The 144,179-nt window shown below is 37.9% G+C and overlaps 1 protein-coding gene across 14 annotated transcripts; it reads left to right on the top strand.

Moving 5' to 3' along the window:
* Positions 1 to 68,086: 68,086 nt before the first annotated feature.
* Positions 68,087 to 141,377, top strand: LOC117298772 (muscleblind-like protein 3). Of its 14 annotated transcripts, none has more exons than XM_033782094.1 (13): positions 68,098 to 68,369; positions 94,802 to 95,020; positions 98,043 to 98,123; positions 106,315 to 106,419; positions 110,249 to 110,422; positions 110,959 to 111,189; positions 116,958 to 117,023; positions 120,252 to 120,417; positions 121,513 to 121,596; positions 124,212 to 124,295; positions 128,478 to 128,560; positions 130,324 to 130,411; positions 131,230 to 132,846. In XM_033782094.1, the coding sequence occupies exons 1-13, from the start codon at positions 68,160 to 68,162 to the stop codon at positions 131,397 to 131,399; spliced, it is 1,761 nt and encodes a 586-aa protein (XP_033637985.1). In that variant the 5' UTR covers positions 68,098 to 68,159; the 3' UTR covers positions 131,400 to 132,846. The 14 variants fall into 14 exon arrangements, 12 of the variants coding, with proteins under 12 accessions (XP_033637990.1, XP_033637985.1, XP_033637987.1 ...); XM_033782091.1 differs by lacking the exon at positions 131,230 to 132,846 and adding an exon at positions 133,318 to 141,377 and having other exon boundaries at positions 68,099 to 68,369; XM_033782092.1 differs by lacking the exon at positions 131,230 to 132,846 and adding an exon at positions 133,318 to 141,377 and having other exon boundaries at positions 68,100 to 68,369; positions 116,964 to 117,023.
* The last annotated feature ends 2,802 nt before the right edge of the window (positions 141,378 to 144,179 follow it).

Below are 144,179 nucleotides of genomic sequence, written 5' to 3'. Positions count from 1 at the left end.
GCGTTGGGCCGTCAAAACAGAATGTCTGAGGCAGAGGGGGAGACACTAGTGGCTTTCTCAGCGCTGCTTTCCCAGCACGTAGTGAAGGGTGTTTGTGCCAGAGCAAAACCACTGGGGGTGACATGGGGGTGTGTAAATGAAAACGGGGTCATGAAGCTGAAGAGAGTCCTTGGGGTGTAGTTTGCTGGGCAGGAAGGAGCGAGGAGGAGCACAGGGAATAGGCAATCACAAGCTTAGTATGTGCCCAGGTTTAGAGCGAACATTGGAACACATGAAAATATGTTGTTGTGGATTTGTGGTTTAAGTACAACATGGTGTAGGAGGGACATGAATTGATATGAACAACAGGTGCATCTCAGGGGCCATGTGGTGTCTGTCATGTCAGTTGGTTTTTTGGGGGGGACTTGTTTTTATTCATTTCGGTGAGCGAGGCTGAGATAAAAGTTTATGGTTTGTGGCTGGTGTGGGGCATGGGGGATCAAGGTGATGATAATCAGGAATTTGTTGTCTCCTTGTAGACATGGTTCTGTGCTGGACGTTTTATGGATTTCTTTTTCTGACATGGATGAACACTTGGTCCTGAACAAATGAAAGTATACAGAAATGTTTACATTTCAAAAGATTCAGCTTGACTAAAAACAGAGTTGTGTTATTTTCTCTTTTTAACAATTACTAGAGAGATCTTGATTGAATCTCTTGTAATATGATGTTTTGTACTGAGTATTTTAAAGGAAAGTTTTTGTTACATTTTGTGTCATAATGGATGCTCCCACATTTTGTGTCATAATGGATGCTCCCACTTGTTGTAAAACTCTCACGCTAGCAACACTATCTGTGATGCCATGACTTCATTCTTGACATGAAAAAAACACAATTTAATTCTGTCTTTGACTTTCATCGTCTTTCACATTCTTTATTGTAAAGAAAATAGAACTGAAATTTGTTTAAAAGTTAAACTATTCTCGACAAGACAAAGCACTTCTTTGTTTAAAGTTTATTTTAGAGATAGAAGATGACTTAAAGACACTGGACACCAGTCAAATACCAGTTTTCTCACTTGGTGTATCTCAACATATGCATAAAATTACAAACCTGTAAAAATTTGAGCTCAATCGGTCTTCAAAGATGCAAGATAATAATGAAAGAAATAACACCCTTGTCACACGATGGTGTGTGAATTCAGATGCTTGATTTCAAGACCTCAAATTCTAAACCTGAGGACTCAAAATCAAATTCGTGGAAAATTACTTCTTTCTCGAAAACTACTCCACTTCAGAGGGAGCCGTTTCTCACAATGTTTTACACTACCAACCTCTCCCCATTACTCGTTACCAAGTTAGTTTTTATGCTAAACAAAAATTTGAGTAATTACCAATAGTGTCCAATGCCTTTAAAAGTTAAACCATTCTTGACAAGACAAAGCACTTCTGTGTTTAAGGTTCATTTTAGAGATAGAAGATGACTTAAGTTTCCTGAAACCCACTAGTTTCATTTGACAGTGTGTCCTTCCTCCATGGTACCACTGGATAGTTTTGCTCATGGATGGGTTATGGTAAACTTTGAGTGACAGTTTTGAGTCTTATGTATTTTACAAGCATACCTTTAGGCCTAATACCTGCATTGATTTGACCATCCACTTACTCATTGTCTCTACTCATTATTGTCAGTATCATGTCTTAAAGGTCAAGAAGAATCACCATGGTGATTCAGAGCTCCTTTTATCCACTAAACAGGACGGACACTAAATCCCACTCTGAGCTGCAATTAAAAAGTCTAAAAACCTCCACATTTCTTCCTCAAACCCCATCTTATGATTTTGACAGATTTATGAGTTGATGGTCTGGCTTTTGTTTTACACTGTCTTTTATTCTTTGTATTTTCTTTTATCTGAGGGGAGGTTGATTACTTGAGTGTGAGTCACTTTTAAGCGACCCCTTGAGAGAGAAAAAAAATAGCGTCTGGGAAAAAAGTTCAGTTGTATACTTATTTGTACATTTTCGTTTGCAGAATTTTGTAATCTATTTTGAAAGATTTCTTGCTGAAATACTTTTTATTTGTATTCAGGAGAACTGTTTGATTTGTCTTTCTTAAGTTAGACCTATCACCACGCAACAAAGAAGAAGAAAACTGGAAAAAAACAAACAAACAAACAGACAAACAAACAAGGAACACACAACGACATAATAAGGGATGTTGCTCTGTGAAGTTTTTGCATCGATCAATTCATAGGTAGGGTCATGACGCAGAAAAATAAAGTGTGTTTCTCCAAAAGCTTTAAAGGCGCGTAATTATTAGCATAAAACCTTTCTTGGTAATGAGTAATGGGGGAGAGGTTGATAGTAAAAAACATTGTGAGAAACGGCTCCCTCTGAAGTGACGTAGTTTTCGAGAAAGAAGTAGTTTTCCACGAATTTGATTTTGAGACCTTGGATTTAGAATTTGAGGTCTCGAAATCAAGCATCTGAAAGCACACAACTTCGTGTGACAAGGGTGTTTTTTTTTTCCTTATTAGCTCACAACTTCAAAGACCAATGAAGCTCAAATTTTCACAGGTTTATTATTTTATGCATATGTTGAGATACACCAAGTGAGAAGACTTGTCTTTGACAGTTACCTATCTTGCAAAATTATTTCATCTGAAATGCCCCGTAGATTCAAAATCAATTAAAAATACTTTGAGAAATGAATCATGTAGGAAACGATTCTCATACTTCTGAAGGTTGGTGTCTGTTCGCTAATGCTAAAGCCGGAGATGCAGTTGGTACTAAACGTGGATGAGTTCAAAGTTCATTTGAAAATACTGTAACAGTTTGTAAAACTTTTTCTCAGCAAGCCAACACTATTTTTTAGCTGAAATTTTCACAGGTGACTTTTATTAAAACTTTCTTAAGATTTTCTTTAAACTTTGCGTAAACCAAACAATGACCTTACCCTTAAAGAGATTGGGAATAAAGAATACCTTTTTGTTTTCTTGTTGTGTTCAGGTAGTCTCAAGTCACCTGCCTGGGCTTATTACATTCAAATCTTTTTACTTTAATGGTATATTAGCATTTCAGTCTGACCAGCACGTAGGCCTACACGTATGCCAAAATGCTTGGGCTACGTGACATTATACATACCCCCCCCCTTTCAATGTTGTAACCTCAGCCGGAACGCAGACCGCGTATTCAGAGCCAACAATGAACAAGGTCCGGGGCCCAACAAGGTATGGACAGGATTGTAAGCGTACAGCGCACTGTGGCCACTTTGGTTAAACCATTGTAAAAGTGTAAAGCCCTATTCACACGACAGCAATTCAACAGGGGTCCCTTGCTTAATTTTTTAGCATGGTTGCAAAATGTAGCAATGTTTGACAAGATTTTACATACAAGGGACAGTACAACAATGTTCGTCATTTCACACACGGTACATTTTGTAAAATATTACAACCATGCTACAATTTAGCAAGGGACCCTTGCTAGAATGCTATCATGTGAAAGGGGTCTTACATGACGAATCTACTTATCTAAATCCACGTTACAGCGATTGTCTGGGTTTGGCCCACTCCATCGCCCCACCATGCACATCAAACCAAAACTAATGCAACGCTCAATTAACCCAAGGCTGAAGACGAACACCAACAAAACGCCCAGAACATTTGCACTCTTGATGCTCATTGACTGAGACCACTACCTGAATAAGTCTCCCTCTGTCTCCCTCTTCCTCTCCATTCCTCTCCTCGTAAATCTACCGTGAACTAGAGTAGCGTTAATTTTTTGAGAATTAGCCGCAGTGGGACGTGCCTAGAAACAGAGACAAACAAATGAGGGTTATTGGCCACCTGTAAAGCTGAACGATGTTGGGGCAAGATTTCTTACACGTCGAGACCCTGTGATTCATGCTACGGGTCACTAGGGTTGTCTGTAGTTTTTTGTTTTTAGATTTAAAGAAAAAAGCAACACTTTTGAGAGTGGATCAGTTTAACTTGTGTGACTGTTTTTGCAACTATTGTGCTTTGAATCTCCTGTTAGATGCCATATATTGATTAAAGCATTAACATACTGCAGCAGTTTTCACAAAACGCTAGGATTGATGATCCTTTCTCGAGATGGGACGAGTAACTCGTCCTAACTTTTTAGGAAGGGTTCAATGCATCCTAATGTCTTTGGACACGAAACTTAAGTGCTAAGATTAGGAACAGTTTGGTGAAATCAGTGGCTGGTCATGGATACATAATATATATATGCGTGACATTCAAAGATATCTTCTTTTTTAAATAACACATTTTAACTGTTAATTTAATAAATAAAGTGCAAACAGATTCTAGTGATGAAATTGCCAAATTTAGATTTAAATCAACTTAATGAATAACGAGGTACATGTTTGTTGAAAATCCCCAATTGGTGGTGATTTCAGTATTACATTACAGTCGTAATAACTGTAAGTAAAATGAGAAAAAGGCAATAAAAGTATGAGCACATGGGATCACTATTAAGCTTTTAGTGTGGCAGTGAAGCAAATTAACTCATTTCAAGACACAGGACACTATTGGTAATTGTCAAAGACTAGCCTTCACAGTTGGTGTATCTCAACATATGCATAAAATAACAAGCCTGTGAAAATTTGAGCTCAATCGGTCGTCGAAGTTGGGAGATAATAATGAAAGAAAAATCAAATTCTATGAAAATTACTTCTTTCTTGAAAACTATGTCACTTCAGAGGAAGCCGTTTCTCACGATGTTTTATAGTTTCAACCTCTCCCCATTAGTCGTTATCAAGTAAGGTTTTGTGCTAATAATTATTTTGAGTAATTACCAATAATGTCCACTGTCTTTAAGTTCCATAGGTTTACTTATTTGTTGGCTGGGGGAGGGGGGGGGGTGTAAATCCAATAACATTACTGTGTAATTCAATCATTCTTTGAATGAAAAGGATACTGCCTCACAAACTGCATTCCCAGAAAGGTCATTTTGCCAGATATTGTATTTCCCCAGATGTTGGATTGCATTATTAATAATCCCAATCCCAGTGTTTGTGCCGTCCCGTTATCAATCAGCCGTTGTCATTTCCTCCATTTTTAAAACTTGAGAATCTATCGTGACAGCTCCATTCCACGCAGACCTCATAAGAGCCCAATCAATAGAATAGGTATGTCCTGTAGCACAGATTTTAATGCAACCAATATAACCCTAGTAACAGGTCACTTATGGTCACTGGGGTCATCTAAGGTCAGGTGGCAGCCCCACTGCCTGGGCCATATGGTTTGAATGCACTTTTTGTTGTGGCTGTGCACTGCATACAGTACAGACAGGAGTGGATGGTACACCCTTTTTACCCTGCCATTATGTTAGCCCACAGTAGCTAATAACCCCATTGTTAAACACAGACATTTCACTGAGTGCTTGGCAAATATAACTGGTCTGCAGTTGCATTTGGTGGCCAGCTCATGGTTGGGGGGGGGGGATGTGTGGTCAAATACAGATGACTTTAAATGCCCCCCAGCTTTTTTCCCCCGTCATTGTCCCCAATATTGTGGTGTTGTGACTTTGAGTGTTCTTGTTGAAGTGGGTTTTCATGTGTGACACAGGGAAGGTTGATTAATCACCTGTATTTACTTGTTTAAATATCAGTGGACTGTCACATTGTTGGGGCTCTGGGAGCACATGTACTAATATTAAAGGAGTCGTGGTGACTTTTTGGATGAGTGCGCTTCATTCCAATACACTCTTAACTATTGTATGTCAAACTAACCTCAATGTTATGAAGTCAGGTCTTAACATTATTTAAAACAAGTTTTTTTTTTTATAACCACTTGTTTTGTTTAGGTTATTATAGTGACGAAGTTGTGTGCATTTAGATGGTTGATTTCGAGACCTCAAATTCTAAATCTGACATCTCAAAATCAAATTCATGGAAAATTACTTATTTTTCGAAAATTATTGGCTTTCAGAGGGAGCCGTTTCTCACAATGTTTTATACCATCAACCTCTCTCCATTACTCGTCACCAAGAAAGGTTTTATGCTGATAATTATTTTGAGTAATTACCACTAGTGTCCACTGCCATTAAATGAATTAGGAAAACATCAGTGAATTTGAATAAATAACAACAAAGAAAGAATGACAGAGAGCACCAAACCTTCAATTACAAATTACAACCTTTCATAGTTTAACGTTCCATTTCTAGTTTTGTTTCTAGGAGGACTAAGGACCCTCCAGAATAATCTGTTCCCAGCCCTAATCTGACCTGGTTTTCAATATTTCCTCCCCTCCACTATACCCATGTCATTGATATCTGTGAGAACACCACTGTGCCCAATAGAAGCTGCTGATTACTAAGTGCTTAATAGCAGTCAGTCAAACCATGGTCAAACTAGAGGGTGGGTAGGGACAAGGCCATTGAAGGCCAGCTTCGTCAGGGACTGCTCACAGTACACTCCCATGGTCATCACAAACTACAAGTTTTCATTACTAGCATGCTTTAGTTTTGAGTAATTCAGAGCAAATTACAGGGATACAGGTTGTACTTGTGAAGCTTATAGGATTTGAGGCATTGCATGGTGAGGTATCAATATATATTTGGTTTGCGGTAACACCATGTGTGTATCTACTTGCCAGGTAGAGTTTGTTCTTAGAGAACTGTCTTGCTTTATTCTACTACCTCAGAGTAGATGTTCGGGAGACTTCTCAGTTCTGAAGAGAACTGTCCTGCTTTTTTAACTATTACCGGGGCGGATGGTTTAGAAAATAGGCTGGGACTTACTTATAGGATTGTGATTAACTGTACTACCGCGGAGTCAGTTCTTGAATTGGTCTCAACATTTTGACTAGCTTGTTCTAGTCATCGTCAGGAGACTGAACTTATGTGAAGCTTATTTGAGATGAAAGTGAAAGGCTGCCGTAGATTTCAACAAACTCTTCCTAAGACTTTGGACCAGTTCAGTTCCATATCCATAGATGTTAGGACACATTGAACCCATCCTATTTGTCCTAAGTTAGGACGAGTTACTGGAGATAGGATTAATCCTAGCGTTTTGTGAAATCGGTTGCAGGATAAGGGGGTAATCTCTATCCAACTTGTTACAGGCTTTAAAATAACCCACTGTACCAACAGCAATTGCTGTGGTGTCCCTGTGATTTTTAACTTGGTGCCCTCTGCAAGGTTTCAATACAAACTGACATTATTTAAAATAGAAGTACCCCTTTCCAGAGGTAATGGGAGACTTTCTGGGACGATAGAGGGCAGCAGACTTACCGGGTAAATCCATTGTTCTCAGAATTATGCGCATGTTCAGAACTACGTAAACAATGGAAATTTACCCGGTATGTCTGCTGCCACCTAGTGTTGGAAAGTCTCCTATTGGCTGTACCCCTTCAAGAGCAAAGTTTGAGTAAAAATGTGAGTAAATCCAGGTTTAAGGACAGTAAGACATGGCCGTCAGTGACGTCACACATGGGGAAAAACAAAGAGCACTAATACTGGCTTCCAATTTTCTTTACTTGGTTACTTCAGAAACCAAATGGTCGGGGGGGGGGGGGGTACATTTTCGTTCTGCTTTCTTCTCTTTTCATGACGGCACATGAAGAACCCCAGGGGTGTAGTGTGGCAATTGAATGAACCGTTCTTAAGGTGCAAACGGCACATTCTCTCGATGCGTTGTGTCGCCAATGATGCTTTTTCAGCAGGTGCTTCCCTATTTGATGCAGTCAGACCCAGTGAATTGATCTTGTGTAAACAGTGGTAAGGAAAAAAAGGTCTGTTGCCCCTGACGGAATCCTATGGTTTCTCATTGTTATAAATGTTTGTCATTAGAGTCTGCCACCAGAGTCTACCACCAGGTGGGGGTAACTCAGGCTCTAATCGCAAGCCAGTTGGAGTCTGCTAAAAAAAAAAAAAAAAAAAAAAAAAAGCCTTTATAAAAATAGACAAATAAAGTTGTTTTTCTTTCTCATTCTTGGTTCTTTTTTTTTCTTCTTTCTCTCTTTTGTGCGTTTCGTACATGAATTGTGTACATTCTACGTGGAACAAATACATTCCTGTAGAGTGAGTCACCAATGTCTAGAGTAGAAAAACCTATTTTTTTTACGTCGGTTTGGTTAGCGTATGTATAGAAAGTTGTGTCAGTTTAGGCTTACAGTATTGCTGTATTAGAATGTATAGGCCTTTATCACATGCAGTCTTGCGTGATGTTCTGATTGGGTTTATGTGGATGCCCATATTTTGTTGAAAGGTAAAAGTATATTATAAAATTGAAATCACATACTGTAAGTCTTCATCATGGACATTGATGGAATTTCCACAAGTTAAATTCAATATGTAGAAGTTCACCCACATTTTAATCATTAACATAAATCCCCACACAAACACCTTGACCATGTGATGGCCAAGTGCATAATCAGCATCTAAGCAGACAAGCTCATAAGGAAAAGCTCATAAGTGAAAAAAATGGGTTTTCTTTGTCCATGATTCCTGGGCCCAATTGCATAGAGCTGCTAAGCACAAAATTGTGCTTAGGGTGAAATTTCTTCCTTGATAAAAAAAAAGGATTACCAACCCAATTTTCATTTGTTGCATATTGCTTGTAACTGGTATTCAGCTGTTGTTTGCTTATCCTGAAAATCATGTGAACATTTTGTTGGTAATCCTGTTTTTATCGTGGAAGAAATGTCATGCTTAGCAGCTCTATGAAATTGGGCTCTGGGCAGTTTGAGGACCGATCCTCTAACAAGGTGACAAGTTTATCACACCATCAGATATCAGAATGTGAAGTCATTTTTTAACGTCATCAAAATATTTTATCTAATCTGATCATAGTTTTTTTTAAACTGATAGACATGTAGTTGAGGTTGTCACCAAATACCACAGTCCCCTCGATCACCTCTCCATCCACTTACCCCAAGTAGTAGTCCTGGCCGATTTTCCTACCTTCAACCCAGGTATAGTAGTTAAAATGCTGGGCAGTTCTTTTCAGAACTTAGCAGTCTCACAAATTCTGAAATGCAATGATTTGAGTTATTTAGCCTTACAATTCCTGGTGTTTTAACAGGCACGATATTCTTCCTACTTAAATCTGATTTCTGATTTTTTGACCACTAGAAAAATCAGCAAAATTGAAGTTATATAGCCGTACAAAGTTATTAAACCATAAACCATGTATGTAGGTCAGCCGTTGTAACTCAATAAAAAATTGTCCTACTTTTTTCCAAGGGCTTCATATAATGCCTTTTTAAAATAAACACCTTGCTTTGATTTGCTATCTTTTTGTTGAGAGAATGCAAAGGCATGAAACAGTCTGAATAAATACTGTCATAATCCAAATGTGATTAGAAAGTCAGTCATTTTTTTTTTTTTTTTTGATTATGATGCATTGTCTGGCATCTTCCCCTGTGGATGTTCATTCACATTTCATCATGACCTGGTTTCTAGCATTACTGTATGTCTGTCCCAGTTCTCATGCAGTAACAAAGAGGCGCCAGACCAATTATTAGCTGCTGAGAACACCACCAGTTATTTGCATAATTTCTTAACCCATTGGCATCTGTAATATTATAGTAACTGGTCTGTTTAAAACTGGAAACCTGGGGGAGTGTTGAGTGTTGATACTCCGTCAATTTTGGCTTTAAAGGCACAAGACACTAATGGGTAATTACTCAAAATAATTATTAGGATAAAACCTTACTTGGTAACGAGTAATGGGGAGAGGTTAATAGTATACAACATTGTGAGCAACAGCTCACTCTGAAGTAACGTAGTTTTTGAGAAAGAAGTAATTTTCCACGAATTTGATTTCAAGACCTCAGAATTAGAATTTGAGGTCTCGAAATCAAGATTCTGAAAGCACACAACTTCGTGTGACAAGGGTGTTTTTTTCTTTCATTATTATCTCGCAACTTTGTTGACCAATTGAGCTTAAATTTTCACAGGTTTGTTATTTTATGCATATTTTGAGATACCCCCAAGTGAGAAGCTGGTCTTTGACAATTACCAATAGTGCCACGTGTCTTTAAGGCTGCAGGCACTGGCAACCTTGGTCTTGATTGTTATTTTGTTCTCTCTTTGGTCTAGGGAGCCATTAATGAAACATAATGACCTTGGGTTCAGACATAACCTGTCATGATATAGGGAGGATTTATTGTATAAGTGGAACTGGCTGCTCTGTAATTGGGAAATTATGATGGTGATGATTGCTTGTGTAATGGACAGTTTTTTGTTGTCATATTATGTATTATGGCCTTGCTGTATGCTCAGTTTAAAAAAACAACACATCCACATTGCATTGGCACACCTTTGCACTTTGCAATAATCACAACAAATATTAATTTTGTTTTTTTCCCCATACACCGCTGTGTCAGTTTAAAAACCAACACATCCACATTGCATTGGCACACCTTTGCACTTTGCAATAATCACAACAAATATTAATTTTGTTTTTTTCCCCATACACCGCTGTGTCAGCACTGTATACTCGGTTCTTTCCCAAGTCCTGTTAACAAATATCACTCGGGTACTGACACAAATCGGTAAAATGGGTAAAATGGGTAAAAACCAAAATTAATATTCTTTATCCCCAATGCAAATTTAACATCTATTAAATCACAACCAATGTTTGCCAAGCAACAGCGAGCTCCTAATTTCATAAATATGTGTATTTTATTTAGTAGATTTGACCTCAACATTGTACCAGTAGTACTAATAATATCCTTAGTTTATAATGGTACTCAAGGCTAGGTTGTGTAAAAAATAAAGTGTGTATTTTTTTATGTTTTTTTTTTCAAGCAAGAGATGAAGCTCGGGTTCATCAGCGAGAGTTGAAGGTTTATTTGACCTGATCTGCTTAATTCTAAAGGATCTTATGGATATTCCAAGATTTCCTATATTCACCTCGTCATCACTGATTTTAATAACATCTGGCATTTATATCACCCAACTAATTTACTTTCAATAAAAATTCTCTCCCAGACTAGGATTTGATAACAAAACCAGGCATGTTTTGCAGAGCATGCAAAAAAGAAGTAACAAATTAAGAATATTGTACACAGCTTGACTAACTGCGAATTACTCTGTGTTTAAAACATTAATTAGTGATTTAATTAGCACAAGGATACAAAGAAATAAAATCTGAATGATATTATAAACACCTGGAGAGAAGTGACTGTAATACTGGGACATTCTCCCTCAGAGTCTTGGCAAATGAGCTTTCATGATTTTACATAAACCAACGGAGGAAGAGGTCGTGTCCTGCCATCTATTGGATCTGTCGATCCGTCAAAGTGGGGCATCAGCCCACTTAGCGTATTCGTTATATTGATCCTGCAGTCTGCGATGGCTTCTTCTCATGCTAGACGTTTCTCTCCGAACGGTAGAATCAGCGGGGCTTTTCCCGCCTACTTCTCCCCTTCGCAGCTCCGTCTCCCGATGTCGCGATCCTTTTACGGTTTCTCACTGCCAACGGACTCTCTCCGACACTTCCTTTGCTCAACTCTCACAGAAAAAAAAATTGAAATAAAAACTGGGATAAATGGGAATTTACAACCAGAGGGATTTATTTAATAAAGTTACATCAACACAATTGTGTCATTTTATCGGTTAATAACGGTGGAAAGATGTTGGGGTTAGGAGACGGCGGGTAATTTCACTTAGTTGTGTTGTGTGTATATGATCTGCTGAGGCAATGCTATATTAGATTTTCAGCTTGGTTGGGTACTGTGTTACTGTGAGAGATTTAGCACTGGTTTTCTCATTGATCTATTAAGGGAAATCAGTCTGGCCAGAGACGTCTCAAACATACAAAGCTCTTGATGGTGTTTTCCCCCTCCCTCATCCTAAAAATCAAATGTTAAAGGCGACTACAAGTCAATTTTCTTTATTGGTTGAAGGGTCTTGGTACTTTCTGTAACACAAAAAACAATGTCACAAATCACAATCAGCTTTCGTTAAACTACACAGTTTGAAGATAATGATAGTAGAAAGCTTCCTTTAAAACATTACTTGCTGATAGAGGTGCTGTAAGTTTTTTAGAAATAAGTAAAACAATCTCTAAAGACGAAAATTGTTTTAGCATGTAAAACGTATTTTCGTGAAATTGTGTTCTCAATTCTCAAAAAACTCAAGTACATGTATAACAAAGAAACATCCCACAAAATGACCCAAAGTGTATTGTCATTTTTTATGTCTGACGTCAATGTCAACGGAATGATTGTCGTTTTTTTGTTTTATTATAAGCCTTCAGGTTGGGCAATTTTTCCTGATTGATAATTCCCAAATATTCAGAAGCGTACAAACATAAAAATCATATTAAAGGCAGTGGACACTATTGGTAATTGTCAAAGACTAGCCTTCACGGTTGGTGTATCTCAACATATGCATAAAATAACAAACCTGTGAAAATTTGAGCTCAATCGGTCATCAAAGTTGCGAGATAATAATGAAAGAAAAATAACCCTTGTCACACGAAGTTGTGTGCGTTTAGATGGTTGATTTCGAGACTTCAAGTTCTAAATCTGAGGTCTCGAAATCAAATTCAGGGAAAATTACTTCTTTCTCGAAAACTATGGCACTTCAGAGGAAGCCGTTTCTCACAATGTTTTATACCATCAAACCTCTCCCCATTACTCACTACCAAGTGAAGTTTTATGCTAATACTTATTTAGAGTAATTACCAATAGTGTCCACTGCCTTTAAAATGATAAACAAACACACTATAAACAAGTTTAAAGTCACCTGGAAATAGAATTCTTTTTCTTTCAAACGTAAGAATATATGCTTACGAACAATAAAACAATTTTTTTAATAATATTTTGTCACGATTTCTATGTTTAAAAAATATATAAAGTTGTTTGGGAGGCTGACTCCGCCTACCCCTTTTGTGACGTCAATCGAGGCATACTTTGCCTGCAATGCGTATAGTAAACACACGTGCAAAGTACATGTACGTCCAAGTCGTGAGTTGGTACATTTCAAAAAGTTTTTTTCTGCATGCAGCAGCAATACACCTGGTCGGCATTGAAACGTACAAACTCACGACGTGGTCCGTACATGTACTTTGCAATTGTGTTTACTCTACGCATTACAGGCAAAGTCTGCCTCGATTGACGTCACGAACAGCGCCTTCTCGGGTCAGGTCTACTCTTAAATTTGTAAATAACATAAGAACTTATTTTTTTGAACCTTAGTTAACTGTTTATTCACATTCCACTCATCAAAACACATATATTAGTGACAAAAGCTTTCTTTTGAAAAAAATACCACTTCCAGGTGACTTTAAGTCACTGAAGTAGCTGTTTAACATAATTCTTTCCCCAAAAATGTTCACTAGACCCATTTTCCCTGTTCTTCATTCTCTATAGCCTTACTATTAGCAATTTACTAGAGTAGCTGTCGGCATCATATCATGCTGTCTTCAGACCAGTCCAGCAATGCTAATATTATTGCCCTAATTCTGTTTTTTTATACGCTGGTCTGGTTCCATTCTCCATTATGTCTGTTTCCTATATTTTTATGAGTGACATTGCCCCCATTATTAGGACTAGACACGCATGTGTCTCTCATCAGCTCCCAGATGATGAACACAATTAAGCTGCAACGAGGAACAGACACAATTCCTTCCTCCATGGTCTAAAAGAGGTCTGATTGTTTTTTATAGCTCCATGCATACACTGAGCTAAGGGGGGGGGGTCTTTTGTAGAGACTATGCCCTGGATTCGGTGATATTAACCACCTTGTCTTAATATGGGTTGTTGTGTTTTTCTTGCTGTGCAAAACTTGGTGTATCTCAACATATGCATACAAACCTGTGAAAATTTTAACTCAATTGGTCGTCGAAGTTGTGAGAGTATAATAAAAGAAGAAACACCCTTGTCCCACCAGTTGTAAGCCTTTAGATGCATTGAATTTGAGACCTCAAATATTTGAGTGAGAAACTACTTCTTTCTCAAAACCTACATTACTTCAGAGGGAGCCATTTCTCACAATGTTTTATACTATCAACAGCTCTCCATTGCTTATTACCAAGTAAGTTTTGTATGCTGACAATTATTTTGAGTAATTACCAATAGTGTCCAGTGCCTTTAATTAAAAGGTAAAAACACATGAGCCCAGCCAAACGGGTCACTTAATTTTCTTTGAAAAGGGGAAGAAAACAAAAACACTTTTTTGAAACCCAAACGCTGCTTTTTGGAACTTGAGAAGATGGCATTGCCGTCCCTGGAATCAACAACTGGATATCACATTACTCCTAGGGTTGGGGGACGGTGCATACAAGAAAGAACAGGGATATAGTCTGGAGACAAAAACCTTGCCCTTTTCAATAAAACGTTACTCTCCCCTGAAGTGATTTTTGCAATGAGAAGTCATCCTGGACTTTGCCTTTCGATCCAATCAAAAGGGGTTCCTTTACCCCAACTCTGACAGAAACATGACTTTTTAAATAGGTCACCACCTCAGATATATGTAAGATGCTTACCATGTTTAGATGTGGCAAAATGATTAAAGGGGAAATAGGTCATCCGATCACAGTGGCTTCACTTTGGTTAACCTTTGTTAAAATGTTAGACTTGTATTGGAGAGCTGCTGATGTTATTTTGGTCTGGTTCCCCGCATCTGATTAACTTTTCTTGTGTTGAAGAGACTGCCGTCAATTTCACAAAACTCTTCCTAACTGAAGACTATAATCTTAGAACTTAGGACGAGTCCCAAACCCGCACTGTAGCATGCGGACCTTAAGATTAATTCTAAGTTAAGATGCGAGTTACTCGTCCTATCTCGAGATAGGACAAGTCCTAACTCTTTGTGAAATCGATCCCTGGTCACAGACCAACATAATTGTGTGATTCGCTTTGATTATCCACAGGTTGTTTGTGTATCCAGAAGTTGAACAAAAGCAATTGAAACAGTTTCTGAAGAACTTAACTACAGAAGCTTTGATGTACAAACTTGTTAACTTAAGGGCACTGGAAACTATTGGTAACTACTCAAAATAATTATTAACATAAATCTTACTTGGTAACAAGTTATGGGGAGAGGTTGACAGTATAAAACATTGTGAGAAATGGCTCCCTCTGAAGTAATGTAGTTTTCGAGAAAAAATAATTTTCCACGAATTTGATTTCGAGACCGATCAGATTTAGAATTTGAGGTCTCGAAATCAAACATCTGAAAACACACAACCTCGTGTGACAAGGGTGTTTTTTTCTTTCATTAATATCTCGCAACTTCGACGTCCGATTGAGCTAAATTTTTTATTTATTCTATGCATATGTTGAGATACACCAACTGTGAAGACTAGGCTTTGACAATTGCCAACAGTGTCCAGAGTCTATAACAGAAAGGCATTTGTTTTGGTCAATTGTAAAAACATGTTTTTAAAAATGTTTTTTCATAAATGTTTACAGGCAAGTTTTGGCAAAATACAGGCATCTGTTTTTCTGAGAAAAAGAGAAGATTGTAGTTTAAGTACCCCAAATACCTGTAGGTTGGTTTTGATATGTGCCTTAAACCATCACCAATAAATGAATATTCTGTTCCCCAAGTCCAGTTTGTAGTGTTTCTTTAAAGCCATTGGACACTTTCAGTAAACAGTATTGTCCAAGGCCCACACTTCGTGTATCACAACTTATATATAAAATAACAAATCTGTGAAAATTTAGGCTAAATTGGTCATCAGAGTCTGGAGAAAATAACGGGAAAACCCACCCTTGTTTCCGCATGTTCGCCGTGTCATGACATGTGTTTAAAATAAATCTGTAATTCACGATATCGAGAATTGGTAATGTTTTAATGTTTTCTCAAAAAGTAAAGCATTTCATGGAATAATATTTGTAAGAGAAGTCTTTCACCATTACCTTCTGTAAACCCTGTAAGTTATTCGTAAATATGTGAACTGTAAAAAAAAAACTATGTTCCGAAAGTTTCCAATGGCTTTAAAGTAAAATCCCTGACGCAAATGCGGTTTCAACACAAAGTGGTAATTTAATTGCGTTTGTTGCCTGTGGTTCTTCTTGGATGTAATAGTCTCTTTCTTAATTGTATTCTTAAGCCAATTGTGTCGTTCTTGTGTAACAGCTTAAAGCGTGACTAGTTCTCTGAAGATTAATGAGTTCTTTTACTGCTGATTCCTGTGGATGGGGGCAGTACAGTCGCTCGAATCATTCGTGGAAGCCATTTGCACAATTTATTTTCTTTTCTTTTTCTATTTTTTGTTTTTGGGGGGGGGGGGGATTGTGAAAACAAAATATCCACCAAAAATGTGCCTCATTTTTAAAGTTAAAAAACATTGTTCATTGCTTTTAACTGGTTGACAGCCTCTTTTTATTGTTATTAAAGCAATCGCACAACATCGATCGAGTCGGGAGAAAAAATAGGGAAAACCCACCCTTGTTTCCGCCTGTTTTTCCGTGTCATGACATGTGTTTAAAATAAATCTGTTATTTTCGATACTGAGATTTTATAATTGTTTTAATTTTTTCTCAAAAAGTAAAGCATTTCATGGAATAATATTTCATGTAAGTTATTTGTAAATCTGTGAACTTTTTTTTTTTTTTTTTTTTGGTGCTAATTCCAATAAAACAGCTCCAATACCCAAATTCATACCACAGTAGGCCTATAACACCCACTCCTCTGAAATACTGTGACAGGGAAAACTGAATATGTAAACAAATTAAAGGTACTGTACACGTTCGGTATTTGTCAAAGACCAGTGTTCTCACTTGGTGTATCCCATCATAAGCATAAAATAACAAGCCTGTGAAAATTTGGGCTCAATCGGTCATCTACAATGTAAGTTGCGAGAAAATGATGAAAGAAAAAACCCTTGTCAGACGAATTGTGTGCTTTCAGATAGGAGTAAAAGACTTCCAGCTAGAAGTCTTTTAATATTTAAGTGAGAAATTACCTCTTTCTTAAAAACTACGTTACTTCAGAGGGAGTCGTTTCCCACAATGTGTTATACTATCAACAGCTCTCCAATGCTCGTTACCAAGTTCAGTTTTAATTTAATGTTTGTTTTGAGTAATTACCAAACGTGTGCCTTCCCTTTAAAACAAAATATAAAGACCCCACAAACCAGTTTTGATTATTTTGATGTCCACAATCAAAAGTTGGGCTCAATGATGGGAGTAACTTACTCTTCCCAAAACATTGATGCCCTTTTCCCTTACAGCTTAAAAGATGCTCGATGCTCTGAATTATTTTTGCTCAACAACACAGCTTTAAAAGTGTAGAACAATTAATTTTTGAATTGGTGTTGAACTAAGACAGATAGAGTGGGATTTGAACCTATGTCCTCCAGATTAATTTTGTATCATTTAGTAAATGGGACATGTGCAATGTATAATGAACTCAATGTATATAATAGATATATAATTAAATTTGCATTGGGGATGAAGAATATTAATTTTGGACTTTACCCATACACCAATGTGTGTTAGCACTGTATACTCAGTACTATTCCGAGTCCTGTGAAAAAATATCACAGGCATATTACTCGGGTGGGATTCGCACCCACGACCCTTGCAACTCTAGAGCAGTGTCTTACCAACTAGACTACAGAGGTTGCCCGGTAGCTAGAGGCAGTTCGAATCCTTTGTTTTGGCAGCGGGTACCGCAACGATATTATAGATGTTAAATTTGCATCGGGGATAAAGAATATTAATTTTGGATTTTACCCATACACCAATGTGTGTTAGCACTGTATACTCAGTACTTTTCCGAGTCCTGTGAAAAAATATCACAGGCATATTACTCGGGTGGGATTCAAACCCACGACCCTTGCAACTCTAGAGCAGTGTCTTACCAACTAGACTACCGAGATTGCCCGGTAGCTAGAGGCAGTTCGAATCCTTTGTTTTGGCAGCGGGTACCGCAGCGATAATATAGATGTTAAATTTGCTTTGGGGATAAAGAATATTCATTTTGGATTTTACCCATACACCGATGTGTGTCAGCACTGTATACTCAATACTTTGTACATTATGACTATTTATCAATGATCGATAATAAAACAAAATTATGTCCATGAAACTAATTATTCCCTCTTGTAGAAGTTTTACGTTACTTGCAAGAAGTCAGTGTCAGATTATTTTATAAGCGGGCTTTTAGAACATGAGCTTCTCTCAACGACACTGGAGACTTCAACGCAGAATGAATAGCACTGGTTTCTGTTGTAGTTTTCTGACATGGCTATTGATTATGAGCCCTAATTATTTTCATGATTAATATTTGCGTAAAGTACGGCTGACCCAACCTGAGACGGATGATGCAGTACTTAGGCCATTTGCCAGACAGATCTTATTATTGAGCGCGTGGCGTTAAGACTTGGTAGCGACTTGTCCTCACGCACCGGCCTTCTAATGTTCACCGTCGGAGCTCGTCACATACATCCCCGGTTGGGCAGAATAGCTGAATTGTTCCATGCGAATCTGGGTCACCAGCGAGTAGAGGATCACAGCCAACACGAAGCCCAACATGGGACACCTTGGTCTTTCAGGCTGTAGACAGCCCAAGACATGCAGGGCATATCATTGACACGGATTGAGTGAAACCCAATGCCAAACGAGCCCTTTAGAACCGTTGAAATATGCAGGATGTGCAATATCATCCTGTCTCCCTGGTTCAAGATAAAAACTGAGAAGAAACTCTTCTTTTTTTGTCCCCTTTGCCTTTCATTTTTTTTTCTTCACCTTCTTGTAATGCATAAAATGTCTTGGAGAAGCAGAGTGGAAATCGTACTTTTAATAATGTGGCGTGGAAGACAGTTAAAATGATTGCCTAAGGGGGTTGGAGCCCGGCTGCTGCAACAGCCCACTCTCTCTCTCCACAGCTCACTCTTCCTCCGGTCCTCTCTAACTGTCCAGGCCGCTATTCCGCTATTTCATATGCACGCATATTGATTTTTGATGAGAAGTTGACACTGTTCGGGAGTTGTCTTTCACGACTGTCTGGACAGGAAGTCCAAAGAGCCCGCCCTCGCTGATATAAAAGCCGAGTGCTGCATTTAGCGCTAAAAAGTTGCGCTACATTTAAGATGTTTTTCTTCCCCTGTGGCATTTGGCCGTGGCGTGTGCCGAGCACGGAAATGCTGGCTTGATGTGGGATCGGAAAGATGGCATTTCCTCTTGTTGAGAATAACTTGCTTGTTAGGTGTCATAAAATGATGATATGATGGCTATCTAGATGATTTAGGACACTAGGTCTTTTAAAGAGAGCTTCTTAAAATGCTGCTAGTAATCAAGATTTATCCTGAGTTATCTACCTTGTTGGTTTGCCTGGAGTTAGTTTTGGATTAAAACTGCATGTACTGTGTAGGAATCAGTGAGTCAGTTTCGATTGACTGCTACGCTTTAGCAGTTTGGAGTTGTGTTTGAATGTTACTAATAGTTTTGGATAATTACTTGTGTAGCCTGTTTCAAATGTATTTAGGAATGACACCCTGTTGTTGTTTTTTTCATTTGATTGTGCCTTTTGAAAAAAAACCCATAGAATTAGAATAAGTATGCAGCATGTGCCATGTGTTGTGCTTCTTTGCCTCTTCGCATATGGATTATGAGCTAGGTCTGGGAAGACGCATCTTTTTTGATGACAGTTTTGTTTACTTTTGCCCTTCCCTGGACAGCCTGTGCTTGTTTTATTGTTTTGTCCGAAGAATTAAAGTAAAAAAAAAAAAGTAATATAGTGTACACTATCCTTGGTATCGTTTTAAATTGTCACTTTAACACAATTGGCGTAAATGTCATTGGTGTCGATGGATCTTGTATTATTTAAAGTCATTTGTGTCATCATAGCAGAGCATCAATGGATGTCATGCTCAATGCGCTCCATTGTATTGCTGCACGACAATATTCCATTGTATTTATGGTCGTCCGGGCCAAATGTCAAAGAGCTGCTTGAAGGCCCTATTTGTGCTCACTGCGCGATGTTCCATTTCATAGTGCTGCTAACAGTAAACACACGAAAAGGACTTTAACCTTCTGGTACTTACTGTATCAAAATGAATGACGTAACAATGCAAATCCATGGCAAACGAACAGGTTTGATTAGATTTTTTTTGAAAACCTGCTTTACTTGGCACAACAATTTTGAACTGTTGAGTTTGCCACTTGGACAGGATGTCTGTGTAAGATTTTCCCTACAAATATTGTTTTCCTTTTTTTGGTGTATGTTTAAAACAATTTTTTTTTTATAATACATCAACTGGACATTTTTTAAGGCAGTGGACACTATTGGTATTACTCAAAACAGTTATTAGCATAAAACCTTTCTTGGTAACGAGTATAGGGAGAGGTTGATGGTATAAAACATTGTGAGAAGCGGCTCCCTCTGAAATGACGTAGTTTTGATAAAGAAACATTTGTCAATGAATTTGATTTCAAGATCTCAGATTTAGAATTTGAGGTTTTGAAACCATGCATCTAAGCACACGACTTTGTGTGACAAGGGCGTTTTCTTCTTTCAATATTCTCTCGCAACTTTGACGACCGATTGAGCTCAAATTTTCACAGGTTTGTTATTTTATGCATATATGTTGAAATACACAAATTGAGAAGGCTGGTCTCAGACAATTACCACTAGTGTCCAGTGTCTTTAAGTAAACAATACAACATGTAGCTCCTATGGAACAGGTGTTTTTCTTCTGTAAGGTTGTCCATTCAGATTTCCTGAGGTCTTATAGACTATTTGCCCATCCATGTAAACGATCGATCAATGAACTCACTGTATCATCATCTTCCCTACTCCCCACAAACCAAACAAAAAAATATAAAAAAAAGATAGTAAATTTCATCAACTTAAAAGTTCATGAAACCACATGCTTCAGAAATTCATGTATTCAGACATTCTGCTCATTAATTCTCTATTTTGTAATGGGGGAATACACTGACGTGTCCACTTTGCAGGATAATCAGGGGATCGTGTTACCCCCGCAGTCCCTCAAGAAACACCAAGTCTCACTTTGTGGAAACGTTTTCAAGAGGGCGAAATGAGCCCTTGCCCCTGACGGCAAAATTGTGAATCCTGCTAAAGAGTATTTACCCAAAGAGAGATAAGGATTATTGAGATGTTCTCTTCTGATATCCAGACGGGTCAAAAACCTGTGGATGTTTTTTGTCTCTCTCTCTCTATTTCTTGTTGATTTGAAGTCGATGTTTTAGGTTCAGGTGTTCATGGACAGCAAATCGAAATTCTCACTCATCAACCTCCCTGCAGATCTAGTTTCTCTTCTTGTTTTTTATTTCTTGCTTTTTCTGTTTGCCGTGTGGCTGCATGTATTTATGGGGTTGTTTGATTTGCAAAGGCCCTTTTTGAAAACCACGGCTTCGGCTTTGGATTCGCCTTGAGTCTCCTTTCCCTTGTCTGAAGCCCTGAGCTCGTATAAAAAAACACGCGCAATTGTCAAAACAATCGGCGGGGCCAAGCTAGCCTGAGCCGAATCCAAAGCCGAAGTCCGCGTTTCGAAAAGGCCCAACTGGGATGAACTTATATACAAGTTGCAATTGACCAATCTGCTTTGGATGTGGGGAGGGGAGAAGGTCAACTAATCTTTTTGAACAATATTTATGATGAAAACATTTTGGTTATTGGAAAAATCAGGATTTGCAGGCAGTTTGCGTTTTGATCAGAAGGTGAGTTTGGGTTTCAGGTTTGGGTAATTGGTTTTAGGGTAAGGTTTTGGTTAAATGGTTATCATCAGTGTATAAGGTTTGGGTTGGGGTCAGGACCAATTTTAAAACAGGTATAATTTAACTAAACTACATGTTTGATTATTTGTTCAAACGAAATTTTCATATTGGATGCAATACAGCCAGTCACAGAGTAACATTGGTTAACATTTTCTGGTTGTATAGTTAAAATATTATGTCTACTTCACTCTACTTACCGGTAGAGTCGAATTACTAATTTGCATATTCCCTATGCCGCGAGGCAAAAATGCTAAGACTTTCACACACAATAGCGCCCTCCACCGTCCTACCCATAACGCCCCGCGACATGCCCTTATCCTTGCTAAGAGTGCTTAAAAAGACTAGAAAAATTGTAGAGTTTTAGTTGTTGTTGTAGTGAGTTGTGAAATAAACTATAGTTTGATTCTGTGATAAAATAATGAGTAGCGTAAAGAAACTGGGGAGGGCTTCGGCTGTCACTACTGGGGTTACGTCCGTTTCCCCGGGACAGTCGGAGCTCTCGGGGGGCTACGCCGGCGACACTCCGTCGCCCGGCTTGCAGTCCTCCAGCCGACCTACGCAGCCTCTGTCGGCTGCGTTGGCCGGAAGACCCACCGATCAAAGAGAGGTTGCTTCCCGCTCCCCCTCCTCGGTCAGTGTGCGTGGGTCGACCCAGTCGAAGGTCAAGCGCCCCGGCAAGGCCAAGAAAGCCGGTGCCGGGGCAGCGACCAAGAGAGGAAGGGCGAAAGGTGGCTCCGTTCCGGAGCGCACCGCCCACTCTCCCAGCACCGCCTCGGGGTCTCTGAAGCCGGAGGGCATCCCCCCTCCGCACGGCTCAGAATACCCGGCCCGCACCGACACCGTGGATTCCCCCACGAAGGTTGGTGATCGCCTTTTGCGAGGTTTTAAGACCCACAAGGCACCCGCCCACGCCATAGGCTGTGGGGCGCTGGCCATGGGGAGAAGGATTATGGGTGCGGAGTCGGGTACCTGGGACTCCCCCGGGATACCCCACTCACAGGGCCCGCCCTCGTCTTCGGGTTTCACCCGTTGTTCGGGCATCCCTGTCACTCAAGTTTCCTCAGAGAGAGCCTCGGATTCGTCCCGTGAAAGGGTACCGAATAAGCGGCAGAAGACCAGAAAAGACCGTCATCTTCGGTCGTCTGATGACTCCTCACCTGACAGCCATAGGAAACATCATCGGGGTAGCAAACCGCTATCCCGAGACGAATTCCTCATGGCTTTCCGGACCTTAGCGGCCTCAATATCCGGCCAGCGCGAGGTTCAGGAATTATCCAGTTTGCGGGACCGTACACCCAGCCCGACCAGTCCGGTCATGGCTGGGTGCGCCAGGATCGAGGCAGCGTACCGTGCACGGTCAGCCGGCCACCGGCCTCCCCTCCCAGCCACAGTCCCACGGTCACCACGTAGGAGGTTGCATGGGGTGTGATGGATCAGGGTGATGTGCGGTCATGCACGGGTGCACATCCACAATCCCAGACGGGGATTAGCATACACCCCTCGGGATCCTTTGTATCCGATCGGGATGCAGAGCACCATGATTTGTTAGGCACAGCCCTACCTTTGGGTGAACAATCAGTGAGTATATCTGACCCCCCCATGTCCGGCGAATTATCCTCGGAAGAGGACGAGTTGGCCACGGCAGTTCAACGGCTTTCAATTGCCGAAACTGAATTGCGCCTTGTCCAAAGGGACATGGCCGGGGTGTTGGATCTCCCCGCCGAGGAAGCGGGGGACGCCCCCTCTGAACGTCGGTCTTTTAAGAGAAGGACTGGCCCCGCTCCGAGGAGTGGGAATATTTTCCCGGCTATGCCACTCGACCGGGTATGCGCTGACTGCATCGAGGGCATTATGTCGGCATCCTCTTGGACGGCCTACCCCAAGCGGGCGGATTTATATTACCGATTTCCCCCCGGGGATTTCGATAAATATTTTTCGACCCCGGCCCTACCGGACTCCGCGGCAGACAAGCTGACCGCAGACAGGGGGTCAACCTCTTCCAGACCTCCCTTCACCGACAAAGCGCGGGGAAGATGGAGGAAGTAGCCAGGAAGATAGACTCAGCATCGCGCTTTGGCATGCGCACATCATCTTTTTTGCTTCTCTTGTCCGAGTACCTCACGCTTGCCGGCGATGAGGACTCGGCGATCCCAGCGGACATGATGGTGGCGGCCCTCCATTGCCTGGATAATGGCCTGCGCACGGTCCTGGATCAGTTTACGAGAGTATCCACCCTAGCAACATCTGCCCGTAGGGCAAAGGTCCTAGACGCTCTGTTCCTCCCGTCCGTCGGGGCTCGCAAACGACTTGATGCGCTCCCCCTAATGGGACGAGACCTGTTTGCAGGGAAATTCCAGGAGTCTATGGAGGCCGGAGCCAGGCGCTTTAAGGCCACAGATAAAATCAACTTAAGGAAGCCGCGGACCTCCGTACCGGCGGCAAGGAAAGGCAAGCAAGCCTCCTTTGTGATTTCACATAGGCGCCCACAGAGACCCGCCCGTGGCGGTTTTCGTGGGAACCAAGGACCAAGCTCCTGGTGCACAGGCCGGTGGTTCTCCCACAACGCCCAGACCTCATATACCAGCCCGGGTCCGGAGTGGTTCATCCGACTCCGAGGGACCTGCACCTGACGTGCTGGGTGCTGTCACAAGATCCCTCAGAGCAGCGGGCCTTTCGAGACGGGCTGCGGAAGTTGCCGCCCAGTCCCGAAGGGCCTCGACCCGAAGAGTTTATGACTGCCGACTACGCCATTTCTTTAAATGGTGTAGGCGGCAAGCTATTCATCCCGCCGATACTTCTGTAGAGGAAGTCGGGGATTTCCTCCTATATCTTTTTGATAGCGGACTGGCAACGGCCACGGTGAAAAATTACTGGTCGGCCATTGCAGCAGTCCACGGAGGATTCGCCGACGGCTCGACGGTCTCGGATAACCGGGCGATTGGGCAGCTGACTAAGGGGGATGTTTGTCACCCGTCCCCCTGTGCGCAAATTGGTCCCATCCTGGGACCTCTTTAGCGTGCTGTCGGCACTAACAAAACCCCCGTTCGAACCACTGAGTGGGGCCACGTTGCTACACCTAACGGTCAAAGAGGCCTTTTTGGTGGCGGTCGCTACGTCTCGCCGACGTAGCGAGCTCCACTCCCTTACAGTGGCGGCGGGGCACATCCGGTGGGAACCCGGAGGAGTCCGCCTGATCCCTACGGCGGGGTTTTTGGCCAAGAACCAATCTGGTTCTTGCGAACCTCCAGATATTTTTGTTCCCGACCTTAAAGCCTTTTCGGCGGTTGCGGCGGACAAACTTTGGTGCCCGGTACGGGCGCTAAAGTGGTACATCGATCGCACAAAGTCAATCCCGGGTTGGATTGTTACAGCCATCCGCTCGGTGCCGGGCAGATGGCCAGCGACCGATGGTCCAGTTCATGCCCACGAGGTACGGGGGTCTCCATGAGTGACATAACAAGGGCGGCCTCCTGGAAGAGCCCGTCCACGTTCTCTGACTGCTACCTGAAGGATGGGAGAGCGGGTAGAGCGGTGTTACAGGCGGCCAGCCAAGCTGCAAAGCTCCACCTCGTCAGTCACGTGTTTAGGTAAGTTTTTCCACGGTAGCACAGTGCTAACAATACTTATAATGTTTTGCTCACCCGTGGGACGACACCCCCTGTACGTTTTGGGCATGGACCACTATCGGGCCTAACGGCCGCGAAGCGTTCTCTGAATTTTGAGCGCGCCGGGGTCCTACGCCCCCCTTAAGACATGCAGTAGCACCGCGTATACCCACCGCCTTTTCCTCGGTGCGAGTCTATGCAAATTAGTAATTCGACTCTACCGGTAAGTAGAGTGAAGTAGACTCCCCCCCCCCCCCCCCCCCACAGTAGTGTGGATGGGGTCTATGAACGAATACTTACCAGTAGAGTATCCCTCCCTCCTTCCCCACATACTCGGTCCTTGGGTGCTTACATTTAGTAGGGCTCATCGAAAAGAGGATGACTCCGTGACGGGCATGTCGCGGGCGTTATGGGTAGGGCGGTGGAGGGCGCTATTGTGTGTGAAAGTCTTAGCGTTTTTGCCTCGCGGCATAGGGAATATGCAAATTAGTAATTCGACTCTACCGGTAAGTATTCGTTCGTAGACCCCAGCCACACTACTGTGGGGGGGGGGGGGGGGATTATTTCAGGTCTCACAAAATTTTATTTTGTACAGGTACTGAGGTTAGATCTGGGTCACCTTCGCAGAAACAATTGACGCCGTTCAATTCATGGTTTATTCAATCACGGGCTTTAGAAAATTTCACTTTTTAGACCAACACTGATTTTATACACTTTTTTCTTCATGGTGGGATGTCTGTGCCTCAAGAAATATGACACAATTTGTTGACTTCATGGTTTCATTTCCTTGGAATAACAACATCTTCTCTGACGCGTCTCGGGTTCAAATCTGTACACCTGATCAGTTGACAGACAGTGGTCCATGGGAGCTATTGAGTTTACCCGTCCACCCACTCTCAACCACAAAGACTTTCCAAAAGAGAAGAGTGTACCTTGGGAATGGCCCAATCTGATAGAGGTGTATACGACAAGGGAAAGGGAGTCAATGGCATCACATGGGACAGAGAGATAAAAGGATAGCATGGATGCTGGCCAACGTAGAGGCCACTGGCCTGGCATACACTGAACCGTCGCATTATCTATTCACCACAGAGAGTGCTTGTTGTTTTTTTGTCCCTTTTTTTACGGTCCCGAACTCGAGAGCAGGAAAACTTTGCATCTTTAATGTGCTCTTAGTCGTGTTTTCTTACGGCCGTATCGACGTCTTGCCAAGCATCAAAGGCTTTCAGACGAGTTTTGAATTAGCCCTCCGGAATAGAACAAATAACCAAAAACGTCTGTTTAGTTGTGAACCTGTATTGATGAGTCAGGTCGTTTGAGAATAAATATGAATTTTTTGGGTTGTTTATTCAAGCTTCAAGGTTTTCTTTCTCTTCGTCTTCTTTTTACTCTTTTTTCTTTCCTTGTACTCATGTTTATAAGTAGCAAACTGTACATTGCCTGCAGCCAATCCAGGTATGCATTGTGAGAATCTGGTTTTGTACACGTCAAGGCAAACAATCGTTGTTGAATCATTCAACTCTGTCTATGTCTGTCCAGGAGCATTTCAATTCTTTTTTCTCCGTCACTTGACAGCTTTGTGCTGTTACAAGATCAAATTCACAGAGCAATGACGGTATTGTTGTTGAACTTAACAAGATTTCAAAGCGTTGAGGTTGTGTACAATTGGTCAATTGACAGGTGCCAGTCATAGTGATTTAATAACCAATCAGATTTAATTAAATTTTACAAGTGAACAGCAACGTTTATACAAATTTGCAAAATACATTGGTAACAAGTTATTTTTTTAGGTGAATACGAATTGAGTTAGCCTAAACATCTGACATCACACTTCGAGGCTCGTGAAAAACGCCAGAGACCGGCATGCAAACCGGTGTGTGTTTTGACCTTTGACCCCATACATTTCAGATAGAGATACGCAGTCCATTTTCTATTGCGGACGTGACAGGAATGAACTGTTTGGGCAACTATGGAAAGCTCATGTCACTGTGCATGTTTATCCAATATTATTGTATCCAATGGAATCACCGGATCTGAGAGGCTGGGACCTGTCTTTCCCAGTGTAGAATTGAGCAGGCTTTGAAGCACTTACTGCAATATATTTCATTTGGAAATGTGGCAATTGTCCATTTTAAATAAGAAGGTAGTAACAAGTTGATACTGCTGCTAAGTATACATTTACATAACTTATCAATGCTTTGTCCTTAGGACGGGACCTTAAGCGGCTGGTCCCATGTGTTATGTAACGCATGTAAAAGAACCCAGTGCACTTATCGAAAAGAGAAGGGGTTCGCCCCGGTGTTCCTGGTCCGATCGGCAGCAAATTTCGCCACAGCACCTTGTAAAACATTACCTTGTAAAACATTACATGGTGCTATTAGAATTAGGTCTCATATTTTAAACAGAGTCCCACATCTTGCAGGAAATACTGTATGTTACAGCGCCAGGAGCGCCACTGAGTGACGGACATGTGAGCTATATCAAATGCCACAATTATTATTATTATCAATGCAGATCAATGCAGTTAATGATAAACAAAAATAATAAATTGATATAGTTAGTCTGTTTGAGTGGCGCATCAATGAGAAAATATAGAAAACAACATCAGAAACATGCTAAACCCGGGTGCTCCCATGGTGATTAGGATGTTTATGGATATTATAAAATACATAGGTGAGATCAGTTTCAAGCACAAAATATCCAGCGAAAATGAGAATTCAAATATACATTAACTACCCATTTGATATGTAGTGCATGCTCATGCAGACACTCTTAGGTTGGTAGGGTCCTATAAAAGCCATAAATAGAAGTTGAGGGGGTGTCGAATATAGCAAGTCCGACAATCCAAGTTTAAATCCCACTCCCTGAATGGACAAAAACCTCCCCAAGTAAGGCCTACCCACGTACACGTACATTATTACACCAAGTCACTTTTGTATATTCCCAAACCCTACGCTAAATAGTCGAGCTAGATCTATCTAAAACAGCTCAGCCCCAGTGTCAAGCATTCATCCCACGTTCGTTCTTGCCACTGCGTCAGTATTAAAATGTGTAAAGTGATCCACCGTGGGGGGCCTTCATGTATGGTGATGGCGTTAATTCAAACCCTATCTGCTTCACGTGCCACAAACAAGGCACATTGGCTCGTTCTCAAAAACAAAAACACTCGAAATTTTTTGTCATCCCCTCAAAAATCTCTGCCATAGTCCGAAAAAGGAAAGAGATGAAAATAGAGAGACCTGGCCGATGGTTCTAGCCCTTTTTTCCTTTCTTTTTTTCTCGGTGCCCTTATCTGTCTGACATGACGATAGGAGGCACTCACTGGGTCCGTGTTGAGCATTAAGCACGTTTGCGCTAACGCTCCCGGTGTAATGACGATAAAATTGGAACTTGCCTTAACCCTAATTAGAATACTCATCAGACAGTGTTGTTGTACCCTGTCCGAAGGGGGCACGCGCCATCTGTGGGTAACGTCAATGTGCTTCGATAGAATAAGCACAAATTTGAAAGTATACTGCTGCTGGTTTGCGTCTCTTCATCAAGAGACAGTGTAGTTTGGTGATTGTCTAAAATAGAGACTTGTACAAATCCAGAATGAGCTGTTCATCTAAAACCAAGTATGGATTCATTTTTTGCAAAACACTTGTTTGGACAAAATATGTTAATTTCAAGAATGCATTTGAATTGTTTAAATTTTATTTTTGTTGTTTATAATGTATACACATGTGTACACTTGTTTATACATTATTCATCTTCTTTCTCAAGAAGACGATCAGAGCATACTGATCGATCGAAACATTGAGTTGAAACTAACAGTTCTTTTCAGAACCACCCCAACTCATTAGAGATAGTCATTACATGGTGTTAGTGCAACCCTTTCCATATCATATTATACATGCAAACCTAAAAGACAACTGGTTAAAAACAAAATGTTTTCGTGGACTTTCCATCTTGAAAATGTACCAGTTTTTTTTCTCAAAAGCATAGGAATGGTTGTATTATAAAATAGTTGGTTCTTTCTTAAAGACACTGGACACCTTTGATAATTGTCAATTGGTCGTTTTGAAGTTGCGAGATAATAATGAAAGAAAAAACACCCTTGTCACATGAAGTTGTGTGCTTTCAGATGCTTGATTTCGAATTCTGAGGTCTCAAAATCAAATTCAAATATTTTAGTGGAAAATAACTTCTTTCCCCAAAACTGTGTCTTTCAATGTTTTATACTATCAACAGCTCTCCATTGTTCTTTAACAAGTAAGTTTTTTATGCTAATAGTATTACCAATAGTGACCAGTGCCTTTAACTCTTGAGCCAAGGGTTTACAGTAAAGAAATCTGAAATCAGATCATTTTAGTGACGTGGATACAGATGGTTAAGATTGTTGAGGTGTTTTATATGAAGTTGCTTTGTGTGCTTTGTGGTTGAGCTTACTTAGCTTATTGCTGCTGGTATTTTGCAGAGTCAACTCATGTCTGCATGGTATTCCATCATAATCATAAAGCGATCGCCAAACTTCATAAAAACTTATGAATTTCAGATGATTGAAAGTGTCCATGTGGCAATTTTTGATAGAATGAAGGGTTAAATACAGGTAATAAAGCATTCATTGCAGCCCACATGAATGGGGGGGGGGGGTTCCGTCAGTCGGGTACTAGAGAAAATTGCAAAAGTCTATTGACATTAACCGCCTCTGCACTCAATGCACACCAATGCACACCAATGCACACCAAAGTTCTTTCTCATTATCGTTCGATCAAGTGTTGTCGATTGCAATTCGTTTGCAATTTCAGTTCACTTTTCTAATAAAGAGAACACCGCAAGCGGGAATTTTTTCTTCAGAGTTTTAAAAACTGATTTGGCAATGACTGCACATTCTTTTGACCGTTACGGTGTGAGTAGTCAAGAGTCTGGCGTCTCTACCCTATCATCATAATGAAGTGAACAGTCAGAGTCTGGGTTCTCTACCCTCACATACTTTGACCATGGAGGTAGAAATGTCTACCTCCATGACAGAGAAACCAGATGAACTTATTTAATGATTAGAGATTCCCACTCATTCAGGGGAAAACCCCCGACAGGTAAATTAGTGAGGAAGGTACATTTATTTGAAAGTAGTAGGTATGAATTGTTAAGATCAAACAGCTGCATAACTTGACGTTTTGTCAAATAGTTTTGGTTTCTTATTAGTGTAGGAAATAGCCAAATTTCATGGCTCTGCTTACCGCCGAATTCAGCACATACGATCACCATTCTCTGCTTACGTGCAAGCGCTGCGTTTCTGCACTAGCTGTGTAAGTGCAGAGTGCCAAGTATAGTAGCGGGTAGTACGCACGTGCACAAGCCAAAAATCCCTGCTTACCCGTGAGATATGCTTGACGCAAGCACAGAATTCGTTGCTTCCTCAAGCGCGGATTCTAAGCAGAGCTATGAAGTTGGGGTCCTCACTGTGCCTCATGTCTGCACCTAGCACTTTAAAGGCAGTGGACACTATTGGTAATTACTCAAAATAATTAGTAGCATAAAACCTTTCTTGGTGACAAGTAATAGGGAGAGGTTGATGGTATAAAACATTGTGAGAAACGGCTCCCTCTGAAAAAACGTATTTTTCGAGAAAGATGTAATTTTCCATGAATTTGATCTTGAGACCTCAGAAATAGATTTTAAGGTCTCGAAATCAAGCATCTGAAAGCACACAACTTCGTGTGACAAGGGTGTTTTTTTCTTTCATAGTTATCTCGGAACTACGACAACCAATTGAGCTAAAATTTTCACAGGTTTGTTATTATGCATATGTTGAGATACACCAAGTAAGAAGACTTTTGACAATTACCAATAGTGTCCACTGTGGTCTTTGACAATTACCAATAGTGTCCACTGCCTTTAACTGTGATAATGCTATACAGCTGACTGTTCGATCATACGGCAGATTGGTCTTGGTCGTTCTTGTTGATTGTCATCTGCCATTATAGAGTGCTGCTGAAAATGACAAATCCAAATCAATTGATAAATAAGTTGGGACAGTTTTTGTGAAGGTATTATTTCCAATATCCACATTTTTGTCTGTGTGTGTTTTGGAATTCATCGCTGGATTGCCCTTTGACTGTCTTATTTTGCCGTAAAGGGAAACTCAATTGGGTTATTGTTCTATTGATCTACATGTAGTCTGATTTGTTGATTTTTTTTCTGATTTGGCTTGTTTATTGTGATGACTGCTTCAATAGACATTGACAGAAATGATGAATCGCAAGTAATATGGAGGACAACATAACATAGCATGAGTTTGAGCTTGCTGATGGTGCACGTAACTTTGGTAAAATATTTGTGGATTTGTTGCATCATTTGGCTCTTAAGATATGGGAAGAATAAAAAATGTTTAACACTTTTTGGGGGTATTTCATCACTAGTGCCACGAACTGAAACCTTGTGAACTAAATCACATATTCTTTAAAACAACAGTCATAAAGGCCTACAATTTCATAGATTTTACTATTATGAATGGTTATTTTCAGTTCAGGGCATGGGTGAGGATTTATGTAAAAAAAAAAAAAAAACTTTTAAGTCAGTTTGTACAGTTTCTTATGTATGAAATGACTCACTTGCTGATGATACATTTCAACATTTTTTCAAACGATGAAAGAAAGTCTTGCGTAATAATTAGTTTTTTGGTGCTATTTTTTGGTGCTATTTTTTTTTTTTTATTATTTATATAAATTATTTTTATATTATTATTATATTATAACTCAAGTCAATTTTCTTGATTATCAATCCTACAATACAGTTAACACTCAAATAAGAGGCCATTCTCACTATTCAGCCAATATGTAATATAAGGAAAAATTAGTCTATCCAATTTTAGTAGACAGAGATTCCAAATTTATTATTGCATTAACACATGTATAAGCAGGGAACCTGACAAAGATGGTGAGAGTTTGATGAACGTCTATGATCCCTGTCATTACAGTTGCTTGGAATGAAGTGTTACTTGTCTGGCTTCATTTAACATCAAAGTTCCTAATTAAATCAACCCGAGGCAAACAAAGACATGTCATGATCAGCCTTTGGTCTAAAAAAAAAAAAAAACAAGAAAAAAAAACCCAAATTTTCATGTGAGATGTTTTTCCCTGCGGTTTTTCACCGTTTTTCATGATAGAAAAATAATAATAATGAAGTCAACCTGAGACAAACAAAGACACGTCAAGATTAGCCTTTACTCTAAAAACATCAATTTCCAGGTGAGATGTTTTTGTCCCTGTTGTTTCGCACATTTTTTCATGATAGAAAAAAAAAAACATACAAAATAAAAAAAAGTTAATTTTAACTTGATACCCTGTGATGTCAAGGTTTTTTTTACGCTACGATTTTCTCAGAAAAGCTCAGCCTGAAGCCTATTCTGAGTTATCATCAGTCAACAACACCGATGTTGCCTTTCAGCAAATAAGTGTCTCTTTCCTGACTTTAGTTTCCTCAGTTTGTTTTTTTACAAGTTTTTTTTGGTAGTTTTGATCAGACATAAATTCTTGTAAACCTCTAGGTGATGGAGGCCACATCAGTTGATGCATTGTGTTTGTTAACTTTAATTTATACCTTGGTGGCTTCTGCCAATAAAATAAAGAAAAATTAAATAGTTTTTCACCCATATATCATTTTGAAGGCACTGAACACTATTGATAGTTACTCAAAATAATTATCAGTATAAAAAATACTCAGTAACGTAAAATGGAGCGCTGCTGATGGTATAAAATATTGTGAGAAACGGCTCCCTCTGAAGTTGCATGGGTTTTGAGAAAAAGGAATTTTTCGCTAAAATATTCAAATTGAATTTGAGACCTCAGATGAAGTCTCGAATTCAAGGCATCTGAAAGCACACACCTTGTGCGACAAGGGTGTTTTTGTCTTCCATTATTCTCTCGCAACTTCGACGACCAATTGAGCTCAAATTTTCACAGGTTTGTTATTTTATGCATATGTTGAGACACACCAACTGTGAAGACTAGTCTTTGACAATTACCAATAGTGTCCAGTGTCTTTAAGCAAACTGTCTGCTCGTATTTGTTATTGTTTAATGGCCAAATAAAGAAAAAGAATAAGAAAGGTTCTTGGGGCCAATAGTGCACAAAGCTAAGACATCAAGGCAGTCATTAGGTTTATATCTTTGTCATTTCCTTCTCATTGCAAAAAGGAGCTACAAATCACGAGCGTTTCTAACAACCCCTCAACCTCTTATGTCTCAATTTTCACATTTAGTTTACTACTTCCCTGAATCCCCCCCCCCCTCTTGTAAATTTGAACTAACCTCCCATAAAACAAAATCTTTTGAAATGAATGTTGAATAAGGACACCATGACCAAGCACTAGGGAGAGAGATATTTACGAGCCTGCTGACTCTTATGATGAGATTTATAGGTAATTGTCACGCCCTTTCTTCGCAGGGTGTGATGTGTGGGTTTTATTTGTCTGGTGGAAAGGCTTTCTTCAATTATTGTCACCTTCTTCATGATGTATTGTCTGGATGTTTAGTTTAGCTCTTTGTTGTGGAAGAACAAAAAAGTTGTGTGAGATTAGCAGATCTGTAAAGCCCTTTTCAGACTGCAAAAACGTAGCCAGTGTCCCTTGCTACAAAATTTATGAGCGTGGATTGTTTATTTGTTATCACTATGTGTGACTGATTTTGTGAGCTTTCACACTGCAAAGTTAAAAAAAAAACTAACAACCCTTGTGCGCCATGAGAGTGATATGACGAATTGGTAATCCTGATCACCATAGTTGGACAAGATAGCACCAACAATAGCATGCGCTGAATGGGCATTTTCACCTAGGACGTCGTTCAATAAACAAGGGTTCCTTTCACACGATGATGTAGCCCACGTCCTTGGTCAAAACTTCCGCTAGTGTAAGAATTTGTCGTAGGTCCGGACCACTGACAAAATGTAGCAATGTTGGACAAGCTTTGACAAGGGACCCTGGTTTTTTTTTACTAATAAAGCCAATTGAAACTTGACTGTGCTTAGTAATTGTGTATCAGCACTGATTGCTCCACCATTCAACTGTCTATAGAGGTATTGGAATAAACCTTTTGTGAAATGGCTGACAATAAAGCTTTATTCAACATTTAAGACCGAATATCACACTTTTTACACAACCTGTTAAAAACAGCTGCCATAGCAAGGATTAACATGGCTCATTAAAATGAAGCACTTTTGTTGTCTCTGTTATGTCAATGGACAGGTGTGGAAACCTGCTATTATTAACCACTCACGTCTAAAACAGAAATCAAGAGAAACCTATGCATTACCTGACTGTGAGCTAGGTCGTTAACTAAGATTGATTAAAACTCCAGTAAAGTTAATAGAGTGACTTTTGTTGACTTGTTATATGACTTCAGTTTGTTACACATGAGCTCATAAGCCCTATTCACAGGACAGCACTTTAAAGGCAGTGGACACTATTGGTATTTACTCAAAATATTTATTAGCATAAAACCTTTCTTGGTAAAGAGTAATGGGGAGAGGTTGATAGTATTAAACATTGTGAGAAACGGCTCCCTCTGAAGTGGAGTAGTTTTCGAGAAAGAAGTAATTTTTCACGGATTTGATTTCGAGACCTCAGAATTAGATTTTTGAGGTATCCAAATCATGCATCTGAAAGCACACAACTTTGTGTGACAAGAGTTTTTTCTTCTTTCATTATTATCTTGCAACTTTGACGACCAATTGAGCGCAAATTTTCACAGGTTTGTTATTTTGTGCATATGTTTAGACACACCAAGTGAGAAGACTGGTCTTTGACAATTACCAAAGGTGTCCAGTGCCTTTAAGAAAGAGAAGTGACAGGAGTTGTAATGTGGTTGGACTCTAACCCCCATGGCCCCATCCCTTAGTTTGAAGCCTAATATAGGTCTGGATTACAAAGCTGATGATGGCCCGACTGGCCTGACCATCAGAACACACAGATGTTTTTACGATTGAAGTTCCATCTCAAGTCACATGATGTGCTTTGAACCAATCATAGGGTAAGGATACCCGTTTGCCCTGGGCAGCCTAACCCTAGTTGGGAAGGTCAGTGAGTTGGTAATGTGGGAGTTACAGTAGAATGTTCAAGGGGCAAGTGCGTGTGTAACATCTGGGCTTAATTTCAGATCACTTTGGTCCAATAAAGACAGCTTTGATTATGGGGATTGGTGGTTCAATCTGAGAAACCTTAAAGACACTGGACACTATTGGTAATTGTCAAAGACCAGTCTTCTCACTTGGTGTATCTCAACGTATACATAAACAAAAAACTGTGAAAATTTGAGCTCAATCAGTGGTCGAAGTTGCGAGATGATAACGAAAGAAAAAAACACCTTGTCTTGAATTCAAATTCATGAACAATTACTTCTTTCTTAAAAACTGCATTACTTCATTGAGGGAGTCGTTTCTCACAATGTTCTATACCATCAGCATCTACCCATTACTCATTACCAAGTGAGGTTTTATGCTAAAAATTATTTGGAGTAATTACCAATAGTGTCCACTGCCTTTAAAACTCTACATGTTGGCCTTTAGCGGTCATGAAGCACAGAGATAACGATTCTACCTGGTGGTTTTTAACACCGAACGACGTCCTCACCCTGCTAATCAACTACCCCCAAAAACTTTCATTCTCATTTCAACATCATCCTGTTTCAGATGTGAATTTGGTCTCAGATATTTAAAACGTGACTTGACTTTTTGTTGTTTGTTCCATCTTTGATTGGCCTATGTTCTATTTTCTTATTGTAAAGAAAAGACGATTGTTGAACATATTGCTTTCAAGCCAATCTAGTTCGAGACTTGTTGATGTTGTTTTTGTGTGGAATGTTTCTATTGACAAACTGAATTAGAGCTCAATATAGTAATTTGTACATGGCCCAATTTCATAGAGCTGCTAAGCACAAAAATTTGCTTAGCATAAAATGTTTTCCTTGATAAAAACAGGATTACCAACCAAATTTCCATGTGTTGCATATTGCTTGTTACTCGGGTATTCAGCTGTTGTTTGCTTATCCTGAAAATCACATGGAATTTTTGTTGGTAATACTGTTTTTATCAAGGCACAAATTCCATGCTAAACAAATTGTTGTGCTTAGCACCTCTATGATATATGGCCCAGATGAGGACCCTTTTAATGTTCTTGTCATCTCTGCACAAGAATATGGAACCACCCTGTTTTCAAACACTCCTAGGGTAAATTAAACATTACTTGTTGAATAGTATTGTGTAACTGTAGGGCTTGCTAGCTTGGCCACAACAAGTTGTGAGGATTATTTTATCTTTGTGAATACATTTGGTGGTTTGAGATTAAAGGCAGTGGACACTATTGGTAATTACTCAAAATAATTATTAGCATAAAACATTTCTTGGTAACAAGTAATGGGGAGAGGTTGATAGTATAAAACATTGTGAGAAGCGGCTCCCTCTGAAGTAATGTTTCGAGAAAGAAGTAATTTTCCACGAATTTGATTTTGATACCCCAGATTTAGAATTTAAAGGTCTCGAAATAAAGCATCTGAAAGCACACAACTTCGTGTGACAAGGGTGTTTTTTCTTTCATTTTTCTCTCGCAACTTCGATGACCAATTGATCTCAAATTGTCACATGTTTTTTTATGCATATGTTGAGAAGTGAGAAGACTGGTCTTTGTCCAGTGTCTTTAATGACATTGAAGATTGGATCAGGGTTTTGATAAGGCTTGGAAGGGGCTGATGTTTGGAGGACACTAAGTCTTCTAGCAATATGGGCTTACCCCCTGAGGAACCTTGGGCCACAGTCTAAGATCTAAAAGTGATTAAGAATAGACTAGTAGTTCTCTAAACATATCAAGGGGCCACTTTGCTCATGTAAATAAGCAGTTATTAGCACTGTGTGGCTAGATACTTTGGCAGTAGCAGTAGTAGTCTGTGCCCCCAAGTGGTCTAGTCATTGTCCTCATAAGGTCAAGGAATTGCTGCTATCCAATGTTAAACAGCCACAATGGCCACAAATGCCTCTGGGCACTCATAGGCAAAGTATTCAGTTTGCTTGACACTGTACACACAGGTCTCCCTTAATTACATTTCCCCCCCCCCCCCCCCCCCCCGCATTTTTCTCTCCTTTTGTACAATTGAAAGCAAGTTTCCCTATCCCGTTGGTTGGTCCGTGCAAACAATCGGTTTTGCATGTATTTCAACCCTGGGGTATGCTCCAACACTCGTGGACTTTAAAGAAAAAGAAGATAAATTAGATAGTGTCTTCAATTTGATCCGTTTTGATGGGTATTTCCGAGGTTTCCCCTGAGGTTTTTTTTCCCTGGTCAGGTGGTTGACCTGCCTCCAGGTTTTCTTTGCTGCTTCTTTTCTTACCCTACCCGGCTGCAACCATGGCAACGGGTTCATTTGAATGTTAGGTCAGCTTGTCTAGACTTGACCACTGTGGAGAGAGATTCAACCACAGCGCTCATAATATTATAATAGTTTAAGTGATTGGAATAGATACACATTTATATAATCAGAATCTATACTTGTTGAATTACCTGCTTAATTCATTATTTTGGCCACTGCTGGTGGTTTTTTTATTTTTTTTTATCATAGAAATATTTTTTTTATTTTATTTTTTTATTCCTGGTGTTGCAGAGAGGATTGTTCAATTTTGTAATTAAGGTTTATTGTTATTGTTATGAAATTTGTTTTAAATATAATAGGTAAACAGTGGGTAAGTTGTTGATTTATTTTAAAAGTGTATTCCAAAGTCCAATTTAGACAATAAGGTCCTATCAAATGTTGAGATGCAAGTTGGTCGTGGGTTGGTCTATTTGATGAAAAGAAACATTATTATTGAAAACTGGTCTCTTATCATGGGTAATTCCCCAGTTCAGATTTACTTTCTGATGTTTAGATTGTCTTGTTTTGGGTTCAATAGAAGCTTTGGATTAGTCTTTTTTTTTTCACCAAAAAATGTCTTAAATCTGCTAGAAGCGTAGCAGTCTACCGTGACTTTGTGTGCGTGGAAAGGATGTAACAAAGCTACCATAGAAAGTGCATTTATAAGCAATTAAAGGCATTGTAAACGTTTGGTAATTGTCAAAGACCAGTGTCCTCACTTGGTGTAAAATAACAAGCATATGTGAAACTTGGGCTCAATTGGTCATTGAATTTGTGAGAAAATGATGAGAGAAAAAACACCCTTGTTGGACGAATTTGTGTGCTTTCAGATAGGAAGAAAAGACTTCTAGCTAGAATTTTCTTCTTTTTTTTTGTGAGAAATTACCTCTTTCTCAAAAACTGTGTTAGTTCAGAGGGAGTCGTTTCCCACAATGTATTATACTACATGTACCATCAGCTCTACACTGCTCGTTACTAAGTCAGTTTTTAAGTTATTATTTGTTTTGAGTAATTGCCAAACGTGTACCTTCCCTTTAATGTTCAAAAGTGTGTTTCAAGAATAACTGTGTGTGAAAGTTTGTTTGGTTTTCTGCCATTCATTAGTCATCAGAGGAGGGTTAAATGTTGCCTGTGAAATGGGAACACTTCTCATTGGTGTAGTTCTAGCAACAAAAATGCAACAGACATTTTTTTCTTGTCAGGAGCCATTGGATTGCATACGACTTTTTTTACTGGAAAAAGTATGTTGCCGGTTAGAAGGGCGTGTAGTCTTAAGTGACAATGATGTTGTTATCATGGTGTTTAAAGGAACGTTACAGAATTGGTAAGAAACAAAATCGTGAAGATCACAGATTTACTTAAAACTTACGCCGTCTAATGATGATGATAGTAGAAAACACCCCTTGAAATATTTATAACTGAAATGTCATAAATCTGAATCTAATTTCACGTTTGGAGTTGATCGCTCAGGGAGCATTTTATTCATTTTTTTGTCTTCCATCGATGTCATGCAAAATGTGTGATCGGTTTTTCACTATGTTCTTGTGACCCAGATGGCCGATCGATCTCAAACTTCTACAGGTTTGTCAGTGTATATATGGTGGAATACATAGAGTGCTTACACTGCCAGCAACTGCTTTGTAAGCAAAACCAATTCTGTAATGTTCCTTTAAGTTTATTTTTTTTTCAAATCATTGTGAGAAAACCAAGGCTGGCGGGAACAAATATAGCCTGGCCCTCTTTTCCAAGTAATGAAAATCATGCAGTGATGATTGGTACACGTGGGGTCTAGGTCAAAGATTGATCCATCAAGACTAATGCCTATTCATAATAAATTTGTAGTATTTTCCCTTTAATAACTAATGAAAAGATGTTCTGTTTTTTTTTATAAGTTAATTTAGTAGAACAAGATTTCAAAAAGAGAATTTCATATTCGGTTTATTAAACATTTGAAACACACATTTTAGAAATGTATTTCTTAGGGCTATCATCTCATACATAGCTTATTTAAATAGTTTGTTGCTAACATTGGATGATGTATAGTACCTAGACTTCATGTTTAAATTCATCATGCATGTAGTAAGGGGGACGTCTCCCTGGATAACATGTTTATTTTACATGTGCTCCACTCCAGATCCTGCATTCATTTCTTATCATGCATGGTTTACAAAATGCAAAATGTTGTACAAGGGTGGGTTTTCTTTTTCTTTTGAACAATTCTTTGTTGGAAAAGTCTCTCGAATTTGTTTTCATGATTGGTTTTGGATGGGGAACATTTGGGCATGCGGAAAAACAAGCAGAAGTAATTCATGTTTAGATTCAAGGTGTTTTGGGTTTGTTATTCCATTTGACTGGATAAACTAAATCCACGATTGTGTTGTTCTAAGTATAAAAATATGTAAGTCAGATTTTAAGCCCCAACCGGTGCATTTATACCTGACAGAAAGAATGCTATCCTTGATTTTATTGGACCAGAGAGGTGTCAAACTCTGTCTATAAGCTGAAGCCAATACAAAAAGCTTTGCCTCTGACCTTGTAAAAAAGGGCAACATCAAAGGTTGGTAACGGATTGATAAAAAATGCTGCTTGCTGTTTTTGATTTAGTTTCACCTCACTTGAGCTCATGCATGCTTTTCTTTTTTTCTCTCCTTTCTCTTGTGTCTCTTTCCCTCTCCCCCTGTGCCCGTCTTTTGTCTGTGTGTTCCCCCACAGGACTGGAAACAAATAAAACTCTAGCTCCTGGCTGGCCAAGTCCAAGGACAGTAGAAACGAACACCCGCTGCCGTTGCCTTCAACAACCTACCGCTCTCTCTTAGCACACCACCCACACACTGCACACTACAACCCTGGTTTGCCTGCCTGCCTGCTTGCCTGCCTACCAACGCTACCAACCGCTACTAGTTTCTTTACCCAATCGGCCCGCGCTCATGGACTAAATAATTTGGGTTTTATAGCATTAGCATCACCAGTATTTTTTGCCTGTCTATGTTGTTGACGTCACCATTACCATCGCTGTGGACGACCCTGCTTCATGAAGTTCCCACCGCCACCTGAGATTTGTCAATCGATGGCCTCTGAACTTTGAAGTTTTTTTTAGTATTTGGCAACCCCAAGCAAAACTCACTGTTCTTGCCGTGTGTTGTTTTTTTCCTCCAATATTTCTTATACCCCCTATGCGTGGTCAGCTTGCCAGCCCGTTAAATTACATGCTGCCTTAGACTTGCCTGGTGTGACACAGAGAGCACTCATGCACAGTGTGTACCACTTGCTACTGTTGTGTACCGGTGTGCACTGCATTGTTGCCAGACAGAAATCACTCATTCACTGAACTTCACTCGGAATCCCGGCCACAAGAAGGAAGCCTTGGCGTTGACCTGTGACCCCAGTGTACAGAAAAAGCACTGCCCCATAACCAAGCCAGCCATCAATAACAACAATAAATCCCCCTTCTAGAACCCCCCTTGCCACCCCCCCCCCCCCCCTTGTGGAAAACACCACGTGAATTGTGAGTACGTGCCAGCGAACCTAGTGCTTGAGACTCCCTCACTATTGAGCTGATCCAGCCAACTTGGACTGTGGCGGTTGTTGCCGCTTCATTATGGCTGTAGTCAGAGACACACAGTGGCTTATGCTCGAGGCCTGTCGTGAGTTCCAGCGTGGTGCATGCAAGAGATCGGACACCGAGTGCAAGTACGCGCACCCGGCCAAGTCAGTCGTGGTGGAGAACGGACGGGTCACAGCTTGCTTTGATTCCCTCAAGGTAGGTCCGCATTTTTGTTTCCAATTTCTTGAGTTCATTGTTTGTTATTTTGCCAAGCCAACAACTTGTTGTTTCTCCCCGCCCCCCCAGCTCACCTGCTTAAGTAGTTAATGAAAGAAGAAGTTTTGCTCCATGTTGACCATCATCAACAAATCTGTGTTACATTCAATGTTCATCGCAGATTTCTTGAATGTAATCTTTTTCAATATGCATGACAACATTTGCCCCTGAAACTGAAACAACGTTTTTTTTTCTGAATGTTGTTTTTTCCTGCTTGATATTTGCATTTTGGATTAGAGAGTTTTCAAGATACAGTTTGATAACCTTTAACCTTTTACCTCTGAGAATTCCTGATGCCGATGAAGTAACAATATCTATGGAATGTTTAATGCTTTCATCAACTGATTCCCACCGTCAATCTACGGGTTTTCAGTTTGTTTGTTTGCTTTTTTCCTCGGGCGGTTTTTGTAAAGATTTGGATTGTGTCGCAATAAGAGATTGTGATTCACATAAATTTTATATATCAATATTTGTGATTGTTTTTGTTTTAATAATTTTGTTATTACAACATTTGTTTTCTGAAACTTTTACATTATAAGCAATTAACCATTCAGGATCATTCACATTAACATACTATTTGCTAGATGTATTTGATCCACAGGTATTTTTTATACTTAGCATGGGCTTATGATAAATATTCACACAGCAGCAATTTAACTTGGGTCCTTTGCTTAATTTTAGCATAGATGTAAAATATAGCAAGGTTTGACCAGCTTTTGCAAAAGAACTTGGACGGTAGACAAATTGCTGTCCTATTACACGAGGTACATTTTGTAAAATTGTACAACATTGTTACAATTTAGCAAAGGACCCTTGCTAAATTGTGTTTGTGTGAAAGGGGCTTTACTTTATCAGACATATGACAGAAGTATGACAAGTGACATCTTCTAGTCTGAGCCGTCATGGCTGGTCTCTAGAAATAGGTTGAATATTCTGGTGAAAAAATGTCCAATCATGGTGACTGGAAAAGTTGTAAACATTGTTATGTTAACTCGTGGGTTGTGGTAATAAATTGTATCCAATGACCGGCTATTTTGTCTTCTTTCTCTTCAAATCAATGAAACCAAACTTGGGTTTTTTTTTTTTCTCCTGGTAATTGAGAATCACTTTTGATGATTATTGAATAATATGATGATGGTTGCAGCATGGGTACAGTCTTAGGGAGACATCTGCTCAGTCAATAAAAACAACATCTGTGGATGTGTTTTCAGTACTTCCATCAAATCTTCACTTTTTGTAGGTCAGTGTTCCCGACCCCTGGACAAGTTCTTGGTCAAAATGATGAAATTTTGTTTAAATGTTGATAGCAATCATCTGGGCCAGTGGCCCCCTTTTGAATATGTGCTCAAGTGTTGATGTTAAACCGTACAACTGTGCCGTCGCTACTAGATTGTACATGTACTTCAAACCTCTGAAAGAAAACAGTTACCTGGGACCGGGGACCAACTCTACAATACATTGGTCTGTTAACCCGTTTCTTTAGGAAGAAAAACAGTTGGAATTTACTCCGTTTATCAATGGTCCATTCTTCAGCAGCTCTTTGAACTAATGTAACATCAAAGTGATAGGTGTTGGCTTTGTTTACAGGGATTCGGGGAAGTACTGAGTACTTAAAACACAAAGTGTCCTGGCAAAAAAGGAAAATAAGTATATAGTTGTACCTGCTAATATTAAAACGTGCATTATTTGCGAACGTTCCACTTTTAATTTTACTTTATGCACCAAGTTTGTTTGGTGTCTTCTATACCAGATGCAATGGATGGGAATTTTTTTCATTTCAGATACATTTATTTCATGTCATTATCAATCAAAACATAGTGGTGTAATATTGCTCAGAAAACATAATAACTTGTTCAAATGAAAACTTGAATGTCTGATCTCTGCAGAGTACAATAGTAAAAGGTCAAGCATGTATTGGTGCTTTACGTGATAGCACTGATTACCCAACCATTTGGGATTTACCTGTGCACAGGTGCGCAGATTTTCCACGCTTTATGATTTCTCCGCGCTAAGTTGCATACAGCCAAACACAAACGAAACATGTGAAGTCGTCGCACATGGCTAGCCATGCTTTCATAGACATTTTTTTTACAACTTTTTTTGTCCCGGTCTAAAGCACAACTGGTAATTTTTAGCTTGTTTGGGTAAGAAATGTTGAGGAAAATGAATAATTTAGTGTTTTCAGTAAGCTAAATTCTTATGTGACATTTTGGTTGCAGAAATAGGTTGTTTAGGGGACATTCTCTGCATGTAGGGTGTGGAAGTTTCCCATTATCTGCCATTTTTAGAGCCACACACGCAAGCACAAAACTCATGGACATTCCAAATGCTGAAAAGCTCATAATAAAGTTCACACAAACTTCTTTTTCCTGCTTTTAAATCCTTGTTTTTTTTCTTATGCTCGTTTTAGCGGATAACTCGGCAGTAACAAATTATTTCATTGGCTGTTTAATTTATTGATGTTTAATTCTTATTACTGCACAGGAGACCAATGGCAAGTGTTCTTATTCAAACCGCCTATGGCAGCTGCCCAGTGCATGATGAAGTTTTCTAAGCCTCTTTGGGCCTTATACCTGAGCGAAAGGGATTTTGGGCCCCTCCAATTTATAAATTGTTTTGAACGATTGTTCTCAGCATATAGTAACCAGCTTGTTTGAATAATTGGAAGGCTTTCTCCCATTACCTTTGTAGATCAGAAGTTGGAGACAAATATTTTTGTTGTCAATAATCAAACAACGAACATAGAAAATGAAGAAATATATGTCTTGTTTATCATAGAAATCAGTTAGGGTATATGTGGGTTTCTTTGTAAAGTTTTCGTTAGTTTCTTAGACACAGTTTTGGTTAAGTTTTTAGCCACAGTAATGAATCAGAATATATCAGAATCTACTCACCCAGATTTGTGAAAAATTCTTCATGAATTTGAAACAAATTTATCCCAGCACACAAACATTATTTTCATGGTATACAAACAAATGTGTGAATTCTTGCAAGGTTCACTGCTAAAAGTGAAAACTCTAAATCTCTTTACGAAAGCAAAAAGAAGTTTACCACAAACTACACAATGCCTTTTTTTCCTTTCTCATTGTGCTTGTTTTTATACGGCCCCCACACGCAGGAATTTCAACGGCAAATCTTGTTGTTCCTGCTTTGTACGCTTCAGGGTAACCAAGACGTCAGATACGGACCCTAAGCTTTTCTATTGAGAAGAACAGAGTTTGAATATTGATGCACCAGTGAAATGCTATTTGACAGGTTTTTGAATCTCGGGTCAGCTTATCGCCAAGAGTGTTCCCTCTTAAACCGAGGGAATGGCAAACGATGAAAGAACTTTCATAAAGAGAAACTGAACGAGTGAGAATTTGATTTCGGGAAAAAAAAGTACAAAAAACCTGTTAGACCTATCCTGTTTCTGTTAGAGAAAACCCCACGGGCCGTGCTGTCCAAGTCTTGGCCCAGACACAAATAAAAGATATACGCTGTTAATTGTCCCAGAGGAGTGCCAGGCCGTTTCAAAAGAAGCAACAACGTTCCTTTGTAGTTCCTGTGAAAAAGCAAAGGATTTCTTTCTTTCTTTCTCCGTCTGTGGCTGGTCTGTGACTGCCTTTTGTCCCAGTCTGTGATGTTATATTGCCTTAAGTTGAAGTAAAAGCCCTTCCCACGCGTTAGTGCCTAAGTTGCTTGTGAATGCTCAAGGGCATGGATCTGTTGGTGAGGGCCGTAATGATTATCCTTTTGGAGAACGTTTCTGTACTGTGAGAACTGTTTTGGTCATGGTGGCAATATTATGTTTCAAATACTGAAGATTGTCAAATCCATTTTAGAAGCTTGGAAGACTAAATTGAGAGAAGCAGACAATGTTTCTTGATTGTGGGGAGGCCAGTGCACAAGTGAATTGATTGTCGGTGAGTAGAAAGCAAGACAGAACAGATGAATTGCAAAATCATGGATAGGCTGATCAGTTGATTGAGAAACATTGATGTTTGAAATCAACTTTCATCTGATAAGACACACTGTAGTTATGTTGTGATGATGGCTCAGTTGACACAATTAGGACTTTACTTTGGACCCGCTACATTCCTGAGAGTTTATTGGTAGTTTAAGGAACATTACAGAATTGGTTTTTGCTAATAAAGAAAAGTGGCTGGCAGTGTAAGCACTTTATGTAGTCCACCATATTCATAAACTGACACACCTGTAGAAGTTTGAGATCAATCGGCCATCTGGGTCACGAGAAAATAGTGAAAAACCTAATTACACTTTTTTTTATGACATTGATGCAAACAAAAAAATGAATAAAACTCTCACTGAGCAATAAACTCCAAATGTGAAATTAGATTATTTATTTCTCATCAAATATGACATTTCAGACAGAAATATTTCAAGGGTTATTTTCTACTATCATCATCATTAGACCACGTAAGTTTGATGTAAATCTGTGATCTTCACGATTTTGTGTCTGACCAATTCTGTTGTTCCTTTAAAGGCACTGGTGTATCTCAACACATGCATAAAAATAACAAACCTGTGAAAATTTGAGCTCAATTGGTCGTCGTGAAGTTGCAAGAGAATAATGGAAGAGCAACACCTTTGTCAAACAAGTTGTGTGCTTTTAGATGATTGAATTCGAAACCTCAACTAAGTTCTCAAATTCAACGCAAATATTTTAGTGAGAAATTACTACTTTCTAAAAAACACTGTTACCTCAGAGGGAGCCGTTTCTTACAATGTTTTATACCATCAACAGCTCTGCATTACTCATAACCAAGTAAGTTTTTATTCTAAACTTTATTATGAGTAATTACCAATAGGGTACAGTGCCTTTAGGTATTCCTTTCCCAAGAGAGTTTGTTATAAAATAGTTTTAAACATATTTTCAACAGGATGCAATATAGAAATGATTTATAATCTATTGGCAAAAAGCTTTCAAGTTCTTTCCACTGTAGATGGTAGTGAGACTTCCGCCTATGTCGTTTCAGACTGGTTTTAATAATAATAAAAATACAACCAAATATGTTTTTTGTTTGGTCGGAGACAGTTAGGGACCATGTAAACATCTATTCCAGGAACTTATCTCTGTTGGATGTCAGTGACATTTTCATATTAACCTCGACCTTGTCATCTTTGGATATGACCCCTGGAGGTCAGAGGTCAGTAAGGCTGCACATATTTAGTAAGGTGCACAGCTGGTTAACAGGTAATTGGTGTATTAGGTACTGCAGAATGAAATCGCTTTACCAGATCCTTAATTCTCATCTGACATTGACAATCTTTCATTATGTATGTCGTGTCCCTCCCCCCTCCCTCATTTTGCTTTGCTCACTTGTTCGAGCCATATTATTATTTGTCTGTACACATGCTACTATTATCATCCACCTTTCTTTCTTTTTTCAGTCCGCATTTCCAGGAAATTTCTAGCATTTTATAACTTTGGGAAAGCTTTTGAACGTGATATAACTACATGTGTTAAGACAACTTTTCAAGTTGCCAATGAATATATTTTGATTTGCTCATGTGCTATATGTATTTGAGGCAGTGTTGTTATAATAAGGAACTTTTTAGGTAGATATGAGTTTTTTTCTTGAAGGAATTCCCAAGATCTTGATCAGTATTCCTTCAAAACTTACAGGTTTTTTTTCTTTTGTTAAAAGACACTGGACACTATTAATGGTAGTTGTCAAAATCCAGTCTTCTCACTTGATGTATCTCAACATATGCATAAAATACCAAACCTGTGAAAATTTGAGCTCAATTGGTCATTGCAGTTGCGAGATAATAATGGAAGAAAAGAACACCCTTGTCACCTGAAGTTGTGTGCTTTCAGATGCTTGATTTTGAGACCTCAAATTCTAAATCTGAGGTCTCAAAATCGAATTCGTGGAAAAACAAATCTTTCCCGAAAACTACATTACTTCAGAGGGAGCCGATTCTCACAAAGTTTTATACTATCAACCTCTCCCCATTACTCCTTACCAAGTAGGTTTTATGATAATCATTATTTGAGTAGTTACCAATAGTGTCCACTGCCTTTAATTCACACATCATTTAGGCTGGGGCTTCTATGAACCAGTTTATGATAATCCCAAATGTTGTAGGGCATTGTTGTTTGGTTCAGACCAAATATGGGCCAATGGAACATTTGGCATCGTTCCAAACAATGAATCAGCCCAGTTCAGCAATCGTTCCACTGTTGGGTAAAGTCTGTATCAATATTGCCCAGCGTGGAATCATTCAACGCCCGACATCCTGAAGAAATACTCCCATGAGTTGTGTCCTAAACCCTCCTCTTAATAGTAGGTGGCAATGAATGTTGGGAGAGAGAAATCGTCAAATAGGGAAGACATCTTTTCAAACGTTAGTATAGAAAAATAGAAATGTCTTTTAATCAAATCATAAAATCCCTGATTTGTCAAATAAAAACCCTTAATGTAGCACACCAACAGAATTCCGAAGGTAATGTTGGTGTGCTACATTGAGGGTTTTTATTTGACAAATCAGGGATTTTATGATTTGATTAAAAGACATTTCTATTTTTCTACACTAACGTTTGAAAAGATGTCTTCCTGCTTTTTCAAAAAAAAAAAAAAAATTAATAAATAAAATAGCACACCAACACAATTAAGTTATCATCTATCTTCTAGTTGAGGATTGTAGGTGATAAAACTATTGAAGAGTAAATATGATTGCAATCAAGGAATTATACAGAGAAAGTGGTCATGTTATTGAAGGGTTTTCTTTTTTATTAAAAAAAAAATGATTTGAAGAACTTTAACAACAAAACTTTTTCTGAGGGGCGCATTTTTTATGAGACATAACAGACCTGTACATTATACCTTAAAGTAAACACATGCAACACAATAATGACCCTAACTAATTCTAAATAACTAGGTAGGCTTAAATTGTGACAAGAACACATTTCCCACATTTCAATAGTTGTCAGACTAAAGTGACTTTCTAATTTGTAGAACTACTTATTAGCTTTGAAAATGATGTACTCTATAACATTCAATCTTGCCTGAAGTGGCTTTTCTTGCAGTACATCTACACTCATTAATGTAACGCATGTGTTTTACATACCTATATGCATTACCAATAACAATTTCTGGAATCTGTAGTCCATTACATGTGTGTACGCCGGAATTTATGGTTTGTTCAAAAATAGGACCAGGCCTCAAAAGATCAAGTAGTGTTTTTCCGGGAATGCAGGCAGGAGCATGTGACGTATTAGAAGTGTTGATATGCCCACATACATCAAAAACAGTCCTCTGTAGTCGCGAGGATTGTTAAAGCAGTTAAAGAAACATGTTGCCTTGGATCGGTCGAGTTGGTCTTTGAAAAGCGTCTGTAACCGTTTGTTATACAATGCACATGGGTAGAAAGATGTTTTAAAAGTACAATACAATTATCCACACAAACATGCCTCGAAATTGCATGTTTTTCCTATCACCCAAATTCAATACAATTATTTTAGTGAGAAATAACCTCTTTCACAAAAAGTACAAAACTTCAGAGGGAGCTTCAGCAGTTTTTATGCTTACAATTATTTTGAGTTATTACCTATAGTGTACAGTGCTTTTAATGTAGATCAACATCAGAGCTGACTAAAATAACTCTTGAGTTCAGATAATAAACTCTGTTGTGTATAAAACCTTGTTTTCATGTCAAGGTGTTAAGTAATACATAAGCAGTGTAAATGGAAACAATATAAGGATATGCTAAGCCTTGTCAGACCAGATTCATTGGGAGATATTTATAGTATTTGGGGGCCCCCCTAGACTGCCTTGTGGTTGTCTGGTTAAGTGGGAGAAACTTATTCCATGTCTGAAAATTGTCAAAAGGTCAAAGCCCCTCAGTCAAGAGATTGAAAATTGTTTTACAGCAATCCTTGTATGTTTGATGCTATTGAACAGCCGTTTCCAAACTTTTAGGCTGGCAATTCAGAGTGAAATTTCAGGTGTTCGACTGTGACCGCTGGATCCTACGATCACCACCTATACCTGATTGGACTCCCTACTGTAGAGGTAATATCATGAAAAGAGGCTAATCTTACTATTTCTTGAGGCATTTTGTTTTTTTTTTATAAATATTTGAAATTTTTGAACTGGAAAATTTAAGGAACAATACAATTTTTTGTTGACAATAGTTCTTGCTGCTTTTGAAAAAGTTTGGTGACCCAACTAAATTGTTCAAGACCAAAAGTGAGTCTCAAAAAATCTATTTTTTTTTAAATGTGTTTGTTTGAGTGGTACTAATAGTGCTAAAAGTAACTACAGTGACTAAACTTTTGCATACACAATACCCCTATGTTTCTTTTATATAAGGTGAAAAGGAAATATTTACAAATTGCATACAAACAATTATGTTTCTGCCTGACTGTAACACTAGCCTATTATTCACAGACATTAAACCACGCATGGAACTTGTCTACAAAATACAAGTAATTTGGAAAAAGGAAATACTTCAAACTTTCAAAGGTCAAAATTGAAAGTTGTTTTTTGCGTTAATGTCTTTGACATTTGAACAATGTCCAGACATAGAATCAAGCTTGCAACGAAATCTAAACCAAGCAGTGACTTTGGCAGAGATTCAGCAAAAGATCAAGTGGGAACAGAGTAGCAATATGCAGGGTACTGCTTTAGGGGGTTTTATTCTCCTTTCGACTTATGAAGATTGCCAAACTCACACAAGCTTGTGTACGCCTGCAACCGTGGACCTCCTATTGTCCCTCTTTTGTTTATACTTTTTTTGCAACAGCCCCATTGGTTTTGCACACATTTTCCAACTGTGGACCTTTCCCGATCCATGGACCCAATCGTCCTATTTGTTTATAGGTCCCAGTTTCAATGTGTATTGGAACTATACTCACTTTGAATACATTAGAACTATGTTCTCATTTGGACTATGTTCTAACCATCTTGTTTGAACACTTCCAATCGAATAAACGTTGGCGGGGAAAATTGTCAGGATTGAAAAAATGAGTTCATGTCTATTGCATCAGCATAAAAAGATCTATACTTCAAAATAAGAGGGAACGATCTTGTCTTATAACTCTTGTGTATCACACTCTTAAAAAACCCAGGTCAATGGTCCCAAGGCTGGAATTCGCTAAGAGTTAAGACAAGTCTTATCTCGGGTTAAGGCAAGGTACGTTTTAAATATCTTCTAGGACTGTTCCTAAGTTAGGACCAGTCCTAAATCTGTGTGAAATCGACCCCAGGTCCCAGTAAACCTGACCCATGTCAGCTTGACCCAGGAACAGGTCAATGTGATGCAGAATCCGAAGCAAAGTTTTATTTTCAACTGTTTCCTGGTCAGCCTGACCTGAACTTGGTCAGACCCCACCGGATCTGGATCAAATTTTAGAGCACCACAACATGTACCACTAGCAGATCATTGCATAAACCATTAAATGACCAATGAAGGCCGTTGGTATCTACTGCAGTATAAATACCACCGAGAGACAAGTTCACAGAGACCTTGTTGAAATGTCAAACTATTGTCATCATGTTGCCATGGTTGTTTGCAACATTTTTGCAACCATGGCAACTGTAAACAGTCAATAAATTAATAGGGGGTACATCATCTGTCTTGAACTCTGCTCTTGTAGGGCAAAGGCAAATGACACTTTTATGAGGAAAGTGTAAATTTTTATTCTAACAGTACAGTACAGATGGTGCAAGGGACACCCATAACTTTTATCACTGGTTCCTAGGGTTAATTTGAAGCTAGTAATACAGGTTCTTATCTCAAATTTAGTCCACCACTACTTGGTTTTGTTTTTGCCTTCTTGTGCAAGTTACTTTAAAGGGGCACGTTGCCTTGGATCGGACGAGTTGGTCTATAAAAGAGCGTTTGTAACCGTTTGTTATAAAATGCATATGGTTGGAAAGATGTTGTAAAAGTAGAATATAATTATCCACACAAGTGTACCGACCGTGTTAATCGACGAAGTAAAAGGAAAACCGTGCAATTCAAGGCATGTTTGTGTGGATCATTGTATACTACTTTTAAAACATCTTTCTGCCCATATGCATTTTATAACAAACGCTTACAAACACTTTTCAAAGACCAAGTCGACCGATCCAAGGCAACTTGTTCCTTTAAAAGCCCCAGTTGGAATTCATATTGCCCTACTTACATAATACAAAGTGTTGACCATGGACCTTCAATTATAGTTAATCATTGAGGTTGTGTTTACACGCTGTCTACAAATGACTGCATCGCCACTGAATGGTTCAACCACTGAGGATGGCACCAGTTAAAAGTCTTGTATCTATCAAATCGCCCCTCCCTCTCCCCGCCCCTCAGCAAACAGTTCTCTGTCAAAGGAGACAGTGCTTAAAGACACTGGACACCTTTGGTAATTGTCAAAGGCCAGCCCTCTCACTTGGTGTATCTCAACATATGCATAAAGTAACAAACCTGTGAAATTTTGAACTTGATTGGCCGTCGAAGTTGCAAGATAATAATGGAAGAAAAAACACCCTTGTCATCAGAAGTTGTGTGCTTTCAGATGCTTGATTTCGAGACCTCAAAATCCCATTCTGAGGTCTCGAAATCAAATTCAAATATTTTAGTGGAAATTTACTTCTTTCTCGAAAACTACAATACTTCAGAGGGAGCCATTTCTCACAATGTTTTACACTATCAACAGCTCTCCATTGCTTGTTACCAAGTCAGTTTTAAATGCTAACAATTATTTTGAGTAATTACCAGTAGTGTCCAGTGCCTTTAATCTCGACACTTGATGATCGCTCTGCCATGATTGGGTATGCCAAGAACAAAGCACCGTGTATCACTGGCCCATTGTCACAACCATGTTTACCTTGGATTGTTAATTTAGTCTGTGGTGATTGGCAGCAGAGTAGAGAAGGAGGTTGGGTGGATTGATAACTAACCTTGATTAACCAGGGATAATTTGTCTTGATATGCATGAGGGAGACAGACAGCACTCATAGCCACTGATTCTTCACCACGGATACCCTGACCCAGTTGTGTTCACAAACAAACATAAAACTTGAATTTCTATGAATTTTGTATTTTCTATTTAGTGATGGCCTTATTGTCTATTTCTATATTGGTGTTTGGAGTCGCCACCTCTCAGCATTGCTGGGTGAGACAGCCCCAACTGATAACAAAGAGACTTCATGTATACGTTAGTCTTCACCATCCATCAAAAAGGGTTGGGAGAATAGAAAATAGGACTCTGCCTTTTTTTTATGGGAAGAGTTGTGTGATAGAATACATGGACGTGTGATAGGTGTGCGTGTGTGTGTGTCAGAGGCAGACCAAACTGCGAGACCTAGTGGGTGGTTTTGTTTGGTATTGTTGTCGGCAAGTCCAGACGTGGAGTCTACAGTGAACAGGGGTTTCATGCGTGTTCAAAGAGCCGGTCGCTCGTTAACTCTCCACACAGTGGACTGTTTGGTTGTACAGTAGCGCATGGTGGTAGCTCCACATCATAGCAACTCAAGAGTACACTGCCTTTTTTAGGATCCCGTCTTTGCTTACTGGAAAAGAACAAATCCCATTGTGGACAGCTAGACTCCACTAAAGAACTATTATTGGTTTGAAATTTAAAAACAAACAAAGTTATAAAACTCGTCATGTATTCCATGCCTTTGGACTATACTCACCATCATCCTCCGCCACCACTCATGCAGGATATGAATGAGCCGCCGATTTGTTACTCAGATCAGGTGAGTGTCTCTCTCAGATCACGAGAGTGTTTCTGTTTTTAGTGATGATCAAACATGGAATAGTTTCAGAGATTTTGGCTCACTAGGAAGAAAGTATAAATAAATAGTCAACTTGCGGGTACAAACATGTGTATTGTGTGAGTATTGGCTCTGAGAAGAGCGGGTAGGGACAGTTTCCAACAGTATACTCTGCTTGTCTTCAGGAGAATATTTTGCTCATGTTTGGAAATTTGCATTTGAGTTTTCTGATTACTTGTGTTTGGTGAAAAATCGGGAGACGGCACAAAGAAATGTGATAAGGAAACTCTGCCAAAGAGGTTACTCAGGTTTCTGATCCTTGTCGTGTCCGCTTAGAGTATGAATCCAGTTATCTTATTTCCAATGATGTTAAATGTTTGACCTAATGTTCGTGAATCACAAACACTTTTTGAGCAAACCAGCAGCCACTTTCACAAAACGCTAGGATTAATCCTATCTCGTCCAAAGTTAGGATCAATGCGTCCTAGTGCTATGGAGATGGAACTAAATTTGAACCTAATTTAGGAAGATTTTTTTGTGATTTTTTCTAATATTCACTACTACCTCATGGCGACTGGGGAAAAAAAAGGGAAAAGGAAAAAAAAAGGGTACAAACCAAAGGTCTTTTGAATTCTAGTCTTTGGGATGCTCCACCAGGAATGTTGTGTACTAAGTATGTGGGAGGATGCTAAATACAGGGACAAAGGAAAGAACAATAGATGTCTCCACAGGGATGCAAAAATAGATTGTGTCGTTCGGTGTGTGAGAATCTCACACACTTTTTTTAACCAGTCAATAGTTTTGTCTCATTGTCTGTGTAAACGGCAATATTTTCTCTTGGTTTGCTGAAAATGGCAATGAAATTGTTGGGTTGTGTTAGTTGTTTCCCCCCGTTTTGGGAAGAGGGAAACCTATATTACTTACAAAATAAAGGATGTAGTTGAACTAAAACACAAAATGCTGTATAATTCCTTATGGTAACCCTGTTCTAATGCGCTTCTCTCCACTTTTTTTTAATTATAAACTAACTGACTGTCCAATAACAGCCAGTTTTTTTTAACAATCAAATCAGTTTTGTTATTCTTCACGATACACAAATACACATCAATCAAATCCAGCTTTAAAAGTCTAGGGATTTGTCTCCCCTGATGTAAATGTCTTTTTTTCTGGATGATGTATTTGATCCCATACCTTTTCCCATGAGTGAACAGTCTCTTTATAAATAACGCTTTAGGAGATCAGTCAACAGTTGGACTTGAATTGACATTTTATGCACACCATTGAATGGAAAGTGTGTCTATTATTGAAATCATTGTTAATCAGTTGGAAGAAGGTGCCAACTTGACTGGAGTGAGCAAAAACTCATTGTTGGAATTTGTTCACGTTCCACATCACACGCTTTACCCAAAAATTTCTATGGAATGTTGCCATGTTGTATGTTAAGCTGTGAGAGATATAGAAATTCAGCATAGGACTTTTTCATTTTAAAATAGACTTGATGGGGTAAACGCTCTTATACCCAAATATATGGTACATCACTAGCTTTGTAGAGATACTTGTGTATATTACTGGAGGCAAGGTCCATATCTGACCTTGTTAATATTTTGCAGTCTCCCAATATAGCTTTTTTAATTTAGCTACGTGTGTATTACATGGGATAATATTTAAATTGCGGTTGCCATAGTGTATCATAATACCAAAATAATTGTCCACTGTGCAGCCAAAGTGTCTGGGTCCCTGGCCAATCAAAACAGAATTGAATGGAAGGCACTATGGCCTTGAATGGAACCCGTCTATTTCATTTGGTTGTTTTCGACAGCTCTGTCCTTCACTATTGTACAAAATATATAGAACATGAGAAAATGGTCAAATTGGAACACCTTGAATAACAATACCTATTGTGCCCTTTTGGGGGCTGTTTATCCACTGACCATGCCAGCAGGTTGCATGTATACATATTGTATTAACTGGTATTCTAGCGTATTCTCGGTTGTTTGCAAGATTCAAAGAACTTTCCTCTGAACTATAGCAATGTTTCACTAAATTTTTGTAGGACACAAAATATTGGACGACGAGAGAATAATATTACTACTGTTTACGTCATAAGTATTGTAGGCCTATAACACTGTTACTTAAAATACATATGATTTTATTTATACGTATTTTTTGTATTGTATTTCTCTTCAACATGTTCTGGATTTCTTCTTAGCTTAGGCTTACGTTTCAATTTTGGTTATTGTATATGTAAATATTATTCTTTGTATTTAGCGCCATGAGCACTTGGATGGATTTGTGCGCTTTATAAGTTCTCATTATTATGATTATTCATTTGGAAGTAGAAATCAGTTGAAGTGGAACATTCTGGTTTTCGTTTTTAAAGGGAGGTGCTGAAAGATTGCCCAAATGCTTTGTAGTGACAGGTTTTTTTTTCTTCTTTTTTCTGTATGTGATGTGTGGGATTGCAGTCGCCTCCATGCCCTGTACTTTGTGAATATTTTTTCAGATTACACTTTTCTCCTTACATTACAAGTAAAGAAAATGCTGTCGCAAATTAACCTCTAAGTCCAGCGGCTCGACAAGGAGAATGAATTAAGCTTTAACACTACATACACGCAGGGGGTTTGAAATTCACCCTGAAGGCTTGGTAACAAGTTCCTATACTCCTTGTGCCCCAGACAAATCAAATCAAATTCACATTTCATTCACAAACATCACTGGCGTTTGTTATTGCAGAGAGTGCTGAGCTCTTGCCTATACCCCTGTATGGTTACCAAGTACTTTGGCCCATAACCACTATCATCTGTGTCAGTATCAGACGACTCTCACCTCCCCCCCCCCCCCCTCGTCATCCTTATTTGACAGAGAGTTTATTAGTATGGATCTGGGTCAGCACGGCCTCCTGATGAATGGTCTATTCCGCCCACTGATTGTCAACTGATTAGATCGGGGCCATAAGATAGCCGGTCTGTAGTAAGAGCTCCAGCATCTCTCTCCCAACGAATAGAGGAGAGAAAAAAGAACATTGTGTTTGGTGTCATTCTGCGTGGAGGTCATTATGCACATAATGTGGACAACTGGTTTTATCTGACTACGGTGTACATTTTTTAGGCGGCAACTTGGATTCACGTACATTGTGTTGTAAAAAACATCTGGTAAGTTAAGGGTCTGCTATTTATGCTGATGTTGTTTATGCAGTCATAATTTGAGTATGGCAGACTGTGTGTGCTGCCACCATGGTGTGGACCAGTGATGATGAAAATCAACACGGACAGCTCTGCTTGTGCGCTGGGAATAAGCACAATTAAAAGCACTTAAAAAGCACCGTTACAAATGCAAACCAGAAACCACTTTACCATTTAATCTTTTATAATGAGGAAGTAACATCTGTCTTTGCATGTTTCATTATATTTACAAGATCATTTGTCAAAGGGGCGATTGTATTTAATTGTATTAGCTTGTGTGTTTTTTTAACAAAAATGACACCCCAACTCTTCGAGTTGCAAATGTTTCTTGAAGAATTTGTTAAATATTGTTCTAAATGAAAGCAATGTAAATGAATGAGTTCCTGTTTTAAATGTTGTCAGTGCATTCCTTAATAACGTATGATGTAGTCATAGAAAATGTTTGCATTGCAACAACAGGTTATAAAAGAGTCAAAACTTAGCCCTCATATATTTTGGGTGGCTGGTTTCCTCATGAATGGTTAACAAATATTTCCATTCCATTCAGTATACAATGGCTTTTTAGAACATTATTTTTGAAATGTTTTCATAACTATGCTTGGTGGCTAATTACTTGTCGAAATAGGAAATATACATGGCTGAATTTCAAACAGCTCAAAAACCTTGTACAACATGCTTCAAAGCGAACTTGGGAGCCCACCGCAGCCATTTTCAACCTAGACAAACAAAGACGAAGCCAAATTAAAGGCATTCCATCACGTACTATTTACAGCAAGACATACCCAGATTCCCCTTAACAAAATAAAAAATGTCCACAAAAAAACCTCCATCTGTATGTTGTTTTTTTGGCTTCATTCTTGTTTCCCCCTCGCTTCTCCCTTCTTAGGGATTCAAGGCATAAATGTGCATCTGCCCCAGCTGTGATAAGTTAGTTCCAGGGTATACATGTGTAATTGCCAGGAACATTTTGAGCTTCATAGCTTTACAAGTGAGCCACTTACATGCCGCAGCATTGACATTTGACCCACGCTCCTAGCAGTGTGAAACTCTGCGTAGAGTTGTTTGCCGGTTGTTGACACAACAGTTTAGGAGCAGTACGTATCTGCTTACATGATGCACTGTTTTGCAGTAATATTCTGAATGGAAAACATCATTTCATATTTCATCATGATTGCATCTTGTTTTTCTGGTTGTCTAAAGAAAGAAAGGATGGGTTATTGACGTTGTGTGCACTTGAGGATGACTTTGCCTTGATTTGAAGTACTTTGATTTAGGAAGGAAAAACCTCCAAAAAGTTAGATACCAAACTCTTTTTTTGAAATCCTTAAAGTCTCAGCATTGTGGAGTTGAGATAATATTTCAACTAACTGAAGATCCGACATTATTAGCACTATTTTGTCCGAATTAAGCCATCCGCAGTTTAAATAACCTGTACAGATTTTTGTCTTTTATACAATTCATATATTCAAATCTTACTCAGCTTATTTGAATTGCCGTAATCGTATTATAAAAGCCTGATGAGATCGATGCCTGACAAGAAAAGATATAAAGCTTCTAAAAAACATTATAATGGCAGCTCTGTGGAGCAGATTCCAAAGGACTATAAAACATTGCTCTGTTGAATAAAGCCCGGTTCATACAAATGTCGACGTCACAAATTCGCAACGAATTCACAGCAGTTGACAGAGTTATAACGTCAAATTTGCATCGCATTTGCATTCTCATTTTACAAAACATACCTCATGTGTAGGGACAACCATGCTAAAATTAAGCATGGGACCCCAGTTAAATTGCTCTCGTGTGAATAGAACCTTAGATTGAAGCTACTCTTCTGAAAACCCCAATGTGCCTTTAACTATACAAAGATGGGACAGGACAGTTATGTATGGTTGGGCTGATTAGTCTATTAATATGTCATGTAATTCCCTAGACTAATTCAGCCAGACATAGGTGGCAAATTAATAACAGATGCGTAACCAACTTAAAGGTGAGAGGTTGGTAGTTCTTAAAGGGTTGCCATTTATTTCATGTTTTGGGCGAGTGTTTTGTATCAAGTTAAGTTTCATTAAATTTAATCATAAAACTAATTGTGAATCAAGTTGAAAAACCCCCCACAAGAATTAGATGTTGTTGACTGCTTTGTCCGACCCAAATCACTTGTGAAGCTGTGCCCGGCCACATTTGAGTTGAAATTTAAGCGCAGTCCTGAAATTTCTCAATTTCCAAATGAACCACATGTTTTCTCAGCAATATTTAAAATTAAAACAACAAAGATTGATTGTATGCAATTGACAATTGAAGATAGAAATGTAGGCTCTCTTGAAAACAAATATTAATGTAATATCCTATTTAATGTGTTTCTTATTGGAATGAATGTATATTTTTGTAACGGCATCACCTTCCCTTCAAATGTCCTTAGCCGTGCATTAACTGCAGTTTGTTCAAGTGATATGATTCATAACACAAAAATGTACTTGATATTCTGGAAGTTTGGCTGTGGGGAAAAAAGTGCCCTGGCCCAAGTACTGTATTTACTGAGATAATTTACTTTGTCCTTTTATGTATTTGTACCATGTAGTGGTTTTTTATTTGCAAACTTCTGTGGAAAAGTACATAAATGGAATCGCATGTTGACCAAATAGTTTCATCAGCGATAACAGAGATAATTTTTTTTTTTTTTTTTTTTAACCTTCGTTAAGTGGAATGTCTGATAGTCTATACACACTATATCAACGTTGTTTCAGACATTATTGTACTATGATGTGGGAATGTTCTTTTTGGTTCATTTTATGCAATCACAGTACAGGTGATATGAGCGGCTTTGCTTCTTTCTGTGGGATACTTTGGGTTTCAAGAGTTGTATACCTTTGAAAGTTTTGTTTTTTGCACATGCAATGAAAATGCAGACATTTTAAAATACTTGTTATTATTCAACTAATGGTTAATACTGACAAGTATTGCTAATTGTACTATACTTGTAAAATTATAAAGCTCTTCAAGGTTTGTCAATTTTTCTTTTTCTTTTCAATTGTTTGAGTGTTTGGGTGTTGGTTTGTTTGTTGTTTTTGTTCTTATTTCTACTGTTGTTTTAATTCATAAATACATGTTGATTCATAGCATCTATTTTTGAAAGCAATGTATCCCCTCTGGCTTTATGACTTGAGCAATACATTGTAAGTAAAACTAAAGTGTATATTTTGTGGACATTCTGTGTGGGCGCTGGCATCAACATTTGTTTAATACAGGGTGTGTTATCAAAATTGGACAGTGCATGTCTAAGACTACATACAGCATCTTACATCTTATAAACATCATAGCTATCTGAGGTTCTTGTATACATACAGGCCTGGAATTACATGGCATGGCCTTTATTGCCCCTGGTCTTGGCCTTGGTGCCCCTTCATAGACTTACAGATTTTCCAATGGAAGTGCCCTTTGCAAAATGAAAATGGCCTTGCCCTTTCAAAGGTGAAATTCCAGGCCTTTACAAACAGAGATCACATCTCCATGCCCCTTTGCAAGTCTTCCAGGCCCTCCAGTGGGGTTCAAGACAGTATTGCTGTATAGTGACGTCTTCATTGGCTCTTATTGAGAGCACAAACCGGAGATTGAAAAAGTGTCTTACAGAAATCACTGTCAACAATATTCTTTGGACAAAAGATTTATCATTTGAGCTTGTAAGTTTTGGTTCATGATGGAGGAAACAAATGACGTCTTCATTAAAAACGTCCAATATGGAGTGGTCAAAACAGAAATCCTTTCACAATGGTCTGCAATCTGTTTTGGGTTTTTGCTCTTCCGAAGTGGGGATACAGGACTAGCTTTAATTTAAATTGACGTCATCAACACTTCTCGGTGCATACTCCTCAAAACAGCAAAGTCAGGTTTCTTGTTGTTTGTCTGTTATGCGTGGAGCGTTAGTTTCAAGGGAAATCATTCTGAGCTTTTGTCCAAACCCGGAGTCCAATTTACGGAAAATAGTTAAAAAGGGTTGGTCACATCTGAAGCGAATTACTGTCATGTTTGATGTGGTCTTTGTGGGGTCCGTCTTTTTCACTGTTATTCTTCAGGAGTTCCCCAAAGTTTCCACTATATAGTACTTCTTTTTCAAAAAGAAGCCACCCCCCCCCCCTCTGGCTTACCCTAAAAGACTTGTTTAAAGATGATAAAAATAATTTGCCCTCTGCCCCCTGCCTGGGTGCGAGAGACTTTCTCCTTAAGGTGTTAGGCGCTATATAAATACAGTTGTTATTGTTGTCACCTCTGTCTTGCTTTTTAATTTGTTTTCCTGTCTACCCTTTTCAGAGTTAGACTTATCTGTTATCTGGGATATTTCGTATATTTTCGCTAATGAGGGGATCAGTTTGTTATTCCTTTAAGAACAACAGCACAGTAGAATAACAGCACAATTTATATTTAACAGACCATGGTAAGATAAAAAAATGAGATCGGTAAACAAACGCAGAACCCAAACAAACAAACAAACAAACAATCAAATGCGAAAATAACAAGATGCCCCTTGAGGAACAAGATAAACCATGATGATGAAAGAATAAGTACTTATAAATAAATCTTTATTATTATTTTTTCAGGGAAAATGATATCCCAAAAAACCCAGATCAGAACCTTGTTGATTTGACTGCCTTAATTCTAATGAGATACAAGGCCTTTAGTTTTTAGCCATCCCACTGTGCCATCACAGGGAGAGGCCTGACAGCTTCTAAGTATACCAACACCACCAATAGATAACCTGCATATATCGTAAAGCTGAGGTGTTGATTTGCGCAATCGGATCTCGGACCTCCCACCTCTATCCTGACAGCTTCTACGTCTTGTCCACTCTCCCAGGTCGCTTTAAATATTGTTTCATAACAGTTGTCATAGAAACAGCAGGGGTTCTCCTTGACTCTTTGGGGCATGGGTCGAGCAGCATTTACAGCACCCAGGTGAGCCCCTGCTTACACCAATCAATGGCTTTGCATGTGATCAACACTCGGCACGGACTCCTGAAATTGTTTTGTTTTCAAAAGTTGTGTAGCGACCAGTAGTTACCCATTCATAAAGCACATATTAGACTGGTGCCTCCAGCTGTTCCTCCATGGTTGGATCGGGTACTGTGTTAGAGAGAGGGGGAAACTGGAGCAAGGATTTAGGTCATTCTTACAGGGGGGTATTTCTGCTCTTCTCTCAAAGCGAACTTTGTTGAAGGAAATAGTCTGTGACAGTCTCTTGATGGGCTGTGGCTAGCATTGGTTGAGGATACTCACTGGATGTCATTCATTTTATAGGATTCAGAGTGATTGAATTGTTTGGAAAATATATATTTGGTTTGCGGTAACACCATGTGTGTACCTACTTGCCAGGTAGAGTTTGTTCTTAGAGATCTGTCTTTCTTTATTCTACTACTGCGGAGTAGATTGTCGGGGGTTTGGGAGATTTAATGTTTAAAATATCACATGAAAAATACCAAACTGGAAGGTTTTATTTCTGATTGTGGGTTTGAATTAAAACATTGGGAAATGGTCAGATAAAGCTAACTAACAGTTCCAAGAATATTATCTTCTGTGCTTTTGTTTGTTTTATCCCTGATTTATTTCAACATCTCTTTTCTCACTTTCCAAACAAATGACATCAATCCATTATGCTTGAGTAACTCTCTAATGTGTAATTCTTTATTTCACAAAATTGGTTATATAATTTTGTTATTTATGAATTTCCTGTTTGACAACTGTTTATTTTAAATGTCAGATTAAACTTCCTAATTACAAACATAACTCTTCTGTACATGAGCAGAACAAACACAATATAATTTGGCGTCAGGAATATTTGGGTAAATGACTATAATATATGAGAGCAGTATTCTGGATGAGTGGCTATCAATATTTTATATACTTGTCTAAATTGGCTCGGATGTCACAAAGAGACACGATAATGGTAAGGAGTTGGCTTAGCGCAGTTTGGATATTCAGTTATTGGGAGAGATTTATGGTGGCATTGTGGAAACGCCTCTTGGTTGTTGTGCTGGTTGTGACTTAACTGACTAAGGCGTCAACAGGGCTTCAAATTACTGGGTTCTGCAGACCAGTGATTTTAGTATCGGACCAGTGAAATTGTGATAAGCTTGGTCATTTTTATTATTTTGGGATCCACGGTCGCCGAATTACCGCGATATTTGGTACTGGAAACTTTTTGGATGGGGCACAAATAAGTCTTGTAGTCATACTGCTACATGTTTTGTAATAGGCACTGTTTGTGAACTTGTTGTTGAAGTAGATTATTTATACTTGTCTCCCTAAACACAAAGTGATCCAAGAATGAAGTTTACCTTCGAAGTCTGTAGACCTTTTGAACTGTAATATGATGAGCTAGTATTGAACTTTGACAAGCAGTTGCTGTGTCCATCTCAGGGAGGAATGTCTATGATCGAGGATATGAGATGGTTGACACTAGCATCTTATAGGGAATGTTTCATCAACACCTCAGCCTTATTAAACCTCTCTTAATACCCTGTCTTGGATTAGGGGAGGATATATTTCAAGATGAGGCAGAGATGTATCTTGAGTCCATCTACCCTTTAGCTGCATAGATGAGCAATCTCCCTGATGGGACTAATATTTGCACAGCACAAGAACTCCAGGGTGGTGATGTTACCATCTAGACGTACCCATGTATAATGTTCTTGAGTTTCATCGTACATGAGAAAAAAGCCTGGTTCATAAATGCGAATGCGAAGCGAGTTTGGTGTGAATTTGATATCACAACTCTGTTTTCACTGCGAATTCCCAAGTAAGTTGAGAACACCTCAACTGTTGCAAACTATTTGTTGTGAATTTGTGACCTCAACATTCGATTCGCATTCACACAACTTTTCGAGGAGATGATATCGGGGAAATAATTTTAAAATTCACCATTTTGCCAACAAATTATGTATTACAAATGTTTAAAGTTGTGTTCAAGACACAAGACTCAATGTCAAAAACATGTAATTTGCTTCTAGAAATGGGGGAATTTAAGTCACCTTTTGGGATCCCTTGGAAATACCTTTCTTAAGTGCGCATTAAATGGAAGTAAAAGTAGCATTGACATGTCAGGCAAGGTTTTCTAGCCATCATTGTATCAAATTACGATTAGGGGTTATATACATGGCTCTGAGACTTTGCTGTTGTATGCTATGATGGCATCCATTGCAGTTATCTTTATATTCCATTCAACAAAATCCCCATAAAATTGTCAATTCCAGTGGCAGTACCAATGAATTTCTAGCCACTTGTAAAATTTCTTAGAGGTTTTGAGCAAGCACTAATTCTTACGAAATATATCATGGAGGCAAAATTTGGCTGAGAGTCAGTCACAAGCAATGCTTTGAATGGCAAGTTGGCCGGTAACTTAACTTTGCTAAGCGAATGATTTGTGCTTACCACATGTCTGTGCTAAACATCCATGTGAAATCCTGCCCAGGTGTCTTTAATACAGCTATAGATGTCAAGTTCTGGCAGGGGCAATGCCCCGCATGTAAACTCATTGGTGATTGAGTCAACCCTGAATGTATGCATGATTCCCAATTTGATGCTTGACATCACATTGCTTAGCGTCAAGCGACACAAAAGGTGAGGGTCTTTAACCTGGTTTTACTCTTCTCAGTGAGAGTTCATAACATCTTCCTATTTATGTTTCTAGGGACACTGTGATTACAAGATGAATAATTCAATGATATCATTTTTAAAATGTGCATAATAATATTTACCTGTCATCCAAATGGGAAAGTTGAATTCAGTTGACAGAAGTGATTGCATACATACATTCATCAGTCTGTGCTATAGCAACAGAGTAAAGAACATCTACACAGTCACCGGAAAGAATCGTTGTGATTCATCAAAATGTCAAAAGGAAAAACTATGAGAATGCAATCAGTAAATATTGAGCCAGGAGTCCGAAAAGTAGAAATTTATATTTTGTTTGATGGAAAAATGTTGTTAAAGTGAGACAACTTTTGAAAAACTTGTCAAGTCATTCTTGAAAGAAAAAAACACAAATTCTGAATAAACACGATGACAATATTGGTAATTAATTACTTACAATAATTGTTAGCAAAAAAAAACGCACTTGGCAATAAGCAATGGAGAGCTGTTGATGGTATAAAACATTGTGAGAAACGGCTCCCTCTGAAGTAACGTAGTTTTTTTTAGAAAGAAGTAATTTCTCACTAGAATATTTTAATTGAGTACGAGACCTCAGCTGAGGTCTAGAATTCAAGGCATCTAAAATCCAAAGCTTGTGCGACAAGGGTGTTTTTTCTTCCATTATTCTCTCGCAACTTGACAACCAATTGAGTTCAAATTTTCACAGGTTTGTTATTTTGTGCACAATGTTGAGATACACCAAGTGAGAAGATTGTTCTTTGACAATTACCAAAAGGTGTCCAGTGTAATTGAAGGGAATTCGTGCAAATATTAATAGAGACATTTTCATTATTTGTTTTTTTAGATGAATGTCTGATGGAATCAATGCATACCACTAGTGATTGACATAAACAGATGACTGGTGTATTGGAATTTTCTTTATTCACCGATGGTCAGCATTCCTCCCAAACCTGTTTGTATCACTTCATTAAGAAATCAATATAAAACATAAGCGAGACTGACTGGGTAAACATTGAAATGATTTTTGGGGTTGAACAAAGAATTTACTAGAGTGGGATTCGAACCAACGACCTCCGGATTAACGTGCCGGCGCTCTACCAACTGAGCTATCTAGCCCTATATTGGCGGTGTTCCTATTTTGTCAATATCTTTGTTCGGGGGTGCCAGTCAGAAGCCATACAACCGTTAACTGCCGTGTAGCCAGGGATCACACGAAAAAATCAATCCCCCAAAATCACTTCATTAAGAAGACGGGAACAAAATCCCAATATGAAAAATAAAAATGATGCTGGCTATACCTTGGGTCAGCATTGACATGGCTGGAAATTGCAGGCTTTAGTGAACAGGGGTTAAGCCCGGTTCATACTTCCTGCGAATGCGAAGCGAATCTTGACGTCACAAATTCGCAACGAACAATTCGCAGCAGTTGCCCTCTGCTCTACTCTCTTGCGAATAATCGCTGCGAAAGGAGGGTGTGACGTCAAATTCACGTCAAATTTGCTTCGCATTTGCTGGATTTATGAATTGAATTGGATCAATCTGGATATTACGTCTATTGATGTGACATTCAAAAGCTGTGACAAGTTAATGCACCTCCTGTGAGAAAATTTTTCTATTAAAAAGTCCATTCCATTCCAGTATAAACAACAAGGGAAACTGACTGGGTAAATTTTTAATAGGGGTTGAACAAAGAATTGATTAGAGTGGGGTTTGAAGCTCTGACCTCAAATTTTAAGGTTATTCCAGATTTGAGAATAGTCTGCATGAATGAACGATTTTGATTTCAAACATTATTCAATATTCATTTTGAAATCATGAAATTTGTTTAACAAAGTGACTTTCAACATTGGATGACGTTCGTACTGTCCAGCTTGTTGTGTCAGTTTTGTTTCCGCTGTAACTTCATGTTCCTTTCTGGCAGGAGAGTTTTTCAATCGACCGTAAACTCCTCGGGGATATTTTTCTACATTCATCCTGATTTTTCTTAATAATTTTTTCTCTCTGTGTTTTCTGTCGGTGGCGAATGTCCTCATGATTCCGTTCCCACCTGGTTGAGTCTGTGCATGGTCCCATCTCCGATAATCTTGAAATATTAATAAGAAACCTGATGTCCAATCCACTGCAAGGGAGGGCAAAGAGAGAGAAAAAAGGAGTAAAATGTAACTGATTTGTCCGGACACCCCCTGTGGGAATATTGGAGTAGAGTCGTTGGGGAATTACCAGCGCTCTCCCTTGAGCTCAGAAAGCTGTCACTTTGATTGAGAGTTCACCTAAAGACTTCTCAAAAGAAATCCTTTTATTCCCTTTTTGGTTTTTTTCACTTTTAGTCTCCCCCCCCCCCCCCCCCCAACATTTCCTTTTCTTGGCTGTTGCCGGGTGTCCTGAAGTGAACTCTGTAAACTGGGATTTTTTTTTTACGGAGCGATGTTATTATCAAATCAAGTGCTTTGTAATGGAGAGATGGTGGTCTGAATAAATAAGTGAATGTGAAGTCTTTCTCTTTTTTTTGTGAAAAAAATAAAGAAAAGAAAAACAAAATAAAAAATATAGTTGTTTGTGTTTTATATTTTGTTTACAATATTGTTTTACCCAATTTGATTTCTAATACTTGGAATTGAGTACATGTTGAGGATGATACATTTCTGTAACGTTTGATTGCAGAGATGTCAACTTTAGAGAGGGTATACTTCAATGCTTTCACTAGAAGCTGTAGCTTTTTCTGATTTTGATTTTGCATTTTGACTGTTTAATTTTTGTTGTGGTTGTGTATCTTGTAACACATTACAAACTGATGGTATTGTGTTTGTGATAATGGATTTTAGGTGTTTCAAAGCCTTTGTGTTTTTATGAGTTTCTGTTGTCAGAGACTCTCATATGTAAAAGGTTTCTTTATTTAGATGTTTTAGTACTTTCCTTGCCTATATCCCTTCTTCATTTTCCTCAAAATTAATTTGCTTTAAATTGTGTTGTTATAAAACTAACCAATCGTTCAACGCCTTGTGGGTTTGATCATGCCCTTTGGCTATTAGCAATAAATACTACACCAAAAATCACCGGCCTTCTTAATATTACTATCAGATACAAGATTCATTGTATGTATTATCATGATGTTCAAACTCAAAGTAATAAATAAATCAATGTTCAATCAAACCCATGGGATATTTCATCAATCACTCATTGCAGGATTTGAATTTCATCTTTGATAGGGCAAGGCAATTTTTTTCTGGGGGGGGGGGTGACAAAGGACACTTCCGTTGGAAAATCTTGAAGCCTTTGGGAATATTTTGACAGGGCGCCAAGACCAGGGCAATGGAGGTCACAATGGAGGTCGTGACCTCCATAGGCATCCATGTAATTCCCGGCCTGTTGTACTATTTCTATTTGCCACCCCATCATCCCAATAAGCATTTTTGAGGTATGGCGGACCTGATACGCGCGTCACACGTGGTGACTGATGTTACGCTCACCATAAACGTTGGTGGTCAAAAGGTTTACGTGTAAACGCTGTGTCGCCTAAAAAAAATGCGCACTTCACTAAAAAACACACGTTCTATTTCTATAGTCAATACGCACAAATTTACCCAAACCTTATAGTGTTGAGCATTGTGTCCGCCATATCTATATGTATAAATTCTCTTGTTTATATTTCTGGCCCTTTCAAAAAAGGAAACAGGATGTGTGAATTTCATTTCAGAGCTAGTTTTTGTCTCGGTTTAGTGGTATTATTTGAGGAACTGCTCTTTATAATAAATACCAAATGAGCCAGTGTCATAAGGGCATTGGCCTAGTATCAGTCCAACCTTAATGAATGGAGAGCTGTATGTGTAAATTGGAATCCAAGTTGTTTTAGTTTCTGTTCATCCGCAGTCCATTAGTAGCTGATTATATTTCCTTGTATGGGACCTTCCAAACCAACACTTGTTCAATATTTTAGGGGGTTAAGATGTAAAGTGGGGGAAAATTTTCAAGGTAGAAACCTAAAAAAGAGGACAAAAAGCCACATTAAGGAAAATTTCATGTCTGTGATACTGTTGAAAATTGCAGTTGTTGAGACTTGGTACCTGTTGCATCAGGAAAACAAGATATATATGAACTTGTCCGTATTTAATATAATCGATTCACCCGTTTCATCAATAGAATATTGTGTTTTGTTTAGAGATGATTTAAAATGGTATGATAACCATGGATCAGTTATTCATGTACCACAGTCTTTGTTACACTGGATTTATAACAGAGTGTTCATCAGAAGCTAGTCAAGGAAAATTGTTCCAAGTTGTTGGACAATTTCTTTTCAAAATGTCAGGCTTGCAGCCCCCGTCTTCAAGAGTCGCTTATAACTTCCACAATGTTCCATTATGTCCGGAGTTCTCACAGAATTTTCAGGTAAATATCTTTCAGGACACAGATTGGTTGTTTGAATTGATTTTTTTCCCCTCAGATTATTCCTCATAAAGAGTCAATTAAATTCATGATTTGGCATGCGACAGACTTCCTTTCAGCTTTAACTTTTGACAGTGAATTTGTCAACAGCATTTTTCTTAACAATATAATTGTATACTGCAGAAGAAAGAGACGGTTCATCATTTTCACTCTATAGAAGTTCTTCTTGTAATAAGTTTCCAAGAGAGGTTTATGTTTGTGATGATTCACTGATGGAAATTTGGGTATTACCGGCTAAAATATCACATTACTCATCTCATCTTATCTTTTCTTGAGGGGCTTTGATGTCTCATAAGAACTCAAGATTCCACATTGTTTTGTCTCTGTTTTGAAGTTGTGGTTTTTATGAACTCTGAGAAAAAATAGGACAAATTCTGTGTGATGTTAATTGAACAATATTCACCATCTGCATCGCAAAAGCGCTGATCTTCACTGACTCATGAAAAAAGCGTTAATCAGAAAGAGATCTCTAGCTCCTGAGGTCGATGGCAGAGAGGCAAACAACTAACCCAACACCAATTGTCATCTTGTAATCTGTGTAGTTTGCTACAAACAAAATTCCCCACCGGCCTGGGTAAATAACCGCAGTGACAAAGTCCCTCCCTGCCGTCTCGGCAATGCCGTCTCGGCAATGCTGCCCCGGCAATGCTGCCCCGGCAATGCTGCTGCAGTTCGCAGCTCGCAGTCATGATGGTCCCCCTCCCTCAGATTTGTTATTTTCGGAAGGGAGGATTGGAGTAGATGAGGAGAGAGAAGGAAATCTCACATTTGAGACTGATCAGGGAACTTAATTGTGCAGTTTCCGCATGCCTCATTTGTTTTAGGTATCTTTAGTCCGGAGTCATCTGGAGCGTTAAGCAACCTGAGCTTAGAAGGTAGGGGGAAGTTGCGGAAAGTATCGGAGCGGACACAACCATCGCTGATTGCCCCTGGGCCTTCTCGGCCGTGCCGGGGTCCAAGCGAGCGTTGTCTGGTTGAGTGAGCGAACACTTTGGTTTGATATCGTCCGTTAGTGCTAAACAGCGTACTGGGGATGATGACGACGAAAACAAGGGGGGATTCGACGGTATAGAATTTGTTTTTTACGCTTTGCTTTGAAGATAGATTCACAGGTGTCTTAAGATCGTCCTAAATTGCACACAATAACAAATATGTCTCTGAGATTAATCTCTATGCTGACGTGAATACCATAGGTGAATGACTTGCTCAAAGTGGATGTGAAGGTTTTTTCTTTTCATGGCTGCACTGTTAGAGACAAAGATCAAGGATTTGCATTAGTAACTTGTATCAGGAACTGTTTAACCATCAGGGGAATTCAGTTTTATTTTTAGTCCCAAGGATTTTGTCAAAGTTTAGGAGATCATCAAAGATTCTTAGAAATGTGGATTTTGTTTATACTGTACTGTAGTTGTAATTGTTGTGTTTTAAGTGTTAACTCACAATGCCATTTACAATTTGTTTTTGAAGCAGATACCTGTTTTGATTAATGATGAAAATCAAATTGTGTAATGTTTAAACAACATTTAAAATTTGTGGATGGGCAGAAATTTTTAGTTTTAAAATCTGGAAGCTGAGCTCTGACACTGAAAGGTGGTGTACAGTGCACGGATATTTAACCATGTTATTATGTTTCATGTAACAATAAATAAGTATCCACATTTGCTTTCTTTTAATCGTAAGTCACTGTACAACAGAATAATTACTCAATGTTTAATTAAACCTTAACTGTTTTTCGCTAAAAATATTTCAGTTTCTTTTTTAAAACAATATTAATAATAATAATAACAAACCGTTCTTATAAAGCGCATTACACATGGAGTCCCAATGCGCTGTACAAAGTCAAAATAGAAAAACAAATAAAATTAGATAGACTTTAACAAGTAAGTTTTGAGAAGGCGTTTGAATAAATCCAGAGTTTGTGCGTCTTTGATGTTACGGGGGAGTTTGTTCCAAAGAGTAGGAGAAGACGTGGAAATTGCACGTTTGTGAAATTTGGGTCAATTTCATTGTTGTAAAGACATATGACTACCAGTTTACAGATTGTCTTTTTGACTTGTTTTACTAGACATCCAATAAGCTTCCTATTAGCAATTTCTCACTTGTTGTTTCGCCTGACCCCCTTAACCCCCAGGGTTCCTGTTTGGGACCCAAGAAGCTCTGTCGCTGAGTTCCCCCAGGACGTAGTCGCTAATAATCTGTCTAGACTAGGAGGCAATATTTCTACCCAAGGTCAAGGTGCTTCCTTGGGTGTAGAGATTTAAATCATGTTTTGTTGTGAGCCAGGGACATCTGGTTGTTGAAAGGACAAGGTGAAGGGTGGAAGCCATCTTTTATTTTCCCGCTCTAAAAATACTTGTAGCCACAGCAGTTATCACGGTCGGGCCTCCTAGCCCCCCCCCCCCAAATAAATTTTAAAAAAAATATATATATAAAAATCACAGGGCAGTTTGTGGGTTTCTCTGTAATTGATGAAGTTGGATGTGTGTGAAGTTAAGGTAATTGTTGAATTTGTTTGTTCCTTGGTCCTGAGCGAAAGCTTCCAGATATCCCCTTCTTGTACGCCCGACCCGGAGACACTTCATAAAGGAATTTTCAAGAGTTTTGCTTTCTCTTTCATAAATTAGTTTGTAGTGATTGACATTGGGTGACCTTGGAGATTGTTGGTGGTAATTGGCCTGACGTGGCCATTTTGAGATGTTTTGATAAGGATGGCAACTCAGCATTCACAAAAATAGATCAATAAGTCGTGTTTGCAGAATTCCAGGATAGTTCTTGGGCTTGCTTAAACCTCCAATACCACACACAAACATGAAGCCTTTCATTTTTCAATGCAAATGTTTGTATTATTTCAATCTTTCCCCAGGTTTATACTACTTCTTCAGTCAAGTTTGTTTTCGCATCAAACATTCCAAAACCATGGTCTTTGGTTGTTTTGTGGAAAAAGCCATCCACATTCTACACTGTTAAACTTGTCCACAAAAAGGCTTCATGTACAATTGGACTGATGCCTTTTATTTAGCTAATATATGTATAGAAAAGAGTCTTAACAAAGGTACATGGTACACAACTACAATAGCTAACTGTACAGTACTTCCATGTGATACTTCCTACTTTCACAATACCAATTACAAGTTGGTATTTACCAAAGAAGAGTTCCTCAAACTTTGAAACGATTAAAGATCAATTTCACTGTAAATGACTACAGGCTGTTAATTGGATTGTATTGTGAGTTAAGTATGCACATTCATTTCCAAGCCATTCCTTTCGCGTTATAGATTGATTGGCCTGTGGAGAAATAAACTTTTTCAGAGAAAACATTTTCACAACAAAAACCCGGACTTGTTAAGGAAAGCCAACAAAGGTTCTCATAATTAGCACCAGGATTCAAAGTTGTCGTTTGAGAAAATACGAGTAGGCACTCACGACGAATCGCAGAACCTCAGCCATAAGCCTCGGCCGATAATCTGCCATGGTATGCTGAAATCTCTCTGAATGATCAAACTCACCCACCATTGAGCTGATTACAATGATAAACAACGGTAATTCTTTTTTAATCGACTTGATAAAACACAAAAAAGCCTGCACAATATTCTAGAAAGATTGTCAAAGAGCATACTGCAGTAATTTTGTTTGAACATCTTGATAAAAAAACAAAAAGAGTGCACAATATTCTAGAAAATAGTCAAAGACCCTGGTCTCACCTGGATGGTGTGATTACAAATTGAACAATCTCAGAAACAGGTCACATTTTTTGCGATTGGTTGGCGGGGAGGGGGGGGGTAGTTGAGGAGGACTCCTTGTTTGTTAAGATCAGTGGTCTGTCTGTAGCCCATAGTAGCATGCCCCAGACCCACCGTAGTACCACATGGCAGGTGTTCCAGATTATGTTCTCACTTCATGAATATTCCGCACCAGGGATTAAGCCACGTTTCATTTTACATTCGGTTTTTTTTCTTCCCCCTTGTAAGTTTCTCTCGCTCTGTCTCTTTGTCCAGGACATTGTTGGAAGGGTTGGTGGATTATGTAGCACTTGACAGCTTTAACTGTCTGGCAAAGTGGGTCAGCCTGATAAAATGACCTGGTTTCTCGCCCCTCGTGACCGACATTATCATCTGTCCGGAGGGGTGGTGGGTTGGGGAACAAGTTTCGCTTTTAAGTAACGGTTTAAACGTCCCAGTGAAAGTTACAAGAATTCACTACATTGGTACAATCTGTCTTGAATTTAAGTTAGTGAATGTGTAAAGGATGGTTTGCATCATTCTTGTCGTCTGTAATTTCTCTTTAGAAAGATTTAAGGCATGATGACATCAAGCTTATTAGTGAGCCTACTGACTGGGAGAAGACAACATTATTAGCACATTTACAAACGAGTTGTTTTGTATTCAAGTACTAGCTAGATCTTATTACATTGAACTCTGCTTCTTCCACAAGAATGGTAAAAATTTAAAAACTTCTTTAATGAGAAATTGTTTTTCTATTCCCTTAGATTTATGCCGTTAAAGTATTTGAAGCTGTGGGGTAGCGTCATACACTTGTAGAGACTAAACCCAAGATTCTTGTCCCTGTAGTGTCACCCAAACCCCTCCAATCCCAAGAGGATAATTTTTCTTGATGGAAAACGACACAAAGGACAAGGTGCTCTCCAATGCAAATACTTCCCTGAAATTTGTGTTGTTGTTTTCACAGTTTTGTTTATTGAGGGGAACTAAATGAAAAGAAGACTTTGGCAATAAGAACAACATGGTTGTAGGACAGCATTGTTGTTGGTGAGGGGGATATTGTTATGATGGGAGGCCAGGATGGATGTTGATGTGTATTTTGCTGACACTTCTCTAAGTTCTACCCCTTCTCTTTGTGGATGAGTGGGATTGTTTGAAGGGGGTGACGAAGCTACTCCATTGGGGGAACACTTGCTCAGATTCAGGAGGCAGGGAGTTTGCTTGTAAGCATTGCGGTAATGTTCAGGTTACATGAGCTGGTCTGTGCCAAGCCCTCAGTTTGAGGTTTAGCGGTAGTGACAGCCTCTCCTGGAGAACACGGTCAACTGGTGACCTGTCACATTGCTCAACTAGTTAAAAGTGGAAAACTGGAATGCAGCTGTGAAACGGTTTCTATTCTACAAAACTTTTCTGCATGGTGTGGTTGTCGCTAAATAGTTAACTACAACAATGAAAGACTGGTTGTAAGTTTTGTTTTAAAATCTAAATTGTTACTTCATAGTTTCGGTTCAGATGTTGGGGCTGGTTTATTGGGGGAATAACTGCTCTATTAAAATCAATTTCCTGTTCTGTTTCACTTTTGAAAGAAGTAAAACTTACCTTTAACCTTATCCCAGATGGCTGATCATGTTGCCTTCCTTTTTAGTTCCCAATAGTTTGAGACGAAGGTCAACCCAACTTGCTCTCAGTCTCATCAATCTCCATCTTACTGAAGACTTTTTAAGGGCATTTTCAAACTTGTAAGTTTGTGTGAGTGTTCTTCAACATTGATCATGTTTGTGATATAACATGCTCTTAATTTGAACTCTGTACTTCATTATTATTGTTTAGTGTTGTTGGGAAAATAAGATGTCACAGGCCTGATACTCCATGGAGGCAACAAAGGCGATTGCCTGTGTGCCCCCTGGTCATTGCCTTGGTGCCCTAGAATTGTTCCAGTAGAAATTTATAATTTGCAGTTAGGGTGCCCTTTACTAAGGAGAAAATGCCTTGGTTCCCTTGCCCGTTCAAAAAACGAAGCATACGGGCCTGAGATGAGATTGTATGCAATCAGCTTCACTTTGAATAGAAGTTAGTATGGCCGTGTCCGAAACGGCGACTTCGGCTACAGCTACGGCTAGATCGCGCGCGTCTGCCTATTCTTCAACACTGGTAGACGCGCTGATCTAGACGTAGCTGTAGCCGAAGTCGTCGTTTCGGACACAGCCTATGTGTCTATGCATGTAATTGTAGTGACAGCGCAGTAAATGAGGACCAATCGCCTGTGATTGAAAACTCTGAAATCTTGATACACTTATAAGATTTGAACATTTTTTAACAATTCAAATAAAATGGTGTTTGAAGCTTTGCATGGTGTGAAAGATAAGAAGTTTTACTATAAATGTAAATACTACAAAGTAAACTTGCGGTTATATAACCATGGACAGTATCTCTTAATTGAGGGAGTGTTGGCTCCTGAAGACGAGCAGAGTATACTGTTCGAAACAGCGAGACCATCGGCTCTTTTCAGAACCAACACTCCCTCAAAAGAGATATTATAAAATTATACACGGTTGGACCTGAGAGTTTACTATTTAGTACTTATATTTGTATTCACTAAATTAATATCAATAGTGTTAAACACAAGCTTGTATGCATTGCTCAGGGCAATACCTTCTTAAAGGCAGTAAACATTTTTGGTAATTATTAGCATAAAAACTTACTTGGTAACGAGTAAAGGGGAGAGGTTGATACATGTATAAAACATTGTGAGAAACGGCTCCATCTGAAGTAACGTAGTTTTCGAGAAAGAAGTATTTTTCCATGAATTTGATTTCAAGACCTCAGAATTAGATTTTGAGGTCTCGAAATCAAGCATCTGAAACTGCACAACTTCGTATAACAAGGGTGTTTTTTTCTTTCATTATTGTCTCTTAACTTCGACGCCCGATTGAGCTCAAATTTTCCCAGGTTTGTTATTTTATGCATATGTTGAGATACACCAAGTGAGAAGACTTGTCTTTAATGTCCAGTGTCTGCCGACGAGAAACTGTAAGACTTGATATATTTTTGGGGACAGGTGAGGTGAACAACTTCACTTTGAGAGTTGATGGAGAGACGGCTTAAATTTGTTTCACTTCCCACGCCTTGGATGACAAAGAAAATAAGCTGCAATTGTTCACAAATGTCACTCATTATTACTTAATTTGGCTGGACGGCGGCGGGGGTACACGAGACCTTTCAGGTGTCAAAACGTGTAGCTGTTCAATACCTGGAGTATTGTGTTCCGCGGCTGGAATGCATGATGCACTATTACCTTGTGGATTTTACCGGCATTGTATACCAACTTCTGAAAAGAGTCTGAGCATTGCAGTTTAGGGTTCGGTTGATCCCCTGGGCAAGTTTTCTTTAGTTAAATTATTGTTTAATGGTTGTAGTTTTTGGTAACTGTAGATGGTCTTATACACCCTGGGTTGGGTCGTTTTACTTGTTTGATTGTTGTAGAGGTTTTATGTACACAGCTTGTGTGTGTGTCGGTTTCTGCACAACTATTCATAATTCATCCCAGTACAGCTTCTGCAATCACGTTCAGCTTAGACTTAAAGTAAAAAGGTTGCTTTAAATGGTGCTTAAATGCTCCTTAGCAATGTCCTGTGCACAACAAAAACATGTAAATTAACGATTTGTTAAGAATAACGCAACCACTGTAATGTTTACACAATTAACTCCTTCTTACTCATAAAAAAAATTAAACAAAAGTTCTCTGTCGTGATTGTGGCTTTTTTGGGGGGGTCCGCAACCCTTCAGGAAACTTTTTTTAAAAAATGTTTTACAGATGTCCGTCATAACCTAAACAATGGTTTAAATAAGTTGATCATTCATTTTACGCTGATGCATCGCCATAGGTTTTACGAGACCTTCCCCTTCTGCACACAGACTTGGGGGCATTTGTAGTCATTTTGCTGCTGCTGTAAACAAAATATAATGTATTTGAACAACTTCCTCATGAGAATGCCTGATCTTTGATACTGTGTGGGCGTCACAATCTCAATGGGGCAGAATATTTGAGTTTGTTCTCAATGTAATTACTGTTTAAAAACAGGGACTAATAACCAAAAGGGTGTTTTTATCTTCTATTTCCAGCATTTGCATCGGTCTGTCCCACAGACTCAGAAGATTTACTAAGAAAAAAGCAAAAAAAAAAGTAAACAACTTAAAGACTGTGAGGGTAAATACTCCCTCATATGGGGTCGACCTGTGGGTAAGCCTCAAAGTTTGGAATTACATCTGCAACTTAATTCCCATAGCCACCGAATAATTGTGCGGAACTTTATTTCTTTGTGGAAAATTGTTCTGTTGATGCCCCCCCCCCCCTCGCTTGTCAAACTTATATCCCTGAAGACCTTTATTTCTCGACTGTGACAAACAAACCAGGAGTCTTTAAAGGCTGCTATAACCGTATACTGTGTACTGGGGTAGAAATGAATAAAACATGTTTCGTGATTGACACAATGGTTTCAGCTTTTATTTTGATATTAAAGACAAAGAACAAGAGATATTGGGGAGAGTCATGAGTGTCAGTTATACAGAATGAATTACTCAATCATGAGTACAAATAGACACATCGGGTACAGCCTGAATTAGAAAATTAACACTTTTCTGTCTGAAAGTGTATAATGGCTTTGATGAGTTCTCTAAGTGAGATTTACACAGTTGAGCTCATTGCACCGAGTTTAAGAACAGGGGCCAATTTTAAATAGCTGCTTAAGCAAAAAATTTGCTTAAGCACGAAAATAGCTCGCTTATTTTTAACATGTTACTGGCAAAATTTTCATGCCATATACATTACTTGTGACTGGTATTTAGCTGTTGTTTACTTAACATCACAAGTGAGTGGCGTCTTGGCCAGTAATCTGATTTTACTAAGCAAGGATTCTTTTGCTTAAGCAAAATTTTGTGCTTAAGCAGCTCTATGAAATTGGGCCCAGGTATGAGACTGATAATTGAGTATATTAGTGGGATTTTAAACTTTGCATGATGGAAATAGGAAATAGTTAAGGTTTGCAGTAACACCATGTAGTGATAATCTCTGAATGAGTTGGGGTGGTTGGGAAAAGAACCGTTGGTTTCAACTCGATGTTTTGATCATTATGCTCTGATCGTCTTCTTGAGACGAGATTGAGTATTTTGTTTGAGGACTAAAAGCATGAGTGGCAGACAAGTAAGTTGAGTAGGAACCAAATCTACCAGGAAGAATTACTGAAATATAACCAGCATCTGAAGATTGTCTTTGTTGTGACGATATTGTTAATCAGTCTTTGAAATATAAGAGATGTTACAACTACCGGGCAACCTCGGTAGTCTAGTTGGTAAGACACTGCTCTAGAATTGCAAGGGTCGTGGGTTTGAATCCCACCCGAGTAACATGCCTGTGATATTTTGTTCACAGGACTCGGGTAAGTACTGAGTATACAGTGCTAACAACACATTGGTGTATGGGTAAAAACCAAAATTACCCATCTTTGAAATGTTTGCCGTTTGAAGAACTTTTTCATTTGAGTGTAGAAGAAATACTCAAAGTGATTGCCTTTCTTCAGAATGGTCAACTGTAAAGAAATATAACTCAGGTGAAGAGGGAAGTTTTTTTTGCCCAGACACGTCATCATTTTCTAGAAACTGCAATGTTTGTTGAGTCTGAAATGGATCATGGTGAATCATTTCGATAGAAGGGGAAAAAAGCTAATGAATTTGATTTGGCCGATTTCTGAATTTCCCTGAAACTGTTACATGTTGCTGAACAAACTAAACTTAAATATTTTGACGGTTTTGAAGAGGCCTGTTGTGATTGACTTTTTGTTCTGCTGAGAAGGGCACAGTAGTCTTTAGGTAGTTTAGTTAACTGATAAAGTCAAGACTTTTGGGTGAAGGTTTTAGACCCATTGCGGGAGACAGAATATCTAACAACCTCTTAGGACGGTATGGTCCCTGATAAACAAAATTCATTAAATTTGTTTTGAATTAGCTGTGAGCACTAAATCAAGTTGAGCTTTAGGTTGTTTTTGTTTAGTGTGGATTTCAAATTGGGGAAAAAATGTGTTCCCTGTTTCCTTGTTAAGAACCAATATAGAAAGTGTATGGCAACAGTATGTTTTTAAAGTTTTATACTCGTTTTAAAGTGCAAGTCTTTGCACCAAATATGATGTCAGTGCGGGTCACCATTAGCTCTGTGAACAAACCAAGGTTTATCAATGCAGGTAGTTCATTTAACGATAATTAGGTAGACATTGTGGACGTGATCACTTTAACCCCAAATTGGAGGGGGAAAAAAAATTGAATTTTCAAAGAATGTGAGTCATAACATTATGTAGACCATAAAGAATGCCGTTATGAAGGGAATGCGGTCGTTGGTGTATGGTTACTAAGCACTGTATTGCTGGATGAAGAAGGCAGGCATTAAAGCTCGGGAGGCATAGGCTAGGTGAATCCCGTCAACCAGTTGTCAAATGGAAGACAGATGCTCACCTCGGCAGTCACACATGCTTACTAGGTAAGAACAACTAACATTCGTGTTTACGTTTTTACAAACATTTGTCTGGAACAATGGTTTTGGGAAATAGTTCTTTGCGTGCGGTCTGTTTAGTCAGGAGGTTGAAGCTTTTTAGAGAGTGCGGACTTTATCTCTGATGTATGATTTACTAGCTGGGAAACGTGATGTTTTAGGTATGTTGTTCACTTTGAAGTTTCTTGTTGATGTATATTTGATCGTGGACTTTGTAGTTGGATTCTGGTGATTGTTGTAATAGTACGCTGCTATAGTCTTGGCCTTGGTCGGGTAATCTAAAACTAGCCTGTGGTCAGTTTGGTTTCTACATTGACTTGTCTTCTTTTAACCACAACCTATGATGTGTATGCTAGAACATTAGCAATTATGACAATATTCCTGGTACATATGACAGTATTGAGAACAAATGATGCTCAAAATAAAACAAGAGGAGGAAAGTGTTTTCAAAAATAAGGGGGATTGAATAGTTTGATTTGGCGTTTACAATCTAGTCATAAGTTTGTTTATATTTCAAGTTTTATTTATTCTAATAGATGTTATAACCTACTCAGTTGTTTACGGGTCTTTCCATGCTGTTTCCTCTTACATGTAACTGATGCAACTTCACAATTGAGGAAAATATTCTTCAAGTTGTTTGATAGATGTTCTTCTAAATAAGTGCTTTTAAAAGCAGTGGACACTATTGGTAATTATTCAAAATAATTATTAGAATTAAACATAACTGTGTAATGAGTAATGGGGAGAGGTTGATAGAACAAAACATTGTGAGAAATGGCTCCCTCTGAAGTGACGTAGTTTTTGAGAAAGAAGTAATTTTCCACGAATTTGATTTCGAGACCTCAGATTTAGAATTTGAGGTTTCGAAATCAAGCATCTGAAAGCACACAAGTTCGTGTGACAAGGGTGTTTTTTTCTTTCATTATTATCTCGCAACTCTGATGACCAATCGAGCTCAAATTTTCACAGGTTTGTTATGTTATGCATATGTTGAGATACACAAAGTGGGAAGACTGGTCTTTGACAATTACCAATAGTGTCCAGTGTCTTTAAAAACATTTTTTCTTTTCTTCAAATGTATGTATTTGCTTTGACAATCTTTGATAGTTTTACTCTAAGATTGAAGCTATAGTAGCCTTGAGGGTGATTTAACCCCAATAAAAAATAACAATTAGAATTGATAAATATTAACGCTATTATTAGTAAACTATCTACAAGAACAGTTGCATGCATAAAGGCTGCATTATTCAAACGAATTACAGACATATTTTAGTTAAAAATCAATGGCCGTTTGGAAATAGATTTCTACCAACAAAAAAACAACAATTCATGCTATGCAGAACAGCTGTTGTTTACCCAATGATTCTATCCACACCACTTAATACATTATTCAATTCTTGAGTAGTAATATCATTTATTTAGGATTCTTTTATGGAATTCAAGGAATTGCAGTACAGATTTAGGACCAACAATCAATTATTTACCAATAAATAATCACACAACCCAGTTATTGGTCTGGAAACGAAGGATTTGTATTGTTGCTGTTTCAGGTTGCAGACATTAGACAATAATTACAACTAAAATAGTTTAGAAATGATCAGCTTAGAATTAAAAGGCACTGGAAACTATTGACATTTACTCAAGATAATTGTTAGCGTAACTTATAAATTGCATGATAACAAGTAATGGGGAGAGGTTGATAGTATAAAACATTGAGAGAAATGGCTCCCTCTGAAGTAGCAAAGTTTTTGAGAAAGAGGTTATTTCTCACTCCATTAATAAAATAGATCAGGCCTGAAGCCTTTTATCCTTTTAGGCATCTGAAAGAACACACATTTGGTCAAGAAGGGTGTTCGTTTTTCTTTCATTATTTTCTTGCAAGTATGATGACAAATTTAGTCCAAATGCTCACAGATTTGTTATTTTATGCATATTATGATGGGATATGCCAATTTAGAATACTGATCTTTGACAAAACCTGTTCAGAATGAAAATTTAAAGCTGCTACCTTTGTTGAATGATACCAGTGCTCTTTCAGTTGAGTCACCCTACCCTTTTCCCCCTGTAGAAGTTCCACTGCACCTTTAAGTGGGTTAGAGAGTGTTTAAATGGGTTAATTCAGAGATAATAGCATTAGACAGTGTATTGTTGTTAGTCATTGATGGTGGGTTGTGATGTGTGATAATCTATAGCAGTAATCCTAGTATTTGAGGGCTTTATTGTCTGGATGCCCTTGTTATGGCTAGGTGCTATACACACAGCTGATGATGTGGGCTGAACGATGAGGTAGGGATTTACCTTATGTCAGCTGCTGGTATATAGACATAACTGTTAACCACTACATCTCTAATTAGCAGCTGGGCCCAATTGCATAGAGCTGTTAAGCACAAAATTTGCTTAGCATGAAATGTTTGCCTTTATAAAAACAGGATTACCAACCAAATTTCCACGTTACTTTCAGGATAAGCAAACAACGGCTGAAGACCAGTAACAAGCAATATGCAACAAATGGAAATTTGGTTGGTAATCCTGTTTTTATCAGGGAAGAAATTTCATGCTAAGCAAATTTTTGAGCTAAGCAGCTCTATGAAATTGGGCCCTGATAAACTGGGTGAAATCGTGTGTTCTCAGAAATGCCAGGGTTCTCCCCCAGCTATACACCAGTATCATGCTGCCTCCATATTGGTCATGTTCCTAGTATCGAATAACAATAATGAATGCTTTGCAAATAGGAACCAGGCTATTTTGTTCTTCCACTGCCATAGACCTTTCTTTTGCAAAGTCACAGCCCGAGTTTTTGCCAACCCAGATTGGAAAACTATGGAAAACTATGCAAATCAAGAAAAGATTGCTATTTTTGGTAACGATGTAACCCAATTTGTTGCTTTTGTTTAAAATAAAACAACTAATTATAAGAGATATTTTGTTTAATTGAAAGTTTGCAGAAAGTGTTGAATTTTGTTAAAACATCTGTTAATACGATTGAATGTTTTACTAACATTCGACCGACCATGCCAACCAAGGCGGTTTGTTTATCAACAAAAGAAAGGTCTATTGGTAACAGTGATATAAATGGGAGAAATTCAAGATGGCTGCACCATGACAAAGGTCTATAGGGTCAGGCTGATAAGGGCAAATTGCTTGCCAATACACATGCATTTTTTTTTTAAACGGTACAAACGCTTTTCAAAGACCAACTCGACCGATCCAAGGCAACGTGTTCCTTTAATTACTGCCCGTGTTCATTCAAAGTTTTGGCACCAACTGAATTGGTCAATGGTCTACCTGTTCCTCACCTGGCCTAGACTCCACCTTCTTCTTATCCTTTAAGCATTGAGCATGAAAACAACTTCTTATATCTCACCATTACCATTTTCAGATGAATGGGATGAGGAAATCTTGAACCAAGAAAACAACAAACTTCTTGAAAGCTGAAATTGCCAATCTTCAATCTTCATTCATCATATTTTCCAATAGCTGTTGTGTTTCATCATGGTTATCCTTTTTTCTAAAACAACATAAGAAGTACATTGAACACTATCAAAACATTGATTCTTTAAATACTCATATACCACTCTAACCTTCGTAGAGTATTAAGTTACTTCAATTTGTAATTACGTCCATTTGCAATGATGGAAACATTATCTGAATTTGTATACTTGGTGTTAAAGGTGGTGATATGAAATATCTGTTTACAGTTATTTGTTTTGAGTACTTCTTTGTCATAATAATGAGAAGAAGGCCAGTGTTTAATCGTAGGCACACTCTTGTGATTCAAATTGATTGAGTCTACCTTGTACCAGAAAGCTTTGCCAACATCGTGTTTAACTTGTGAAAATACTATTAACCACTCGTACTGGAAGGGGACCCCCATCCCACACACGCACATAGGTGTGCATTAAAAACGCCTGCAACAGTGGACCTCCTTTTTTTCCTTTTAACTTTTTTGCAACAGCTTGGTTTTGTACACGTTTCCCAAATACAGACCTTTCCCGAACCAGGAACCCTATTATCCTATTTTGTTGTAGGTCCCTACTCACACGTGCACAAACATATAATACCAGTATGTTAAGGATTGTTTTAGATACCAGCTCATTTAACATAACCGCCGTTGTGGTTGATTGAATGCTGTTTGTAGTCAGTGGAACTCATTTTATATTCAGTCTGTGTATTTTTAATGGTTTGTCATCGAGAATGCCAACATAACGGGGCTCGGTGGGATATCCGATAACCGTGATACAGAATATGATTTGCTTACTTTTTTCATCTTACCGGGTGTGATCCTATTTCTTTGAGTAAGGTTCTATATCTTTAAGAATTAAGAGCCAGCCATAATGTCAATCTCTCACTTCTCAAGTGGGTAGGTGGATGAGCAGTCACAGTTGTAAATTCTTGTTTCGTTTCATATTTCCGAACGGTCCATTAACACCTTAAGAGTGCCGCTAGACGGAAACATCTGTTACTTGATTTGATTGACGACCCACCAGTCACCATAAACTTCAGGTATGGGATGAAGGTTGAGCTATAGTCTCCTTGGTAAATGGTTGTAGCAATTCAACCTTTACAGGAGTTTCAGGTGTTGAATAGTTGACCCCCTGGACCTTAGTGGATGATCTTTGGTTGGATGGATGGATTTCTGGCAGATACATTTTTTATCTTCTAATGGTAACCTATGCCCAAGAGCTCTCAAAAAAACACATATTGACCCTTTATTGGCCTCTGACCAACCTGGTATCAGCAGAAAATGATTTTAAAAAACAAAATTTTGACCTATTGATGGGTTTTTTACTGACGCTTGATGACTATTCATAATTGTTATGGGGTGAAAAGATGCCAGACTTTTAGTTTCTTAAAATGAAAATCCTTTCTTATATGCCTGGTTGTCAGTTTAGATAGGCAGTAAACATATAAACATGTTCACAAATAAAGGTCAAAATGCTTGAGCTTTAGAGCATTCTGTTAAATACCTGAGCACTTTTAAAAACGCTGTCTTGGGTAATGGAGGATCTGTTGGAAGACTAAATGGTGATAACAAATTATACATGATTAAAATTGTTCATATGTTTCTGATGATAGGAACCATTTAAAGTCTAAATGCTACAACACTATTAGGTTTGGGTAAATTTGTGTGTGCACACCCAAACCAGACAGTACATTCCTATCACGTCCACCATACCTCAAAAAGGCTTATTGTCTTTGAACCGTTACTGTGAAATTCAGTTCAGGCATACGTCAATGATAATGAAGTCTTTTCCAGCATTTCTGAAGAGAAAATGATGATTGGAATTGGCATGCTAATCGCCTTATTACGATTCATGGATCAACAATATACTCAAAGTGGCTCACTTAATGGTTTCCATGTGTTTGTGTTTGTCTTAAGTCCCCTTTGCTGTGGTAGTAAAGGCCGGTAGTCTAATATATTGCAGAGACATCTTCGATTCTACTCTACTCTCTGTCACCTTAAAGACACTGGATACTATTGGTAATTGTCAAAGACCAGTCTTCTCACTTGGTGTATCTCAACAGATGCATAAAATAACAACCTGTGAAAATATAATATGAACTCAATTGGTCGTAAAAGTTGCGAGAGTACTATGGAAGAAGACAACACCCTTGTCACACTAAGTTTTGTGCTTTCAAATGCCTAATTCTGAGGTCTCAAAATCAAATTGGTGAAAAATTACTTCTTTCTCAAAAACTACGTCACTTCAGAGGGAGCTGTTTCTCAAAAAGGTTGTATACTATCATTCTCTCCCCATAACTCTTTACCAGGTAAGTAAGGTTTTATGCTAATAATTATTTTGAGTAATTACCAATAGTGTTCATTGCCTTTAACAGCAAAGGGCATCGTTTCACATCATTGGTCCAAGTTTTAATGAATTTATTGTGAGTGCTTAATGGGACGGGTCTGATGTATTGGGACATGGTTCAGTTTCAACACATGGTATAAGGTGTCTGAACATCTCAGTCAGATGAACTCGCAGGCCAGGTCAGTTGCAGCTAAATTCCAATCATGATCTACTTACATATATTTCAACATATTATCAACGTCATTTGCGATTCTTATAGTGTGCAAAGTTACACCGACTGTGTTCAAACAAACCCTTAAAGCCATTGGACACTTTCGGAACAGAAAAACCCCCAAAATAATTACAGATTTACAAATAACTTAGAGGGTTTACAGAAGGTAATGGTGAAAGTCTTCTCTTGAAATATTATTCCATGAAATGCTTACTTTTTGAGAAAACATTAAAACAATTATCAATTCTCGATATTTGAAACACATGTCATGACATGGCGAAACGTGCGGAAACAAGGGTGGGTTTTCCCATTATTTTCTCCTGACTCCGATGATCGATTGAGCCTAAATTTCCACAGGTTTGTTATTTTATATATAAGTTGTGATACATGAAGTGTGGGCCTTTGGACAACACTGTTTACTGAAAGTGTCTAATGGCTTTAATAATACTTGCATATTCTTTCAATTACCTTTAAAATTACCCCAAAGTAAAAATTTAAAAAAAAGGAGGATTGTTTATTCATCTGGATCCCTTCAAGATTTGATTTTTTTTTTTTTTCATAGTTATATTGTACCGGTATATGATTTTGGAGACAGTCCGCTAGATAGATCAATTGAAAGAATGAGTGAAATACAACATGACTTTGTTGGCCAGTGAATATCAACAGAATATCTTCAGCCATTCTAGATTAATTAATTTTTTTAAGCAATTCAAACAAATGATCCAAGATAATCCAAATATTAGACCTAACATCCTGTTATTTTTACAACGCAAACCAAATTATGCTTTCGTGAATTAACTGAGCAAATAAACTGAATCCATCTCCCGTAGATGCTCTACGCTTGTGTGCATCGTTCGGGCATTCACACACGGACGAGTCTAAGCCTTCACCCATCAGCCGCAGTAAATTGAGCTGCCAAGACAAAGCTGTTAGGGGCAGCGAGAGAATGAGAGAGAGGGGGAAAAAAAGCTATCTGGGTCAATCTAATGTGGCATGCAAGATGCATGGAAGCATAGAGTGATGTATAGACGTCACATTGGTGTGGGAATCGAATCTCTCATTCAACAGGGACGCTCGTTCCACATGAATAAAGCTGGCAGGCCCCGGTGTTTGACTTCTCTCTTCCCTCTGCTTCTTCAGTCCGCCTCCTCCACTGCCTACGACTACCGGCTTGCATGCCGTCCGATGACACGGCGTTCTCCCCCTGCGCCTTGTTCCATTAGGTTGGGCTGGCTCAGGCATGCAGGAATGGGGTCGGTATGAGACACGTGGGGTGCCTTCACAACGAAGAGGCAGCGTTCAAGTTTCCATGACAGCCGGTTATATGCTTTACCACTAGGTACAGAGGTATTGGTAGATATCACTTGTGTGGTTTTAGGTTTGTGCACAATTCGGTTGTGTCTCAATTAACATGGAGGTGTACTTATTGGGAGCTGTGAAGTTGCAATAGATATTTGAATTAGAGTGATGCGGAGGTATTTTGATAACCTTGTTCAGGCCAGACTAAGACGTTGACTAAACTGCTACACTGAGGTTTGTAGATATGGGATTTGTATTCCTGAACATTCTTGAGTTATCTGTATACTTGCTGTGATGTGGCGTGCCATAAGATCACATCAAAATAGCTGTTTTCCTTGTCAGTGGCTTTTAAAGCTAAACAAGTTTTGGTCGATCAGCCATCTTGATTCTGGTTGGTTTCTCTGTCAAGACATCTTTGTATTGGATGTAGACCCTATTAGAGAAACCACATTCTCATTTTTCTATTTACAAAATCAATTTCAGGTTCCTTAACATGGTAATAATTTCAGTGCAACGAGGCCATGAAGTTTCTGTTTTAAATTTCTTAATGTAGGCCCTATTGTTGTGAAAACTTTACGAAATAGATATGCAACAGTTGTTTTTGATTTCTAATTGAAAAACAAGTACAAAGTCTTGCTGATTTGGGCAATCAAAACATTTGTAGTGATTCTGTAAGTTACACCATGGTGTGTTGCCGTTTGGATTTAAAAAAAAAAAACAGCTATATAGTTTTAAAGAAACATGTCTTTCCCAATGAGATTTTGACATAGACTATTTAGGATTTATACTCAATCAAAACAGTTTTGTTTGAAACTATTATGTTCTTAAAAATTGTGAGATGAAACTCTTAACAACAAGGTGTTGTTGTCAATGTCATCTGAGAGTGCCTTATGGTTTGATTATAGAGAGTGACTTATGGTTTGATTATAGAGAGTGACTTATGGTTTGATTATTAAGTGAAAGGGTAACTCCACATGATGAGCTCATGCAGAGAGTGCCTTATGGTTTGATTATTAAGTGAAAGGGTAACTCCACATGATGAGCTTGGTAATGAATTATTGCGGGTTTCTTTATCACTGCTGAATAGAGCATGACTTAACGAGGCAGCAATGTTGATTTTTAGCGAGACCAACAAAAATCTGTCATTTTGCCGTGTTTAAATTTATAGCTCTTTGGGATCAAAATATTTTAAGGCACTGGGCACAATTAGTAGTTACTCAAAACAATTGTTAGCATAGAAAACGTACTTGGTAACAAGCAGTGAACAGCTGTGGATAGTATAAAACATTGTGAGAAATGGCTTCCTCTGAAGTAGTTTAGTTTTTGATGAAGAAACAATTTCCCACTAAAATATTATTTGAATTGATTTTGAGACCTCAACTGAGGTCTCGAAATCAAGCATCTGAAAGCACACATTTTCGTGTGACAAGGGTGTTTTTTTCTTCCCAGTATTCTCTCACAACTTTGACCACCAGTTGAGTTCAAATTTTTACAGGTTTGTTACTTTATGCATATGTTGAGATACACCAAGTGAAAAGACTGGTCTCTGACAGTTTACAAAGGTGTCCAGTGTATTTAATAAGTGACAATCAATTATGGTTTTTTGTTTGTTTAATTTTTCCAGATGTGAATCAGACACGCATGAAAAGAGGGAACTTAATCCAGCATTTTTCTTACAGATTTAGGGAGAATTCAATGTGAACAGACTGAACTGCTTTCTGGTGATATGAAATATTTTTGAAAAAGTTGCTCGGCAGTCACAGGCGCACAAACTTAATCAAGTCGGTTGAACCATATTTCATATTAAACCCAATCCCACAAATCCACAATTAAAAAAAAAACACTAAAAAACAATTGCCTATGATGTTATTGTTCCTTTACACAGTAATATGTCCAATGAACTGCTGCACAGTTGCTTTCACAATCTTTCCCCTTTTTTCACCCTTTCCATCAAAAGGAATATTCCAGAATAATTGTACAACATGTACAACAAATTCACTTATCCTTTTTGACACTTACAAAAACAATGCTTTTGGAAAACTTTTACAACATACCAAGTTAGTATTGATGTCAGACTCCAACAATTTGACGAGCCATAAACTATCGTTGTCAATTTGATGTGGCTTGTTGAGAACAATACGTTTTGTAGGTGTCATTTTACCTGTTGCATGAGACCCCTTGTAGAGTTTTTCAACAATCATTGGCTATGAGTCATTTATTTAGTTTGCTAGAAATTTTGAGGAACTGAACTCTCTTTGAAAAGATGTTATTGCAAAAGGTGAAAGAAAATGTTTAACAGCATTTGTTTTGACCAATCATCACTGATGCCACAAACTGACTCATTGGGTACAATTTTTTTTCTATTTCTACCCAGATGTTTACCATGTTTTAACTTTATTGTCAAGACCTATAGTTTCATAAAGTTTCATAGCTTCAAGATCTGTACTGTTTTAATGACAATTGCATCGGAACCTTTGTTCAAAAGTGAATTGTTTTGTTTCACGAACTGACACACAATTAACCATTGTAATGCATGGCACACACCAAGCTCAAATGCAAAAAAGTCAAACAAATGTTCACGAAACTGACACAAACACTTATCTTCTTTTGTTTCTACTTGATATAACCAAGTCAGACTTATTAATCTCCAGATTAAAATAATGTCCCATTATTGATAAATTTCAGACACCTTCAAGGTTAAACCATGCTCTTGACAATGTTCAAATACTTGGAAAAACATTGTTGTGCTATTCTGTTAGCGATCGGGGGAAACAGTAGTGACGGGCAATGCTGCATGAAATTCCCCCTGCTGTGAGTACGGTTGCGCATGCATCCCCTCATAACACAACCTACGGGAATTCGCATTGCTCACACACGGTTTAGTCACCATCAATGCTACTAGAGGGCGACCTGTACTCGCTCCGGTGTGTATAATATGTACTTAATTCCCATCAGTAATTCCGTCTGGGTCTGTTTCATTAATCCTGTTACTACCAGAGGTACGCACACAAACCACACGCTGGCTTTTCTTTTTTGGCTTCTAGCCTGATGACAGAACTGGGTTGTCAATTGGGACACCTCCAGACCCCAAGGGGTTTAACCAAGGGGTACAAAATCACACCATTCTCACACCCCTTCCCCTTTCTCTAGTGACAGAAGTGGAGAAGAGGGTGTGAAGAAACAGAAAAGGTAGCCTGGGCTGTGCTTAAAAAAAAGTGGGTCTCTGAAAGAAGTGGGTCGTGAAAAATGTGCATATTAGTTGATCAATGGTATGTATGTATTGCTCGTTGATCCGGGAGGTTGGGGCACATAAAACTAGATTCTATTGAAACGGGATCAGAACTGGAAATGATGCACCTAGGGGTTGGGCTTATGTTTGCTGTGCATTGTTATGATGAAGAGGGAATGATTGTTGCTGGTAGGAGTATTAAGTGTTCACTTGAGTGCCCCTGTATGCATGAATGTTGTTTGTGTTGGCTGTTTCATAGTTTCTATAGTTTGCATATTGTACTGGAACTATTAAAAGACAGTCCTCCACTAACTTACATGATGTTACCGCATGCTCAATGGTACACTACAATGGGTTCGTTCTCTTGATACATACCAAGGTGTGGATGATTTTTTTTTTTTTTTTTTTTTTTTTGTGGCGGTAAAATATAGAAGCCAATCTAGACATGTCTATAGTTTTCCCAATTTTAATTTCACGTTTCAGTTGTCGCAGTTTGTATGTCAAGCTTGCCAGTGAGTCTTGACAGACCTGTAATACTCAACCAATATATTATGTATATTTTGTCAATACTGAAAGTTAATGCGGCAACAAAGAAATTTTAATTTGTTTGTATTTGAAATCCGTGGGGCAACCTAAGACGTCATTAGTTTTAAAATGATTTGTTATGATTTTGTAAGAATCGCTTGTCAATGAAGACCAAATATTTGGCATTGATGTACATCCTGAAGATTGATAGCTCATGTCCATTCACCCTCCAGACATTTAAAGACAATTCAAGAGGCCGAATAGTGGAATAACCCGAGAAACGATCTACGAGATACGGCCAGTTGTTTGTTCATTCCTTGAATCAATTTATTGGTGAATCCTGAAGAACACCTAAAGGAGAAAACCGAGCATCATTGGTGAACACTTTTGTAGTTTTATCATCAACTGTCAATGAAAATGACATGTTCTGTCTCTTTTGTTAATTGCTTAATTGGGCTGTCACATTACTTGTTGTGTGTTTAAGAACACACGGGGGTTGAAACCGAACACTAGTCGAGCCATTCAGTAGCTTAATTTGATCAGAGAAACTGGCGCTGGAGACGAGGCTAGACGAGCACCGTGGCTCTTACCACTCCATAATATTGTGTTTCGTAAAGAAAGCTTAGTGCTAAATGCTGAGAAATGTATCCAATGATCGAGATCGTTATATGTATGCAAATGTCTTTGTTCCTTCAGGGGGATTGGAGGATGGGATGACAGCGCGGGGAATGAGGTTCAGAATTCAAGCAACTCGTACTCGGGAGGTAATCGCTCCTTGCATTTGAAAAATGGCCTCAATATAAAGGAACAGAACAGTAGAATCTTGGAGCGTAAACAGAGGAATTTCATGTTAAAACTTTGAAGAAATGATGTTGAAATGATAGATTTAAGACATGTGAATACAATGAGGGGGCAAGACGATGTATGTGCGTGGGTAACATGGTGTCCATGGATACTCTGTCTAAAACCTACTTGAAATCAAATTAAGTCATTGGTATCCAATTCCTACGTGGTAAGTGCTAGTTATTGTTGCCTGCCAGCTGAGGCCCTGCGGGGTACAAATTGGGCCGACACATTCTCTCGTTTTTTCTTCTCTATCCATGTTTTTTTCCACTACTGGTTTTTGTTGTTCCTTTCGTCTTGTCTTCTCCGTTTCTTGCTTCCCTCTAACTGGTGGTAAAAAAAAAATGCGTTGATGCAACCACCCTTTGGAATTGAACGGCCCATCAAATTCCTGACTCAATTTCTCATTTGCGATATTTTGTGACGGCTGTGAGCGATCGTTTCTTCCTGCCACGTCATACGCAACATTGAGCCAACTCTTCGTCTTCTTTTTCCCCCCGTCATCTTCATCTCTCTTTCCCTCAGCACCCAATGATATTAGTGTGGTGAAGAGGCTTCGGTCACTCACCTCAGGTACCTGGCAAAAAGGATACTTTGCTGAACACAAAAAGCGTTTATTAACTAAATTGGAATTGGCAGCTGTGTTGTTAATGAGGAAGGCTTCAAGGTGTGTAGGTGTGTAGTGCATGGTCAGTCTGCGAATCAGGAGTGCTGGCGTTCGTGACTAGTGTCAGCTTCTTTTCGTTTCAGGTTACAGTTTGGAGCTTGAGATAATTGATCAATCACTAAGGCCTACTCCCACCTGATTATTTTCTCGTACATGATTGTTTTCAAATTTTGATGAACTTGTTATTATTTTTTATGACTTCTATTTTCGTCTTTATTCCTCGACTTAAAACCTCTTTGACTTAAGTTGAAGCCATTATACACTTTCGGAACAGAAAACAAAATAAAAGTTCACAGATTTACAAATAACTTACCGGGTTTACAGAAGGTAATGGTGAAAGACTTCTCTTGAAATATTATTCGATGAAATGCTTTACTTTTTGAGAAAACGTTAAAACAATTATCAATTTTCGATATCGAGAATTACAGATTTATTTTAAACACATGTCATGACACGGCGCAACAAGGGTGGGTTTTCCCGTTATTTTCTCCCGACTCCGATGACCGATTGAGCCAAAATTTTCACAGGTTTGTTATTTTATAAATAAGTTGTGATACACGAAGTGTGGGCCCTTGGAAAATACTGTTACCGAAAGTGTCCAATGGCTTTAAGATTAGGGTATCTTTACTTCCATTTGTGCGGTTTTTTTTTAGCATTATCTCATCACAGGAACCATGACTATGTTTATTCATACATTAAAAAACAACCTGCCTTTAAAGGAACGTTACAGAATTGGTAAGATACAAAAATCGTGAATATCACAGATTTACATACAACTGACAAGGTCTAATGATAATGATAGTTGAAAACATCCCTTGAAATATTTCTGTCTGAAATGTCATATTTGATGAGAAATAAATAATCTAACTTCTTGTTTGGAGTTTATCACTCAGTGAGCGTTTTATTATTTTTTATTTTGGCATCGATGCAATGCAAAATTTGTAATCGGTTTTTCACTATTCTCTCGTGATCCAGATGGCCGACCGATCTCAAACTTCTACAGGTTTGTCAGTTTTATGTATATGGTTGATTACATAAAGTGCTTACACTGCCAGCAACTGTTTTGTTAGCAAAACCAATTCTGTAATGTTCCTTTAAACAAAATGACGAATAGTACTTGAAACAACTGAAACCTTTTTAAAACTCACATGAGTACTGGTTGTTCATTCTAGCAGGATATATATCTTTATAATGAAAACCAAGTAATTTTTGTGGTTTCAATTCATTTAAAATGTCTGAAACTTTTTACATATAAAAAGGCTTCATAAACCAAAGCTGAAAGTTTGAATGAATTAGTTTTTTTTTTCACAAAGACAAACACTAGTCATGGAACTTCAGCTTCAAAAATTGTATTAAAATTCATACACAACGTTAAATTTGACTTTGTAGACATTTTATGGGCATTTGAGTATTGAGGCAAATACTTTTGTTTCGATAAGAGCTTCTAGATAAAACTCTCAAATGTGTAAAGGCAATACTTGTAGCCAATATTTGAATTCACTGTTATCCTCTAAAGGATTAGTCACTGCACTTCTAAAAAAACATGAATCAGAGCTGATATAATGAAGAATCACCCTCATTGAGTCACTGGTACTTCGTCATCAACGGTCTCTAATAACCGATACTTTTTTGAATCAATGGCTAGTAAATCATTTAGTCTGTATACACACTACGAGGAAGGTTCCATTCACCTCAGTTCGGTTTGAGAATTGCCAACAGAAGAAAGTAACTCAGCTGTGGAGTCCATGCCCAGAGTTTTAATTCGCAAAGTACCTGCGCCATGGAGTACCACCGCGCATCGTAAATTGTTTGGGAACATGGGAATGTTGTTGGCCAGTGCGCTGTGAGACCGGGGCAGTGATTTACTGAGTACTGTGAGTGTTGTAAATAAACAGTTTTGAAGGGTACTATTATACATTGAAGTCTAGTAATCAAGCCTTTCTTGGACTGGTCCGTTTACATTCATCATAATTAGTCTGGCAGGGTGTGTGTGTTTGTAATTTGCAAGTTTGATTTTCGTACAGCGGTGCACATGCATTGGAAATTCAAACGGGCTCATGATTCTCGACTGTTTTTGAGATGGAAGTCTTTTCGTTGCGATCTTGACTTGACTTTTCATCAGTGTGGTATTAAGGCACCAATATACAAGGAACAGCATTGTCCACACTTTCCATTAAAAAAATACTGCCCACAAATATATATTTCCAGGTGTTAATTTTAAGGATTTTGTTTTTCACAAGAAAATAGTTTCAGTGTTTTGATTTCTTAATCGATTATATGTTTACACCGCATTGAAATTCAGCACACCTGTATTAATAAAAGCATTTCTTATTGCTGCATTTCATCATTAATGAGGATACTATACATTTATCATTATCTCTGGCCATCAGACATATTATTTGAAAAATTTGTTGAACTTCCATATTTCCTAGGGAGTATGCCACCTCAAGCAAACACATGTATTGAACACACATGGATTGCATACAAATATTACCACTTCAACCCTCCCTCAGGTAGATGGAAAGAACAAAATGTTGGCAAACTTTCCTTGCCCAGGGAGACTGCACTCAGTCTTCTAGTCGCCCACAATACACCATCGGAAAAACTGGAGTCTGATGTGCCCCAGCAACATAGTTTCTCCCAGTTTGAATCCATTTATTTTTGGACATCCATTGTGAACATCTTAATTACAACTCTTGGTTGCAAACTAAAAGTTGTTTGGGTGCACACCATCCTTTTATCATTCTGAATATCTTCAGACTGCTCAAGATATACCAAACATTTGTCAAATTTCAAGTATTTCCAAGCCTTGCCGTTTAAAGACTTGACTGATCCACATATGTAATCAAGTAGTACTTCATTGACCATTCGCTATGTAGCTCACCGAGTACAAGAAATAACTCCCCATATTTCCCTCAGCTCATGGAATTTAATGAGGGCAGGAAGCCAAGAATTTCAAAGGAAAATCACGCGTAGGATCGCTGTTTGGTTTTGAAGTACAGTAGATGTTGATTAATTTGTTGCTGGAAGGTATTGTCTTGTTGTATATAGGCCTAGTAAGCCAGTGGGCTACATAGGATATTCAGAATATAGTCAATGTGTAGAAGGTAAACATCAGATGAGATGGGTGTAAATTTGTCTGTACTTGGGCACAACTTGAAGAGAAATGCCTGAAACTGGTTGCCTCTGTTTCCCCATTAATGCTAGTATCTAGAATTTGTTGAGATCGTAGCTCAGATTTTCAAATCCAAAAGTCCTCATATGTCATACATATGGTCTGTATTAAATTTGACTATGCCTTTTTGCTGCTGAAGGTTTTTGATGGAAGTGCTTTTTTTCCTCAGGAAAAAGGCCCGCCCCTGTGGGAGTGAAATTCCAGGCCCAATGTCTTATCCATCGCTGTAAGGAAATCCTAGCCACTTATTTCTTTATTTCAGCAGGTGAAAAAGGAATCTCATTATTAACATTGGAGTAATGGATAGTTGCAATATTTTCATGTTACCTTATTTTTGTTCCCCTTCTTGTCTTACGCAGGGTCGCTGCACTAGAGAAGACTGCAAATACCTGCATCCGCCGCCGCACCTCAAAACGCAACTCGAGATTAACGGCAAGCACAGCATCGCAGCCCAGAAGATGCTGCAAAACTTTCACAACCAGCAGCTGCAGTTGCAAGCGGCAGCTGCAGCCAGCATGCAGTTACATCAGCCTGGTGCCACTATCTTGCCGTCACACCAAGCGTTGTCAAACTCACTGGTAAGAACGCACTTTGGACAATTTCCTCCTGCCTAAAACTTTCTCTTAAAGGCAGTGGACACTATTGGAAATTACTCAAAATAATTATTAGCATAAAACCTTACTTGGTAATGAGTAATGGGGAGAGGTTGATAGTATAAAACATTGTGAGAAACGGCTCCCTCTGAAGTGACGTAGTTTACGAGAAACAAGTAATTTTCCACAAATTTGATTTCGAGACCTCAAGTTTAGAATTTGAGGTCTCGAAATCAAGCATGGGGAAAGCACACAACTTTGTGTGACAAGGGTGTTTTTTCTTTCATTATTATCTTGCAACTTCGATGACCATTTGAGCTCAAAATTTTGACAGGTTTGTTATTTTATGCTATGTTTAGATACACCAAGTGAGAAGACTTGTCTTTGACAATTACCAATAGTGTCCAGTGTCTTTATGAATTCATTTATCACCTCTTTATTCCGATCACTTCAGTACTGCATTATACAGTTAGCCCAGGCTGTGCTCATGCAAAAGTGTGAATGTACTGAATATTTATTTGAGAAACTGCTTTTTCTTGAAATTTGAACCACCCAAGGGCTTCCAATTCAGTTGATAAAAGTATCTAGATCAAATAAGTCATCAAAACAGACACTTTCCCAAATTGGATTTTGTTTTGTGATGTTAAAATCAAAGTACTAGAATGTACGTGCGTTTTCATCTTGTCAACCCCTTGTGGACTGTTGCTTTGCTAATTTATTGAAGAGAAAAAAAAGCTATCATGCAAAACTGTGCTGCAAATAATCTAACCCTATGGTATAGAAACAGCCAAAACATCTGGTTGTGTTGTGAGTTTAAATGAAATATTCTGTGACTCTGAAATCTGTGATATGGAATAACTTGAATCAAGCCTCGTGTCAATAAATTTAACTTCTATTACTCTCAAAATGAAATTCTGGTGGTAGAACATTTTGCAAAGTCTTTTAATTTTCTACCATTATACCATTTAATCATCTTTTGTTTAATCCAAACAAACCACACCTTCAAAACAAAACTTGTGTTGCACTTTCTTCTAAAAATTTTTTGCTACTTAATCACAAATGCTATTGGTGTAGTTTATGCTTCGTTCAAATTAAGTATTACTCGGTTTGCTAATTAAAGGGACACGTTCCCTTGGATCGGACGAGTTGGTCTTTGGAAAGCGTTTGAAACCGTTTGTTATGAAACGTTTATGGTTTTTAGAAAGATATATTAAAAGCAGAATATAATGATCCACACAAGTATCACTCAAAATTGCACAGTTTTCCTTTTATGTTGCCCACTAACACGGTCGGCCATTTTATAGAGTCAAAGTTTTGACTCTACATGAAATGGCCGACCGTGTTTCTCTGCAATGAAATGGATAACCCTGCAATTTCGCGGCATGTTTCTGTGGATCATTATAATTATCTATCTAACCATTTGCATTTTATAACAAACGGTTTCAAACGCTATTCAAAGACCACCTCGACCGATCAAAAGGCAAAGTTAGGTTTTTAGCACTGCATTTGAAACATCAGTTTAGTTAATAGTTGATCCACAAGTTTGTTTCCTGCAAAGCATGCCTAACAATACTAGTCTAACTGTAGAAGTTGAATTAAACCAGCAGCCTATTTAATGAAACTTTACGCAACTGATAAGCGTTGCCCAAGTGGACTTACACAGTTGCGTAACATTTTGTGAAACTGGCTGCTACTCATTTAAAATCAAAGTCTTCTGTTTGCTTATGTTGAATTTTGCTGAGGATATTGTGCTTTTCACAAGGCTAGGGTAAAATAGCTTTTCTTCATCATTTATTGCTCAGTGGTTTTGTGTCTCGCAGTAAACACAAAAACAATGAAAATCCATGTGTATTTTCTAACCTGCTGGCTATGAGTCCAGTATCATTACTTGTGTTTTGTGTTTTATTTTATTTTTTTTTTTGGGGGGGGGAGGGGCCTTCATAATTATAGTCACTTTACCAGACAACATGAGCAAATTTATCAAATAAAAACAGATATCTGACTGACTACAACATTTTCTACTAACCCAATTAACTTTTAAAACGCCCGAACTGGATGCAGAAAGTGCTGCAAAAATGGTAGTTTACCTTCCTTACTGCAAACCACTACTTCCAAATGTTTTCACATTAATGCAAATCTTCATCTAAGTGCAAAATTCACTTTAAAAAAACTAAAAAAACATTTTGCTTAATGATAAAGCACATTGATTTAGAAAAACCCCGCCTATAAATTAGCGGAGGGAAGAAATATGACCTGATCAGCGGACTTTTTGCTAAATTGCAAACGCCATCATTCAGAAGGTTTACCCAACATACATACCTCCAACAAGAAAATCTATGAGTTTGAAAAGATAATAAAAAAAAAACATGTGTTGATGTAAGTTAAAATCTTGGGGAAGAACACTTTTAAATTGATAGTGTTTGTTTTTAGGCAACAAAATGTTGACAGAATATGTTTGTGTCTGTTTTTGTTTAGTTACTAACAAAGGCTAATTTAAAGCAAAACTGTCAATTTTGATGTGCAAACTGTGAATCTTGCAATGCATTTTGCTGTACAAACAAATCCCTTTCCCTGCTTTTAACTATTGGTAATTACTATAAAATAATTATTAGCACAAAACCTTACTTGGTAACCAGTAATGGGGAGCTGTTGATAGTATAAAACAATGTGAGAAACGGCTCCCTCTGAAGTAACAGAGTTTCCACAAATTTGATTTCGAAACCTTAGAATTGGATTTTGAGGTCTGGAAATCAAGCATCTGACAGCACACAACTTTGTGTGACAAGGGTGTTTTTTCTTTAATTATTGTCTCGCAACTTTGATGACCAATTGAGCTCAAATTTTCACAGGTTTGTTATCTTATGCATATGTTGAGGTACACTAAGTGAGACGACTGGTCTTTGACAATTACCAATAGTGTCCAGTGTCTAAAACGACGTTGCCCTGTGTGGTATTCCATTCTGCCCCTATATTGACACCCGACAACCCTCTGTCTTTCTCGGCTCAGGAGTTGGTTGGGGGTTGTCCGTCATACCCGTACGACATGGGACGCTACAACGCCAGCTGCACTAGATGCCTACAGTCAGAGGTAGGAATAATTAACAAACACTGAGCCTGTTGTGCCACTCGGCAATCTTACAAGTTTTGTGTCCAAGCTGAGCTGTTGTAAGAGCTAGGGATATCTCTTGGTTTGACTCGTTATCTGTCGAAAGTATTGGTCCAAAGTTTTTTCTTGATTTTCTCAAAGTCTTTGGAACATTCAAACATTGTTTTCATGGTACCACAACTAAGTTTCAATTGGTTGAGTACCCCCAGCATCGTGTGAAGTTTTTAAAAATATAGCTTTATAAAATTGTTCTTTCTGAAACTGATTGAATGAATTAAAGTTTAATTCCATCTGAATTAAGACTGACGGCAACACTATAGGCAGAGTGTATTTTGTTCAATAAGAAACCAAAGACATATTTCTTTCATTTGTTGTGAATGACAAGAAAGAAGTGTATTGTTGACTTTGTTTTTTGAATCCTATAGCTTAAAGGTGGGTGTTGGGTTTTTTGAAGTCCCTGTGCAGCCAAGAGATATTGCCCTTATTGATTGCAGTGTAATTTTGCTGTGAAAATGCTCAAAGCTTGAGAAGAAAAAAGATCTTTGCTGGACCTTCGACCCTTTATCCCCTGCCCCTCCCCCCCCCCCATCCATTCCCTCTGACCCAAATCTTTGTTGTATATAAAAAGGTTGAAATGTTATGTCGTGAAAAAATATTGGTATAGAAAGCTGCTAATCTGAATATATTGCAAGCTAATTGTTGCTAAGCTAAGCTAAGCATGTTTAGATAGAACCAAACTGCCTGATCTGTATGGAAATTTAAACCAGTTACAAGCTGTATTTTTATTATTTGTTTTCCTAAAATGCCTCATTGAACTATAATTTTGACAAGGCTAAAATTTTATTTCATTACTCCTCTAAATCGTTTAAAAATTGCTTAAAAAAATTATTAGGACATTGTATATTAGACAGTGTCCGCATTATTTTGGTAAAATCCAAAGTATTTTAATGGCCCTTTTTTTTAAATTTTGATTATAGACAAGGAAGGTTACAAAGTAGGCCTACATCTTAGTAAAATGTCCCCCTGTTCTGTGGACAGACTACTTGCATATCCAATCCTTTTGCAAAGCAGTAAAAAGCCAGTGCATGATTTACAAAAAGGAAGATTTCAACAACTGAAGCCACCTGCTGTGGGTTTTGTACCGTATTGCATGAGTAATTTTAAGTCAGTATCGGTGAGATTTCAACATACAAGTCAAAGTAGCCAACATTGCATGGTTGGCTTGTGTGTGTCTCACCACTGGTTCTCTTGAAGCGGAGCAGAGTTTACTGTTCCAAACGTCAAAACCCTACCGGTTCTTTTCAGAGCCAACACTCCCTCTAAAGAGATCTTAATTACATGGTTGCATACCCACGAGTTTACTATTTTTATAGTTGCTTCTTATTTTATCAATATAAACCACAGGGGAAACTAACTGGGTAAATTTTGCCCGCCAACATAGGGCTAGATAGCTCAGTTGGTAGAGCGCCGGCACGTTAATCCGGAGGTCGTTGGTTCAAATCCCACTCTAGTCAATTCTTTGTTCAACCCCAAAAATCATTGCTTCTTATTTTGTCACAATATGCAAAGCTTCAAACACCATTTACTGTGTCTTTGGTTTGATTCCCAGCAAAGGCCATTATTATATTAGTAGAGTTCGGCTTTGGTTTTCTCCTGTGCCTCAAGGGTTTGTCACCAGGCCTTCTTGTTTTCCTCTCCTCGGACAAATCAGACACTTTCGATATCAGACTGCGCTCTGTGGTTACATATGGGTCGATGTGGCTGGCTGCCAAAGGCGCCCTTGCATGCCTGTGGCCTCAAACACGTTGAAGCCGAAATTCACAGTTCAGCTTCTCAGATACGAGCCAGGATGACTAGCCTGTCATTGTTATTATGAAATGTTTTGGTTTGAATCTGCATGGCTGTTCATGTAACATTTTGTTGTAACCAAATTACGTGTGATGATTTGTTAGTACAGTTCTAAACAAAACATATGCCTATATATTGTCTATGTTCTTGCGCTGAATATTTGCGCTGAATCTTAAAAGATTTCAATTTTTTTCACAGTTTATCCTCTTCAATAATTTTTGTTTGTTGTTGACTTTGTTGTTGTTGTTTTGTTTTTGTTTTTTTGGTTTTTAGGGGAGGGGGGAGGGGTTCAAATCCCCTGTTGCCCACTATTAACTACTGAATAAAAATAGAGAACAGCCGGGGAAGTTAGGAGGTTTTTTTAATTTAGTTTTATTCATAACATGTTTTTCATGAAGTTGGTTTTATTTTATTTTACAAGGGTGAAAAGAGTCTGTAGGTCCTTCAGACGGTTTAATCACTGCAGATCCTTTACCTTAGGGCAACCATTTTGTTTTTGTTCAACGTGAACCAAGATAAATGGAGCCTTAGTGGAAAAAGTGGCAATGAAAATTGTGTCTGCTTTTGAGAACATAACAATCAGGATAAATTGTTCTAAAATAAAAATAAAAGATTGTTTAGCCTCAGCGACTGCTTGACTAATGCTATCTAGAAAATACCACGTCGAGAATAATATATTTAAAGGGGACCTTTCTTGACCTGAATAATAAGAACAGTAATTAATGTCCTCTTTCCGATCATACTTAGTCAATTGAGCTTTGAAAGGATTTGAGTTACTTGTAACAAATTATTCCTTGAAGGAGGACAAAAATAACAGGAATTTTTCATGCAAACAAATGCAACTGATGACCACTAGCTGTTCTACCCATGGCGAAAGAACTTGGTCACTATCATTTTGCTGATGTAAAGTGTTTGTGGAAAAAGTTCTGCCGCTTAAAAAAAGGCTTTAAGCTGCTGGGATTCAATTACCAGTAAGCATTCTTAAGCTTGAGACATAGCAACTAAAGTGTGACAATAAGTGATAGTTTGGGTAAATGTAAAACGGGAATTGTTTGTGTTTTTTTTTTTTTTTTTTTTTTTCACCTTTCCCCTAATCCACATGCTTTTTTGTCTATATTCTGTAAAGGCCACATTTTTAAATGTTTAAAGGCAGTGGACACTATTGGTAATTACTCAAAATAATTGTTGGCATAAAACCTTATTAATTTGGTAACGAGTAATGGGGAGAGGTTGATAGTATAAAATATTGTGAGAAACGGCTCCCTCTGAAGTGACATAGTTTTTGAGAAAGAAGTAATTTTCCATGAATTTGATTTTGAGACCTCAGATTTATAATTTGAGGTCTCGAAATCAAGCATCTGAAAGCACACAACTTCATGTGACCTGGTTGTTTTTTCTTTCATTATTATTTCGCAACTTAGCCGACCGATTAAGCTAAAGTTTTCTAAGGTTATTTTATGCATATGTTGAGATACACCAAGTGAGAAGACTAGTCTTTGACAATAACCAATAGTGTCCAGTGTCTTTAACTAAAACATTGTGAGAAATATTTCTATTTCTGCATTTGCAAACATCCTTTGATATTATTTAAAGCAAAACCCAATGGTTTGAAGGGATGTACCGCATCAGCAACAACATGATCTGGAAAAACGGTGTTCAGTGAAAAGTTTCAAAAATTTGAAGAATACTATTTGATTTCCAGAAAAAAAAATCCATTCAGAATTGGCTACTATGCTGGTCCCATTCCTATAATGTATTCATAATCAAATAATGAGTTAATGATTCCCACGATACCAGCAAGGAGTTAGACTTTGCTCTATTACGGTTGTTAGGTTACCTTGATTTTATTTGATAAAAACATGATGGATATACTATGACAACAGTCTTAAACGAAAGTGTCATTTTAACGAGATAATCAAGGTCACATGGGTAGGGTCAAAGATTGATAGTTCGTTCAATAGCAACAGACCAATGTTGATCTTGGTAGGTCTTTGTTTTGTTTACTATCAAAATATTTTTTCCTTTTGTTAGTGCTCTAAATTTCAATGAGAACAGTTTCAGTTTGGCCCAGTTAAATTTGCGGGACTGTTTTTTTATTTTTATGGAACCATTTCCTGTTTCCTGGTCAGTACACTGTTGGCTATTTCCTCATTATTAATGTTACGACTGATTGCATGTGGTATAAATACTCAACTTGTTTAAGTGACACTTGAACCATGGCAGGGTCTTTCTCAAACGTATTATGTTAAATGACAAGACAGAAAACAACAAACCTGCGCAGGTAGGCCAATACTATGTCAGTGAACGATTTCCCTCGTATCGCAGAGCAAAATGCTACACAAAATTGTCATACTCAATGCTAGCGTTCTGTGTGCACAAAGTCCGGACTGTCCAAATATTTTGCTGTGAAAGGTACAGAGTAAAACCGTTCCCTAAATCGTTCCAGGAAGGGGAAAAAGTGACTGGTTTTTGAGGTTTATATTTTTTTCATTTTTTTTTTCTTTTTTTTTTTCTAGTGATCACTTCGGTAGATTCTTTGCATTTATTTGATTTTGTTTGCTTGGCATGGAAAATGTATGCATGTGCTTGTTCATTTGTTCATTTGTATTGCACAGTCGTAGTAGTTGACTGAGTCTGCACATATTTATCAACGTATTATCGTTTGAATGGAGAGTGGTGAAGAATGCCGGCAGCAACGAGAGCATATAATCTACAAATTCTTCGATAGTTCCCTCTTTTTTTCCCTCTCTCGGGTAGTAAATTTCACTGAGAAAGGAAACGAGTCACGAATGCAGAGCAGCATTCATCACAAGTGGTTGTATTTCTGCCATCAGAGGTAACGACCACTCTGGCGATATGGAGAGACCATGTACAGGCTCAAACATTTGCATCAGCGAGCCCAGACACTCAAAGTCTCGGTCAGAACACCGGCAAGATAAGGGCCCATCTTATTATAGAGTTAATTTCCAAGCTCGATCCACTTAACGACAAAAGGCCGATATCATTACCCGACGCTGTTAGTGAGTGAGTGAGAGAAGCGGAGTAGAGAAAACACAAAAAGTGTAATTTTCGCGTCTACGATACACAAAATTGCCTTTCCTTCACCTGCAGACAAAAGAAAGCTGAATTAATTATGACGGCAATGTGGAATCCCATTCCAGCCATTGAACTCCGATAACCCTGCAGACTTGCGGGGGCGCAATCAATCACGTGATGAACCCTTGGTTTTTTTTCTTTGCTTATCCTTGTCTTTCTTTCTCTGATTGAGAATTTACTTGTGGTTAGGGGCCTGAGTCATAGCACTACAGACTGTGTGTCAAGTATACATCTTTCATCATTTACACCACTAAATGCCCCGCACTTCAGCGTTCCACTTTGGAGACTCGACTGCTTCTCTCTTTTCCTTCAAGACTTGGCGGTTTATTGCGGTCGTCCTGGGTTTATTTCCACAAATGGACGACGCTTTCGTGGTATACCTCTCTTCCCCCATCTCTCTTTCGCTCCTTCCCGTGTTCTCGTGGTGGGTCTCGAAGTGTTTACTCTCAGTCTGAGCAGGGGAATAACAAAACTAGCACGAGTTCTCTTTACATAATTCCCTGCTGCGTATGCATGGGAGACCTGCAGATGTTGGGAGTTGTGAGATGCGTGGCCAAATACAAAATAAGGTCTTATATTCTGTGTGTCTGCACTGCAAGAGTTCACTCCCAATCGATATGGAAGCATTAAGGTCCTGACAGGAGACTGTCTGGGCAGTGTGGGCATAAGGTTTAAGAAATCATGGAAAGGAAGGAAGGGAGCGTTATGCGGTTTGCAACGTTGGGATTGTAAAATTGTGATCAAGTACAATGTTCAACTTCAGTTTTGGCCCACACCAATATTACAAGTAGATCGAAAGAGAAAGCATTGTAAACCAAGAGATTTCTGGTCCTGCAGAAAACTATCCACAGACAACTTCCAATAGAGAATATGTTAAAACTAATACCCCCCCCCCCCCCCCCCCCCCCCCCCCCCCCCCCCCCGGTGAGAGGCTAGAGTCTTTGTGCTGGTTGGTGTGTATTCAATAAATAAATGAAATACGGGATCCACCATGGTCAATATTTGTTTCTTCATGGCTTCAACTTACAGGTTAATGCCTTTGTGTGGAGTGTTCCTTCTGGAAGCCCAGGCGGTCCTTTCATGTGTACATGTTGGACTGTCGCAATATGTAATTGAGAGTTGAATAAGTAATCTGCTCACTAGGTCTCATCATTCGACTATTTTGTTTATCTTTTAAACAAATCCAATCCATGTATCCAAATAGAGTCTGAACATAATTGAAGCTGGCTGACTTTGTCACTTCGAGTACCAGATTACAGAGAGGCATTTCAGTAATAGTTTGTGGGGCAATTTGCTCGATAAAGATGCTTGGCATTGCTACCGGGGAACCAGTGGGAACGCTGTTGCGCATTTTCTGGTTACTAAATGTTGTGCTTGGAAAATTTACACGCTTAGCAGCTAATTAAAAGTTGATGATCGATTTGAATAAACAGAATTACAATGTTTTATATTTAATGCCCCCTGCCAGCGTGCAGCCCACTAAGTCACTTAACCCCTTTTTGATGGCATTAAAGATTCTGACACATCCCCCTGTCTGGAGTATTTAGACAAGCATCCCGTTCTCCCCTCTAGATGTTGTTGCACTCTGGTCCTCATTTCCTTCTTAAGAAACCTCCATCACATCCACTCGGGCCTCCCTGGTCGGCCTTTGTTTTCGTTGTTAACCCCTTGTTGTCAGATGTCTGTCTTAGCGGCAGCACCTTGAGGAGGTGCTTGCGTTACCCCTGCATGCCTCCAGGGATGTCTTGTTTCTGTCAGTGAGTTAGACTTTTCCCCTGGGGTGGGTTCGGATGATGATGCCTAGGCTGTGGATTCTAACCACCTAGAGGCTGTTGATTGTATCTTAGGCAGCGCTGGATGCAATGGGACCATTCTGTGATTCACAGAGTCATTTACATATATAGATGCAGTCTTGCCATGGTTAGTCCACTGCCCTCTGTTTGTGTCTCTTTATGTGTAACTAGCTGTCAAGTACATCCTGTAGGATGCAATGTAACCAGGTAAAGGTGCTAAAGGTCAAAAGGTCATCATGCGTGCAATGTAACTAGGTTAAGGTGCTAAAGGTCAAAAGCAGACATGCAATGTAACTAGGGAAGGGTCCTAAAGGTCAGATGGTCATCAGACATGCACTGTAATAAGGTGAAGGTGCTAAAGGTCAAAAGGTCATCAGACATTAATGTAACTAGGGAAAGGTCCTAAAGGTCAGAAGGTCATCAGACATGCAATGTAACCAGGATAAGGTGCTAGAAGTTTTGTTTATTTATATATTTTTAATTTGTTTGTTATTTTTTGCAGCGCTATGCATATATTAGTTTTGTTCACACGCTTTGTTAATTTCTGGTGCTAAAAAGTTAAAGCTTTGAAGGCTAAAAAAATACTTATTTATAAATAGTTGTTCTTATTTGACAGCGACCACAGCGCGCAAGTCTTAACATTGAGAACATTATAATCAAGGCTCTTATTGTTTGATCCATCATCTTGACATTGTGCTCCTACGATTTCGTCAAAATAGATGTGACCTGTGACATCACATGTTAGCAAAAGAGCCACAAAGCCTGGACTTCCTGCAGGCACAACATGTACACAGCTCAATGGAAGAAAACATAAAATCTTATATTTTATGGAGATTGCACTGTCTAATTCTTATCAACTTTTGATATGATGAAAGGGGGCACATCTCAAAACTTGTCCAGCTTTTACTTCCATAATTGTTGGATTTATGTGGAAATTATGCCACAAAATGTAAACTTTCCCATATGACCTGTGCAGTATCTTGCCTGCCAGAATACCCAAAGAATGTACACGGTCACATGGTCTATATTATATACTTATACCTACGTGAATATGCATTACCTGTAATTAATATGAATAGGCAATTTAGCATTGGTAATTTTAACTCCAGTGCTAATGACTGTTAGCACTCTTGGTGCAAATAATAATAATATTATAATAAAACAGCTTTAACAAGCGCCCTCAACCCTAACAAGGGTTCTGAGGCGCTTCACAGAGGTTGAAAATTTAAGCAAATAAAAAATTTAAAAATTACCCTAATGATTATTCATTTTTAGCCGGCTTCCCTTAATTACAGTCATTCCAATAGAGCAAATTTGTAACCTTCCTATAGCTCCACCCCTTCCTCATGAATATTCAGTTCCACTCTCCTGAAACCCACCAATGATTGAGCCTTGTTTTTCCCTCCTTTTGTGTGTTTGTTTGTGTGCACCTGTAGGCGCCGTCCCCTGGTTTGAGTACATCACCAGCCCACAGTACATCACCCGCTGTGTCAGAATCTTCCTTCTACAGTACCTACTTGTATCCCATGCCTGTCTCCATGGTTAGTTGCTCCTCATTTTTGAGTAAATTTTTTGGTTAATAAGGGAACCAATGTGTGGTGAAGAGGTTTTCAACTAGTGGTTTAAACCCAACGAGGCCTGGTTCTTAAAGTCGAGGTAAATTATTAAGAACCAAGCCTTGGCGGGTATAAACTACTAGTTGAAAACCGATTCAACACACTTTGATTCCCATTCATAAATACCTTTTCAGTCAAAAAACATCAAAACTTTTTGGTCAAAAAGTAAAATAAATGCAAGAACTATAATTGTTCAATGATTTCTTTCAACACAACACCCCTCCAACTATGAAATGGTAAGGCCCTTGGGTAAGCAACTCCTTAGAAGGAGATTGCTGTGCGCGTTGCGCGTATCTTGCGCGTATCGAGTGATGTGGCACAACGGTTCCAGCCGTTGCTCTCAACCAATAGGAATGAAGAAACTGTCCCGCTCACAACCAGTCATAAACACTGGTCATTATCAAAGGTTTAAACACCCTCACGTGACGCGCTCTCCACCAATAGGAATAGCAAAACTGACTGAGGTATTTATGAATATCTGTTTAACCCCCAAAATATACCTTATGGCCGAGAAGCATTTGAATCTGAAATTCAAAGATTTTGTTTTCTTTGCAAAACCTGAAGTCTCCCAAAAAAGTGATGAATATACTTACACACGTGGTGTTACGTCAAACCAAATATATATATTCATACCTCACCATGCAATGCCTCACATCATATAAAACCTAAATTAGAAAGTTTTGTTTTCATTAATTTTAAACTAAAAGCACTTGGAAATATTTGTATTCACACAGTCTGAAATTTTAAAACCTTGGAAAAGAAGTCCACTTGAGTTCAGTTTTTTTTTCTAATACTTAAGCCCCCAAGGTTACATATCAGCATGACATACTCATCAATAAAGCGAAGTTAGTATGACTATCACTGTAAAAATTTCAGAACAAAACTGATGTCAAATACCATCCTACCATGGGATGTATGTCTGGTTTTGTTTCATTAAAAGATGAATTAATCATGCTAAATTTGAACGGATTTGTTTTGAAAGCCTGGGATTTATTTGAAATTGAAAGTATGATAATACTAATTGGGGATTGTGTACAGCCTTGACTGAAAAGGTTGGCGAAACTGTATTTTGTGTGTACTGTAGGCCTGGTTGACTCTTCCGACTGTCGTTTTTCAACTACTCAAATAATCTTGTCGCCCACCTACTACAAAAATAGTCACGACTAATACAAAAATAGTCGCGACTACCTGTTTGGTGAACCAATTGTGTTGATCACGACTATTCACAACAACATAATTTACTTACAAAAGAAATGATCAGTGACACAATCCTTCAATCCTTTTAGCTTCAATTTTACTACATTGCGCCTGTGGTAAATATTGCCCTAACGCATCTTGAGAATTAAACGAGTCACAAATAGTTTTGCAGTGGCGACTTTTTGAAACACGACTAGTCGAGTAGTATGTTTCACTAGTCATCAAGTCCTAGAGTACTGTGAGGAAAAATCTCCAATAAAGCAGTATGGTTTCACAGAGGTTATGGTACAGTGAAAGAACATTGGTCCCTCTTCTTCCCTCGCCTAGTGTAAACAGTGCCTTCATATCATGCTTGTGGCGTGTCATGGCTGAGCGGTTAAGAGCACCGGATTCAAGCTCTGGTGTTTGATCAGCAGGGTGTGGGTTCGGATCCCGGTCGTGACACTTGCTACGTCAAATTGGGGAGGTAGTGCTTTCTCTGCTTTACTGGCCAGGCTTCGGATTGATGGTACTCAAGCCTACATCCATCATATGGACTGTAAAAGGGGTAACCCTGTTTCAGCCCTAGGAGTAGGTAGCAACATCCTCTGAAAAAAAAAATTGTAGCCCACACCTTGAAGTGGCCTTCAGGCCTTGTGTGTCTGGCGACTTGCATAAAGACAACAACAAAAGGACTCAGAGATAGTCTCCATTTATCAACAATGATCTCAGCATGGAGAAGATACACAGTCAGTCTCCCTTCTACACCCTCTTGGTCTACTATCTACATCTTAAAGGATTGAATGAAAGTGTTTTAACATCCAAGCAATGATAATGTCTCACGTCTCTGTTAAATGAAGCAATGTTGACATCACGAAGTGATCTCTTGGGGGTCAGCCTAAGAGCCTTAGCTAAACCATCTCTCTGTCCTGGCAAGAGAGTTGACCGTCTGTCTGCCCACAGGGTGTGGCAGATCATAGCATGGATCAAAATGGAAAATAGGTTCTCTCCTCGTCTCTTTCTTTCTCTCTTGGAGAAACGGTCACTGTCAAGGATACTGGTCTGATGGGATCCCCATGGTCTTTTCTCTTTACTGGCAAGAAGTTCTGTCTTGGCAACCCCCTTGTGTTGGCGACCCCCTCTTTGACTGCTTCTGGACTAAGAAAGTTTGCCTTTAGTGTATGTAAGGAGAATTGACAACCCAGGAAGCCAAGAAAGAACAAACCTTTTCAGCAGGCTGCTGCAAGGTCAACCCCAGGACTCAAGAGCAGATGAGGGGGGAACCTTTTTAGGCAATTCCCTGTCTTCCTTATTCCTAAAGCTATCCCATGTAAGATTGGAATTCCTGCCTGAGGTTTAAGCAAGACTCGTTTCCATTTTGTGTTTTCTTGAGGGAGTCCTTCTGGGGTACCAGTTTCATATGAAATGTTTTTTTTTACTTGTACGAGTTTCATTTCAACTGAGCAACACATTGAGCTTTCTGAAGCTCTACGAATACTGCAAGCATCAGAATAAAAGGCATTAGGAACTGTTCGTCTGGTGGCAAAATGGTCCCCCAGTCATTGCCAAGGGTGTCTCTGAAATGTTTTGCAAAACCCTCAACTTCGACAAACAAAATTCTATCAGAATTGAGAGAAAGTTGTCCATGATGACATGGACATCTCAAATTTACATTTTCAAAGCTGGTATGCATTATCCAGGACATTTTGGGGTTGAGGGGGCAGGTTTCATTTAGCTATTGTTGTAAGCAGCCCAGCTCATGAAGCTAATCAATCATTAAAATAATGACAGTTGCAGAGTGTTGAGAAACTGACTGAGTGAAATCAGAGAAGAAATGTGAAGAAAGCTTTACTGGAGTGTAATTCCTTTTAATAGAACCCATCGGCCAAATACAACACAGGGATGAGATTGTTCAGACTTAAACTGGCTGAATTCAGACTTTTTATGTCGGCCTGGTGAAGAAAATCAGGCAATATTTTGTTCCAGAAATCCAGAAATCCAGAAATCCTGCTCATTGGTCTACTTCTCTAGTGCTTTGGCTACTGTTTCCAAAAGCTCCGTGGAATCTATAACCCAGAGGGTTACCAAACAGTAGAAATGGCATCATTTCAACATACCTTTGAATTTGTATCCAAGTTTCAGACTTTTTCGTTAGTAATGACTCTCACCCCTGACAACATGAGACACTTTCTTGTTTCCATCAATATTTACGCTTGTTGATGAATGTTGCCGACAAATTTAAACGTTGCTTTACACTGTTTTGTGTATGCTGTAGAGCGCCCTCTGAGCTGATTAATTGCATTTTGCATTGTGATGTTACTTTCATTGTGCACAAATTGCAATGTCAAAAATGTGTAGATATGTTGCTTGCCTTATCAATTGAAAACCACAGTTTATAAGAGCACTGCTTTGGTTTACGTGGAGATCAGCATGTGTACTCCACAAGTGTACAGATTAACTTCATGTTCTTTGTATAGTACGAATGTTTATACTGCATTATAAATTAAAGTGAAAATGTCAGTGATTAACTTTTCACATTTCTTTCTTGCCTTTTTTCCCCCTTTCTCTCCCAATAAAGCCGCCGGCAAACCAAGTGCCAAATCACATCAACATGTACTCCCAGTACCTGACGCCAACGAATGCAGTAGCCCCTAATCAACTGCAGGATTTCCCCGCACCGGGACAGTTTATGACACCAAACGGTGCAGTTATACCTTTTGTACAGCCTCGCCCAAAGAATGACAAACTTGAAGTGAGTTTTTACAGACAATTTGATCTTTTTGGGGTGTATTGCACTTTTGGTTTGTTTGGGGGTTTTTTCCTCTGATTGTCCAAAACCTAGTTGAGAATGCCCGGGTTTGGCTGTGGAAAATGACTGCAAAGGTTTATTGGAGAAACTTGAGAACATTTGTAGATTATAAAATTATTAATAAATTATTTTGGGGATAGCTCTTGTCATTGGTTTAAACCATTTTGAGATAACTTTCAAACTTTGTACAATTTGGGAAAGCAGCATGAAATTATAAAGAAAGCTTTGGAAACACTTTTCTTTTTTAAGCGTATGAAAGTTGCTTTTTCTTAGCACTTTGACTGCAATAATGCCTGCTTCGATCGTTCTACGTTCCGAAATGCTCTGCTTTAACTTTACCTATAAGCTAATTTGTGATTGGGCCATCAAAATAATTTTAATTTGATTTGATTAAAGGGATAATCGTTTCATTGCCTGCTTCTTCCTTCTTGCGATGTCTTTCATCAAACCTGACCCCACCCCTACCCCCTTTCCCTCAGGTCTGTCGAGAGTTCCAGAGGGGCAATTGCTCCCGGGCAGAGTGCAAGTTTGCCCACCCAGCAGAGGGTGCTGCCATCGATCAGCTAGACAACACTGTTACCGTCTGCATGGATTATATCAAGGGGCGGTGCAGTCGAGACAAATGCAAATATTTCCACCCGCCTGCTCACCTACAGACCAAAATTAAGGCTGCCCAACACCAAGCCAACCAAGCTAGCGTAGCCGCAGTGGTGAGTCTCAAAAACCCCCATGTCTTGCTTTGTACAAACTCCCTTCCCTATTTGATTTCGTCGTTTTTTACGTGTCTAACCCACCCTCTGTTGTAGAGTCGTAGATAAATGTGAGTCAGTCTTTTTTGTTCGGGGCTGTTGTTGTCAGACATTGTCTAAACCCTCTCCAATCCCTAATTTTTGTTTTTGTAGCTTGTGGTTGTGAAAGCAAATGTAGCTTAAAGATGTTAATGACCAACCTCCTTATCATTACATCATTCCTACGACCCCCGCCCCCCCTCCCCCCACCCAGTTCCCAGTCGCGTCTCCCCCCCCCCCCCCCCACCCCATCCTTAAGAATCATGTCGGAGAGTCCATTTTAAAGTTTTACTAGATGTAAACCAAAAAAATGAAGAAGAATTTAACAAGAAGAAGCTGGTCTTCAATCCATGATAGAAAACATATTTGAATGGATGTGTGATCGGAGGAGTTTTACGAACATTAAACTCTCCCCTAATGATTGTATATCCCACACCCCTGCATCCTGCCCTTCCCTTTGCTCGTATTACTCTATCTTTCACCCAATCCAGTAGCCTACAATACATTTGTCATGTATTTGCATACAATTATTTACTATTTGAGAGCATTTGGAAGCATTTCTCTGTTCAGTAAGAGTGGAACAAGGCAACTAGCATTGAATGAAAGGAAGTTCCACTCAATTTCCCCCAATATATTGTACACTACGAAAACAATAGTTTGAAACTTAATCTCAGAAAACTCAGAAAGAATGTCATTGTAAGTTCCCTCTTTCTTAATGTTGTGGTTCCTTCAGCTTAGTTATATCTTGGGTGCTTCTCTCCAACCTATTAAAGGAACACGTTGCCTTGGATCGGACAATTGGTCTTTGAAAAGTGTTTGAAACCGTTTGTGATGAAATGCATTTGGGTAGAAAGATGTTTTAAAAGTAGAATATTATGATCCACACAAATATCACTTGAAATTGTGTGCTTTTCCCTTTATGTCGCGAACTAACACGGTCGGCCATTTCATGAAGTCAAACGTTTGACTCCACAAATTGGCCAACCGTGTATCTTTGCGGCGTAAAAGGAAAACCGTGCAATTTCGAGGCATGTTTGTGTGGATCATTATATTCTACTTTTAAATTATCTATCTAACCATTTGCATTTTATAACAAATGGTTTCAAACGCTTTTCAAAGACCACCTTGTTCCTTTTAACTCTTTTATAATAAACTGAATAACTTTTCAATATAAGAATTGCAACCCTTCCCCTCCCCCTCCTGGTCCCTAAACCCACTCCCTTTATTCCTTCCCTTAGTCTGACATAAACGTAACCCTTCCATCTCACCACTCTAGACGTAGTTTCATTTTGCACCACTATTGCCCTCCCCTCCTTGGCATAATGGAAGAGTCCTAGAACTATTTCTAGCCAATCAGTGCATGGGAAACACCAGGCAGAGTTGACAGTAATTTGCTTTTAGGTGGCGTCATAATTGGGCAGGATTGATGGGAAATCTTTGGTTATGCATAACAGCTTGGAAGTTGGGTAAAATGGGTTTGGTATTAACCAATATTGCAAGAAAAATTGTCCACTGTATTTTTAAAAATAGAAAACCCATTTTCATTTGTGTAACTACTTTGTCGAGTCAAATGCACATGTGTCTTAGCAGTTGTCCATCATTTTTAACACTATTATGTGTGTGTGAAAGCTCCACAAGTGTAAGTGAATTGTGATACTGATGTTGGCCCCAGATATATTTTAATTTTTTAATTTTTACTATCCTCTAGTAAAATCAAAGAGCATTTAGAATGATTGTATTATTGCAAGATTCTTTTCATATTGTTTATTGTATGTTGTTATTTGTTAACACACTATTTTGCTGTTCACAGAGTTTGGAGGCAGCATAGGGCAGGCATTGAGTTATTTGACTTTATATTATTGCGAATTTAAATGAACAAACCAAACCAAACAAAACCAAAATGGGAATGAAACAAAACAAATGTACAAATGGCTACTTGGTGCACTGATTACACCAGTAAATTAGTAAAATGTAAATATTATTTTTTTATATATTTTATTGTTGATTAATATTTGGTTTTTTTTCGTCAAGTGGGTTGTGGGTTCCATTAGGGAAGGTGCAATAGGGAACGGTTGGCTACTTATTCAGAAGCTTATTGTCTTTGAAATGAAAAAGATGTGCAGACATTATTTGTTGGGCAAACCCATATACGGCAATTTGATGATATCAATATGTTTATTGATTATTTATGAATATATTTATTTATAAGTATTACAATTTTTTTTTAACTCACTTTTCGAAGTAGAAATATAAGCAGGTTGCTCAAAATCAAAAGTAGTTATAAACTTAATCCAATATGTTGATCAGTCACAACGTAGCATTGCAAATCAGACGGGGGAAAGGGGTTTTCAGGAACGTTGGATTTTAATATTAAGAATAAGTAGGATTTGTAACTTAACATGGTGGAATTCGATATGGAAAGGATTGCGGTAACACTATGTAATGACTCCATCTTAATGAGTTGGGGTTGTTCTGAAAAGAACCGTTGGTTTCAACTCTATGTTTCGATCAGTATGCTCTGATCGTCGAAACGTCAAGTTGAAACCAACGGTTGTTTTCAGAACCACCCCAACTCATGTAGGCTAGTCATTACATGGTGTTAGCGCAATCCTTTCCTTATATTAAGAGTAATGATAATCCGTTTTATTCAATCAATACTGTGTTAGTTTTAGCTTCTTCAAACGCAAATTGTGCACCTTCCCTGTAGTTAAAATCACTTAATAATAATATTTCATGAAATCATAGACCTAAGTGTAGATAAATTATTATTGGATTCACTTGACGGCTAGTCAGTTTACTCGAGGAACTTGAAGTTGTGTAAACAGACTTGTCTTTTCAATTCGATGTGAACTATTTGCACAATGCACGGCAAATGATTGTGGTCCTTACGTGATTTGTTCAAACAACTTGGGCAGAAAAAAAGAAGGGGAAAAAAATGCTTTGAATTCTTGCCATGGCTTTTGAAAATGAAAAGTTTAATTTATTCATATCTTTTGGTTGATTTTGTATACTTCATGTTCTTTCTTTACTGCACAATGCCTATTTGTTTTTAATAGCACTATATGCTTAAAGACGCTGGAAACTATTGATTATTGTCAAAGAACAGTCTTCTCACTTGGTGGATCTTTGCATAGAATAACAAACCTGTGAAAATTTGAGCTTAATTGGTTGTTAAAGTTGCGAGATAATAATGAAAGAAAAACCATCCTTGTTATACGAAGTTGTGTGCTTTCACTTTCAGGTGCTTGATTTCGAGACCTCAAATTCTAAATCTGAGGTCTCAAAATCAAATTCATGGGAAATAGCTTCTTTCTCGAAAACTACATTTCTTCAGAGGGAGCTGTTTCTCCCAATGTTTATACTATCAACAGCTCTCCATTACTTGTAACCAAGTAAGTCGTATGCTAAAAATTATTTTGAGTAATTACCAATAGTGTCCACTGCCTTTAAGTTGTTATACAACAACCTTACACACACATACAATTAATGGAAAGAAAATAAAATACACTCAAATTTACATCCTCATTAGCATTTAATTTTACAGATAAAGTACATTTACTTTAAGAAAAACAAAAGGAAAGATTGGTTATTTTTAGTTTGAATAGTTGTTATAGGACTAGTGCAGGTACTAATAGAACAGCCCTAATTAACCGAGTCAGACATTTCATAGGCCTGGTTAAACCAACCAGTGAACATGCAATAGCATCAGCTACTACATAGCTTACTCAGCCTGAACAAGTCAAACAATAAACAACAATATCCATTGTTTATTGTTTGCTGTGTTTTCAAAGAAGTTATAGAAAGCTTCAGCACTTCAAAAAGCTTTGCAAAAATACCTCCGGGTTTTTTTTGGGCGCTCCATTTAGTTGACTATAGTAAACACTTAGCTTGCTCTGCCCAATCTTTTTCAATATTTCCCCCTAAACCCTCTACTTCACCCTACAAAGGAAGAAAAAAACAGAACTAAACCAAAAACAATTTTGTCAATTATTTTTTTGTTGGCGTCGTTTACTTCATAACATCACTGTATGTTCTTACGCATTGATCATTTCGTAGTCTAATTTGCATGTTGTTTGATTATTTGATCTCTTGGTAGTTGTTTTTACCATTCTGTAGAAGCTCTCTTCTGTCCAAATTGTCAATCTGTCAGTCATAATAAGAAACGCCAGTGTAACCATCTCAACTTTGGTGATTAATTTCTCATCATTTGAGCATTTTTGTATAATTCCCCGACAGGTCTTAAAGGAACACATTGCCTTAGATCGGGCGAGTTGATCTTTGAAAAGTGTTGGTAACCATTTGTTATAAAATGCATATGGTTAGAAAGTTGTTTTAAAAGTAGAATACAATGATCCACACAAATATGCCTCGAAATTGCGAACTAACACGGTCGGCCATTTATGGTCGACCGTGTTTTGTCGACGAGGTAAAAGGAAAACCACGCAATTTTGAGTGATACTTGTGTGGATCATTATATTCTACGATTAAAATATCATTCTAATCATATGCATTTTATAACAAACGGTTACAAACACTTTTCAAAGACCAACTCTACCAATCCAAGGCAACGTGTTCCTGTAATCGCACAACAAATAATAAACAAAGTTATTTTTAAATGTATTTATAAACTCCCCTTGTTTTCATTCTGGACCAACAAATTTACTTGTAGAAAAATTGCATGTTCACTGGATTGATGAAACCAAATGTGATGATTCCTTATCATTTTGTATGACAATAGAAACTCATATTTGCTAATAACACATAAAAGTACTTGTTTGTTTTAGCCTAAACCAATTTATGTACCTGGAAAGAAGACCAAACTAATGAAACAAAAACACTCCTAAATAGTACGCGGTGAATGTCGGTTGCACCAATCAAGCCAGTCTATTGTGTTTGTTTTATTACTCTACTGCAGAATGGGGTTTATTGATTCTTGTTTTTCATGACTAGCTTTTGAAATGACCTTATCTAAGTTAACTCAAGTTCTTGTCTTGGTTGTAGAATGACTTTTTTAATTGTGTATGAAACCAGCAAATATGAAAACAAACCAACAAAAACATATTTCAGGGGACTCTTGAATGCTGTTTCTGTTTTGTTTAAGCAGAATTATCTTTCCGTTTGTCACTGCAAAAAGACCTTCAGAAAGAGAAGGTTGTTGAATTTCAACTTAGTATGGTTGAACTATAACCGAACAATTTTATGAGATCAACAAGTTCTGGTTGATGTATTCATAGTTGTCACGGTTCAGCTGAAACTTGTATTGAGAATTAGTTGATCAATCCAGTTCAGAAATTCCACAATACTATCAGTTAAAAAAAAAATCAAATACTTGATACAAAATTAAAACACTGATTTGGTATGACAGTTTCCTAAACTGACTTGAAAGATTTTGAACCTAGTATTCCAATTTGACTAAACCAATGAAACACTTTGCAAAACTAAACTGGTTTATAAATGATAACAAAACGAGTGCAAACCAGTGTTAAAGAGTCCTCTGTGTGTGTTTTTCTATCTCTCTTCTCTTGATTCATTATTTATGCATGAGGTCACTGACATCCACCCTTTGCTTCTTTTGTTTTTCCACCCACAATGCATTGCCGCTCTGCTTGCTGGTTTATGTTAATGACTCTGCCTGTCCCATGCTGCAATCCCATTGGCCAAAATCCATCATGGCTGCGCATACTAATAAGCTTCAGACCACGCCTGAAACAATCAGCAAGAAACGAGCCAGGGAGCCTGCAGATGACATCATTCTGGTACTGGAAAAAATAGTCTTGTCTTATGCTTTGCAATTTTTATTATTCATTTATGTAAATGTATTCTGATTTGATGTAGATTTATTTAAAGTAGTTAACTGGCCAATCAGTGCATGTGGTGATGGCACACATATGCATCCTTGTTTTTACAAAACAAATGAAATGGTGGCAATGTTTGAATGTCCAGCACTTTGACCAGAAAACAAACAGCAATACACAAATTGTTTTTTATTTTGTATCTGTCTTAATTTGCAATCTACATCTGAATGTTCTAAACATTTTCTAACTCAAAACTATTAAGCAAGTCCTAATATTTCTGTCGAGCGTTTTGGATTAGTTTTTGCAAATTTCTCTGTTTCTAATACTTCAAGCTCGTTATGAAGAACAACATCTGCTTATTTGTGACATGAAAGACATTTCTTTACAAACAAAATTAATTTGGAAAGTTAAAATAAAATGAAAAAATTGTCAATTTAGTTATTGGCACGTTTTCCCCTCATCACTTTGTTGTAAGGTGTTTGAATACAATGCTGAAAGAAAAAGGGGACAACAATTTGATAACTTTTAAAAATGAGAATCAATTGGTTTGATGGTTAGCTAACTCCAACCCTGTCTTATCAGTCAATCATTTAGAAAACTTTGACTGCAGCCAAATATTAATCACTCATGCACCCTGGACAGTTAATAACAATAGTGTACTGTGTCAAGTTTTTGGTAATAGTTTCAGTAGGGTTATATGGAATGCCAGCTTGCTCTGTAGAATTGTCACCGTGCTCTTCTTCCTTTCCAGATAGATGACTTCAACTTAAAAAAAAAATAGATCAAAAGTCAAGTTTCTGGGAATTCTTCCTGGTGTTTTTTAAAAACAATTAACTCTCTTACATACAACCAATTCGCTAAAATGTACAAGGTAGAGCAGGATGAAGGAACTCCCATTTTTAGAAAGAAAAAAAACCATCGTGTGTATACTTCATAATTTACATTCCAAAGTTTATTTCTCAATGCATCTTTTTACTATTAGGTTCAAATTTTATTTCACACAATACTTTTCCATTTAAACAACAATTTGGAGACTTCAAAACCAAGTGAAGCGTATATTATGTCTGCTTAACCTGAATCCTCGAAAGATTCTCTAAAACATGCAGTTTTGACATAACCTGTTGAAATACAGCATGTTTGTCAATATTTTCTTAATGGCAAACTTTCAGCTTTTTAATTTCAGCAAACTTTTAAAATCAAGGCATTTAAATTAGGTAGACGTCTTGCCTTTGTAAAATCATGAAAGAAATTAACAGAATACTATGAGAAATTAATTAAATTTCAATTCTATGAGAATAAAAACTCTTGAGGAAAAAAAAAAAGACGAAAATCGCAAACTTTACATCTACTTTACTTCAATTCTTTCGAATGTGTAATGAGAGTTTTTTGAAAGTTCATAGAAGAGCCATTTCTAAAACAATTCTACATGTTCGTTACATCAAGCTCTCTAATAGTTATGCAAATTGCTTTTTTTTTATTCAGCAGTAAAAAAGTGAGCTGGCAGTCCATTTTTTACATGTGTTTTTATATTTTTATATGTTTTATGCTAATCTGAACAAACATTGAAATGTTATTGACCACAGGACACCACTCAAGATATTGATAAGATTGTCCTACACTAAAATACATTTTATTTGAGGAAAAAGTTCCTATTAGAGAGGGAAATGAGTTCAGAAAACATGACATTAATTTTGATTTGTTGTATGACAGTAGAAGTCATCGAGGATATTAAAAACAAAATTAGAAAAAAATTGATGACAATGAAACTAAAACTAGATCTTTTCAAAGTCATTTGATTGTTGTAATTAAACAACCAATAAACATGATTAATGCATGTTTGACAAATATAACTGCTGTAGCTAAACAAAGATTTAGCAAATCTTTGTTTAGTATCAAAAACAACCAATAAACATGATTAATGCATGTCCTATTTTTTTCATTTTATTTTCATTTTCTAAACTTTTTTCAAAAAGTCTAAAAGAAGAAAACAAATTATTAGACAAACATTTCCTTGTTGTCAGCCTAGCATGAATTACTATAGGCAGCTTCTAGACCTCATTGTTCTTAACGCCAATATGTGTCTGCATTTTAGGGATGGGGTAGCATAGTGTGTACATTTTGTGTGCCCAACCAAAAGTGCAAAAATCAAATCACCTATTATTGTTCTCTGCTATTTTTTAGTTGTTGTTAGTGCCCTGGCTTTGCATTGTCTATGTGCTGTGGAAAGAATTTCTTTACCTTTTAGTGAAAATGGCATTCCAAAAGATAAAACAAATCGCTTTGTTTAGGTCTGAGCCTTTATTTGCACATTGACTTGAAATCTAAACTTTCTTAGTACTGAAGGGAACACTGTCCCTAGAAAACTAATCAAACCTAAATGGTTTCTTTGAATCTTACACTTTATAAAAACTATCAGATATTTGAAAATTAGTTGAATAATTTGCCTAGAATGTTAAGTAGTGAGGTAGACATAGCTTAGGTATTGTTTTCATTAACTGCTGTGCTGTAAATTGTATACTGCAAAAAAAAAATCGGAAACAAATTAAAACAAAATCGCTTTTATTTCAAAATAAATTGCATAATGACTGAACAAATTGCCAGGTTTTGCTCTTCTTTTAGTGGATTGAAAATTCCATTAATTAGCAAAATAATCTAGAATGATTGTTCCTTTACAACTTTAAATTGGAAAAAGAAGTAGACAAAGGGAAAAGGTAGTCAAATTGTTTGTTTTGCAACTTCGCCGACCAATTGAGATAAAATTTTCACAGGTTTGTTATTTTATGCATATGTTGGATACACCAAGTGAGAAGACTGGTCTTTGACAATTACTAATCGTGTCCAGTATCTTAAAACACAATTTTACGGTGACCTTATCCAACATTTATAGTAAAATACATCTTGAAAATTGCCACATAACTAGGCAACTATTGAATCCAACAAGTTACACCACCCTGCGTTGCCACCAGTATACAATTTACACACCAGCTTTTTACAGATAGTATAGAACTATTAGTTATTATTAATTACAAGAGTGAGTTTTAAAAGTTTACTTTGAAGTTTTGCAAGAATCATTCCAGTTCTCGTGAACCTTGTCTTTTGGTTTTTTTTGTTCTCTCTTCCCCCCATCTCTCTCTATCTCTCTTGACTTCTACTGTCTCTCATCTTATGCTTCCAACACCGCTCTTCCAGAACGCTGCCTTGCCAGGACTCTTACCGCCAGCCAAGAAGGGTGTGGCAGCTGGATCACACGTAGCACATCATCAAGGCATGTTTCAACATCATCCAGCAATGTATCAACAAGCCCTGGCGTCCATGCAAATGAATAGTCAACCCTCGCATTATATACCACCGCCAAGTGAGTGTTTAAATCGGGATGTGTTGGGTTCTGTGTGTGTGGTTTTATTTTAAAATTTTAATTGCAGAGCCAAATTTTTAAAGGCTTTTTGAAAGTGGAATTTTTTTTTTTAAGAGAAGACAGTTGTTAATGGTTACTTTCTAGCTGCAGCCTTTAAGGAAAGTATTTATGGGCCTTTTCTGGTGACCTCACGTTAAGGGATATGTCCTTGGCCTTTTTTAAAAGGACTTTACCTGCTACCCCGTGAGTTTTGATGGCCCTATTTTAGAGACCAACCTTTGAATGCATCTTGATTGTATTTAAATGTCTGTGTTTTGCATCCTTTCAGTTTGCTCGTTCTTAAGCCCCTCTCCCTCTGAATTGAATGAAATCAAATATCTGCGTTGCTTTCTAAAACCCCTGTCTTTATTTTCTGTTTTAACTGATGATTTTTTTATCCAATATTTTGTGGAATTGTGGTTTTGAGATAGCATGCAGTCTGAGTGGATATTTTGTTGAGCAAATATAAAGTGGGCGACTTTAAACACCATTGGTCAAACTCCTACTTGATGAGTCTTATTGGCCTGCTACACTGTAACTTCATATGAACAGGATGCCAAGCACACCATGTCTTTATGTCAAATCTGTAAAAATCCACTATTGACCCCTAGCACGCACGTCACACGCGTCGACTGTGCCACACTCGCCATTTTGGAGGGCAATAGGTTTACGTGTAAACGCTGCGTCGTCTAAAATGTGCACTTCAACGCACAGTGACATTGCCCACCAATATGGCGCATCCAAGATTATTCTGATGATGACGTCATGTGAATTGGGTCAATACTTCTGGAAATGAGATGTATTTTGTTTTATTAAGAAATCCCAACGAAAATATGCAGGCAGCTAGCTCTGGGTGTATTGAATTGTTTCATGAAAGACATAAATGATGGTTAATACAAATATATAGCAGGACTTCTGATTGTTTTGAGGGTGTTCTATTTGGATGGGGGCTGGTATTCTGTGAGCATCGCACGTGTAAAACATAACTTGTGATTCTTCCCCAAGGAGAAAAAGGAGACTCAAATCCAACACAAATCCGAATGTTTATTTTTCCAGAAGTGTCAAAGAGCTGGCATTACCAAGGCGCAGGGAGCTGGGTTTCTCTACCCGCTCAAACATTACCGAAAGCAGCTCAAGAAGGTTTCAATACTTTTTCTCATTTCTTAAGTTTTTCTTATTAAATTAAGAATCTTCATGACTTAAACGAGAGATAGTTACTGGAATTTAATCTGCAGCTGGTAAAAAGAAGGAACTGATCCAGATAAAAAAAAAAAAAAGCCTTAACGATAACTCATTTTTTTCTCTCAATCATTTGTTCATTTAAATTTTATGTTACCTTTAATTTGTTTGTTTGGTTATCGTTTTCGTTTTATTCACATTAAAGTTAACAACTAAACACTTGTTCTCATTGGCCATTCATATCCTAATTTTGGTTCATTAACAGACAGTTTATTGAAGAAAACAAATTGTCAAGGAATAGGAAGCAGCATAATTCAGTTATTTATTGTTGTTTATTTTGGGGAGTATAGATTGGGTTCTTGTTTGTCTGGCTCATGAATGAACATGCAGTAGGTTCTGGGGAGGCACGTACTACTTACCAATGGTGTTTACAGTAGTCCATAGCTAAGTTGTCTTGGTGTTGTTTACCCGATCCTTTCCGCTGATACTATCTCTCTCTAACTTTTCTATTATCACATAGACCTTTATCGCAAACACTCGGTATGCGCGATACAGGCGTTGAATGAGGTGCATGCTGGTCTAGGTACATTAGCGCTCAAGTTTGATCCCTAGTTGGACCAGCATGCACCTCATTCAACAGTAAGCGCTTGCGCAATGGGTATTTGGGAAAAAAGGTCTATGTTCTTTTTCTCAACCTTGTTCCCATGGGAGGTGCGTTTTGTCACTAACCCCTGGCAGGGAAATACAATCAAGCAATTCTGAATGGCTGGGAATGTAACTGTTTTATGCGCATTCTTTTTCACAACTTTTAAGTGTGTACTCTCACTCTAAGCAGTCTCCAATTACTGTTCCGATCCTAACGCAGGCACCCTCTGCAAGTCATTACAGTACGCAGGAGTGCTTGACGGAAAATGTATCAGTTTTTAATTAAGATGTCTAAAAAGGATGAATTTTTTTAGCGTTCCTTTGTCAGGGGTTCAGGTTGCATAAGACATACTAGTATCAAATGTGAGTCAAGATTCCCATGGTAACAAGTGTGATCTTCTGCTATTCATTCTTTTGGGAAGGTACAACATAATTCTTCACCCTATGGGGAGACGAGGAAGGGAAGTTTGGAGCAAACAAAACTGAAACAATCAATTCTGTACAAATTTGTTTTGCTTCATGGCATCTTTAACTCATCTTTACCTTTTACGGGGAAACAATTTCCAAGTTGAGCTACAACATCTCCTTCTGGAGATCTTCAAGTAAATGTGAATATTTATTAGGGGCACCTGGGCCAATTGAGACTATGTCCTAAGCGAAGGCCGGCTTTTGTGTCAATTTTATGCTGTGCCCTCTACTACAGGTGACCTAGAAGTTGGCATGGAGGTTAATGACATACATCCAACCAGCTGCCATCAAGCCAAATGTGACATGCAAAGTCAAATTTTGTAGCAGCAGGTTTAAAATATACAAGTGGTTTTCAAAAGATATGGGCTAATTATGCACTTATTTGATTGACTTTATGCTCTGCATGGCATGTTGATATCTGGGCCCAATTTCATAGAGCTGCTAAGCACAAACATTTGCTTTGCATGAAATTTCTTCTTCGGTAAAAACAGGGTTACCAACCAAATTTCCAATTGTTGCATATTGCTTGCTACTGGTATTCAGCTCTTGTTTGCTTATCCTGAAAATCACATGGAAATTTGGTTGGTAATCCTTTTTTTTATCAAGGAATAAATTTAATGCTGAGTAAATTTTTGTGCTTAACTGCTCTATGAAATTGGGCCATGGTCATTTATGTCCATGGATACTACTTTGTTTCTTTGTTTTTCTGGTTGTGACTTCTTGATCTTGTTTCTGATCATTCTTTGATCTTCGTTTGGTGATGATATTTGTCTGTTCCTCTCTGATGTTTGAAGTTAATGGCTACATCCCCCATCCCTCATCCCAACTCTTTCCATTACATTTATTTTATATTAGACCATTTTTTCATGAGGTCAAAGCACTTGAGACAATTGTACATCATTTTTGTTTTTCTCTCTTTTTCGTAAATTTTCTTCTGATAAAAAAAAAGCTTGGAACCTTTGCACGATTTGCACATTTAAAATGAAACGTGTGACCCAAAGATAAGCTTTCCTAGTTTTAGACATTTTAGTTTTGCATGTTGTTTCCAATTTTTGTTGAAACAAAACATTGTTTTTGTGGGTAAATCATTCCAGTTGGCGACTGCATTGGTCTGTTCTATGTAATTCACTTCACATGCAAGGTTTGGTTGCCCTGTATGCAGAATTCAATTTGCCAATCTGAGTTCTGAGTGTGATTCTCTGTGTGGACCAAGTTAATCTATCCTATACCAAACCATTTACCCCACTTAGGTATATTTTACCCCCATCTTATTCTTCTAAGAGCTCTCATTTCTGTTCACTCTTGTCTAACTCCTCTCAGTTACCTTGCAACCTGCTTCGCTTTAACCTCTGCACTTTCATTCCATTTTTTTATTTAGAATAAAAACAAAATATTTGAGACAAACAGTAAAAACAAAGACAAAACAAAGCATGACAAGGTACCCAACTGTCTTATTTTTCCAGAAGTGTCAGTGAACTGGCATTACCAAGGCGCAGGGAGCTGGGTAGCTGTACCCGCACAAACTTGGCCGAAAGCAGCCCCCGAAGGTGCTCACATTTTCCTCATTCTTATGTTTAGTTTATCCTTTCCATTTTATTTATGTTTGGTAGCCATTTTATTCAACACTTTTGCCAAAGTGATTGTTTCATACTTATAGTGTGAGGATTAAAACAGCACATCAAAACATGTTCACTCATGTACAAAAGATACCCTCAAGTTTTCCACAGGTTGACACTGTGTTTCATATTTCAAAAAGTCACAGTTTCAATTTCGTCCACCACCTCCATGGTCTAAGCAAATTGGATATGCTATGTAAGCATCCTTTTCATCACAACTAGTCTTTTAATTAAATGAAATAAAATTTTAAAATGTTATGCAAAAATTTAAAAAAAATTTGTTGACAACAATGGATATTGAACTTATATGAAATTTTGTTCTTCTAGTGACACATTTTTTTATGAAAACTAAAGTAGCAGATGAATCATTGAAAACTCAAAATACTTTTTGGAATTAACAATTGCTCCCAAGATGAATTATCGTTGAGTTTTGATGGCTGTTTTGATTTGCCCTATTTAGTCGCTCACTTCTGCTTCAAAGTAGACCTTCATGCTTTCAAGTCAAGTCCTGCTGTCGAGTAGACTCCGCTATTTAGATTTAGTATAATATCATGCTTCATTCACATTTTTAAACAGTCAATTGAAACATTACAGAAGCCCCACATCCAATGGTTCAGAATCTCACTGGTTTCCACACATAACCAACACATTACACAGAGGTACCAACCTTGTTAAGAAAAATGTCAGATGCAATAAGCCTTTTTGAGGTATTGCGGGCGTGATAGGAGTGTACTGTTTGGTTTTGGTGGATACACACAAATATACCCAAACCTTATAGTGTTGTAGCATTGTGTCTGCCATATCCCAAAAAGGCTTATGTTGCTCGAGTTTGTCAGTCTGAAAGAATTGTTGTTATAACATCAAACAGAAACAAACTAAAGAAAGTTTAACTATAGACAAAGACCGGAAGGCCGTAACAACTAGAGAGCCCTTATTATCTAGCACAATTATATCCTATTACCCAACAATCAGAGTCATGTGGAAACCTATGGGGCCCAACCGCTGTTCTTGCTCTATGGTTTACCACATGGAAATCAAATTCTACCACTCTGTATTTGATTTCATTTGATTCCTTATTACCGAAGAAGAGAACATATTAAGTTTACCCAAGTCTACACAAAGCATTTTCACCCTCCCCCCCCCCAGTTCCCTTACACCAGTCCCTGACTTTAAGTTACCAAACCCTATGACTGCCTAGTTGAGCTCTTATCACCCAATTCGTTGTGTAGGTTCAGGAATCATCTGCCTCAATACTGAGGAGCATGGTTAGCTTGGGCCTGAAGCACTGGCCTCTCACCAAGGTGACCCTGGTTCGATACCAAGCCAGGGCCATTATGTGAGTTGAGTTTTGTGCGTTGGTTCTCTGCTGCGCCACTAGGGTTTTCCAGACATCCTGTTTTCCTCCCTCGGGAAAAATCAAACACTTTCGGTCTCTGCATGGCTGCGCTCCATGGTCATAATGGGTTGATGTGGCTGGCAGCCAAAGGCGCCCTTGCATGACTGCTTCTCGAACACGTTGTAGCCGCTTCCCTTCGCAATTCAGCTCTTAGCTGCGAGTAAATGATTAGCCTCCCAAATTATTTTTATAAATACAAGTTATTATTCTATTTAGAGCTACATTTATTCCTTACATATTCATATTCCATAGTTTCATTCCACCCTACATTGCACCCACATGACCTCCTCTCCTTCCATGCCACTACCCTTAAAGACTCTGGACACTATTGGTAATTGTCAAAGACCAGTCTTCTCACTTGGTGTATCTCAACATATGCATAAAATAACAAACCTGTGGAAATTTGAGCTCAATTGGTTATCAGAGTTGCAAGATAACTATAAAAGAAAAAAACACCCTTGTCACACGAAGTTGTGTGCTTTCAGATGCTTGATTTCGAGACCTCAAATTCTAAACTTGAGGTCTCACAATATTTTATACTATCAACCTCTCCCCATTTACTCGTTACCAAGTGAGGTTTTATGCTGATAATTATTTTGAGTAATTACCAATAGTGCCCACTACCCTTAAACCCAGACACTCAACCCCAACTCTCACATCCAACATCCATCAATCGAAACCATTCACAGCTATCATAAAACAGGAGTTATAAGAGGAGACCCATTGAGCTTGCTGGTATGGCATTTGTGCTTGTTTTCATTTTGAGAATACTAATCCTAGAGATGCATGTAGCATGAGTATGGTGTTGGGTTTTTTAACATTACAATGAATTGGTTCATGTGTGGACAGAAGGTGCACTTTGTGGTGAATCGTCCTTGACTTATTGTTTAACACAGTTCATTCTTCAGCTAGCTGTTATACAGCTCTTTAACCATAGGCATAGAACTCGGAGAACGCTAAGTGTCTCATTGTGCGTGCGGTTTCGTTGTGAGACCATTTTAATGGACGCGCATACGCCATTTTTTTACGCGAGTATTGCAAAATATTTTGCCATACAGTGACGTCATCATTGACCAATGAACACACTAGAAACGGTCTATGTGCGCTGACATCTTTCCATTTTGCCATACAAGCGTGTCGGTGATGCTCATTTTGCCATACACGTGTATCGTGCGGTATCGATACGCCGCGTCCACATACAACACAGAGGGTGGCTGAGCTCAGCGTTCTCTGGGTTCTATTTCTATGCTCTAAACTGATATGAGGTACATTACTTTATAGGGCAGCCATCTTTTCTCTTATTCAAATCCTTTTGAAGTTAAGAGACCCGCTCATTTTACCACTAAATAGTGTACATGGATGCTAGTAAAGTTTGTTAACATTTGGTTACGTAGAAAATGAAAACTTTTTTGGAGTTGTGTTTTTAGTGGGAACAATAGCTTGACGCTCCACTACAGTACATGTTAAAGACAATAGACACTATTGGTAAAAGACCAGTCTTCTCGGTTGGTGTATTTCAAAATATGCATAAAATTTTAGCTTGATTTGTCATCGGAGTTGCGAGATAACTATGGAAGAAAAAAACAGTTGTGTGGTTTTAGATGCTTGATTTCGAGACCTCAAATTCTAAACTTGAGATCTCGAAATCAAATTCGTGGAAAATTACTTCTTTCTCGAAAACTATGTCACTTAAGAGGGAGCCGTTTCTCACAATGTTTTATACTATCAACCTCTCCCCATTACTCATTACCAGATGAGGTTTTATGCTGATAATTATTTTGAGTTATTACCAATAGTGTCCACTGCCTTTAATCCTTCACAGAATGAGAAAGCTAACATGTGTTTCAATAGAAATGAGAGCTATAACCATTTCTAATTGAAAAGGTCTGAACAACTTATGTGGCTTCCATGAAAAGATTTCCATGTTATGGTTGCTTCCTGCTCTCAGAGCCTCAAGTTGTATTAAGCCAATAGAGGGCAGCAAACATCCCATTCCACTTTAGATTGAGCCTGTTGAAACCTTCAAAATTGAAGAAGCTTCAGCCATCAAAGATATTTCAGAAAAGAATTGGTCGTTTCTTAAATCGTTTCTTCAGAGATGTATTGTATAATGATAATGAGTGTTGTTCAATACAATGCCTTTTGGACATTTTGACTTGTCTAATTTGAAATATTGACCATGCTTTACCGGGTACCAAGCAAATGGACTGTAAGTGCACATTATAACCAACTAACATTTATATTTGATTATTCTTGTGTCCATTACAATCTCTCATATATTTGTATCAACAACTGTTGCAATTTATAATATCTATATGATTGCTTCTGGATTCAGGATTTTGTGAGAATTTTTCTAATCTTTGGTCTTTTTTTCCCCCTTCTCTCTCCCATTCTTTCCCTAAACCATCTCCATCTTTTTGACGATGCTTGCAAACTGCATCTGTAACATGCGTGCATTGTTCTGCCATGGCTTCCTTGTTTGGCATCCTACCAAATAAAATAAAAACAAACAAAACAAATGGGCACGCTTCTCCAAATCGCATGCAAACCAAATATTCAACAACAAAAATGACAAAACCAAAAACAAATCTCCACCCATCTGCTCTTCCTATATCCCTACAAAAAAAAATGTTCTGTGCTTGGCTGGCTGGCTGATTCCCCCCTCCCATGATGATGTATTGTTGCCATGACGATGTGCTGTTGCCATGGCAATGCAGTTCCCATGATGCCAACTGTGCCTCCGGGTGCCACAGCAGCAACCATGCCTTTCTACACGCACCACCAAGTAATGGCTCACCAGGTATTGTGATGATGTGCAATCGTTTTTATGCCCCTAATAAACTCATAGGTTCTAGGAACAATCATTTTTAGCATCTCATAATTTGAAAAGATTATTTTTTGTTTTTTTCCCTTGATAAATCAAATAATGTGTCCAGTCGTAAACCCAGTTCATACTTCCTGCGAATCAAATGCGAAGTGAATTTGACGTCACAACTATTCTTTCGCATCGATATTCGCAAGTAAGTTGCCCAGAGCTGAACTGCTGCAAAATTCGTTGCGAATTTTGTGACATCAACATTCTCTTCGCATTCGCGAGAGTATGAACCGGGCTGTAAGGTTGTAGAACAATTTTTTTGACTCTGCTAGGGTTGATTCGTCTGGCCCTCAACTTAATTTTGCATTGGGAAAAAAAAAACCTTAAGTGTGCAACAAGAATGGAAACTTTTACAGCTTGCATATTTTGTTTTTAATTGGCCATCCCGTAGCAGCTTGAATGGCATTGTTATCAACGTCGCATTTGATCTATAGTGATAGCCTAGGTATTTTTACACTATTTAACGTTATTCTGCCAAATTGGTTGTGTCTTATTGTTAAATGAAGGGCTAAGAATGAATTACCTTAAAATATTTTCATGTTGGGGTACGATAAGAAGACATAAAAAGAGTTTTTATCTTAGGTTTAGTGAAAGTTATTGGTATTCAAATATAGATTCATCTACACTTCCACATACGTACTTCCAGCAATTAATGGCAAAGTTATGCGCAGTCGATTCATCTACACTTCCACATACGTACTTCCAGCAATTAATGGCAAAGTTATGCGCAGTCGATTCATCTACACTTCCACATACGTACTTCCAGCAATTAATGGCAAAGTTATGCGCAGTCGGAGAAACCAGATATAAACCGCCTAAAAGTTCCAAACAGACTTCAGTTTACTTTTACGAAGTTAACTAAAGTTAGACTACCTTCAAGTCTTTCAGATGCGTTTCCCCATCCTGTAGGAATTAGTCAATGCAACTTTGAAATGAAAACGCAAGGCAGTATTAAACAAATCAAAACAGATTATTTTTCTAGTTTAATCCCCCTCTGGAAAGTTTTTGTTTTCCACATTTTTTGTTGATAAGTTGTTCTCGAGGCATTTCAAATTATAAACCAAAATAAAATAATTTAAAAAATGCTGTGCTTTTCTTTGTTGAGCTTAGGAAAGATTGAAAATATCATATACTTTAGAATCAAGACACCCCTACAATGCCCCCTGCATGTTAAATAAAAGCGTGTAGTTGGTGTCACTTGTCAACAGTATCAAGTCTTAAGTTGCTTTAAAGATAAGGTGGCTGAAAAAAATGCTGTAAAAAGAAGAACTTGTTAAGACTTGGAATAAACCATGAAGCTAGCATGACATGCTGCAAATAAATGATTCATTAGCTGCCTTCTTTCTTGTACACAGTAGAGACGAAATGCAAATGCATATTCAGTCTTTAAGACACTGTTGCTGTGGAGACTGTTTTGTTTTTCTTCATACAATCAAGCATTTAATGTTGCTTAGTGCGATAGAAACAAAAAGAAATGGCAAACAAAATCAAATAATAAAAAAAAAAGCATGAAAGTTCATTTTTTTGCAGCATGTTTCAACCTCATACTCTCATTTTATTATGAAAATCTAGAAGCAACAAATCCCTTGTAGGTTCTTTTTTCACCCCAAAAATTGTCTGGAGGAGTTCTGAAGGAGTGTGGCTTACTCCGTGTTTTCTTACTTGATTGTACTGGTTCTTTATTCTAGCATTCGGCTGATACGATTCCTGTGTGTCGAGATTTTAAATCTGGAAGCTGTAAGAGGCCCAACTGCCGATATGCACATGTGATGGAAGGTAAGACCAGTTAAACAAAACTAAATAACTGAACTTTTTTGATCCAATCTGAATGATGATATCTCCATCCTTTCATCTCACTGTTTTTCTCTACTCAGCCATACGGAAGTTTAAAAACAAATCTGTGTTTGAAGTTGAGGGTTTAGTTTGGTTTTACCCATCAATATGTGTTAGCACAGTATTCTCAGTACTTTTCTGAGTTCTGTAAAAAAATATTCTTTACCGATGATGCTACTTTAACACCTATTAAAACAAGTTGAGAGTTCTCAGGATTAGAAGAAATAAACCAAACTTTCTGGCTGTGTAATGACCCTGAAAACACACTTTGGTTTCTAAGTTTCAAAAATCCATATATGCTTATTTAAAATAATGGCCTGTATATAAATCACCATGTAATGTACACTGTTTGCACTATGTTTCCTTCTGCTGTTTTATTTTGCTCATCAGTTATTAAACAGCTCCAATCTGGCAAAGATATTTGTAGAATTGAGCTTGAAGAACATGAAGGAAGTATGAAGTTTTTGAGGAGTTGTTGGAACCGAATACCTTGACAGACTAGTTTATTTCTTGTACAGTGTGACTTGAGAACATCTTCTGTACCTTTAAATTATGTCTAGTGATTAAAGGCCGGCTTATAGTCGGTCGCGCAATGGTCACCCGATGGTCGAGCGATGGAAATCTTGACGTGCGGTCAAGATTTCCATCGCGCGACCATCGCGCGACTGACTATAAACCGGCCTTTAAAATACCATGTAATGGCCGTTAACAATGTTTGTCTCACTCTTAATCCCTTCCCTTAACCATGCCTCGCCTTCCAGACTACGTAGAAATCATTGACGGCAAGGTAACGCTATGCCGGTACGCTGTCCAGAGTCGGTGTACACGGCCCAAGTGTAAATTCTATCATCCGCCAACCTCTGCCTCCCTGGCAGTCATGACACCCGTCCCTATAGCGGCACTACCATCGCCCGTCGTCACCTCAATCTGATATTCTATTGAGCTTCCACACAATCATACAAAAAACAAGAGCAAATTTTATATTTGTCTCTCCCGCCGTCGTGGATCATTCCAAAGAATCTTTTAAATGTTTGAAATTGTTGAACAAGTGTCTAACATGATTTTTGGTTTTTGTTTTATATTTCTATATTATTATTAAACTGAATTTTAAATGTTACAAAAAAAAATAATAATAATAATAATATTAATATTGGTGCCGTTTTTGTAAAAGGCGGACACCAGTAATGTAGTTGTTTTTACTTTAGAGTAACTTTATAGGTCTAATGAACTTTGAACTTTGAACTACTAACTTTAACTGACTTGAGTTATACCTCTAAGTGCAATGTGTTGTTGTGTAAATGGTAATAAGACCAAACAGACAAGTGTATGGTTTAGAGGCTGTGCCAGCAATTTATGCCAGTGACGGCACAATTACACAATTAACAAACAAAAATGAAAATACTGCCAGACAGTTGATAAGATTATTTAAACAGTGAAACACCTGGATGTTGACGAAACACTTGACTGTGTGAAAGCCAGTGTTTTAAAAACACCAGTGTTAAACTTACACCGATGTGCTTATAATAAATACCGTTGTTACAGCACCAAGCTTAACAAATGCTTGTAATCTATTAACTGTAAGTGTTTTAAAAGTACACCAGACTAAAGCATGTAAAAAGAACATTACTCTGTTTACATAACGTCACTGTGTAACGTCAGTGTTTTAAAAACGCTGTTTGAAATACACTAGTGTTGTATGATGGTGTTTACAAAGCTCATCGGTGTAAGAAAACGTTTGAAAGATCAGTTGTTTAAAAAAAAAAGTGAATTGTGTAAAGAAGACAAGATTAATGAGGGTGAAGTGTTAATAACTACTGGCACGTCAAACGTGTGTGTAAATTATTTCACTTTGTGTCCGAGATTTTACAAAAACCCTTTCAAGGAGGGGCCTTATAAATTGTTCACACTGGCAGCTGACAAAAAAAACAGCCTTTGAGGCTAATTTCTTTTCTTTTCTTCTTTTTTCCACCCAAAAAATGTATAAAAAAGTGTATACTACCAATAAGATAATGATTGCTGAAACAAATTGCAAGTGTTAAGAAAGAAGAAAAAAAACTGCTGCTGAAAAAAATGCTGGCATTAAATTCTGCTTAATTTTAAATTATTTTCATGAGAGCAGTGTTGATTGGCTGAAGAGCTTTACTGCAATGATTTGATTGGCCTTTGCAAAAGACCCAGTGCTTGTGATTGGCTGATGGACTTTCATCATTATCATTGCTGGTGAAAGGAATGCACTTTGTTTGTCACGTCTTTATTTGTCAAATTGTTTTAAGTCCAACATGTTTCAAAACCCCTGGAGAATCTGTTTTTATTCAAGCCTCTGAAGTTGTTGATCTTCTTCTGATCAAAAAACAAAGTACGGTTTGATTGACGATCAATGATGAATGCATGAAAAGCACATACTCAAGGGAATATTTAAGTTAAATAATACAGCTTTCCTTCAAAGAAAAAATAGATTTTGTGAAACCTGTTTTGTTTTTGAAAGATAAAAACCTTAGAGGAAAGCTTGGATATTGGTTTTGGGGGGTTTTAAGACCCGGCTTTGTTGAAGGGAAAAACATGATGACTTAAACCAGAGAATCTTAATTTGTTTCTACCAAAACATGTGCTTGTGGTTCATGATGCACTCCCTGGCTAAGTTAACATCATTCAGGTAATAAAAGTTACCATGGTTTGGGGATTTCTTCACCTGGGGTTTTGTGCTTTGTGGTTATGTAGGCAGCTTTTATCCAGCAAACCTGTTTGGCACAGAGTATTACACATTGTGTTATTTTGGGGTGGGGCTTTGTTTTGTTTTGATGTTGCAGTTGTTAACATTTTTTGCTCCCTTGTAATCCCACTGCCAACAGACCAAGTAGAGATCGTTGAGGGTAAAGTGACGATGTGTCGTGATGCCGTCAAGGGCAAATGTGCCCGAGCCAATTGCAAATACTACCACAACGCCTCCTCTTCTGCATCCAACACCAATGCTAGTACCACCGTTGCTGCTCGTGCCACAACGCTGGTGGCTTCATGTTCCAATCTGGCTGCTGCAACCATGGCTGCTGCCCAATAAAGCAAGGGGAAATAGTTGAAGCAGCTGAATATCTCTGCCTGCCTGCCATGCCTGTTTGCCTGCACCCCATTTGTTATTCCTCCCTTCTCTCTTTATTTTCTCCGCTGGCGCTATGCCCCACCCAGCTAGCCCAGCAAATCATATGTGTGGTGATTTTGACTTTTTTTTTTTTTTTAGTTCACTTCTATTTTATCTGTTTTGCTGTCCAAGTTGTCATTTAAACTGAGAGCATATTTCTTTTTGGTTTCGATGAGTATTTTGATTATCACTGAGTTATGGCAGAGGTGCTTATTCTTCTTCTTTATTTTCCTGGGATTCATTGAGACCTAGCTATTTTACACCACAGAAGACCACAACATACATTGATTAATGCACACACATATATGTAGATTACTTACACCTTTGTAGGGCTGCATGAATGCAGAATTAGTTATCCACAATAATCCACACAGTTCAGATGCATAGATTTTTTATTGCATGCACATGTATAATTGTTTTATTATACTATTGAGATTTAAATATTAACGCAAGTTTTTATATTCATTATTGCCCCTGAATTTGTTACAAAGTGCCAAAAGTGTGACGTCAACAGTTTTTACTTGAACCATGAGAAATAATATGTATATATATATATATAATGATGGAATAAGTTTGCTTGTTTTTTTTTTCCTGGTTTTTTTTTCACTCTTTATTTTTTTGTGAAGCTGTAAAAAAAATTCACAGGCATAATCAAGAATCTAGTAGCCAAGAAAGTTTACTCGCAGGCCAGGAATTAGAAATGGATTACTCTCAACTTTTGACGGTGCTTGCTTTTTTTCTATTCAAACTGAAATACAACTATTTTTATATCGTTATGTTTTACGCAAAATCCCATGAACATGAACGCAAGTCTGTATATTGTGTATGTGGTTTTTAATGTAGATTTCCAGCACAATTTACTCACTTTCTTATTATAACTTTTGACCTTTTGATTAAGACATCTGAGCTTTGTGGATAATTTTATGGATAGTACTTAAGATCCATTCTGAAATCATAAACTGACTTTCAATTCATGGACCATAACATTTCTTGTCGATTTTGTGGGAAGGGGGTGCAGCTAATCAGAGCATGTGCACATGGAATTCGACAACAGGTCATCCAGTTTTGAGATTTGAAATATTGTTTTTTTCATAGTATGCTTGATGCATAGTCTTTTATTTTTTTCTTCTTGAATTAAAATTACTGTAACTCAAATGGATTGTGCCAAGAGTTTGCCAGGAACAGCAACAAATGGCTGGGTTCTTGCCATAGAGTCATAGTTTTCATAATAATGCCAAAAAACACAACATGTTTCTACTTCTTAGCTAATTTTCATCACATCATTATGATTTTAACCTTGTCAATAAGAAGCCAAACAACTGACATCATGTTTGTTTTGAAAAGTGTTGCATTATAAAAGAAGGTTTTTGCAAAAATGGATGGCGATGCTTTTGTGAAATACTGGTTGCCATCTTCGATCTAACCAGAGACAAAATGAACAGAAGCAAAATCCTTTATTCATTTTGTTTGTTTTTTGGTTTTTTTTTCTCATCCAAAAACAAATGTGTAGAAGCAATCTGCCAAAGATGTGTCAATGAAGCATCCAAAAGGTGCCATCATAGTTGGCAAATCCCACGCTATCTTGCATAATGTTGGCAGTCTTTAAAAACATGATGTGAGAATTTGGTCCTCTGGTTTGAGTTGGGATAAAAGATGCTCTTCTCTGCTCTTTTTCTTCAAGGCTGAAATTTTTTGAAGTGGATTTATTTTTTATTAGAGAAGGGGTTCTGGTTATTGGGGTTATGAATGCATTTATTACTAGTGGTTGTTTTTTATCTTCATATGTCGCTGCTTTTGCTCTGAATGATAAATTATGCTCATTTTGCTTGAAAGCATGCCATGGTTACCCTGCTATATGCGTTGTCTGCACTAATGTTTATCACATTAGCTAACTCTTGAGGGCGCTCTACAGACCATTTCTACCATTGCACCTCATTCTATACACACACGCAAAGGTACTGTTTCTATATGTGTCATGGTCATGCAAGTTTTCAGACTTGACATTTATTGGCCTAGAAACAACTCCATCGATAAGCTGATTAAGATGAAATATCTCGGCTGTTGAAATTGTATAGCGCCCTCTTGTAAATTTTAGTTTGTGATGAACATTAGCTCCCATATTTATTGGCTTGCTGCTTGTAGGCCGACCATTAAAAAAACATCAGATTCATGCAAGTTATTAAACAAAAAAAACATGAGAAATATTATATAACTTTTCTTTGTAGAGCAGCAGTGCAGATCATCGCTACTGATAACAATTCTGCAAATGTTTGATTTTTGTCTTTTTTTAATATTCTGTTCTGTTGTTGCATTCTTAAATGCTGTGCCAAATGCTTTTTAATTTTTTGTAGAAATTGTTGGGGGGTCCTGTAACACGAAGTGATACCCCGAGAAAAAAAAGTCAGCAAAAAAAAAAAGAGAAAAAAAAGAAAAAAGAATCGAAAGGCAAATTGAAATAGCTGCATTGCGAGTGATCTGTTGATTGTATTATGATTAATGATTTAAAGGAAGGTTTGAGATTGGTTTTTAAAGGAGCCAGTTATTAATGTGTTGTGGATGAACTCTGAGGGTGAGATAGAAACTGTCTTAAGCATGTTCAAACCGCTGCTTGAAGCTCGTCTGGCAAGTATGCTTGACAAAAATGCTATAAATTTTAAGAAATAATGGAGCGACGCTCCCTAAAATAAAGGAAATAGCATCTCTCAATCTAATTCTCTCAGATTGAGATGTGTATAGTCATCTCAATTGATAGTCATTTGTAGTTATAACACAAATATGTGTTTATTCATACTTATATATGTACTTACAAATAAGAAACTTTTTTTGTATATAACGTGTGAGGTAAGGATATTTTTAGACATTAATCTTATCCGGTTTTTGTCAGTTTTCTTGGATCTAGATCTTAAGATCCGTCCTATTATGACTGATTTTAGCAACGTAGTGTCTTTAAACATCTTGGTGCCATTCTTTTTTGTTTTTCAAGTCAAAAAAGGAAACAAAAGTGTGTGCCATTGTTTTTTCAATTTTAGACAATTTGTAAACGGTTCAAAGTAAATAGTTGTGGTATAATTCTAATGAATCAGTATAAGATAAAAAATATGAATATTAATAATGATACAGGGTGAAGAAGGACTGGACTCTTTTGCCAAAGTGTTGTAAGATAACAAAAAAGCAACCACGTGTTTTGAAATGATTACTTAAAAACAAGTGTGTGTTTCATCATTTCTTTGTTTTTTGTAATATCACACACTTCATAGCCAAGATGGTGTTATGACAAAAAAACGCCTCTCAGCTGAAAAAAAAGGACAAAAATATAAAAAACAAACAAAAAAAAAGTATTAAAAAAGTTAATAAATAAATAATAAATACCAGGGTTTCCGCGTTTCCTCCAATTTGTGAAAAACTCGGACATTTCACCAAAGATATACACTGGATTTTTTGTATAATGTCCATGTATAGTATTAATGCTAGAGCCTTCAAGAGTTGCTGCACTGAACAGTCAAAGAAAAAGAAAAGTCGCAACTATATTTAGCAGTGCCTGTATTGAATCATATGAAACGCTCGCTCGCAGAATGAAGGCAGGTAAAGACGCATTTAGTATTAAACAGTGGTGAATTGTAGTTGCTTAATGCCCTTCACTGGTTTTAAAAACAGTGAGCGGTTAAAAACAATCAATGGCGTAGTTTGTAAGCGTAGGCTTAATTGTGACAAAGCTTTAAACAAAAATAACAGAAAAGGTTTTAAAATGCAGTAAATGTTTTGTGATAAAAGTGTCAACCAAATCCTTATATTTCTTGTGAAAATAGTAAGAACAAAAGTAACCAACAAAAATTGTATCTATTAGGCAACTTGACTGCAAATAAGAAATGTTCTGGATTAGAAATTTGAAGACATGAAAAGTGGGTTCTGTCAAGATAGACTGGTTGTAGTATATCAAGGTCTGTCTGGTTCCAGACTCTCTAGAATAGACCTGTATCATGGCGTACCGTCCTTGTTTATCTACCATTAAAACCATGTAACCCATACTGAGGCTGGAAGGACAAATTAGTCTGGTGCCTTCTTTGTCTAACATGGGTATTGATGTTGAATTGTTTGGATACTAGGCAAGCAGCAAGATACAGGTTTGTTATGATTGAACGAAGCACAATTAATAAAAACGCAGCTACTTTTCCCCTTTGGCAACCAAAACAAATTATGTGCTGGTCACAAGCTCAAGTGGATGTTCACCATCCCCAGCTTTTTTGGTCATTTATGCTACCGCGCTAAGATTTCAGAAATGCTGCTGTGCTTGTATGCTTTATAAATGGATGAGGTTTCAGCCCAGATGGGTTTGAGTTTTAGTGATTCACACAAAAAGCTTGGTTCGACACTGAAAGAAAACAACCTACCCCAAATTCTGGAAAATCAATTAAAAAAGGAATCATGTTCATGATCTAACACAAACTTGCTGAGTAATGAGGAATGTGTGTAAATACATGGAAAGTGGAAGTAGATTCTCTTCAGTGGGCTACCGACCCCAAATATTAAAATGGTGAATCGTACAAGAGTACAAGACAAGCCCCCAACAGGAAACGGGGTTTCTAATTAGCATCAGAAAAAGAAAGAAAACAATTTAGATGAGGAAATTGAGTATAACAATTGTGAATAATTATTTCTAAAATTGTGCATGTGATTTTGTGGCTTTTTATGAACATTTAAAAATGTCTGAACAACTCTTAGCAATCAGTAGAAAATTAGTAAAATTACGCAAAGAACCATTTCACAAGATTGTACATAACTTAAATTCACCATCAAGATGGTACTGTTAATTCACCTAAATTTCAATTTTATTATTTTAAAATTCACAATTTTGTTTTCCGTACGAGTGGTTGTTTTTTCCTTTGATTGTTCATACTTAAACTTTCAACATGGACAAATTTGAAAATAAAATTGGGAAAAAGGGCGTTAAACGTAACATTCAAATGAATGTAAAATATATTAAAATAACAATGTAAAGTTTCTGTGTCAAACACTTGGACTAAGGTGAGACCATCTATGCTTTGATAGCACACAACATTTTGAAACAAAGTTTGTTTTCCTTCTGAGTTGAACAAATCTTGCCTGGTTAATATTTTTAGGAACTTGAAAGGAATGGATTAAATTAAATGTCATTGTTTGGAAAGATATCAAAGACAAGGAAGTTAGTACAGCCTGAAAGCTAGCACTATCTAGATCAATATTTCAAAGATTTTTATCCGAGGACTAGCTTGTGAAATGGTTCTAAAACTAGAGCTTTTTTTGTGTTTGTTTGTTTTGTTTTTTTGTTTTTTTTCTCATGACAAGTCATGATTTCTATAACGATTCTATACAGTAGATGTGTACATTACTTATTGAAGTACTATACCAACTGTCAAAAGCATAATAACTGAAATGATCAGTTTTCTGAAATATGAAGATTTTTTGTCCATAGATGCAGTCTATTTTGAAGTAACATTCTTAATATTGTAAGTTTATATTCTTTTTAGAAAAACAACATTTTTTGAATTAAATGTGTAAATTATTTTTTTCCGGTTTACTTCCATTTGATGATTTTTTTTCCAGCTTTATGATGATGTGGTTTTATCGAGTCTCTGTGTATTGATCGAGGCTTATTTTTACAGGTTTTTATTTTAACTCTAGGTTCGATTTTGTTTTGATTTTTTAGACAATTTTAATTTTGAATTTTGTTTTGTTTGTTGGTAGTCATAAAATGTATAAGTTTTGATGTTTTAAAATAGAAGATTGTCACTAAACAATGGTAGAACAACAAATTTAGTGTTTCTGTATTTAGGCACAAATCGCCGTGTGGTATTTTCAGATGCATTTCTTGAAGAAATTCTATTTTCTCGTCGAAGAAGAAAACCAACTGATAATAAAAAATCTAAAAAATAAGAAGTTTGGGAGCTTCTGTTTGATATTGATGTTAAACATCTGGGAAATTCATACAGATATGCAGATTTGTCTGTTTGTTGTGGTTGACTTTTGGGATACAATTTCTGGTGGATTATTTGAAAAATGTGACTGAAAATACCACACAAAGTGTTAAAGTAGTGATTAGATAAATAGTGACGTAGACAAACACTTCACTTGAGTACACTATACGCAGATTGAGTACAAACAAATATTCATTGTATAAACAGATTTAAAATTTGTATGGAAAAGGTTCTTTTTGTTTTGTAAAGGGATTGGGACATTTTCTCGTTTGTTGGTCATTTTGAATTGTTAGTTAAGAGAGTTGAACCTGGTCACATTAACAAGGGTTTAGTTTCATGCTGCGGTTTTCTAATCAAAAATTGGATTTATTAGGACCCCCTACTTGGTTATTATCAAGTTTAAACTGACGTAACTTATATAGGGACAGTCGCCCAAGTTTGGGCGCGACTGTGTTTTACTGAAAGAAATTATTATATCTTGCCCCAACCCCTTCCCCAGTGTGTGAAATAGCATTGTGGGACACTTTGTGGGAAATCTCAGCATTGAAGGAATGTGTTCCCTACCCCCATATGATGATAGTACCAAATGACATATGCAATAATTCATGCTAGAGCAGTTCACCAACTGTAAGATTCAAAATCATAGCAGTATTCTTTTAAAGTTGTTAACCAAAAATCTAATGCTTACATCCAATGCATTACTATTGCTGGTGGATGGCCATGGCGCCCAAAAAAAAACTTTAAAAAAAAAACAGCGTTCAATGCTAACATTATGCGCCTTCGATACAATGAATTCAAAGCATGCTTACTGGTTGGTTAGGCTTTTAACCTGTAACAAACAATTTGTTAAATTCGAGGGAGCGTTTTCAAATGTGTGCTGTGATTGACTTAAGCTTTGGGGAAAGGGCCTTTCTGGAGCCAATCCAAATTAAGCTCTCATAATAAACAGTCCTAATGTTTATAGTGCCTGCCATGTTGTAAGCAACTCTCTACAGCACACATTGGATTGAATTCTCCTTTGGATTAGTTGAAACAGTACTATGTCTGTAAGAAATAGCCTCAATGGAAACCCCTCAATGGTCTCAGCTGAAACAGATGAAGAAGGAAAACTCCACTTTACAAGACATTGTTTAAGTAGTGTTAGTAGATACATGTAGTACATCTCCCACTTATCTGCCAAAGTAGACTTGTTCTTTTAGTCGAGTAAAAAGATTGATTTTTTGGTTGGGCCAAGAATGAATTGAAGCTACAGGAACAACACATGACTGCAGACATCAATTAAAGATACGTCAACAAAAACTTGTGCATAAAATGCCTTAGTAGGGACAAGTGAGATGAACAAGATGAATTATGGAAGTTGGAGTTGTGCCGATGAAAATGGAACCTTGAAAAACCTGAGTGACAACTCATTCTTGATCTACCAGACGTCCTTCTTTACATTAAAAAATAAATAAAGCGCTTACTTATGATTTAATTGAAGCAATGCTTAAAAAAAACAAAAAGTAAAAATAATGAAAAAAAAAATGTACAAATTAGTGTAATGAAAACAAGAATTATATATTATAACAAATGTTTAAAGGAATGGAATGGAATGAACTTGCTACAGGAGACGTTAAACGTTTTCTCGCTATGCTGCGTGCATGTCATTAGCTGGAAAGGTGGTGCTTTATACTTTAAATAATAAATCCACAGTGAATGTTTGCCAATAAACAAAAAAAAAGTTACTAAGAAACGCGCTTTGTCTTTGTTCGTCTACTGCTGTGGCAATTAAAAAACAGTGCCACAATAAAGACACCCAATAAATATTGGAGTATGGAAACTTGAATAACTGTGTTGTCTCATTTTATTTCAGTCGTATTGTTTGTGTTTTCTTTGAAAGGGGTTCTACCTTGTGAAAAAGTGCATTTAACTAGTAAGGCCACAAGACTTGTACACATTTTGGCGTAAAAAGTACACATTTTCAAGCGAAAAGTACACAAGGATATGCACACATTTTGCCGGCCGCAAAAAGTTCACATTTTGGTGAAAAAAGGTACACATTTTCAAGTGAAAAGTACACAAGGCCTTAGCCTTTCACACATTTTGGCGCAAAAAAGGAAACAAGTCCTTTAAGTACACATTTTCAAGCGAAAAGTAACATTTTCAAGTGAAAAGTACACATTTTCAAGCGAAAAGTACACATTTTGGCGCAAAAAGTACACATTTTCAAACGAAAAGTAGACGAGGCTATAGCCTCGTCTACTTTTCGTTTGAAACACATTTTCAAGCAAAAAATACACTTTTTCAAGTGCAAAGTACACTTCTAAAGTACACAAGTCTATTTGCCTTGTACACAGTTTGGTGCAAAATGTACACATTTTCAAGCGAAAAGTGCTTGTACACATTTTGGTGCAAAAAGTAAAATTTTCAAACGAAAAGTATTGTACACATTTTCAAGCAAAAAGTACACAAGACTTGTATTTTCTAGTGAAAATAGCCTTGTATATAGCCTTGTACACATTTTTAAGCGAAAAGTACACATTTTGGCGCAAAAAGTACACATTTTCAAACGAAAAGTAGACAAGGCTATATCCTTGTACACATTTTCAAGCAAAAAGTACACATTTTGAAGTGAAAAGTACACTTCCTAAAGTGAAAAGTACACAATTGCCTTGTACACATTCTGGTGCAAAAAGTACACATTTTGGCGCAAAAAGTACACATTTTCAAGTGAAAAGTACACTTCCTAAAGTGAAAAGTACACAATTGCCTTGTACACATTTTGGTGCAAAAAGTACACATTTTGGCGCAAAAAGTACACATTTTGGCGCAAAAAGTACACATTTTAAGTGAAAAGTACACTTCCTAAAGTGAAAAGTACACAATTGCCTTGTGCAAAAAGTACACATTTTGGCACAAAAAGTACACATTTTGGCGTGAAAAGTACACCAGGCTATAGCCTTGTTCACATTTACAAGCGAAAAGTACTAGTGCACCTGGATCAACCCAATAATAAATGGGTATCCTTCCATATCGCCATTAGTCTCAGATAAGTTACAATAATAAAACAAAAAAACACTCTTTTTTGGTAAAAAATAACTGTTTTATTATTGTTCATATTTCTGTAACCACAAAATAGACCTCATGCATTGATTATGATGAAACATCAATGAAAACAGACTCCCCTACCTCCATTTGACCAGTAAAGGGACAACCTTTAAGCCCCATGTTTTCCAAACTTCATCAGATCTTTGTGGGAAAAAAATGTTTACAATGAGGGCAATGTAAAACCACACTTTCGTGCAGAAACACATGACAACGTGGATTTTTTAGTTGGTGGAACTGTGTTTACCCATTACTGGCGTTGTTCAGCCACCGGTAAGGTCTCATGTTACGCACTCCGGAATATTCTTCTGTGATTTCGAGAATCAAGTCTTTATTGAACCAAAAAATTGCAACAGTAACCATGCTTTTTAACGCCTGTTGATATGCAGCACGCCATGTTTGTTTACATTTAATACCCACTATACATGTAGGTCATATGATGCAAAGAGCGCAATTGGTCTATTGTTTTATACAATAATTGTGGAAGTTCCAGCCTGCTGAATTTAAAAAAGATTTACAGTTTTACATCTTAATACAAGAGTTTTTTTTTATCGGGGTGTTTTTCATAAGCTAGCTAGGTTTTCAGGACAACCATGTCAATATCCCGACCAAAGGTGAAATAAGGCAACATCTCTATCAGTAATGTAGGCATAATATTAGAAAGGTTTTGCAAGTCTATGGATACACATACAGATACCAATACGTCGACACTTTGTGCGTTCACATGACGCGTATCCGCGACTTTCGTATTTTGCACACACGGTTAGTGACGGATACAGGAGCTCGTACACGTCATAGAAAAGCGAATACTGTTTTGCAGACTTTAAGTTGTCTTTTTGTCCTATATCAAAAACATTTACCAGGGAATTGCTTTCACTGGTATCATGCTTGACATAGATAGAATGTTTTTAGTCTTTTTGCAAGCAAAACGGTGAGAAAATGCAGTGTATAAAACTCAGGGTCTCCATTAGTCATGCTTTTCGGGAAAAACACTCATGATGAATGCAAGCGCACTCAAGTGACACATACATGTATTTTGCAAACTAAATTCCAACACGCCGCCGACATGAACGGATACGGTTATCATACATGTATCTGTATCTGTATCCCCACGCTTGCAATACATCTCTATTTTCCCTTCCTAAGTCTGATTTCTGGCCCTCAGAAAAAATCAGTAAAATTATTTTTAAATAGCCTGAATATTCTATAAAAATTAATACCACATGTACATGTAGGTCAGCCCTCGTATCGGTACTAACAAAAATTCCAAAAGGTTTATGGTAAATGGCTCAATACTAACTTTGTGCTAACAACAACACTTACAAAGCTTGTATTCCTGCCATGTGTCGTTAAAGTTTCAAATTCCACTTTGATATTTACACATTTTTACAATGTCAATCTATTTCTACAATACACGCACACCAGAAAAAAATACACAAAACTTGCAGCTTATTTACAAAGTGTCCATGTAAAACCAAATGATAATAATTTACAAGCCAAAATTTACAGATTTTCAATGTGTGAAAGTTTGATGATTTCTCTT

The sequence above is a fragment of the Asterias rubens genome, chromosome 13 (assembly GCF_902459465.1).
Source record: "Asterias rubens chromosome 13, eAstRub1.3, whole genome shotgun sequence".
Lineage (NCBI taxonomy): Eukaryota > Metazoa > Echinodermata > Asteroidea > Forcipulatida > Asteriidae > Asterias > Asterias rubens.
Note: the sequence above shows the minus strand (reverse complement) of the source record. Positions and strands in the feature narration are given on the sequence as shown.

What these genes read in the sequence shown, in the direction of transcription:
- LOC117298772 (XM_033782091.1), top strand. Translation starts at nt 68,160, where the DNA reads ATGATAACCATGGATCAGTTATTCATGTACCACAGTCTTTGTTACACT. An exon ending in AAGCGTTGTCAAACTCACTG is followed by an intron (nt 95,021 to 98,042) that starts GTAAGAACGCAC and finishes TTCTCGGCTCAG; the next exon opens with GAGTTGGTTGGGGGTTGTCC. An exon ending in ACCAAGTAATGGCTCACCAG is followed by an intron (nt 128,561 to 130,323) that starts GTATTGTGATGA and finishes TCTTTATTCTAG; the next exon opens with CATTCGGCTGATACGATTCC.